The sequence below is a fragment of the Protopterus annectens genome, chromosome 3.part1, assembly GCF_019279795.1.
Source record: "Protopterus annectens isolate FY-2018-M chromosome 3.part1, PAN1.0, whole genome shotgun sequence".
NCBI lineage: Eukaryota > Metazoa > Chordata > Ceratodontiformes > Protopteridae > Protopterus > Protopterus annectens.
In genome coordinates this window covers 1,484,692,628-1,484,836,806 of record NC_056732.1, presented here as the reverse complement: position 1 = coordinate 1,484,836,806, position 144,179 = coordinate 1,484,692,628, and positions in this window count along the sequence as shown.

The window sequence follows — 144,179 nt, the reverse complement described above, 5'->3', positions numbered from 1 at the left end:
AACAGTAGATCCAGGGATTTGAACTTCACTTGTGACATAAAAAGAATGTGCTGGAGAGACAAATATGTGTCCTAACGATCTCTGTACTATGGAATAGGCTCCCCATCCATGTAAATCAGAGTTCACCCCTGGGTTGGGAGGGTGGCCTAATGATTAAGGTGTTTGCCTTGCAAATGCAAGGTGCAGGGTTTGAGCCTCTCAAGGGATAATTGGCTAGGCTTAAAAGATGGCTCGCAAGGGCAGTTAGCTTAGTACTAATCTATGAACCATATTCAAGCAAAACCTTGATAACTGGATGGAAAATTATAAATTTACCCTAGTTCTGGCTATCATGTCACTTATGGACAGATGTTGTCAATAAGAAAAATATTATCCTAAATAACACCCTCCTACAAATCCTTAGTTACCTCCCGAAAAAACATGCCACCCATATAAAGACCCTTGATACTTGGGATCCAAATAGTTTGGGGTGCACAACTTGGTATGTAAGGACCCTAAGTGTCACCAGCCTACTAAAAACTTATGAACCTATGAATTGTTTGACTCTAAGCAATTCATTTAACCAGCCAGTATTTCTGGGTTACTCTTAAAAGGGATATGTGTATCCAGTGGGTTTATCTAGCAAATAAATAAATAAAACATAGGACATGCCTTGTTAACATGATTTCCACTAATGATGATGAGATGTTGATAGTGCTTTACAGTGTTTACACCATAAATTTAGCAGAAATGTATTTTTCTCTGCATAATGTAATTCTCCTCACCTTTTCAGCTAGATTTGGACTACCAGCTTCTGTTTTAATAATCGTGGAACACAGAGAAATGTGTGCTGTTCTGTAAGCCCTCTATTGAAAAGAATGTGCAGTAGATGAGATGATTATTTGAAGGTAGCAATAAAAATGCAATTTTTGTACTGCACAACAAACAGTGAAATTAGCTGTGTATGTATTTTTGTGTGTGTGTGTGTGTGTGTGTGTGTGTGTGTGTGTGTGTGTGTGTGTGTGTGTGTGTGTGTGTGTGTGTGTGCGTGTGTGCGTGTGTGCGAGTGCGCGCGTGTGCGTGCGTGTGTTTGTGTGCATGTGTCTGCATGTGAGCGTGTGTGTGTGAGTGCGTGTGTGTGTGTTTGTCTGTGTCATCATCATCATCATCAACCCCATTTTTTTCCATTTTCCCATTTTCTACATGGGGTTGGGGTGACAAATCAGCTGCCTCCATCTCTCTCAATTCAATGCCGCACTCCTACCTTCTTTAACAGTCATGCCTGTCTGTCACAGGTCTTCTCCCACACAATCCTTTTTTTGGTTGACGCCCTCATTTCCCTTGCCTTCTACCTGTCTGTGCCAAATTCCTTCACCAGACTGTATTCTGCTTTCCTGCACATGTGCTTGAATCACAGTAATCTGTTCTCTTTGATCTTCTTTCAGTTGGAACTACTTGGGTTTCTTGTCTGTTGTATTCATTCTTTTGTCTGTCCTACAGTGTGCATCCTACCATGTATCTCAGGCACTTCATCTCCAGCACATCTAGGTTCCTCAACTGCACTGTCCTCACTGCCCAGGTTTCTGTATCATACAATAGCACTGGCCACACCACTGTTAAGTAATCCTTACTTTTTGACTTCTTTCACAAACTTCTTTCACACGCTACCCCTGACACTCTGTGCCAGTTAGCTGCAGACCCTCTGATTTGAACTTTACCCTCCTCATTCAGATTTTCCTTCTCCTCAACCACTCCCCAGATACTTGACATTATTAACTTGTTCCACTATTTTCTCTTCTATCTCAATTCTAAGCTTCTAATTTCCCCACTTGTTGCAATTGCAACTGTCTTATCTGCTCTCAGTTGCATCCCAAGTAACTTCCACTTTGCATTGCATTCATATGCTAAAATTCTTAATCAGTCTGCCTGCAAAGACAGATTGTCTGCATACAGCAGCTTTGCTGTTCAGTCCCCTCCCACCTGCTAATGTAATCCATCACAAGTATGAACTGCAGTGTGTTCAGAGCTGAACCCTGACATACTCTTACTGCCTCTGGGATCATATCTGTGATTCTGAACACTGTCCGTACTTGTATCACTGAGTCCTTGTACATAACCTACACTAATTCTACCAATGTTTCTGGGACTTCAAACCGTCTGCAGGACTGCCCAAATTGGCTTTCTTGGGAACTTGTGATACACTTTCCTCAAGTCTAGGAATATCCAGTTGGACTCTTTCCTCATCTCTAGCTTCTTCTCGACTATCAGATTGGTTATGCTGTATCCTGATCTGAATCCATACTGCTCATCTTCCATTTCAGTTTCTATTACTCGACGTATTACTTTATCACTCACCCTCTACAGAATTGTTATGCAATATCACAGGAGTTTAATGACTCTATACTGCCCACAGTTGTGAGGGTCCCCTTTGTTCTTCTACACTGGCACTAAAATGCTTATTCTCTAATCATCTAGGATATGCTTTTCTCTGCATACATTTGTACCCTAACTCACCCATCATCTTGATCATATATTTTTTTTATTGCATCAAATACTATTCACAATCAATTGAAAGAAAGTCAGTGACAGCATTGATCAAATCAGATTATAAACACACATCACACAATAAGCTGAAAAAGTAAAGCAACATACAAAACAAAACAGAGTAGCTTTCATATATCTGATGATTACTAGCTATCCACAAAGTACTATTCAGACAGAGATTAACTAAAGTGGCAATGTTAATAGAGGCTTGTTGAGACAGCCACACTGTTATATCTTGTCTATTAGAAATTACATAAATGCTTAATAGTTTATGTTCATATAAGTTGTGTCCTATTGTCCCAGGCCTTGCTTTTCTCAATTTTGCAGGTGTTAAACAGATCACCTGTAATATCTAAAATGCGATATTATTTCCTTATATGCCCTGGCCATCCAACTACATTATTATTGTGTAGGGAGATCCATTTTGAGGCAATGTACAGGTATAATACCTGGGATAGCCATAATTTCTGGTATTAATTCAGGTTGGTCATCAAGAGATAGTACAAAAGAACCCATATCCCTGAGGAAACTGAGATAAGAATTTCAGGCACCTTGCTTGTGCAATGTGTTGCACTCTGCCAAATAGGGCGGATAGTCTGGCATAAACAAAAAATATGGCTGATATCTGCTACTTCTAATGGACAGGCTGTAGAGTGGTCAGATGAGATATATCCCTTGCTCTTTTTTTTTACAGCAGTTCAGTATCCTCCATATAGCAGTTTAGTTAATGCATTAAAAGTCTTAGGAATGTGGATAACATTTCCAAAAGTCTAAGCTATAAGGGAATTTCATTCCCCAGCTCATGATCGGAAAATAGGTTGACGTGGTCCTCTAGCAGATGAATGACAGACAGACTGTAATGTTTAGTAAAGGGCACATACAAATGTCCTTGCTTAACTTGTAATATAAGAGTTTGCCCAACCAGCATGCGCTTAATGGCCTCTGCTAAGGGAATTCTACAGATTTTAAATCTTTCTTTATAAGGTTGTTGTAATAATGCATGGTGAATTTGTAAGTTCCACCAAAAATCTTTAGGTGGGATGCCATAGGCCTCTAGAATCTGAGTGAATTTCACATATGAGACCCCCCATGTTATCTGTTAGGTGCTCTAGGCATATAATGCCCGCTTTAAACTAGAATGGCTAGCTAAGGGTATTACAGGCTATCTTAATTTAAGAGCTGCCACAAAAAGGAAGTTGGTCTAACCAATGTTTAGGTTAGGGTGAATGTTGAATAACTTTCAGACTTTTATGAGCCCAGTTCAATGACCACCACCCTTTCATATGTAGTGGCAGGAACAGGAACAGTGATACCACAGAAGTGTCTGGTGGGAGAAACTCCCCAAGATTAGAGCTTCTATTTCCATCCATAGTCAGGTTTTCTGGTTCTGTACAGGAAGGTATGGTAGGCAGGTTGCAGCTCTGGTGATATGCATTATATCCAGCTAGACCTCTGTTGCCTTGTTTCCAAGGAATAAATAGAGATGAGCTAGGATGAGCTCTCCTTTTGTTGTGCCAAACAAATTGCATTATTAATTTCATTATTCTCCTTGGCCAAAGAGAGATAGGAAGAGTAGGGAGATGACCTAAAATGTATAGCAGTTTAGGGTAAAACATCATTTGTATGTCTGAAATCCTACTCCACCATAAGAGGTATATTTTTTCCAGGCATGTACCTATATGAAGAGATACTCCCACAAAGGTTTTAAGTTGCAGGCTATCATGTCCATTACAATCCTACAGATTGTGATGGGTCTATATTAGCACACCAAAAACTGAATTGCGCGAATCCAGTTTGAGCGATACAGAAAGCGCGAATATCTGAAATATCTCAAGAATGAACGGAGATCGCTGTAGAGAATTCTTCTCTTTACTTCAATGGAGTGCGATCTCGGAGTTGGTATATTTAAGTAGCAGGGGTGTGGGGGGCACAGGGGGGCTTGTCCCCCTGCATAAAACAGTTGTTGACAGTTTTCGTCTGGTAGGTTTTTTTATTTTACAGTTTCGAAATTTGTGGTTTTCGCGATTTCTGTGTCACTCAAACTGGATTAGTGCAATTCAGTTTTCGGTATGCTAATATAGACCCGATTGTGATACCCAAGTCCTTGGATGGTGAAGTCATTCATTCAAAAAGCACCTTCCAGGGACTATTCTGAGCCAGAAATAGGTGTATCTTGTCTTAGTTCACTTTTAGACCTGACCACCCTCCAAATTGGGTTAGCAGGCTTTCCAGATGTAGGACATCATGCACAGGGTATTCAGTATTGAGAATACAGTCATCTGCAAATAGTAAGATTCTGGCTCATATAGCCATTAGCTTTCAGCCTTTTAGATATCGATACATGCCTGAATTAGACCTGCCAGTGATGCTATGGCCAATAAAAACATATATGAGCATAGTGGACAGCCTTGCCTCATGCCTTTATCTAATAAAAAGACTGGTGAGACTATTTCATTCATTAAAATTGTAGCATAAAGTGTGGTATAAAGGGCCTGGATGGCCTGTATAAAGAAGGGGGGAGCCCATGTTTTCCAGAACTCACAAGATAATCTCAATAAATACTGTCAAATGCTTTCTCAAAATATGCCATTATTGTAGTGGCAGGCTGGGCATAGTTTTTAACTGCCTCCCTGTGAAGTGACAGTGTGTGAAGATGATCACATCTGGATCTGTTCTTCAGAAAACCAGCCTGAGCAGAGACCACCAGCTTAGAGATGAGAGATTTTAATCTTCCTGACAGGAGTTTAGCACATAACTTGGCTTCATTATTGATCTAGGATAAAGGCCTCTTGTTCTTTGTTAAGTTAGGGTCCTTGCTAAGTTTAGGCAGAACTATTATATATGATTGTCTCATAGAAAGGAGCATCTCTCGACCTTGTCCTGCAGCACTTTATACTTTGCATCCATATGAGCTAACAGTTTAGCCTTAGCTGAGATGTGTGTCTTTCATTGCCCATTTAAAACAGTCAGACAAGGTAAAGACTGGCATACTGTGTGGAGTATTCCTAGTTATGTGTAGCTGGATTTCTTCCTCAATCCACATTTTTCTGAGGGGTCCACTAGGATTAGAGGGTTAAGACACCACTTTTTTCTGGCTCCTGACATCCTTATTTACCCATTGTAAATGTACTTGTACCCCAGTGGCGTCAGAAAGTTATCATGGGTGCTCCTCCATCCCCTGTTCAGCCGTTATTATGGCATCTGACATAAAAAAATAATCTAGGTAGCTGCTTGTATCATTGACTAGACTGGTATATATGTAGCCAGAGTCTAAGGAGTAGAGTATGTGCCATGTGTCAGGCAGTTGCATGCTTAATAAAGAGGAGTGTAAAACCTTCTGGGCTGTTATGTGTCCTTTCTCGTTGGGGTTGATTCTGTCTAGTATTGAGTTTAGTACTACATTAAAGTCTCCCCCAACAGTATAGGGAACTGCTGATCATTGAATTGTATCAGTGCCTAGGCAAAGTCTATAACGAAGCAGGGGTCATGATGGTTGGGATCATAAATAGAGCCTAAAATTAGCTCTCCTTCTGGGTATGCACTTTAACTAATGCACACCTGCCCATTTTATAGGTCCTTGTATCAAGGATGGGCCATCTGGATCACGGATGCACAAATATGGCAACACCCCTTTTTGATGTAGATGCAAGAATAACAAGCAAGTGATCTCTCATGATACGATTCAGGAGGTCATGGCGTTTCTTACTTATCTTGATTTCCTACATGACCAACACATCAACATTTGATTTAATTAACCATTTGACTGGGAAGTTACACTTACCTTTAGAACCCAGGCTCCAGATAATATGGTTAACAATCCTATCATCATTAGTATGAGCCTAAAAATGCTACTCTAGATTAAAAAAACGTAAGTAACTCTGCACAGTAAGTAATGAAATACAACCGAGATCAAAAGTAGATAACCAATAGGTGTTAACAGATAAAAAGAGTCTTTGAAAATATTAAGTTTAAGATCTGCTAAAAGTTGCAGGATGTTCAAGGTCAAACTGGTCTGTGGATAGCCTTAGGCTGCTTGTTGACCAGGTAGTGGTTAGTGCCACAAAACGCTGATATCACCTCATAATGAAACCTGCAATAATCCACTCAAGGTGACTGTGAGCTGAACCCCAAGTACAAAAAAAAAGAAAAGTTACTTTTGCTTGGTTTATAAATTAAGATTTATTTTTATCTTCTTAATCTTCTATCTTTTTATCTTCTTCTGCTTCTTTGGTTTATCTCCTTTACTTCCCCCCTTTAATGTGGTAATTCCCCTTGAAAAGGAGTGGACTGGCCTGTCAGTGGGCTTAGAGGAACAAGGGGTAGAATTGCCCAACTGCTCACCATTAAGGTCTTATATACCAGGATCTTCAACAGGGATGGTATCTACATTGTCATCTACTTCCAGTGGTTCAAAGCTGTTTGGTATTGGTATTTCAAAAGATTGCCTGATTGCTTTTTATGTGCCAACTTCTGTCCCTAGTGAATTCATACTGCAAAGGCTGTCCAGAGGACCCCCTGTACTTGGCATAATAACTGCAAACATGCCTCAACTAGACACTATTTTTGATCTTTGCTGCAAGGCAGTCATGCCCATAGGAGCTGCCATTGTAGTGCCAGATTGCTATGTTGCAAAGTTGTATAAATTTTCTGTAAGCAGATTCTTTTGAAAAAAAGCCAGCACAATGCTTGGGTTTGTAAAGGAGTGTTTAGCACCTTTGAATTTGACTACCAGTGTGGCTGGATAGTTACAGAATGCTGGTATGCCTTTTATTATAGCATTAGGCCCTTATTTTAAAAAGTTTTTCTTCTTCCCAAGTATGAGCTGTCCTGAATCAGACTTACTTTATTGCCCAGCATCATGAATTTTCTACCCCCTTTAACTGACAGCAACAGACTCTACTTGTATACATAGTTCAGGCGACAAAAGATTGTATGCTTTTGGTGGTTTGCCTGCAGAGGAAGGGTTCTGGGAGAATTGGTGCGCATGTTCAATAGTGATGTTATTATCTCCTTTCAAAATGCTTGCAAATCCTTTTTTTCTAAAAATTGAATATCAATACTCTCAGCACCTTCCTTTAACCACTGAAGATGCAGGTTGTTCTATCTTTGATGATTTTCCCTATCTTCTAGTTTGTGGATAAGATGACCCCATTCTTTTTCATGTTGATCACTCCTGGCTTGGGCTTCTCACAGACCTGCTGAGTTTAATGAGGTGGCTTATTGAAGAAAGTCCTGTAAGAGCCCTAATATCCATAGCATTTGTGGCAGCAAGATCTTTTAATGCCACTGTGCCTTTCAATACTCAAATGACATGGTAGATAAGTTTATCCAGTTTGTCTTCTCCAGCCTTTGGACTGTGTGATTCATCTGTGCTGTCAGTCATGGCATAGCTGCTGTTTGGCTATTTTTTAGCACTTCAATTTCTCTCTGTGTGCAGTCCTGCACTTTGGAGACAATTTTCTGAGATTGGGTGGTCATTTGATTTGCTTAGACTGTTTAATTTGTAAACTTGGGATCAAAGCTTCTGAATTAACCTCTTGCCATTATGCTCACATGCTTTGCACCCCCCAGCAACATCGTGATCGTATCTTCCATGACCTCACCTGAGTCTGCTGCTTTCTCTGACTTCATTTTCCTTAGAGATGTTCTTACTTCTTCTATGGTAGGATCCTCTTCTGCTACTTACACTGTAGGCTCTGTCTGGTGCAATAAAGCCTCTGTGGAGTTTTATTCATTCAGAAGCTGCTGGAAATATTTATTTATTTGTTTATATATTTATTTATTTGCATTTGTTTACCAGGATGGTCCAGCTGGGCCAAAAGTGACCATTTTTAATGGAGTGTCCTTCCATCTGCTTTTTTTGCCCTATGGATTGGTGTGCAAGTTGTCACTGGCATCCCTTATGAAGGGTGTACAATAACTATCTTCTGTCTTTCTTTTCCTTATGACCGGATTGGGTTTATATATGCTATCTGCTATGTCACTTATCAGAAACTGGTAGAGTGCCTCTGTTTCCTTGTTCTTTGTTCATATTTGTGTGTTGTGTAAAAAATAAGAGCTTCCCTTTTTGGCATCATGCAAATAATATAATACGGACCACTCTGACTGCACAAAGCAAAACAACTATGATATCACTGTAGTGTACCTATTCAATACAGTGGTGGTTTGTTGCAAACCCTATTGTTCTGCTATATGTTTAGCTTCATAAATTGTAAATATGCCTGTATTTTTGTACTCTAAACCAAAGACTGACTGCTATATTATGTCACAGACTTGTGCTTGTACTAATTAAAGACATGTTCTCATTGTGTGAAGTATGCAATGATCGCATACAGGATTTTAAATGGTAACTGCATCACTACTACAGAATATCCTACGTGTGGCCTCAGCTGAGTCTTTATACACTGGTATTTTTATAACTTGACAGCTTTGTTTTTGGAAAGAACTTTGTGTTGTGGTTCTGTGACTGTGACAGAACTAAACAAATAGCTATATTTTTAAGAGCCTTTTTGTTTTATCTGTTTTACAGAGAGGTATTTTGGAAATCTATGGTGACTAGAATAACTTTTTTGACTCCTGTTCATGGATGCAGTCTTCTGTACCCTGCCTGCATGGAGGGCTACATTGCTCAGTTTTTGGTAAGAAAAAAAAAACTTTTTACTTTTAAACTGTAGCAAAATGCTTGCTACACTGTAGCAATAGTTTAGACCACACACATAGCACTACAGCACTTAGGTTTGATGGCAAATGCAATACCAGCTTACCAGCTTTTAAAAGTTGGTATTCCATTAAAGAAAGATCAGGATCAGCTGATCGTGCCCTCAAGACTTTGCACTTGAGGCAGTTGCCCCTCTCCCCACCCTACCTATGCTACTGGTGGTATCTACAGTGAAGCTCGCAGGACAAAAATACTTTCTTAACTGAATCCAATGTTTTCTAAGAAGTTCAAGTTTGCTTTAACTGATTACTTCCATGGGCTGTGGCCTGAGCCTTTTAAATAAATGATCATTTTACAGTTCAAGTAAATGTTCACATCTCTAAAACCATAAGTGTTACTAGAAAACTTTAAATGCAAACTATTCAGCACAAAGCCATCTTTACAGGGGGTGCATTCATTCAGTTTTAGGTCTTAAATTGGATTTTATACACTGCAGTAAGTAAAGTAAACATTAATTTTTGTAATGCTGTTTAAACAGCTTATAATCTCAGTAACTATTCAGGTAACACATACTGCAGCAGCATTTTCTTCATATCTCTGTGAGCTTTCATGTGAGGTTAAGCAGATCTGTCTGTGTCACTTGATTAGTGATATATTTAGGGAAATATGAACATTATTACACCACAAACAAATAGTATTCAAAGAATATTCAATACCTCTTTAAATGCACTAAACAGAGATCAAATATCAAATCAGTTGTGTTTGCCATCATGCAGGTTTTATGATGAAATCTTCTAAACCATCTATGTAGCATGGTTTTGGAATTATTAATGCAAATGCAAACTATCAATATTTGATGCCTTGTGCTGTCAGTAGGCTGTAACCACAGAAATATCTAAAAGTGTCACTAGGCTCTAATGAGTTACTCAGGGAGACTGTAGACAGAAATACCTGACAGGTAAGGAAGGAAGAACCACGGGTAGGTACAGCCCACCTAACTAAAATAGTCAGATCTTGCAAAAGGTAGAAGGTTTATTATTGTAACAGTAAGCATCATGAGTCTGTAACTATAAAGGTTCATAGATTTATAGGTTGGTACTAGGCTATCGGCCCTAGGGCCTATACAAGCCTAGCCATAACAATTCCCTGGATATTTCTTCCCACAGAATTTACTTCCCTGGACCCCTTGTCTAGCAGGGCGAATGACATGATCCTCGGGGTGAATTTCATATCTCCCATCCAATCGTCAAGTTTCCTTTTGAAGAGGGCCAAGGAGGCACTCTGCTTGACATGTATGGGCAGTCTCTTCCAGAGTATGGGGAGTCTCTGGTTCAGGAACCTATTCCTCCAGCAAGCTTTGTTCCATGTGATGACAAGGTTTGAATCCCTGGAGCATGTGGCTCTGAGGGATTGGGATTTCTTTAAGTGGAGCATGTCCAACAGCTCAGGGTTTGACATTGTCTTATATGTTAAGCAGAGGTAACCTGTGAGTAGATGATATGCCTCAGAGTATAGCTGGAGTTTTTTCATATGTTCAGCATAGGGCATCTGCTTTAGGCAGACTCTTTTAGTGAGGTATTTCTGCGGCCTTTCCAGCTGTTACAGATGTCTTGTGAGGTACATACCAAACGGGGCATTGTGCTCTATAATGGGTCTAATAAGGGATGCATACAGTGGGACAATGACTTCCTTTTTTCTGGATAAAAAGCCCTTAGTGATGAGGTGTGCTACATAGAAATATTTCCTGACTGTTGTGGTGATGTGGTTATCAAAGGTGAGACCACTGTCCACCTGTGTCCCTAAGTCTCTCATCACACTTTCGGTGTTTAGTGTACTGCCACCTATGTGGTAATTTATGGGTACATGGTTTTTCCCAAAGGCGATAACTATATATTTCCTGGCATTGGCTCTAGCACCAAGCATCTGTTTCTATAAGGCCCTTTTGTAGAATATCCATATCATTTGTGGAATCAATAATGGCTCCCAGTTTGCAGTCATCTGGGAACTTTGTTAGCCAGAGTCCATTAGTGTTGGCCATTACTTCAGAGAAGTAGATGCAAAACAAGAGCGGTCCCAGGACTGAACCCTGAGATACTCCACTTGTCACTTGGCTGGAGCTAGATTTGGAGTTGGCTACTTTTACAGTCTGGGTTCTGGAGTCAGTAAGTCAGTTGACAACCCATCGAGTGACATAGAGATTTATGCCCAGCTTAGTACGTTTCTCTATGATTCCAGAGTGGGGGATGGTGTCAAAGGCCTTGGCAAGGTCCAGATAGGCTGTGTGAACTGCCTTACCCTCGTCCAAAGCTCTAGAAACTGATTAGAAGAAGTCAGTCAGGTTCAGAAGACAAGATCGGCCCTTCATGAACCCAAACTGGGTGGGGTCCAGTGTTTGAAGGTTGCCAATGTCTTTGTTTATAAGTTCCATGATAATGCGTTCCATGCCCTTGCAGATCAGGCTCGTCAGACTGATGGGACAGTAGTTTCCAGGATCCAAGGTGGATTCCCCCCCTTGTGGAGAGGGACAACTGTATCTGTGCGCCACTCAGTGGGCACAAAGCCTGAGGTGAGGCTATGATTAAACATGACACTTAGGTGAGGGGCCAGTTCATTTTGTCGCTCATGTAGTACACAGCCTGGGATGTCATCTGGTCCCATGGATGCTGTATTCTTAGCTTGAGAGAGTGCGGTTTCTACCTGTGTGGCCGTGATTACCGGAATTTGGCAATCTTTTGGTATTGAGATGGACCCTATAGGGGGTGAGAGGGGGGTGAAGTTGGCACTAAATCGATCTGCCAGGATATTGGCAATCATACTTCTCAACCTAGAAACATCAAAAATCTGGACAAAGCACACGAAAAATAGGTACAAATCTGTACGTTGATTAACATCTGGTTTGCATGCATAATTACGTGACCCCACCCACTCCAATGGAATTGTGGGATACCAACTTTCAAATGCAAACTGAAGAACAGGCAAACAAAATATGGCACCAGAGTCCCCCAGCAGCCACTCTGATGTCCCATTACCTGGCTATTTTGCCCTATTTACCAGAAACACTAATCTGTGCATTACATGCACAGACTGATAACAATTACAATGAATATAAATGATTTGATGGAGAATGGATGTTTGCGGGCATCGTCCAAAAAGGAAAAACAGTGTGACTTTTAAAGAAAGTGAGGTAGTAAGTCTGTCAGGTATCAAGAGATGCTTAAATACTAATTAATTCTTCCTCTTTGAAATGGTGAAAATGTTTTCAAGGGAGGACATGGAGAGAAAACAGAGAAATTAAACCAGAGTGGGTTTATTTTGTTAATCATTAAACAACAAAACCTGCAATAAGCTTGCTAATAATAGGTGTCAGAACTGATGATAAATGAGAGAGAGGGAGAAACAGAGGCAGAAGAAAGGCAGTCATGCAAAAGTCAGACAAAGCACAGAATACAAGGTAGAGCATTACATTTCATGAACTGTACAAATACGCCAGACTTGCTGCAGGTATTAGTAGAAAAGAATATTTTGTCATGGACAAATTTGAGAAAGCCATGGAGTACAGACAATAACTGCTACTAACAGTATTCAACTAAGTCATGAAGCTGGACTGCAGTATTGTACAAGAACACCAGGGAGAGACTATTGGCCACATTAACCAAAACCTACACATGTAATTAGAGTGTGCGCTATAAAATAGCATTCCCTTTAGAACAAACAGTGCAGTCTAAGTCATTACATTTCAGCAAATCAAACCTCAGTACAAAGGCAAACAAACTTCTGGAAAATGAATACATCAACTCAGAAACGAAACTACATGAAAGCACATTCAAAAGCAAAAATACCAGGAATGCATGCAATGTACATTTGCCACATTAATGGCAAACCTTCTCAGTGGTCTTAAAGAATAGGAACTTTGCAAAGTAGTATCAATGCTTTATGTAAACTACCCCCCACACCATCACAACCACCATGAGCTACCCCTGTGAAGACATTAGTAAGCCATTTGCAGACCAGGCAAAAGATGAACTAAGTATATGATTAAATGCAGATAATAACGGTGCTGGATGTATTGATTTCAATCTCTGAAGTGTGTTAACCATATGTTTGTGGTTTAATCCTCTATCAATAGACAGAGTGCTTGATACCCTGCTCCAAGCTGTGCTGGAGAAGTAATGAAACATCACTTACCAGTTGCATGCCACAGATGAAAATAAGGGAACACCTGCCACTGCAGCAACCCATCGCCTTAAAACACCTGCACAACCGATTAGTTTACTTCCAAGAGTCTGTTCACCTTAAACGACTCCAAAAGTCAACGATATGTATCCTGAGATTGTCAACCCCTGCCGGGTTCCTTAGAGCATTAGGACCTTTTATCCACAACAAACTGAGTCTTTGAAGTTAAAGACATTGTAATGTCCACACTTTCCATAGCGATAAACCAGAGAAGCAGAAGGAAATGACAAAGAGATTGAGTTGAGAAATGAAACGCCAAACTTTCCAGGCTTTTTGACAACGGATGGCACCTTTACTCAATATAGGTGGTCATTGCAAGGGATTGCTAGAGGGATGAAAGCTTCATTCAATAAGTCCTTCATCTCTGGGTAGCTATAGCCCCTGTGTTGTTCAGGTAACACCAGTGAAAGAAAGCTCCAGGCTCACTCTTTCGTCTTCAGGATTCTCTGGAGATGTTAAAAAGAGTCTGTACATTTCTCCTGCATCCAAAACAAATATTATTCTTTCAGGTTTTAAAAAACAATTGTTAAACAAATAGACGATAGAGACAAGATGTTTTGTCAGTGGCCATCCTGCCTAGGTGCAAGTAGCACGTAAATCCTCACATTAAATAAGAAATATATGCAAAGCAGGGTGGTAGCATGTATAAAGAAGCCCGGTTTAATATGCCATGGATGTCAGAGCAGGCTGCCAGAGACACAATGCAAAGAAACCGGACCACTCCATAAAAAAACACGTAAGAGGGGGTGACGTATTAAGGCGAGAGAAGAAACAGCATGCAGTTTATTTTTGCAGCAAGTCTGCTAAGTATCAGCAGCTGACATTATATAGAAAAAAGGTCTGCAATGAAGAGCTAGAGCCTATCAATGTTCTGTGGCAGAAAGGAGGGTGTTTCTGCAAAGACTACACACACACACACACACACACACACACACACACACACACACACACACACACCTTTCTCTCTCCATAAAGCACTCAAATCGGAGTTCTTCATACCTTATGAGCCATTAGCTCTCTCCATAACTCGCATTTGTGGCCAAACAACTGATTCCAGCTTCTTCCGCTCACATATATAATCCATAAAAGCTCCGCACTCTTCTTGCTCACATTCAGAACAGCTTCTCTCACTTGCATATATAATCCTGCAGCTCAATTCTGATTTCATGGAGCTTCTCTCGCCATATACTCTTCCCGCTCATATTTGCGGCCAGTCGGTATTGATGTGAGCTCCCTCAGCTTAATTCCGACTGGCTGGTAGCCCTGACGGCGCTGACGTCATCGTGCACATGATGACATCAGCACTGACAATGCGAAAATTGAAAACAAAAAGGGAAATAAATCAGAAATGAAGGGGTGCTACTCGGGAATCGTGACACCCCTTCATTTGGACCCCAAAACTCAGTAAAAACCGAGTAAATCAGTATGGTTGGGAGGTGTGTTGGCAATATCCTTGGGTTCAGTATATTTAATGCCATTCTGTTGTAGCTCAGAGCAGATCTGAGCATTGCTATTTAGATTCTTGACATAACTATAGAATGCCTTGTGGTTGTCTTTGGAATCTTTAGCAATTTTATTTTCGTAACTAGCTTTGGAAGATCTTATGAGGGATTTCAGCTTCTTACTGAGGCTGGTAAGGGAGTTTTTTGCATCCTGGGATTTTTGTCTTTTCTGCAACAGTTTCTTCCTTCTGTTGTATAGTTTGTTTATGACAGGGGACTACCAGATTGGCTTCCTTTTTTTGGAAAAGAGCATCTTGGTTCTATTTGGGATGGCATGATTCACGCATGAGTGGATGTGCTCATACTGTGCCTTAGTGTAAGATTCAGCAGTCGAACTTTCAGATCCAGTCTGCGTGGGTGTCATGAAGTTTGTCACTTGACTTGAGTAGCATGAAGTTGGCTTTCGAGAATTTTTTTATGGAGGTTTCCTTACTGGGGGGTGGGGGTGGGATGTGGATGTCAATGGCGATTTGCTTATGGTCAGACTTGACCAATGAGTGGGTGACCACTGGTGTGGAGCATCTACCTCCCATATTGGTAATGACCAGGTCTAGGATATTGGAGCCCCTGGTGGGACAATAGATTAGTTGATCCAGGGCATTGGAATTTATGAATTCCAAGAACCATTGAGAAAAGGTGTTGGTAGTTTTCCCAGTTAATGGCAGGGTAGTTGAAATTACTCAGTATTAGGGTATTTGGTTGTATCTTAATATTTTCCAGTATGTTTAGAAAGGTGTAGTGAGACTCTTGGGGCATGGTGGGGGATCTGTAGCAAGCTGCAGTCTGGATTGCAGTCTTACCTAGTGTTAGTTGCACCTGGAGAATTTCAGATACATTGTGTTGGGCAACTAGCTTGGAGGTGTGAATATCCTTGGTGAATATGGACACTCCTCCACCTTTAGTGTTTTGGTCTTGGTTTGGTGGCTGAAAAGTGTGGTAAGAGTTGTAGCCTGGTATTGCAGGGGTGCTCTCTGGAGCCTTGAACCAAGTCTCAGTTACTGCACAGATATCGATGTTCTCCATTTTTAGGAGTGCCTCGAGAGAGTGCATTTTGAGGTTTAGACTTCTAGCATTGAGTAGCATTACTTTCAGATTTTGCATGCTTGTATCTGTTATGGTGGTGGTTTTGTCCTTTGAACCTTGCCTAAAAAAGTCACTATAGGGGTGGCAAGAGCTTTAGCCAGTAACCTGAATCCCAGGGGTGACAGGTGCAGACCATCTCTGGCAAAGCATTGTGGTTTGTCGATCATGTCTTCCCAGGCAGGCAGATTCTGGATCCCCTTTGAATGACACCAGAAGCTTAGCCAATTGTTGAAGTCAATCATTTTGTCCTTATACTGTGGTATCATTCTGGTCGAAGGCAGGATGCTACTCAGGGCTAGGGTCATACCTGCCTGAGCCACATAATCTGAGAGCTCTTCCATGTCTCTTTTCATGTAGTCCAGGGAGGTACATCTCAAGTCATTCACTCCAACATGGACAATGACAGAGTCATATTTGTACTTGTTGTGGAGTGACTTGAGTGCATGCATTATGTGGTGGATCCTGGCACCTGACAGGCAGATGACTGTCATTTTCTCCTTGTTCAGCCTGGTGAGTGGGACATCAGTGTGCCTGACTATAGAGTCACCTATGACTAAAGTGATGGGTACTTTGTCTTGTCTTAGGGGCTGTTGTTGGGTGGCACACTGGTGTTGTGAGCTATGTGTCACTTTGGTTGTGATCGGTGTTTGTTTGCGTTTCAGCTTTGGAGGTCCTTGTTACTTGGGCAGGTTAATGTTAAGGGCCTCTGCATATGTGGGTTTAGTGTTGCTATGTATGGGTGTTGATGGTGTGGGTTTTGAAGGGCTATGTGTTATGTACCAAAAAACAGATGAGGCTCGCCACAGCAGAAATGTAGAACAAATATCTTTAATGACTGCAGTATAGAGTAAGCGCTTTCACGTCCATATAATGCTTCTTCAGACTTTAACAACTGCACTGAACCACAATTCATTTAAATAGTACTACATACAAATTTAAACCAGTCATGACCAACTTAGTTACATCACCATGAATATCTCATTAAAACATGTTAAAAACACAGAGTAAAAATGTATATCTGCAGGAATATACATACACCTAAGACACTCTATAAACTAAAACATATTAGAAACTAAGAGATATACACATATAAATTTACACACATATAAATGTATAAATAAATGTAATGTGAATAGGGACGTGCTGCTAGAAAAGGTTTTAAAGTCGCCTTCTCATTGAGTCCGTGCCCCTTGTGACCTTGGAGTTTGAGTAGCCACCTATTCTCACACTCCTCAGTGCGATTCCTAATGTCACCTAATCTCTCAGTCTTTTTAATCAGTTCTAAGACAGTAAACTTAAACTTATGTAACACCCCTACATCTAGAACGTGTTGAGCTAGTGCGTTGCAATCATCCTCTCTGTTGATCATATATGCATGTTCTCTGACACGTTCTCGAACAGTCCTATTCATTTTTCTGGTATAAAAAGACCAGCATGTCTGACAGACAGCCAGATATACTAAATCTCTAGATTTACAATCAGCATAGAAGTTAAATCTATATTCATAGCCTGTATCTGGATGTATAAAGCAACTATTACCAGACATATAAACACATTGGTTGCACCCTCTACAAGGGAAAGTACCTTGTCTGCTAGACAGAACTGGTCCTTTCATATTATTTTCATAACATAACAATCTCTTCAATGATTTTGTGTTCTTGTACAAAAAACTAGGTCTTGATCCCACTATCTCAGCAATTCTGTCATCAGTGGTTAAAATACCCCAGCTTTTACTAATGACATCTTTAATCTTCAAATTATTATTAGAATAGGGAATTATCCTATTTACCTTAGCTTGTTGCTCACTGTTAACACTATCCATACTATCCTGGTTCTTATACAGGAAAGGTTTCACTTTCCCCTTTCTCATAGATGTATTTACTTGGTACACTCCTTCCACTTCTTTTATGCTGTATCCCCTTAATAAAAGATTATCAGCCAGCATGTCTTGCTTCATCTTATAACTTTCATCATCAGTGGTAAGACGTGACATTCTAAGTGTCTGACTTTTTACAATGTTACGATAGATATGCTGGGGACGCATACTACTACGATGTAAAATGCTATTCCTCCAACAAGACTTTCTGTATACTTCGGAATGTATCGTATCACCTCCATTAATTATTTGTACATCCAAAAATTCTATCGTAACATCAGAACTTTTATATTCAAACCTCAAGAAGTCAGTAATGCCATTTATATAATCAATAAATTCACTTAACTCAGTGTCAGTGCCAGCCCATATAAAAAAGACATCGTCTACAAAGCGTTTGTAGAACTTAATATGGTCACTATAAAAGGTGTTTGCTATAATATAAGTACTCTCCCAATATGCTAACATAAGGTTAGCATATGAGTTGTTACAGTGGGTGCCCATGGCAACCCCTTTTTTCTGTAAATAATATGTGCCATTGTACAGAAAAACATTGTTATTTAGCACCAAATCAAGTAACGCTAAAGTTCTAATAATTGAGTTCCTAGGAACTCCTTGTTCAATTAAAAAAAGTCTCACAAACTCCATCCCTGTATCATTTGGAATCGATATAAATAAGGAGACGACATCTAAAGTAACTAATAAATCATTACTCACATTGTTAGCTAATGATACATAGTCACCATAACTTTCCAAAAATTCTTGGCTATCTTTCAATATAGATGTAGTCCTTTCTACCACTGGTCTGAACTGTTTCTCAATAAAAATAGAAGCAGGTTCAGTTAACCACCCGCCACCTGAGACAATAGGTCTCATGGGTGGGTTTACAAGAGTTTTATGTATTTTGGGAAGTCCCCTGAAAGTAGGGACCACAGGTTTCTCAACCAAAAGGTACTTATATAAGTCCCCATCAATGGTGTTACATAGAAAAAGGTCATATAATTCAGAATGCATGTTCTTAATTAATCTATCTAGCAGCATACTATTCAATATTTGATATGTCCCAATATCTTCCAACATATTCATCATAGCATTAAAATACATATCAAAATCTAAAACCACAATAGCGCCACCTTTATCGGCTTGTCTAATCACTAAAGCATTATTATCTTGCAATTTCTTAATGGCTTGAAGGGCTATTTGTTGTTTGAGGTGTAGTGCAGGTGTAAACCTTCTACTCTGGACTGTCTAGCAGAATCTTGGCTGGAGAGAGCTTTGCTTCCAGTTTGGCTATGTAAGTGCATCTCTCACAGGTTGTAGGGTTGTCTGTGTACATGAGGCAGTTGCTGCATTGCCCCAGTATGCCCAGATTCACCAGGTGGACAGGATAAATCACCGGAAGCTGACCCTTGGACATGACTGTTTAAGTGTTTTTTTTTTTTTTGTAAAGTACAAGGGCTGTTTTCCCTTACCATTGCAAGGTACTTTGCAATTATAGACTGTTTAGTGCCTACAATTAATTTCTCCTTATTGACAAGGAGAGTTGAGTGCTTGTATCAGTTTAAGGCTTCCTAGTGCTTTCCAGCAGGTTCTAAAGTAAGTGCTAGTCACAGGGGTTCAGATGTTAGTGCTTCTACTGAGAAACCAGCTAGTTATAAGGGAAAATTTGAAGAGCACACTTTCTGGCACCTGGAATAGTTTAACCATAGCCCCGCAGTGCTGCACGATGCAAAAAATGCTCAAACACACATATTTTTAAGCCAGAAAGTTGAAAGGGATAGAAATCATCCCAAAAAGGCTAATAAAATTACAAATTAAATGTCACACATCATAGCTGTAAAAACTGTGCATACAAAATGAACGTCACACTAAATTACAGTCACAAGATGAATTTTCTTAGCAAAATTAATACTTATGCATAGAAAGATGAGCTACCACATCAAATGGTATCAAATGATCAATGATCTGAATAAGTTTACAGGAAGGGAAATAATTGTTTCTATCTAAATTTATTTATGCATAAATAAAAAGGTACATGTAGACATAGATACACCCCAAATTCAAGAAACTCTGTGCAAGAATGAGTCTATTCTTGCACGGAGTGGTTCGTATCCATTTAGAACAGCAGTGTGCCTTGCATATTCATGAAGGCGCACTGTTGTTTAATCTACACAGACATGAACCGTGAACGAGTGCAGGGGGTGTGTCCAAGTACTGCACGGACACTAAATGCACTCAGAAAGTGCCATATGGCACTTTCTAAGCTGAACTGGCATAATATTAGAGCTTTTCTCTAATATTATGCCAGTATTTCAGTGTCCGCGGACACTGAAATGAAAAAATGATCATTTCAGTGTCCGCGGACACTGAAATAAAACTCAGCAACAAGAAATCAATGCAGGGGGTGTGTGACAGGTTCTGTGACACTCCCCTGCATTGCTAAAGTACCATACAACACTTTTGTAACCTGCTAAAGCAGGAAATGTGTGCAAATGTACACATAACGGTGGATAGATCCCCCAAATGTGAAAAAGCACTAATATAGCCCCACAAACATAGTAAGTTAAAAGAAACCAGGTCATGCATCAGCATGAATCACATTAGGGTAGAAGTCTGAAAACAAATGTATCCCAATATTCCCACACAGCAGTGCATTTAACAAAGGCACAAATGATAGGGGCAATAAATACTACATTAGGGACATGCCTGAAAAATTGCCCTCACACACTTAGAAAGTTGATAGAGAACAGGATATGTATTAGCAGGAGTCCCTGAAGGATAGAAGCCTGAAAGCCAAATGAATGCCAGTATTTCACAATTGCAGTCTCAAGTAGTTATCAGAACACCACAATACATACCCATATAACCTAACAGTATAATGATAATATATACTTTTTTCACTAGCATAAGGAATGTTTAAGTGTAGCTAAGTGGGCATGCATGTTATGACTGTCCACTTAGCATAGCTGAAACATCCCATAGGAGATAAATGCAAATAGGCAGGTGAAACTTCTATGCTAAGATAGTGTAGTGGTAGAGTTGCAGGTGTTCACGGTTCAATTCCCAAGACGGGCATTTTATTTTCCTATGTAAAAGTACTGTTAAAATTATTTTAGTAAACTGAAATTATGTGGCAACTTTTTTTTTGTCAACCATGGTAGTGTAGCGGTTCCAAAAGTGAGAGGTCAGTCTAGAAAAGATGTGAAACCCCCATATAAACACAAGTGCCCCATACAGTACAGTCACGCAAGAATATCATTTAATGAAAGCACATAGGGGGATGTCATGGAAGGTAAATGTAAAATTAAAATGTGTATATAAATATTATTTTATAATATAAAATTATAAGTATGATATGTTTCAATGTGCCATAATCACTCTGTATTCATCAGACCTTGTTCTGCCCATCCGCAAAATAGTCAACCTTGCCAAGTCCCAAACCTGGGATGCTGTCCTCTACAATCACAGCAAAATACTACTACACCATCTGAGCTATGAAGTTCTGTAATACTTTAACAAACATATCATGTATTCTGTTCATTTAACATTAATGAAATAAAACAGTAGTCCCAAGTGTCAAACCCACAGCCCTGAACACTATAGTCAGAAGCATGTACCACAACACCAGCTGAGCCACAGAAATTAATGCTGCTTTTTCAAATATATCATGCAATAGCAGCATGCAACATTAGGGAGAAAGCTTTGTGGAATCATTCATGTGTTGTATATAGACATATACACACACACACATATATATGTGTGTGTGTGTGTGTGTGTGTGTGTGTGTGTGTGTGTGTGTGTGTGTGTGTGTGTGTGTGAGTGTGTGTCTGATGAAACATATATATGAAAAAGTAGAGTCATAATATAGATACACATATATAAAATATAAAGGAAGAAAAATATAAATGTGTGTGTGTGTGTGTGTGTGTGTGTGTGTGTGTGTGTGTGTGTGTGTGTGTGTGTGTGTGTGTGTGTGTGTGTGTGTGTGTGTGTGTGCGTGTGTGTATAACATGCAGTGCAATTATACCTCCAAACTATCTCTCTCAACCTGTTAGTGCAAGAAACCTGTACAAAGGCTGTAAAAGGGGATGGGTAAATGTGCCACATATAGGGACATATTTCAAACATTGCTGTTACAAATAAAGACATTTGCTACAGCAACAGGGTGCATTTCAGCAGACAATTAAGGATATGAGGATGGAAACTGAAATGTTATGTCATTATTTACTGACATAAATCCTTAGATTATCACAGTGATTTACCAGACAAATGCAAATAAATCATGGAACTGAACAAAAGTATGGGCCAAACATCCAGACATTCTGCGAAAATCTTGGCAGTGAAGAAGTAAGCTCAGAACCCCTTAGTGCAATGAATCCGGACCAAGGCTGACAAAGTGGGGGGACAAAGGCCTAAAAATAGGGATTTATCCAAAATATGTCAGTAGATAAGCTGAGAAAGTTGATGTAGTAACACTGTATGTCCTAACATATATCAATTGAAATATCACAGTTCCAGGACTCAATTGCTTCTCATTAGTTAGTGACCTCAGTCCCCACATCATCCCTCTGATATGTCAGAAATACACAACAGTTATGGTGACCGGACCAAAGATATCAGCCAGACAACTGGACATCCTATGAATATGTGGACATAACACAACATTAGTGAAACTACACTGAGCTACCAAGCAATGTCCAAACTACAGTCAGACTGACTTAACACTACCCAAGTCCAGCTCTGGGGCTGTACACATGCATTAGCAAATAAAACAGGCACTACAGGAATGTAACACTAGTGGAAAACATACACTGGTATGAAAGTGCATACCTCCAAACAATTGCACCACAGTCACAGTGACATACCAGTAAGCAAACTGAACACTAAAGTATGACTGTGTGAGCAGCAAAATTCCCATTTGCCACTCACCCATTACCCCTACATATACTGCCCCAAGTCACAGTGTAGTGGGAATCCTGATATCCACAAAATGAAGCAGCTTTTCAGGCAAAACAATAAAGCCCTGAGCAGGGCAAGCTTAGAAAATTGTGAAAAAACCCATGGACGACTCAGCACACTTCAGTTCACTTTATTCCACAGAAACACAGCTGTGCCTGAAAAGCTGCTTCATTTTGTGGATTACAAGTTTTATTTGGAAGCTGCTGTGAATTTTGTTTTGTTTTTTCTTGGGAATCCTGATATGTTATGGGACATGTCACGGTCTGCATGTACAAACATATACAGGTGATAGGAACCAGAAACCAGAGAAGCATGCACAGTCAGATAGAAAGGGCCCATGGCACTCACATGTATCACCTCCCTACAAAGCCCAAATAACATTTACACACTACATTGCTACACAATCCTGACAGTCTTTTAACAATGGGCAGACATACACAGACCTCTCAAATGTATAGTTTCCCACAGAACGTATAGGCACAGGACTCATATCTATGGCCACTTCCTTGTCACATGTCTGGGGGTCTATGAAATCACTGGGATGGTAGCAGGAATGTATGCAATAAATAATGATACTACATACCACTGAACCTCTTAGTGCATGACATCTGGACAAAGCCTGACATAATTGGGGGACAAAGGCCCAAACACAGGGGTATATTGGATATATTGCTGTTATAAATGTAGACAGTTGCTGGTGTTACCAGTGTTGTTGTAACATATAGTTTCTGAGGGATATGAAGTCAGTAACACCAATGGATGTTAGCATTTACTGACTGCATTCTCCAGAGCATCCTACTGATTAGCCAAGGAAAACAAATGTCTGTGGAACAGACCAAACATATGAGCCATGCATCTGGACAGTGCCTAAGCCTCTGGAGAGTGTAGAGGTATGACCGGACCACAGTGATGTAACAGAATGGAAATCCCCTGACAGCTGCCAAACATGTCACCCAGCACCTTATGAAGTGCAGTAAGACCAACATAACACTCCCCCACATCACTTCTGGGCAATTATCCATGTATATTCACATATAGCATGCACTACAGGGATGGAACTACGTTGAAAAGCAGAGAGTAGTGCAAAAATGTCCACCCAAAAACATTTGCACCACAGTCACAGCAACATACCAGTACCCAAAATGAACTCTAGAGTAGAACGACTGCCTGAACAAACATATTCTGATTGCCAGTCACACACTACTCTGACATATACTGGCCCAATTCACAGTGCACTAGGAATCCTGAGATGTTACAGGACATTGCACAGTTAGCCCCTACAAGCATACAGACCTGATAGACCACCAGCAGGTATAGCAGCATGCAGAGTCAGATAGGTAAAGGGTGTATGGCACTCACATCTGCTACTCTCCCTACCAAGCCCAGTAAACTTCTACACACAACACTGCTACACAATCTTGGCAGTCTGTTCACAATGGCCAGACATACATAACTGTCATATGTACAGATTTTCACAGACTTACCAGGGTTTGGAACCAAAATCCTGGCCACAACGGCATACTATGGCCAGGAGTCTGCCAGGTCATTGGCATGATAACTGGACTGCAGTACGTAATTAATGATATATCATACCTCTGCACCTTGTAGTGCAGGACATCTGGACAATGCATGATGTACTTGTGGGACAGGGGACTGGAAAGAAGGACATATCACACATAATGGTGTTATAAGCTGAAACAGTAGCTGGTGTTACACGTGTTGCAACATAACATCCCTGAAGGATATGATGTCTGGAACACCAATGGATGTCAACAGTTACTGACTGCAATCCTCACATTATCCCACCAACCCCACAGAAACAGATATTCTTCAAGGAACAGACGAAGCTTAACAGGAAAACATCTGGCCAGTTTGTGGACAACATGCTAGTTGAGAGGTATGTCAGAGGCATTTCACTGTCAGATGTCAAGATACCCAGTAAATGCATGTCCAGATGAACCCTGTCAATCTAACAACCTTCCATGTGTATAACAGCATTAATGACATACAATCTGTACCAGTTCTGGAGATTTGTCACCCATGTTGTTGGACTGTCTCCACATGTCCTGTCCTGTGAGGTATTTTCACCTACTGCCTGTGAAGCTGTAGCCCCCACACCTCTGTAATGTCTTCCATACAGGCAAGGAGAATGGGCAAGGCCCACATGAAGGGCATCCCATATGTTGGAACTGGCAGCAGTGTCCAGCCCACACCACAATACTATGTGGGCACATACATAGCTATATGGCCCAGCAATATCAGACAGGAGAGCATCAACCCCCTCAAGGTAGGCTGAATGCCTGTGGTGGACATCAGCAATGCACAACAACCATCATAGGTGGAAATAATTGCAGGACAGGCCAAGAAGGAACAGGTGCCTCACTGGAACCCATGTCACCTTGTTCTGCACAAGCAAATAAGGTCACAGGTGATGTACCCTAAGGCTGTCTTTAAGTGCAAACTGGAGACATCCACCAAGGCCAATCATTAGGCCTTCCAGATGTGTGTCTGCAATTCCAGAGGCAACACACATATCTGCTCTGTAGTGGTGGTCAATAACACCACATACACATATGTCATGGATATAGGCAACCGGCTGCAGACAGGTGAAGTGTAAACATCACCCCCCTGCCCCTCATAGATACACATGTGCATGTACAGCATCTTCCCTCCCCTCATGATCATGAAGCAGGTCTGTAATGCCCTCTCAAAGGCACCACATAGAGGTTGCCATAGGCCTGACACCATTCCTGGCTGAATCCAACATGAGCACAGGCATGGGCTCTCAGACCCATTCTGCAGTGTAGTCAACCACAGCTTCAGTACCAGTGTCATCCCATCTGCACAGAGGTCAGACAGAAAGTTGATAGAAAACAGGTTATGCATTAGCATTAATGTTCAGAAGGATACAAGTCTAAAACTGAAATGTATGCCATTATGTCATGACAGCAGTCTTCAATGACATGGCGGAAAACCTCAGTACTCTCCATTTAATATAGTAATATAATATTAATATCCAATAGGTGATAAATAAAAATATACAACTCAAATCCCCAAACCAAGATAGTGCAGTGGTCAGAGTCCAAGCTATGCATGAAGGCATACATGGTTTGAGTAATACAACAGGTAATCCAAATTTACATGAGAAAGCAGTGTTAAAAGTGCTATGTTCATATTAATATATATGGTAAGCTATTTTTGTCACCCAGGATAGTGTAGCTGGTGTGAATTGGATGTGTGAGTGCATATAACACATGAAACACCCATGTATACATGTGTTCCATACAGTATAGTCACGCCCCTTGCTACTGTAATGAAATCACATACAGCCATGTCAAGCAATAGAAATCATATACACTTACAAAATTAAGTCATTAGTGCAGTATATTATGACAATGAACTGTGAGCAATGGTTAGCAATGCTCGGCTATGCTTAGCAGGTTTAACAACACATTTCTGTTGTCCACATCCCTCTCTCACTCTCTCTCTCTGGGGTTTGAGTGTCCAAATTCACCTCCAAATTCTGTACAAATGCATAGCTGCTGCTGCCGTATAAGAAATGGACAGTTATGGACCTTCTGTACACCCCTCCTGCACATCCATAGTTATGTTTCATATTATTCTTCCCTATGTGTCCCCCTTTTCCACCACTTTCCTATCACCCCTTTCTCTTTTCTTTTAAAGAATTAGTGTGGGTGTAAGCATGAGTAAGAACAACAAAATTCATAGGTTCATAGGTTGGTACTAGGCTATCAGCCCTAGGGCCTATACAAGCCTAGCCATAACAATTCCTTGGCTATTTCTTCCCACATTATTTACTTTCCTGGACCCCTGTCTAGCAGGGCAACTGACGTGATCCCTGGGGTGAATTTCCTTTCTCCCATCCAATCGTCAAGGTTCCTCTTGAAGAGGTCCAAAGAGGCACTCTGCTTGACATGTATGGGCAATCTATTCCAGAGTATGGGGAGTCTCTGGGTCAGGAACCTATCCCTCCAGCATGTTATTAAACAAATTATCAGCCCTGCCAGTACCCTGTTTACCATAGTCAAAGCAATGTACCACATTTGAACTTTACTGATTGCTGATGCTTTTTTCCAACATATGCTCATGCAACAGTAGGGAAAAGATTCTGTGGAATCAGTCAGGTTTCATATTTGTACATATACACATGTATATATGTATGGAGATGCATATGTATGGACAAATATATACATAATATAAATAGTAATATACATATAAAATAAACACAATACACACACATATATGCACAATACACACACACACACTCACACACACACACACACACACACACACACACACACACACACACACATATATATATATATATATATATATATATATATATATATATATATATACATAAATATATAAAGAAAATATACATATATAGAAAAAATATATATATAAAACATGTAGTAGAGTCATACCTCAGAACCATACCTACCAAGCCCTTACTGAAAAATATCTGGCCCAAGGCTGTCTGAATGGAGGGACAATGGGACAAAACTAGGGACATATTTCAAATATATATATATATATATATATATATATATATATATATATATATATATATATATACAACCCTGGCAGATGACAACCTACCCTCAACATACTTAAAAATAGCAGCTGAAGCCATCTCCTATCCAGTTTTCCTACTAATTAACTGTTCCATATCCGAGCAATGCATCCCTACTCTCTGGAAAACTGCTCACATCATACCCCTACACAAAGGAGGTCCCTCCACTGACTTCTCTATCGGCCCATAGCAATCTTATCCCCTCTATCAAAAATCCTTGAAAGGTGTGTTCACACTCAGATACTTAACCATCTCCTAGACAACAAATTGCTTACAAATACTCAGCACGGCTTTCACCCTTACCATAGTACTACCACAGCCGTTATTAGCTTCACTAGCATCATCAGTCAACTTAGAAATAAAGGTGAGCTAATATCAACAATCTTTATAGACTTATCAAAAGCCTTCGATACAGTGTCTCATAACAAACTGCTGACTGCCTTGTCCAAACTGAACCTAAGCTACTCCACTCTAGCCTGGTTTCAGAACTACCTCATCGAGCGGCAACAAGCAGTACGATGGAACAAAGCTCTTTCTCCCTTACTACCAGTGACTATGGACGTGCCTCAAGAGTCTGTTCTCGGCCCCCTCCTTTTTAACCTGTTTACAAATAATTTCCATAATGCTACAACTTTAGCAACCCTTATACAGTATGCAGATGACTCCACTGTCATATGTTCTGCCCCAATTCTACCTGAACTACAGAACTTAACCCAAAAATCCTTCAATGCAATTGAATCATGGTTGGCACATGCCCAATTAATCTTGAACCCAAATAAAACTAAACTTATGCTCTTCCACTCTACTAAATTCAAAACCCAATCCACTTACTTCAACATCACATCCAGTAATAAGACTTCGATCGAACCAGTACCATCCACCCAACTTCTCAGGATTGTTATTGATCAAAATCTGAAGTTTGACTTACACATTGCCCAGACTGTAAAAAAAGTACACAAGAAAAGAGGTACCTTATATAAATGCAAAAACTACTTAACCACAAACTCCAGAATAACCACAGCCAGAACTCATCTTCTGTCAACTTTACTATATGCCTTATTCATCTTTACCAACCTCTCCAAATCAGACCTAACCAAGCTAGATGCCTGTTATACTAAGATAGCTAAATTTACCACTAGATGTACTCCTAGAACCCATCATTGTAAGGCCCTAAGACAACTATCTTGGTTAGAATTACCTTATCAACTCATCCTCACACAACTCTCTACCATCCACTAAATGTACTATAAACCCAATAAAGCACCAGCTCTACAAGGCCTCCTCAGTAAGATCCACTAATAAAGCTCTCATTGAAGTAACCAGGAGTAAAATAGCTCAGGTGACTCTCTATACTCCTACTACATTGTTAAACTGTGGAATGCCTTACCACTTGAAATTAGAACTACAGCTATCTTAAAAAACTTCAAACATCACATTAAAGCTCACCTCACCAATTGCTGGATTTGTACATGTACTGGGCATGGGTATCCCAAACCATGGAACTAGCTGATTTTAAAATTTTAATTGCATACGTAATGTGCATTGAATTTAAGTCATATGACTACATTATGTTGTTTTTTTTCTTTCTCACTGTTAATATCTATCAGATTTTAAGTCTTCAGTTTGCTATGCTACCTGTATATAAGACTAAGTATTGTAATTGCACTCTCGTTGTATACAATGTCATTACCTGCTACTACTGTAAGAACTGTCTTCTAGAAGCATTGTTATACAAGATTATTGGTCTTGTTTCCCACTTGATCTATTTATTCTGTTTTAGTCTTTTTACCATTATGAATGTCTGTTACTATTTTTTTTTCTTTATTGTATTATACAAATTTCTTTCTACTAACATAATAATCTACTATCAATGGAACTTTTCTCCCTGGGCGTCCGCTGAAAAAGGGTATTATGCCCAGTCAGGCTTTCCTGGTAAACAAATGTAAAATAAAATAAATAAAACAAATAAAATATTGCTCTTATAAATGTAGAATGTTGCCAGAGTGACAGGGTTTGTTTCAGCATACATCTTCTGCAGGATGTGAGTTCTGTAACTGAAATGTATGTCATCATTTACTGACAGAAATCCTCATATCATCACAGTGATTTACCAGGGATATGAAAATAATGCATCTGTGGAACAGACCAGAAATACGAGCAATAAACCTGGACATACTGCAACAATCCAGACAGTCCCAAGGTAGGCTCAGAACCCCTTAGTGCAACGAACCTGGGCCAGGCCTGACAAAGTGGGGGGAGAAAGCCGTGGAAATAGGGACATATCTGAAATACTGGAGTAGATAAGTTGACACAGTTGCTGCAGTAACACCCACATGTCTGTCCTAACATATATTGACTGAAATAGCACAAGTCCAACACTCAATTACCTCCCACTAGTTAGTTACTGAAGTCCTCACATCAGCCCACTGATGTGTCAGAAATACATAACACTTATGGGGGCCAGGCAACGCTATGTCCTACAAATATCTGGACATAATATCACATTAGGGAAACTACACTCAGTTGCTAAGCATATCACCAAGCACTATCCAAACTACAGCCAGACTGACACAACACTAACCCAAATCTGCTAGGGGAATTACACATGTATTGGGAAATATATCAGGCACTACAGGGATGTCACAGCACTAAAAAACAGACAACAGTTTTAAAAAATGCATACCCACAACCAATTCAACCACAGTCACAGTGACATACCAGTAAGCCAAAGGAACAGTACAGTATAAGGACTATGTGAATAAAAACATCTCAACATGATGGCCACTCACACACTACCCCCACATGTACTGACCCAATTCACAGTGTACTATGATGCCTGACTGTGGTATGGGACATTTCAGTCTGACCCTACAAATATATACAGCCAATAGACCACCAGAAGCAGGAGCAGCATGCACAGCAGATAGAAAAGGAGCCATAACACATACATCCGCACCCCTCCCTACGCAGGCCAAATAACAATGACACAATACACTGCTACACAATCCTGACAGTCTGTCAACAATTGCCAGAAATACACAGACCTCTCAACTGTACAGAGTCCCACAGAATGTCCAGGCTTTCCCCTGATATATAAGGCCCTTCCACATAACATGTATGGCAGTCTGATACATCACTGAGATAATGTCAGGAATGTAGGCACTAAATAATCATATACTATATATACCATACCTAGCAATCACTTACTGCATGACATCTGGACAAAGCTTGACATAATTCTGGGATAGAGGCCCCAAAACAGGGACATATTTGAAATATTGCTGTTATAAACTGAGAATGTTGCTGTTGTAACAGGGTTAGCTGTAACATATCTTTTCTGAGGGATGTGAGGTCAGAAACACAAATGGATGTTAGCAGTTACTGACTGCAATCCACAGAGTATACTACTGATTTTCCAAAGACAAAAAATGTCTGAAGAACACACCAAACATAGGAGTCCAAATTCTGTCCATTCTGTGGATAGCCCTACAGGTGTGTGCCCATGCCTACTAGAAACAGCTATATGAACACCAACATAGCTGTATGGACTCAGCAATACCTTACTTGTAAAACCTGGGTCCACCAAAGTAGAGTAATCCCCATTGCTGGACAGCAGCAATACACAAACCACAGACTTGGTCCCTGTATTGGCTGTACAGGGCAAATTAGGATCTGGCACCAACTCGGCATCAAGTCAGTCTTTGTCTAATCAAGCATATAAGGTCACAGGTGGAGTACTGTAAGGCTAACTATGAGTACAAATTGGACTCATCCACCAAGGCCAATCACAAGACAATCTTTGCATATGTCTGCAATCTCAGAGGCAACAAACCAACCCCCCCCCCCCGTAATGGTAATCAATCAGACCACATACACACACAACATAGCTATAGCCAACCTGCTGCAGATAGATTTAGGGAAAACATCCCCCCCCCTGGCTCAGCATCACTATAGGTGGATATGCAGAGCACCCACACCCCCTCCCCTCATCACCAGTCAGCAGGTACATATTGCATACTGAAAGGCAACAAACATAAATATCCATGGGACCTGATAACATCCCTGTCCATAACCTACATGAACTCAGGCATGTGCTCCCAGCTCCATTACACACTGTAATCACACCAAGCCTTGGCACTATCCACACCCCATCCACATAGAAGATAGCCAATGTCATCCCTCTGCACAGACATGAATGAGGAGTAGAGGAGTATGAAATTAACTAGTCTTCATTGGGGGGAATATGACACATGAGGGCCAGCAGTGCAATGCAAGCAGATTTAGTGCTGATAGATTACAGGGGGTATGGTGTGGTTGTGAGTGGTGGCTACTGGTATTCAATGTGCATGTTCTGTACATACTGTTGCCAAATGTATGAGGTCCTGTGATGTGTTTCCCTTTTTATGTCTTCCAGGTGCAGTGTCGCATCAGCAAAGGTCTACTTTCTCAGCAGCTAAGACAAATATAATCATAGAAGCCATACTACAGAATCATGCCATAATCTTTGGTCGGAGTCAGCAAAATATGTGGGAGATGACCGGCCTGTGTGATGACCATGTCCACAGGTTAAATTATGTCGGCCTGCATACACATACATACAAGCAGGTCTGGCATTGTGCAAATTACCTCATATGCCATGCCTGGTAAAGGGCTGCTGCAATGGCCAGGGACCGCACAGCCACAGGTGGGTGCCCAGCCATGCAGCTCCCACTGCAACCCAGTGAGGAGCTCCTCGGCAACCCTGTGGCACCCATCCCAGTACAACATCAGAGTACAGACCCCCCACATGCTGGAGGTGGGTGTCACCCAGACAATGGACGAGGACTGTGCAGATAAGGCCCCAGTGGAGATTACTAGACTAGTGTAGCAGACATACTTGTATTTGTAGAATATCTATGTATATGTGTCAGGTCAGATTGCAGTTGTGGATGGGGTTTTCTAATGCACAAAACTGAACATCTATGGTGGAGGACAGCAAATTGTATAGCATTGGGGGTTGTACTGTAAATGTGCGGACATGCTGCATCCATCCTATACCAATGCCACATGTGAGTCTGCTGACAATACTTCTCTTCCACAACTACCTAGGTCCCTCTGGTCTGCATGTGAGATGGCAGCCTGAAGCTAGTGAGTATGGAATTGTCCTGTTGTGGTTGGCCAATATCTCAGGTATGTGAAGGCCATGCAATGTACTATGCACAAAACTGTCACTCATAGCTATATTGCTTTATGTGCATGTTCAGTTGTGGTGGGGTTAAGTGCATTGCATCACAGTGGTCATCACAGGGGCCTATCTGAAGAGAATGTAACATCCCTGTAGCATACCTCACAACCTGTCAGTGCAAGACTTCTGGACAGAGACCAAAAAAATGGGGGGACAAATTGTCTAAGGTAGGGATATGTGTGAAACATTACTCTCATACAATGGATATAAACAGTGTACACACCCCTGTTAAGATGCCAGGTGTTTGTGATAGATATACAAATTAAGACCACAATATGTCAGTCCACACCTTTTCCAACCTGTAATGTGACATATGACATGAACAATTCACTTGTAAAACCAATCAATTTGTTGGGCACCAAACATGGCGTATACAAACCTTACAATAAGCAGGATACATATGTGTGCACACCCTTCAAATAATATTTTTACTGCAGCAGCTTGTGATTTACTAACAGCATTCAGTCTGCTTGGGTACACACCTACCATCAAGTAAAGGTACTCTGAGTAACACCAAATAGTCTGCTGTCCGAGTAGGATATTCATGACATTTGCTCAGTTGCCTGCAACAGCAACAGCCATGGCTTGCAGACAGCTTACAAAGCAGCAAAGGGATCTCATATTTGAAAGGTATCAGTCGAGTAGTATACAACAACATTACCACAGCATTGCATACACCATGGAACACAGTGAAGACAGTTGTCAAAAGGTGGATTGAATATGAGACAACAGTGCTTTTGAAAAGAACCTGATGTCCCTCCAAAAATGATGACAAGACATGTCAAAACTTGGTCAGGGAGACTGCCAGGAGACATACAGCAATACTGAGGGAGTTGCAGGAACTCCTTGCAAGCACTGGTGTTGTATACTACAAGTGAGAGCACTCTCCCGTATTTTGCATACATCTGACCTATGGGGTATGGTCAGAAGATGGAAGCATTTCCCCACACCAAAAAACATCCGAGGGTGGAGATACAATTTGCAATACAGCACATCAATTTTCCCAAAGGCATGTGTGAAAATGTGTTATAGTGTAATGAGACTATGTATTGACCTCACAGCCACAATACCAAAAGGTATGTGTGGTACACAAGCAACACCCCTCTTAACCTGAAGACCAACATCACCATGGTGAATCATGTTGCTGACAGTGGCCTGCTGTGGGGAATTCTGTTCCAAAGCTAGAACTGGGCCTGTAATCATGGTGGTGGGAGTTTTGAACAATTCTAAATAACACCCATGTCTGGCCCAAATCCATCAGGCATCTGCAAGAATGCTGAGGATGGGGAGGGGTGCCAGCCTTCAGTATGACAAAGACATGAAACATACATCCAAAGTTACTTAAAAACGGCTCCACCTGAACACACTCATGGTTATAGATTGGCCCAGCCAGAGCCTAGACCTACACCAGATAGAAACCCCCCAAAGTGACATAACAAGGGCTGTGCACATGAGTTGCCCTTGCAATCTGACAGAGGTGGGTGACCTTTGCATGGAAGAGTGGCCAAATAATGCCAAGTCAAGATGTGCCATGCTGATAGACACCTTCACAAGAAGAGTGAATGCTGTAAGTCACTTACAAGGTGCTTCAACAAAGTATCATTTTAAGGGTGTGCACACTTATGCAACCACCATATTGTACATATTGCAGTCATTATACTTTACACTTAACACATTTTTTTGTTCATCGATTGGCTTGCACAGGTCATATGTCACATGAAAGATGAGTAACATATTTGAATGCATCATTGCGGTTTTATTCATATATTACAAGAACATGGCATGTTAACAGGGTTGTGTACACTTACCATATCCACTGTAAGCTTAGAAGGTTGATGGTGTAACAGGAATTGTGTGACCATACATTTACTTGCGGTTTGGAGGTCTGACACTCAAATGTATCATTAATCAGTGATGTCACTCCTCAGCAATGATGTGTACATGGGTGCAGTCTGTGCTGGCGAAAGGGCATCACCTACTAACACTAATCACATATCCCAGAGCTCTATATTGTTAGTTACATGTGTAAAATTGGCTGCAATGCATGATGTTGAGGGCCATGTGTCATTCATGTCACCATTTGGGTAATGTGTGGTCTGTGTAACAGATTAGTGCCACCTCACCTGTAAGTGTGCATGTGTGTGTGTGTGTGTGTGTGTGTGTGTGTGTGTGTGTGTGTGTATGTGTGTGTGTGTGTGCATGTGTGTGTGTGTGTGTCTGTCTGTCTGTGTGTGTGGTGTGTGTGTATGTGCATGTGTGTCCCAGCCAACCTCAAAGTGCAGGTATTAATGTACATATGTTGTCTACCCCTCACAGGTTGTGATGGGGTTCGGGGCTCCTCCTACTTGGAAACTGATGTCATTATCTCTGCCAACTCTGACAATGATGATAGGAATATTAAGGTACAGGTGGAGTTGTCAGGGGCTGAATCTGTGCCATTGGTTGGCATCCCACTCTTTTCCTCACCATCCCCATACACAGTGGCAATGCTCACACATATCCTGTCAACAGTGGCCACAAATGATGGACAGTTGGCAGATGGTGGCATTGAACAGGCTAGTATGGTGACTATGGCAGGTGTGAGTGTAGACACTAGCCATAGCCAGAGTGAAGGCAAGGTCCCACACAAGCGGATGGACAGGAGTGCTCACAGGAGGACTGCTGCTCATCAAGCCACTGTCGCATGTGCCACAGCAGGAGTCACCAGATGCATGTTTCAGGCTGTCATGTATGCACAGGCATGTAGTGAATGCCATACCAGACAAATACTCAGGGTGGTGGATGCAACTCTTCCTGATTTACATGGTGACATACATGACCTTGTTGAGGCCACGTGTCAAAATACTGAGGTCATGAATAGACAGTGGGGTGTGACCTTGGCATGCTTTGACCATGGTATGTCTGTGCTACAGTGTGTGGTGGGAGATGGACACCAGCCACATGGATGTAGGTCAGCACCAATAACAGCTGAGAGTCTACAGGGCTGTGCACCTTCACACTCCCATAGTGGCAGTGACACCAGCACTAATAAAGGGGAGTTGCTGACCACATCACACCAGAGCAGGCCATGGGCACTTAGTTCTGTCCAGTCCTGTCGGGGGGGCAAGGATCCAGCAGACAGCAGTCACCATCAGGAAGCAGTACTGCATCTGTCCTAGGGCCTGGTGGTGCCAGTGATACCCATGGCAGGATCAGTTCCCACGTCCATTGCCACAGACAGTGAACTGGACACCCTACCATGTACGGTCCACAGCTGTCCAATGCACCCCTGTGTAGGGCAGCCACATGGCATGACTGTGTGCATACATACACACACACACACACACACACACACACACACACACACACACACACACACACACACACACACACACACATATCTATTTCACAGGAAGGTCAGCTCCAGAAACACACAGCACCTCTGCACAGCCCATTTATTGGATACCCCTCCAAACACACATACATGATGTCAACCGTATGGCCCAGCCTAGGCCTCTGGCAAACCCACACCACACCCTGTGCATATGATGATACCTGTGCCACATCCCTGTCAACCATACCATCGATGCAGGGACATGCTTATATGGGCCTGATGCACAGTGTGAATATAGTACAGTGTAGCTATGTAATACTATGTAAGGTGCTGTTTGCTTGCATTTGTTATGGGTACACTTACAGGTGTCATAACTTTATTAGTCAGGATGCAGTTGATGTCAGTACCACTGACTGAATGTAGTCTGACATGCTGTATTCTGTTTGTGTTCCAGGTGTCTGCGTGTCTCCAGGCTGTGGCTCTGCAGACATTCCTAAGAGGGAGTATGGTAGAGTGGAAATACACCGACCGTGTCATAGGCAAGGTACAGCTTTATATGTACATGTACCAGGTGTGTATGCATGCAACAATGTGTGAGGGACACTGTTGTCAGACAGTGTGACCTTGCATACATACCCCTTGTCACAGACGGGTAGCCTTCAGACATGTCAGCTCAGTGTTGTGTAGTACCACAGGCTCATACAAACATACAGAACAGATTACTGCAGTACTGTCAGCTGGTCCCCTCACAAGCATAGCCATTACATTAACTGCAACAGATTCACCTATCAACACCTGTTAGCTCTGCAATTTCTTTCCCATACACTCAACCCTGATGCAGTTGATGAGAAGGCATGCATGATACTGTGTATGATAGGCTTGTGGTATTTATTCCTGAATTCACCAGGTGGTATAGGGAGACAAAATGGTATATTCTTTGCATACACACAGTAAGGACTGACACAGGGGGATGTGCACACAGTAACATAAACACAGTTGGCAATAGACAGATTAGTAAACCTACATTTCCACCTTGATGTACTGTATTACTGCATACACATGACATGCCCCACATAGATTATATACATGGGACATAACACACTACCTCTTACAACATGTAATGTTCTCAATGCCTTCATGGATGGTGAGATAACCCACCAGAAATAAGATATGGAGTCATGTATTGCTCCTATAAGCCTGGACAAGTGATAGCATAGCAGATGTTATATCAGCATGATGTTTCAGTCAGCAAGATGATGAGAGCCATCAGCAGTAGTCGTTCTTCATGGAATTAGCTCCAGTACTTAGTAGATATGACCACCCCTCCTGGCATGATTAAAGTGCAGTTCCCTGTGTTTTGCCCATTACCGTGGTGCACGTGGGCATTTTGAGGCACTGATGCAACTGCCTCATGTACACAAACAACCCTCTCCTTACTACCAACACTCAGACTTGTGAGAGATACCCCTATATCACTGAACTGGAAGATATGCACTCTCCAGCGAAGACTGGACTAGCTGGTCAAGAGGAGAAGGGTCAACACCTGCAACAAACAACATGGAACACCTACCCCTCCAGAACACCCACTATCACATCTCTGACATACAAACAATAACCACACAACCACCTTCACAGAGGCACTCAATAGACATTTACCCAAACAGTGGAGACCACCAAGACAGACACCCACTTGACCACCATAACACAGCACAAATTACAGGACACATATCTCACCTGCACAGTGTGCCTCTCAATCTAAGCCCCTATGGCTAACCACCTTGCCCAATACAGTAATAATATGTGACTCAATATTGAGGCACACAGATGTCCTACTCACTAGGTTGAACATGGAGAAGGTAACAGTCAGCTGTCTATCAGGTGCCAGAAGACAACACATAACACACCCAGTCAGGTCACTCCACAATAACTACAAGTATCACTCTGCCATTGTCCATGTGTGTGTGTGGATGACCTGAGATGCACATCCATGGTCTATATGAAAAGAGACATGGTGGAGCTCTCAGATTATGTTGGCCAAGCAGGTATGATTGTAGCTCTGAGCAGTATACTACTGTCACCCAGAATGATACCACAGTACAAACAACAAATGATTGACTTCAACAATTGGCTTAAGTGTCTGGTGTCACTCTCATGGGATCCAGCATCTGTCTGCTTGGGATGACATGATTGACAGACTGCGATGGCTTGTCAGAGATGGCTTGAATCTGTCACACCTTGGCTTATGGGTGCTAAGTGTCTTGGCACCCCTATAGTGCCTTTTTAGGTGGTGTTCCTAATTAAATTACCACCATAATAGCTATACATATATGCAATCTGAGAATTATGCTGCTCAACACTAGACATCTATATCTCGAGATGCAGCCACTCGAAGTACTCCTCAAAATGGAGAATATTGACATTTGTGCTGTAACAGAGACCACGTTTACAGCAGCAGACAGCACCCCTGCACTACCAGCCTATAACTTATTCCACACCTGTCAGCCCCAAAACATGGACCACATCTCCAAAGGTAGTGGTGTCTCCATATTAATAACAGATATGCACACATCCAGAGTATTATCCCAGCATAATGCATCTGAGGTACTTCAAAGTACAACTGACATTGGGTAATAATGCAATCCAAGTCAAATCCTACTATAGGCCCACATCCATGTCCCTAGACTCTCAATCCAAATTTCTCAACACCCTGGAATCTATCAAGGTCCAACCAAACACTCTCATATTAGGATAGTTCAACTACCCCTCCATCAACTGGGAAAGATACTCAAGCACCAATACAGTGGTCCAGTGCTTCCTAGAATTCATCAGTTCTAATGCCCTGGACCAGCTCATTCTGACACCCTTTAGGGGAACCAAAAGAAAAGATCCAGCACCAGGATAAGTTGCAAAATGAATCTTTAAACTTATTTATTAGGGCAAACCCAAAAATCCATAAGCAGCAAACCGGTTTCGGCTGAGTAATAGCCTTCTTCAGTGCATTGATATGAATAGACAGTTCCACATGCTTATATAAGGAAAAAGTCAGAAGAATTGATTACAATCATCCATTAATTGTTTAGGCAATTAAGCAAATTAACTTAACTCATTCAGGCCAGGACTAAATAGTGCACCTAGCCTAATAATCCATCCTGACTCTTTGTGATTTAAAATAAAATGCAATCCTGATTTACATGTTTTGTTACATTCAATTCTGTCAATTATAATAAATGTAAACTTAGCAGTTTGGATGACCTATTATTCTTGATATCACTTACATGTTCACTAATTCTGAATCTGAAAGGTCTTGATGTTTGCCCTACGTAAAATGCAGAGCAAAAACAGGTGGCTAAATAGACTACCCAGTCGCTACTGAAGTTCCCAAAACATCTGATGTCATAAACTCTGGATGTATTTTTACTGGTAAACTCTTTTGTTTTGACTATATGTTTATAAGCATGGCAATGACTACAGGCTATACAGCTTGACAATCTGTCTCCAAATAAAGTGGTTTGTTGTTTGATCAGCTCAGTATGATGTTTGTAGTGTGTAAAATGTGATTTGATGGTTCTACCTCTCTGATATGAAAATGAACAACGCGGTGTAAGACAATTGCCTAGTTTTTCATGGACCAACAAAATATCCCAATGATTTTTAATAATGTCCCTAAACAAATTTGTATTACATCCAAAAGTAGTTACTAGGCTGATGGGTTGTGAAGTTTGTTTTTTAGAAATGGTTTGGTCCCTATATCGCAATAACTGACTTCTATCCTGTTGATCAACACAGTTTCTTGCCTGATTCAAAGATTCTGCCTGATAGCCTCTATTGAGAAATCTTTGGGTAAGATCATATTGGCAGGGCCTATGAGATTAGTCCTGGGTATTCTTCTCTTCAGCATCTACTTCTCAGGAGTCCAGGCCAACACAAAGGAACTCTGGCTGACCAAGTTCACAGACAACTGCAAGCTGGGAGCCATCATTAACTCCACAGGTGATGCAGGCATCCTACAGAAAGGCCTCAGTGAGGCCACGGACTGGTGTGGAAACCATGGCCTGAAGCTTAACACCAAAAAATGCATCACCAGCCTCTTTGGTAAAATCTCAGTTCCCACTAAGTACCACATCGATGGGAGCCCACTGAACACTGTAGACATTATAAGAGATCTGGGGACACAGGTTGACAGCAACCTTTCCTTTAACCACCACATTGCCACTGTGATGAAGAAATCCTTCTAAGTGGTACATCTCATTACCAAGGATTTTGCATCCAGGAAGAAAGAGGTCATCATCTCTGTGTACTCTTCCATCATTAGACCAATCGTCAAGTATAATGGCCCATTTGGCATGTACCTCACTAGACACCTGCAACAGCTGGAGAGGCCACAGAAGTACCTCACAATGAGGCTCCTAGGCATTAAACACACGTCCGACACAGACAGACTTTGGGTGGGAATGGCCTAAAACTGTTTCTCCTACAAACAAACAAGCAAACACACACATCCTCACTCTCCCATACACAACTGTCACTCACACACACACACACACACACACACACACACACACACACACACACACACACACACACACACACACACACACACACACACACATGCAACTTTTTACAACTGGTATGTCATTGCCCACAATAGGACATCACTGTATGCCATTCAGGGAATCTGTGTGTGTGACTTACTCTGTCTGTATCCCCCTGTGTCTCTCTCTGTATCACCGTCTGTCTCTCACATCTATGTGTGTGTGTGTATGCTTGATATAAGTTGTTATCTGTTGCTTATATCTATATATATATATATATATATATATATATATATATATATATATATATATATATATATATATAAAACAACATATGTCAAGCATAATTTACTTGCCAACTGCCAGCAAAGCTTTAGGCCCTTTCATAGCACAACTACTGCCCTGCTAACTTTTACTGACTGTATAAACAGGAATCGAAACAATAACTCTCTCTCTTCTGCACTATTCATTGACCTATCAAAAGCCTTTGATATGGTCAACCATAACTTACTTATCAGTCTGCTAAAAGCCCAATCTCTTGACCCACAAGCAGTTCTTTGGTTTTAAATCCTATCTAGAAAATAGACAACAAGCAGTGCTCTGGGACAATAATCTCTCCACACCCCTCCCCGTGAACATTGGAGTACCTCAAGGCTCTATCCTAGGCCCTCTTCTTTTTTCCATTTTTATTAAGGATCTCTATACTGTTTTTCCTCAAGCCACCGGTATACAATACGCTGATGACTCTACTTTAATCTGTACTGCTAAGTCATCAACCTCTCTCCAGACCCTTACTCAAACTGTATTTAACTCTGTTGAAAATTGGTTCACCCATCATTGCCTCCTCCTTAACCCCCAAAAAACAAAATTATTACTTTTTGCTCCCACCCAAAAGACACCACAGATCCACTTCACAATTACCTCTAATAATGGAACTAGTATTTCCCTTGATACTTCTCCTGGACATAATCATAGATCATAACCTCAGCTATGATGATCATATCAACAATACTATATATATATATATATATATATATATATACTGTCAATAAAAACTAGGCTCCCTATATAGAATCAAACCCTTCCTCACACCACTAGCTAGAACCACCATTGCCCAGACTCATCTCACTTCTACCCTATTCTATGCTTCTGCCATATATACCAATCTATCAAAACACAATCTTAGCAAGCTTGAAACTAGCTATAATAATATAGTCAGATTTGCCACTGGCTCCCCTTTTAGAACCCACCACTGTCTCAACGTTAAACGACTTGGATGGTCAGAACTACAAAACCAACTACTATATAATCAACCTGTGATCACACAAAAAATTCTTTATCACCCAAATAATACCCCTATCCTCTCTAACCTGATCTCCCCATATAAAAATCTTACAACACTATGCTCAGCTAATAAGCTACTAATTTCCAATATTAAAATTAATAATAAAGCTGGGGACTCAGTTTTTACCAATGTTGTGGGCAGAATCTGGAACAAGCTTCCTAGAACACTCACATCACTCTCATCTACACCACTCTTCAAGAAATATCTCAAAGAACATCTAAAAATACATTGGCTTTGTCCCTGCTCTAAGCCTGACTGAATCATACTTTTCTTCTTATTTCTCTTCTTGCTATACCCCTTCCTCCTGGGCTATGGCCCCTCTGCAGCATTAATCGATAAAAGCTAACTTTATACTAGCCCTTGTGTTTTCCTGCCTTTTCTCTTTCTTCTTCTTTGACTTAATGAATGATAATTTTAAAATATTGTGTAAACATGTACTTGATTGTATCTTAAACCTATGCAAAGACTCTGTACTTGATTGTATCTTAAACCTACGCAAAGACTCTGTACTATTGTTCATAGAAACAATTTTTATTTTTTCTTCCAAGCATTTTTGCTCTCTAATGTATTTGAATCTAGTTATTTTTTTAATTATTGTATTTTGTAATTTACTTACGCTTGGAGCTTTTCTCCCCAGGCCTCTACTGAAAATGGACATGTATCTAGCTAGACTAGCCTACCACGGTGGTGGTGCTGCAGTAGCGTTGTTGCCTCACAGTTAGACGTTGCCCATTCGATTCTCATTTAGAGCGTCTTCTGTGTAGCAACATGTGTGAATGGGCATTCCTTCATCGAAGGTTGTTAGGCCCGGCAAGCCAGTATGTAAAAATCTACTGCCAATCATTAGCGAACCAGAGATCCGCTGTGGCGACCCCTAACCGGGAAAAGCCGAAAGACACAAATCCAGCTAGATTAGCCTGGTCAACAAATGTAAATAAATAAATAAATAAATACATATATATGTGTATATATATATATATATATATATATATATATATATGTGTGTGTGTGTGTGTGTGTGTGTGTGTGTGTGTGTGTGTGTGTGTATCTCATGCAACAGATGCAGATATATTACATATGGGCCACCTACAACTAGCTGAGGGTAATCCTGTCTGATGCATGTGTGTGGGGACAGTTTAGGTGTACATAGCTGTCTGCACGGACATATATACTCAATACAGTCATATATTCCTATGTGAGTTCCAACATATCCTGTGATTATGTCCTGTGATTCTCTAAGTGTAGGAACATGCCCAGTGTGACCTTCTATAATTAGGGTGGGACTCCATTCCAGAGATAGGTGTACGCCATTCCAGGGTTTTGTGTGCTACAGCCATACCTCTCAGGAGTACACAAAAGTTTCCTCAGGGTACTTGTTTTGTTTAGCAGACATTTTCTAACATATTTGTAGTCTGAAACTGCAATGTATTATGTCATTACCTAGTGCCAGACATCCTCAGATCATCATAGTGCTTTACCAGAAGAATACTAGTATGATGCATAGACCAATATTATGAGGGCAACTATGTAAATTCTTGCCCAACAAGGCCTTTTATGAGGTGTGGCTACAGCCAGTGTAGTAATTACACACAGCTGTGTAAACAGTCCAGCAACATGGTGATATACTGGCTGTGGTTCTCCTGCTTGTGTGATATCTTTCTAACCTGAGATGTCATATCCTTGAGTGTGCATACCTCTGACCTGTACATTTTTGGCAGATTGTCCAGGTATTTGGCTAGAGGCTTCATTCTTTCTATGTAAACCTGTGTTTTATGGCAAGTTAGTTACATATAATTGAAGTGTGATGTTACAAAATAATACAGATATTCCTGTTTCAGAATATATAACCTTCAGACAATTCCCACTACTGCAAACCCCTCACCCTACCAACGTTCTCAGTATATAAGGGCAATAGTTACAACACATGCCTATCATTCTGCCTTTGTTCCACTTTTATTTCTGCCCTTGTCCAGACGTCTTGCTGTCAGAGGTTGGGAGTTATGGGTGTGGGTACAGAGTGCATTCAACTGCACAGGCATGTCCATTAGTGTAAAAACAAACATAAGAAAAAGGATTATTGAGAATTACCACTGGCAACAGTCCCACAAAGCAGTTATATTCACAAAAGCCTTGACACCTCTGCTACACATCCTTCAAGATGTCACTAATATATGTAGTATATTCCACATAGCACTGTGACTTCCAGGTATGTCAGTGGCAGAGCAGGGGGTCTCATTGACATGCATAACAGTTGACACTGCAGTTATCTGCACATGGCCCTGTCAAAGGCAGCACTGTACCTAGAGCAGCCGACTGCCAGGAGAATGTGCTGGCCAGATCTGGACAGTATTAACCACACATACACATAGCTCATTGACCCCTGAATATTGCAGACGGGCAACATGTTTTCATATGTATTGGTACAGCCCTGCCAATGTGTGCTATGCTGCTATTTCCATGCAAACATATATGTTACTGCATTTGTGTGGGTATATGGGGGAGGCACACCTGTCAACTGTACACATTTGCACAGACTGTGCTGATATTTGCTTTACATTTTGGTTCTGTTTACCATACTATTGTGCCTTATCTTGGGGACTGGAGGCATATCAGTAAAGAGCCCAGGTCAGATTGTACTGGCATACATTTGAGTTTCAGACTTCTTACCCTTCATAGCCTTTCTGCAACTGCAGGTCCTGCTGTGCTATCACTGTGTGAGTCTGTAGGGGGTTAATTCAACATTGCCACCATTTGTGTGCCTTTGCCAGACATTTCAATGTGATTTTCTGCAGATGATTTGCTGTGTGGGTGTGAGGGATGGTTATGGGACCCTCACCCTGTCATCCATGCCTGTGACCTATGACCCCCACCTAGCTGTCCCCACACATGTACTGCAGTGGTATTTGCAACCTTGGGTACTACTGCATAGTGTGTGGAGGCCAGTTTTAGCCAGACATTTCCTGGTGTCCCACATAGCTCTTAGTTGTGTGCTGCTATCCCAGTAGACCATTCCCCTTATATGCATGCAGTATTACCATAAATATGCTAGCAGAACATCCTATTCCATTCACTGACTTACCTTGTGCTTGCAGCAGTGGTGAGGATGGTGCTTGAGCACCACCTATGTTGTATGCACACAGTACACTGCCTATACATGGTAAGTTACAGGTAATGTGATGTGTGTCATCCATTTTACTGTGTGTGCGAGTCAGAGAAAGGTGTCAGTCCGTGGGGTCCCTACAGTGTCAGTGTATGTGCTATGCGTTGCCTCTTTGCCAAAGCATGTTTATACTAGGCACACCTCTGTCTGCCTACAGGATCAGGCTCAGGGGCCTCCTTCTGTGAGTCCCTCTGCGCCTGTGGGGACCTTGGCAATGGTGGTGGGCTGTGTGACCCTTCCCTATGCTGTTCCTGCTGCAGCTGTTTCTCATCTCAAAACTGGTGGAACCAGTCAGGAGGAGAAGGTAACCTCACACAACACAGTTCCAGTATCACATAGTCCCACCACATCAGCGAACCAAACACATAAATACACAAAAACATACTCGGAGGCTCTAAATAAAAATCTACCTAAGCAACAGAGACCTCCAAAGCAGACATCCAAGCAAATGCTACCTCAAAACAAAACACACACAACACATAACCCACAAAGTCAGTGTGCCAAGCAGCCACAGCCCTTAAGGCTGAATAACACACCTGATACTCTTGTTATAGGTGACTCTATTGTCAGACACACTGACGTCCCGCTCACCAGGGTGAATAAAGACAAGGTCACAGTGAGCTGCCTGTCGGGTGCTAGGATCTGACACATAACGCAAGCACTCAGGTCACTCCAAAGCAAATACAAATATGACTCAGTCATTGTACATGCTGGTGTGAATAGCCTGAGACATACCTCCCTGGACTACATGAGAAGAGACATAGAGAAGCTCTCTGATCATGTAGCCCAGGCTGGTATGACCCTGACCTTGAGCAGCATCTTACCCTCACCTAGAATGAAGCCACAGTACAAAGACAAAATGATCGATTTTAAAAATTGGCTAAAATTTTTGTGTCATTCAAAGGGGATCCAGTGTCTGTCAGCCTGGGATGACATGCTCGACAAGCCACGTTGCTTCACTAGGGACGGCTTGCACCTGTCACCACTGGGCTTTTGGATATTGGCAAAGGCTCTTGCCACCCCATAGTGCCTTTTTTAGGCAAGGCTCAAAAGTCAAACCCACCCCCATAGACAGCACAAGGAACAAGAAACTAAGGGTAATGCTGCTAAACGCCAGAAGTCTTAACCTCAAGATGCACGCACTCGAAGCTCTCCTCAGTATGGAGAACATCGATATCTGTGCAGTGACAGAAACCTGGTTCAAGGCTCCAGAGAGCACCCCAGCACTACCAGGCTATACCTCATATCATGCTTTTCGGCCCCAAAACCCGGACCGAACCACAAAAGGAAGGGGAGTTTCCATATTTATCAAGGATATCCACACCTCCAGGTTAGTGGCATTGCACGAAGTATGGGAGACCATCCATGTGCAACTAACAGTGGGAAAGACTGCTTTTCAGTTTATAGCATCCTACAGACCACCCTCTCAAAGTCAGGAATCCCATTCAGCTTTCCTGAAAACATTGGAGAACATGAAGATCTCTCCGAACACCATTATATTGGGCGACTTCAACTACCCAAACATTGACTGGAAGCACTACTCAATCCCCAGCACCTTAGCCCAAAGATTCCTGGAAATTATAAACTCAAATGCTATGGAACAACTAGTCACCACTCCCACAAGAGGGGACAACATACTAGACCTGATCATTACCAACATGGGGACTCTATGCTCCACACCAGAAGTATATCCCTCATTGGTAAGATCAGACCATAAATTAATTTCACTGGATGTCCACATCCCGACCCCACCCCCAGCCCAGAAAACCACAGTGAAAAACTTCTCAAAAGCGAACTTCTCACTTCTCAAAACCGAAGTGGAATCCTTCAAGGCCCCAGGGCCAGTGGAAACTACAGCCCAAACTGCAGAATCCTATATAAATGAATTCTACGGACATCTCCAGGAATGCATGGATCATGCTATCCCAAACAAAACCAAGACCCAATCATCCAATGGCAGGCGTCCAGTCTGGTGGACCCCTGCCATAAATAAACTGTACAACAGAAGGAGAAAGCTACTACATGATAGAGCAAAATCCCTAATAGGGAAGGCATCTCTGATCAGTACTAGCAAAAATTACGATCCCTCATAAAATCCTCCAAGGCCAGCTTCGAGAGAAAAATTGCACAGGACACCAAAGACAATCATAAGGCTTTTTTCAGTTATGTTAGAAACCTGGGATGCAACTCCCAGACTTGTTCTGAGTTGATTCTAAATGACAAAAATACACTGAACCCACAGACATCGCCAATATCCTGGCAGACAGGTTCAGTGCAAACTTCTCCACTCCCCCCCCCAAAAGAGCAAGTATCTATCCCGGCAGAGGGCTGCCTCCCAAACATCTCAGATGCTCAGGTGAAGGCTGCCCTCTCCAAAGCAAAAAACACTGCTTCCATGGGACCAGATGGCATCCCAGGTTGCGTCCTATATGAACTACAAGAGGAACTAATCCCTCAAATAAAACAGCTATACAATCTCAGCCTCACTACAGGATATGTGCCCACAGAATGGCGTACAGCAACAGTGGTCCCACTCCACAATGGTGGAGACTCTACGGACCCTGGAAACTATCACCCCATAAGCCTGACTAGCTTAGTCTGCAAGGGTATGGAGAGGATCATCATGGAGCTCATAAACAAAGACATTGGGGACCTACAGACACTAGATCCTACCCAGTTCGGCGTTGTCAAGGGCAGATCCTGCCTTTTGAACCTGGTTGACTTCTTTGAAACAGTCACCAAAGCCATAGATGAAGGGAAGGTAGTCCACACAGCATATCTGGACCTTGCAAAGGCATTTGACACAATACCCCACTCGGGCATCATAGATAAGCTATCCAGCTTAAATATAAACCCCTATGTCACAAGATGGGTCGCAAACTGGCTCAAAGACAGAACCCACAGAGTGATAGTTGCTGGAGCCATGTCAGACTCGAAACCGGTCACAAGTGGCATCCCACAGGGTTCTGTCCTGGGACCACTCTTGTTCGGTATATACTTTTCCGAGGTACAGGCAAATGTGGGAGGACTATGACTCACCAAGTTCGCAGACGACTACAAACTGGGCGCCATAATCAACTCTCCAGCTGACAGAAACATCCTTCAAAAAGGTCTCACAGAGACAGATAACTGGTGCCAGCGCCATGGTTTAAAGCTAAATGCCAAAAAATGTATAGTCATACCCTTTGGCAAAAACAATGTGCCCACAAATTACCACATAGGCGGAAACCCATTAAGTACAGAGAAAGTTATTAGGGACCTGGGGACCCAAGTTGATAGCAATCTCTCCTTTGAAAACCACATTGCTAAAGTGGTTAGAAAGACCTTCTACACAGCCCACCTCATCACAAAGGGTTTCACATCTAGATCAAGAGAGGTAATCCGGCCCCTTTATTTATCCCTCATCAGGCCCATCATAGAATACAATGCCCCTTTTGGGATGTACCTTACCCGACACCTGCAGCAATTAGAAAGACCCCAAAAGTATCTCACCAAGAGGATCAAGGGTCTCAAACAGATGCCATATGCTGCTCGGTTAAAAAAACTCCAGCTCTACTCAGTTGCATACCGCCTACTTCGAGGCGATCTATGCCTGACATACAAAGCTATGTCAAATCCAGAATTAATGGACATGCTCCACCTCAGTAAATCTAAATCCGTTAGAGCCACACACTCGAGGGACTTGGACCTCAGCACAGAAATAAATAGAACTTGCTGGAGGGACAGCTTCATAACCCAGAGGCTCCCTTCGCTCTGGAATAGAATTCCAGTTCATCTGAGGCATAGCACCTCACTGAATCTCTTCAAGAAGAATCTCGATAAGTGGATGGGGGATCGTAGGTTTGTCCCAGGGATTACTCCCGTGTCACTATTAGACAGAGGCACAGTAAACTAAACCTTAAAAAGGGCACAGTATACTCAAATCAAGGGGTGGCGTAAGCCATACAGAATCGGGCTAGGCTTATAATTGCCCCAGGGCAGATAGCCTAGTATGAACCTATGAACCTATGAACCTATTTCGACTGCTCTGCTGTTTCCTTTTTTTTTCCTATAGCCTTCCTGTTTAAGCCCCGGCGCGCCACGCAGACCCCTTTAGCTAGTGTAAACAGCAAGAAATGGCCTTCCCCTGGGCAAGAATATGCTCCTCAGTTCATGGAATAAGACTATACAGCCTCAGACACACACACACTCTCGCTTAGCTGTGCTTAGCTAAGCGCAGACCTGGGCAATGGAGCTCCAATGTGCTTACAGCAAGCATGACACACACCCTTTTCATGTTAGTTGTTCCTCCTGCCTACACAATGGTGTTATATCCGATTCTACATGGTTAGGTACAGTGTGACACTTAGAAGAATTTTGTGATTCAGTATAAGTCCCCTCATTAAAATAACCCACTGCCTTAGTCTGTAGTTACTGCACTATATAAGCGCCTTCCCCCTTAGCAACCACTGTTCCCTGCCATTGTTTTGATTCTGCTTGTCATATAGTATAATGGCAAAATGCAGGTTTCCCTTAAAATTGACTTTTCACTATTTTTTTTTTATTTTCTCCATGATCCCATTTGCATGGTGCTGCCCTATGCTTCAGCGGCCAAGACTGGCCACAATAAAATAAACTTTTATTTTTATTAAAATTAAGAGGTTTTTACATGCCAATGGTCATATATTTGTCCATTGGCATGCCTACAGATTAGGGTACATGCTTTTATTGGAGCTGTCACGGCTCCGTTTTCATTTTTGCAGAAATGTATTTGGCTAGTAGTTGAATACATTTCTGCAGCTTACACTGTTCCTGCACGGTTACCTGCCTGCTTCCTGGATCACTAATTCACCTCATTTGCATGGTTTTCACCAGCAAATGAGACAATTAGCATCCTGCATGGAACAGTGTCAGCTCAGTCGTGCACATCAAAATGGCATGTTCCTGGATCGCTCGGCAGCCATATTCCATGCAGGAGTGGGTACACTGATTCTGCATGGAAAAATTCACGTTGTGAATCTTGCGGACAGGTTCAGTGGTGATGGTTACATATAAATGAAGATTTTGTGTATTATTTCCTAAGGAAATGCTTACATTGTGAATTTTAAAACATACTCAAACAGTGATGTAAATTATCCAAAACATAAACTAAATGCACTTAAGATCCAAAGAAAAATAATAAATTCAGCATTTTCATTCTTTATTCTATAAGAACTTCATAAGCATAAAATACAGACATTTTAAACAGCTATTATTGCATGATTTTTAAGTGTGTTTTATTCTGATGAAATTATTATAGAGTAAAGAATGAAAGTGTTAAATTTATTATTAGTTTCCTTTGGTTGTCTAAATATATTTAGTGTATTTTTTAAGTTAAAACAGACACAGATGATTTATGTTGCATAAAATAATGGTCACTATATGCGATGAAAATCAAAAAGAATGTTGCCATTTAGCTGTGAAAAAGATGAAGGAACTGCTTTGCATATCAGATACTGCCTGCAGAAACTGATATTAAATAGGAAACAAATGTGTGAGTAACAGCACACTGCATAAGTTTTGCCATATAACAGTATCAGTATAACTCATGCATATATTGTATATATTTGCAGGTATCCTGTTTGCTACTTTGTATTAAACTATCACATATTTCTAAACTAAAGATACTTTTGACAAAAGCATATGATGAAATAGTGGCATGTTATTAACCCCACGGGATGACCAATAAAAAACCCTACCTTTTGAGTCTGTTTCCATGCTCCTGCACCAATGATCTGTCTGTTGCATTAATTTGCAATAGTGGTTTGTTCAACAGTGATAAAAGAAATCCCTTTCAGATATAATAAACAGGAATTAGTTGATGCATTGCACTTACCAGGGGGACTGTTGTTCCCCCCAACTCCCTGGTTTTACAAACTGATGCAAACTTGCATTTTTTATTCTTGATTACAACAGCATATGTTCATTGATTAATGTCACAGTACTGGCAGTCTCCTTTCAAAAGCAACAAATAAGTAATCAATACATTTATTGACATACATTGGAGCTTCTTTCCTGTGAACTATTGAATTTTAAACATGTATTTTTTAATAAAAGTGGGTTTAATTGCCCTCCTTACATGCAGCAACCATGTCTCCTCAATAATTTCTTTAGAGTAAATGGAAAAGCCCAAGCACCCATGGAACTGTTGTCCCCAAAGCAGTGGAATTAAGGCTGAGTTTTAAGTTTGTGTAACAAGTAAATTACTGATATATTTAACTCTTTTTTACATTTAAATCAATTTATGCATTATTTATATAGTAAAACCTAACTAGGGCAACACACCAGAATGCCAATAGTAAGAAGGTTGACTGCAAAAGGTCAACAGTTGTGTCAGATTGGCAATCACTAGGTGAGGGAATATTCCCTTTCCCTGGGGGTTGTGCAATCTTGGAGTTAGTATATATAATTGGCAGGGGGTGTTGGGGGTACAAGGAGCAAAAAATGGTGTTATATTGTTACTTCTTGGTTGCATATACCCACACTTTTCCTATTACGACCTTATGCGGTATGTCCACCTGGTGAAGTACACCCATTACCTTCATAAGTTTGAAAGCACATTCTTCAAATGTGCATATACGCAAACTGTTTACATGAATCCCGGCACTCCGAGTTCCCTAAACGTTGAAAATATATCAAATTTCGACATTTCCGATCGCTCCACCGCCGAAACGAGTGCTACCATGGGTCAAAAAGGGGGAGAGATTTTGTAATTCGGCGCTTCAGTTTTCACGATTTTTGAATTTCACAGTTTGCAGTTCGTGGCAGCAGTTTCAAAGATGTGGCTGTCCAACTTATAAAAGTATACCATATATATATATATATATATATATATATATATATATATATATATATATATATATATATATATATATATATATATATATATATATATATATATATATATATATACACATATATATATATATATATATATATATATATATATATATATATATGTATATATATATGTACCTCACAATAAAAAACAGTATCACCACCATGGCAAAGTACATAAAACAATGTGAATTTAATAAAACAATAAAACAATTGTTACTAGAAATCACCAACAGCAATAATAGCTTTGGAGACTCACTATATAGCAGTACAGTAGCTAAAAAATGGAACACCCTCCCCATTGGCATACAAAACACATCCTCTAAAGCCTCCTTTAAAAACCTCATCAGGCAACATTTGAAGCAAAGCTAACTGTGCTATGACTGCTCCCCAGGCTAGAGCAATCAAACAAGGAAGACATACTATGCCCGTTCTTAATTTACTAAATTCTCACTCTTATTCAGCTATACTGACCCAATCAAGTTAATTGTTCTAATTACAAATGGTTACCATGAAACTATGTAATGATTTATACTACTAATGAAGGTTTATTTTGCTCTATTGGGCTGTCTTCATACTACTGCAAAAATAAACTAATGTACTATGTATGTACTATATTGTGTTTCAAACCACAACTGGATACCATGAAATTTATTAATTATTCTTATTATTAATGATTTTTTTAATTCCCCTGTACTGCGCTGTCTTCATACTACTGCAAAAGTATGGCTATTGTAAATTTGTATGTACTGTGATGCTGTTTAAACACCTAAATGCTGACACCTAAATGTATCTATAATTGTATTTCTGTGTGGAGCTTTTTTCCACAAGCCTCTGACAAAAAAGGGTCTTTGTCCCAGTCAGACACCCTAGGTTAACAAATGTAACATAAATAAATAAATAATGACAGCATTGTTGTAGGTGCATTGAGTAAAACATATTACTGAAGGCATGCACTGCACTTAAAATGCAGTATGCAAACCTATAATTTGGGGTTAGATGAGACAGTAAACAGATGATTGGGAGAAGGATGGGGTGCAGATGGAGTAGCTGTGGGGAATACTGCCTAGATAATGATAGATGTACAGGAAAAAGGTTGCTTCTTGGAAAGGCTTCATTTAACAATAGAGGAAATAGGTGAATGGGTTTGTGTGGCAGTTTTCTTTTGTTGGTGAAGTGTAAACAGTGACAAAAATTTGATAAAATTGTAAGGTTTAAGTTTTGGAAACTTTCAAGCTTTCTTATTTATCAGCTATAATCACAGTCATTAATTAAGCCTCCAGCTTGTGCAAATCTTCACTAACTAATTAATAACTAATACCATATATTACCATAACCCAAACGTGTTCTTTGGCATTTTTATTGATTGCCTGACTCACTTATAAAGTTTAAGTTTTAATTATTTAGTTATAAAAGTCACCCAGCTGAAAGATTAAAGAGCTGCTTATTCTGAACTGTCTTCTGCCCTCCGTTCTGCAAACCAGGAGCTGCTAGTAGCTGCAATGGGGTGGTGTGATGCCTTTTGTACCTGTCCCTTCACACACACCATGGCCTGCACCACTAGGAGATGCTACTAGGTGGCTTTGAGGGCTTTAATTCTTAAAGGATTCCTTAATAGACATTTGCTTGATTTGTCATTTTAATGTCTATGTTTATGTGACTGGTTTACATTTGTAAGCTGTAGTAGAGCACCAACATACATGGACCATTTTCAAGTCAGTCCAGTGAGTACAAAAGTGTGGGATCAAAATATACAGATTGTTCCACCTCAATGACCCTCTTATGTTTATATTTTATTGTCATTATAATTTATTATATTAATTTGTATCATTGCTTCGTTTAAACAGCATAAAATCTTTGAACTTGAATTTTTGTGCTGCATTGCATTCATCACTTCATAAGATATTCAATACAGTTATATTTTTTATTATTATTATCACTGTTATTATTTTAACCTTCACACTTCACTTTCATTGGTTAAGTGTCTTACAAAATGAATAGCTTAATCTGTGATTTTTGCTAGACACAGAGCTAATGATTTTTTTCATGGTGTACTTTACTTTGCCATACTATTTTGACCATGGCACCACTAGTAAATATACATTTCTTCAAAATACTTTAATTTATAATTCAACTATATTTGCACTCTTAAGACTATATATTTTCTTTTTAATAGTTGTTGCTTTGCTACAAGACTGTGTCATGCATATAACCTGGCAATGAATAGATGTATAAAGTCATTTGGAAAATCTTCTGAAATTAAATTTTTAAACTGCGAGTCTCCTGCAAGTCTGCCTGTATCCTGCAGTGAACCCTCAGGTAAAAGACTTTTGGATTATTTATGTGCTGTCTTCTGCTCTCCGTGTTTGTTGGAGCTTGTAATTTAACTTTAGCAGTTCCCCTACAAGCACTGTGCAGAAATGGTTGTGGCTGTTAGAGATAACAGATTCAAATCATGGCAATATCTCAGTGTATAAACTGTAGTAAATCACTTAATCTCTTTGCACTTCACTCCCTCAGAGAAGTAAATGCATTATATTTGTCTTCTGTGCATGTTGGATTTATAGTTTTCTGACAACAGAAGAATGTATACATCAGAAATCTTTAATATAGGAAAGCAATGCAATGTAAAATGTTGAAAAGAAATTATTTTTGCTGAAGAATGAACTGCAGGTATGCTTAGTCATTAACATGTAGGCAATGTTACTGCCTCAGAATTATGTGCAGAACTTCATCTTCTATGTATGTTTGATAACATGCTCACTCACATATGTCCATGGATATGCATTCACATGTGCAAATGCTCACACACACATAACCATGCTTATTTCCACATATATGTTTACATAATCTGTTTCATATATTTATTAATTTAACATTTATTTACCAAGAAAGTGTAACTGAGACAGGGCTCATTTTCAGCAGAGGCATAGAGAGAAATGCTCTAGACACATGTTTTTGGAATGTGGGAGAAAACTGTTAGAAAAATATGTATTAATGTATATGTTTAGTGCTTATTAAAAGCTAAAAGGGTTAACACATTTCATTCTATTTTATGTACAGCTTAATTCTGTATGAAATTACAAGATGCTTTTCAAACTGCAGTATGCTTTCTGAAAACTGCAAGATGCTCTCTGACCTAGTATTTGCTAGCACAGCAAAATTCATGTTTCTGCCTTTTGGAAATTTATTGAGAAGCAGGTGATTATCTGCTAGGTCAGGAAAATAAATGAATAGAACAATACTGTTTTATATAATGTTATTGAACTTGAACAATCAGCTCTGTTCGTGTTATGACAACATGCACAGCTGCAGAAAAAGAAAGATACATCGAACAAAGACTGCTTGAAGAAATGAACTATAATCTGTACTTGCTTTGTGCTCGAATTAGCCATAGTACCTTGAATGGTAACATTGCATAGTGAGAAGTTGTATCTGACTGGTGGTCATCAAGGCCACGTTGTTTTTCTTAAGAAGTTTTTTTTTATAAACTTAATAGGCTAGCAGAAAATCATGGCCAAACAGCTGCTATGAAATAATATTGAAAGAACTTGTGATTTATTATGTCAGCTTAGTAGGGAATGTCTTGTAAGAAATGTATAAGAATGGCTTCACTTCCTGATTCTAGTTAGACAAACTCTGTATTAGCACATTTTTGTCTCCTTGCTGCAAGATTAAAGTGCCTTAACCTGAACCTGCCGTGTGTTGATTTTTTTGAAGTTGTTTTTCCTTTGACAGATTGGTCCTTCGGACCGGAAACTCTCCTTCGCCTCAGGTCAGATGGGCCAGGTGGCATGAAACTGTACGGGGAAGAGACCACATTGGTTCTTCTGCTCTGAAAGACCTCCAACTGAATTGTCGTTCAAAAGAGGCCAGCCAGTTTTCTGATCTGCGACTGGAGGATGAGTTAACGGTTTTCCATCGAACCTGGTGATCAAGCACGGAGGCTCAGATAAGGTGAGATTTACCTTTTTTCTGTTTTAGATCAGGGACTTGATTTGAATCATCTGTCAGGAGATTTGTTTTGTACAAGTCAGGGACAGAAAGATTGCAGTCTTGTCATAGATCAGGGAAACAGAATAGGTAAGACAGTTATTTTAGATAAACTGTGAAACAGAAAAATCGTGGTACCACGTGAAAGTAAGAAGGGTTACGTAACATTTTAACAGTCAGAACAATATGGGTAATAAGTGCACAAAAAGTTCCCAAGATCCACCGCTAACCGAAGATGCAAAATATATGCAATTACAGCGTGCCGACAATGTTAGATACTATACAAAATGGGTTAATAAATATGAATTTGATGGCAAATTAGAAAAATCCTCGCTTATTAAACTTGTCAAACAGCTTAAAACTGACGCAAAAGGTCAGGTAAAAAAGCAACATCAATTAGGCATTCCTCAGGCACACAGGTGGATTGAGGAAGCAAACCATAGGGAACAAAAAGGTAATAATTCAAAAGCTGTGTTCCTAGATAAAGAAGACAATAATTTGGTAATAACATCAGCCCCTCCACCCCCTCTGCTTCCTGCACCAGAATATGAAGCGAGTGGACAAGCTGGTCCACCTCCACTATACCCGGCTGTCACCGCAAAGCCAAGACCGTATGTCAGAGATCTCATCGAGACTAGGTCTCAAACACGGAACTTAAGAGGGGATACTGAGTTATATCAAATAAACAAAAACTCACGAGCTATGAGTGAAGAAGAGATATGTCCGCTCATAGAAGTACCGAATCCTCAGGCAGGACAGGAAGGGCAGGACCCGACTCTACTAGTATATAGACCGTGGACACCAGAAGACATCCGGAAAGCCACAGAGGAAATTCCCCATCCAAAAGTTAATTTTAGAAAATTCTTAGAAGACTTACAGGGTATGAGGTTAAGTTATCATTTAAATGGAGAAGAAGTAGATAAAGTAGTTAGACAAATCATAGGTCCAGATTGGCACATGATCAGTGGTAACTGGAATCCCTGTGATGCAGAATACAAGCCACTCCCACATAGCAATGCAGAACTTGATAACAGAGTGAAAGGTCTAACAGACCGAATCTCTGAGAAGCGGAAGCCTAGGGCAGACTGGACTTGCATAAATCAATGCATCCAACAGGAAGGTGAAACTGTTGATAGATATTATGCTAGATTATTAGAATGTTTTAATAACCATTGTGGAATGCACGTACCTGAAGATCAAACATATGATTCCCCGTATGAGCAGCAGCTAAAGAATGCATTTTTGAAAGGCAGTATTTTGCCTATAAGCAGCTTTATTACAAAGCACATGGTAGACCATTGTACAAGTAGGTAACAGTCACTACTTGAATATGCTAGACATGCCGAAAGGCATTTTAACAGTACAAAGAGAAAGAAAGCCCAAGTATTTTCTGTAGAAGATGGAGCAGAAGTTTATATAGTACAGTCCGGAAAAAAGGGCAAGAAAAATGCCCAGGGAAAGAAACAATCTGATAAATGATCAGAAGAGTTTGAAGAGAGAAAGAAAAGGGGTGAATGTTTTAAGTGCGGAAAAAAAGGGACATTTAGCAAGGGATTGCAAGCAAAACAAGAAGGTAGCCATGGAAGATAAGGAGGGTGAGGACTGACTGTATGATAGTCAAGAATCACTGGAAGGGAGTAACCAAGAAAAGACAAATGCAAATGTGATAGACGGAGTAGAGAATGTGATAGAAGAAGTAGAGGAAGTGCAAGAAATCGCAGATGGTGAAGAAAGCGAAATTTTAGACTTAGCATTATTGAGCCTAGACCTCTATTTAGCAGACAAGAAACCAGAAGTTACACTTCTGGTAGAGGGGAGGGAAGTTAAATTCCTGTGTGACTCAGGGGCTTCACAGACCCTGATACATCCTTCCAAACTACCAGAAAATTCAGAATCACTTGATTATATATTAGTGAAAGCAGCTAATGGACAGCTGTATCAAGAGCCACTCTCCCATAACATAGCAATAACTGACCCTGTTTCAGGGATGACCAAGAAAAGCAAAATTGTTGTTTCTGCAAAATGCCCAGTAAACCTTTTGGGCAGAGATCTTATGCAGATATTTGGAATAGCAGTAGTTCCGACTATGCAGGGTATGGAAGCACAGCGACAAATGGATACTTTTGTGGTGCGACCGGAGGGTGAAACATTTTATTGGTACAGCCAGGACTTGGTCACGACTGGTCCAGGGGCAGTAACCGAAGAACTGATGAATGTAGCCATCAGTAAGTTCCCCTCCCTTGACACTGATAAACAGCATTTGTTGCACTGTACTCTGTATTATTGTAGCAAACCAGGACCTGATAAGGAATATGAGCAAGAACTGTTTAAAAACCAGGCAAACTGATTAGTATTACGTAATCTATACTGGGACACAGAAGGGAACAGTGTAGTTAGCTGTTCATTGCCCCAGGAATTCTTTGCACTCTATAAATCTAATCAATTACCACATGTTGATTTAACTAAGGACAAGAATGTGAAATGGGCAGACTTAGGAGAAAAGGTCACAAAGTGGGAAAAACAGACAGAGCTAGAATTGTCAGAACAGGGAGTACAGAAGCAGAAGTTAAATTGGATAACACAGACATACCCAGCTGTACACTTGCAGTCTAGCGAGGACAGCTGATTAGCACTCTTACTAGAAGAGGAAGAAAATGCCTTATGAAGCATACCAGAAACTCTCTGGTCAACAGAGAAATCAGATGTAGGACTAATTCGTACAGCAGGACCAGTTACTATCACGCCAAAATCAGCATTTAGACCTCAACAGAGACAGTATCCCTTAAGGAAAGATGCAGAAGTAGGTATCAAACCTATAATAGCAGCTTTACTTAAGGAAGGGGTACTGGTAGAATCTCCCGATTCACCATGTAACACACCCTTATTTCCTGTCAAGAAAGCAAATGGAGAATGGTGTATGGTCCAAGATTTACAAGCTGTAAATGATGCAGTAATACCTAGAGCACCTAGGGTGCCAGATCCACACACCCTATTGAATGATTTAAAGCCTCAACAGAAGTATTTTTCTGTGGTAAATATTAGCAATGCGTTCTTTTCGATACCGATACACCCTAACAGCCAACATTGGTTTGCATTCACATTTCAGGGGAAAAGGTATACATACACACGACTACCACAGTGGTATTGTGAAAGCCCAACAATATTCGCACAAGAGATGGCAAGCAACTTGGCGGGATTTAGCCCACCAAGAGGCAGCCAAATTTTACTTTATGTAGACGACATCCTGCTGGCAGCCCCCACCCAGCAAGAATGCAGAGAAGATACCATAGCATTACTACAATTTTTAGCCACTCAAGGACATAAAGTAAATAAAAACAAGTTGCAGCTTTGGAGAAAGCAGGTTAAATACCTAGGATATGTAATATCCAAAGAAGGCAGAACATTAGATGAAGATAGGAAAACAGCAATTTTACAAGCACCCAAACCGACTACCAAGAAGGAAATGATGTGCTTCCTGGGCACAACTAACTTCTGTCGGAGTTGGATTCCAAACTATGCCTTGGAGTCTGCTCCAAGGGCCAACTTGATATACAAGAAGCCTATGGCAGCACAAGATTTATTACAATGGACACCAGAAGCAGAATCAGCTTTCTGCAAACTAAAACAATTGATAGCATCTTCATTAGTTATAGGATTACCAAACTATCATAAACGTTTTTTCCAAACTGTAGATTGTAAGCAAGGTTATATGACATCAGTGTTAACACAGCAACATGGGGACAAGCAACGCCCCATAGCTTACTATTCATCACAGCTGGACCCAGTGGCGGGATCCCTGCCCCAGTGTGTACAAGCAGTAGTCGCAGCTGCAATGGCAGTACAGGCTTTGGCCTCAGTAGTGTTGTTCCACCCTCTCACATTGAGAGTGCCTCATGCAGTCACGATTATTTTACTGCAAGAAAAAGTAGCATATCTTTCTCCTGCTAGACATCTTTCCTGTATGGCTATACTCTTGAGCCAACCTCATATGACAATTGAAAGATGTACAACTTTAAACCCGTCTACCTTGCTCCCGACCCCTGCGGATGGCACACCACACAGCTGCCTGCAGGAGATTGAGCAAAAGACACTGCTTAGAAAAGACCTAATGGATGTTCCCTTGGATGATGCTGAGGTCACATATTACATGGACGGCTCATGCAGAAGGGGTCCTACAGGGCAGAACCTAGTGGGGTATGCAGTAGTTTCTGATACTGAGATTTTAGAAGCAAAGTCTTTACCACACAACTTATCTGCACAAGCAGCAGAATTGATTGCCTTGTCAAGGGCATGTACCTTGGCAAAGGGTAAATGTGTGAACATTTTTACTGACAGCCAGTACGCTTTTTCTACTGTACATGTTTTTGCGCAACAGTGGAAGATTAGAGGAATGATAACATCTACTGGTAAACCGATTAATCATGCGCAGTTTATTTTAGATTTGTTAGAATCTATTCAGTTACCTCAGAAAGTAGCTATTTGTAAATGTGTAGTTCATACCAAGCAACAGGATTTCAAAAGGTAATGCGAGAGCTGATACAGCTGCAAAGCAGGCAGCTTCAGCTTCAGAAGTATTTCTTTTGAGTGAGGAATTACAACCTTCTGAGATTTTAGATTTAGAAATGTTGAAAACAATGCAGACACTTACTACAAAAATAGAAAAACAGAAATGGATAAAACGAGGAGCAATTGTTGAGAAAGGGCTGCACATCTCCAAAGATGGGAAACCGATTTTGCCGTCTAATTTGTTGAGATATGCAGCTTTGTTGAGCCATAGGCAGTGCCATGTCTCAACAGGGGGATGGTACAGTTAGTGAATCGAGTGTTCACTGCATATGGATTTACAAACTACACAAAAAATTTTTGTGCAGCATGCCATGTTTGTAACAAGCATCATGCACAAGGGGCATTGAAGCCTAAACAAGGGAGTTTCCCAACACCACCATACCCATTCCATACTATCTGTATGGATTTCATAGAACTAAACAAATGCAAAAATAAGAAGTATTGTCTTGTCATTATAGATATGTTTTCCAAATGGGTGGAAGCTTTTCCGACCAAAAATCCAGATGCAGCTACTGTTGCAAAAGTCCTTGTTAAAGAAATTATTCCTAGATTAGGCATACCGGAAAAGATCTACAGTGACAATGGCACACACTTTGTAAATCAAACTATACAACAGTTGAGCCGATATTTCGGATTTTCCTTAAAGAACCATTATCATACCACCCACAATCCGCAGGATTAGTAGAGAGGCATAATGGAATTTTGAAAAACAAACTTAGGAAACTAATTAGTGAGACACAAAAGAACTGGGTGCATTGCCTGCCTCTGGCATTGTTGAGCATGTTATGAATGCAAAGGGGTTAACTCCTTTTGAAAAATTATTTGGGAGGGCATACTATATACCTCAATGGAAACCTCTCATGCCTGCAGACCAGGAGGCCAACAGTTCACTTGCAGAATATATGAGACGACTTTTAAGTAATAAATAACTTTTGCAGTTAAATTCTGTTTCAGATAAAGAACAAACCAAACCATTGGAAGCAGCAGTAGTCCCAGGCACGTGGGTCTAGGTGAAAGTCATCAAGAGGAAGAATTGGACCTCACTGAAGTGGGAAGGGCCATACCAAGTGCTACTGTCAACACCCACTGCAGTCAAGATTGCAGAGCGAGCATCCTGGATTTATCTGACACACTGTAAATTGGTTAAAAACTTTGAACTGGACAAAAAAAGTGTAACTGTTACACAAGAACAAAATGACCAGATACGGAGCAAATAGAAATACAGAACAACCTCAAAAGTATTGCATGATCATTCTGTTAACCATGCTGATAACATTAATCTTTTTGTTGTGGTCTTTCCTTTTTCTAGCCACAAGAGCTGAACTGAATAAACGAGATGCATTACTCATAGACTGGCATCCAAACTTTAACACTTACCAAGCAATTAAATATGTGTATGCTGAACCTTTTAATGTTTCGAATTGCTGGATTTGCACAGCTATACCAACAGCATACGGGGGATTATTAATGACTGCTGTCCCCCTAGGGGTCAATGAGACCTGGGAAAATTAGATTTTTGATACTACGACTGTGAAATCACAAGACAAAATAGCATTGTACCTGCCTGTTACACAAAAGGGAATTGTATGTTTTTACAAAAATGATACTGTTCAGGTGGGTTGGAGCAATTGTAATATGACTGATCCTTACAAATGTTATATCAAAACTAATAATGCAGGTTATATTTGTGATTCAAACTATGACTCATACTTTGAATCAATGCACAAAACAGTTGATGAAGTACAAGATAATCCTGTTCTTTTTAAACAACTATCATTGATAAGAAAATGTTTCATGCAGGGCAAGTATATATTAATACTAAAGTAGAGAATTGTTATTTTGTGTGTGGGAAAAAGGCATACAAATGGTTACCTGAGAATTGGTCCTGCAGTTGTTTTTTGGGTTACCTGGTTCCGGCCATACGACACACTGCAGTCTTGCCTCAGGGAAGAATTCGAAATGTTAGAGAGGTCACCAAGAAACCTGGAAATCCAATAAAGAGACCTGAGAATCCAATGGGATGAATCGAAGCAGGCTGGAGAAACCATAACTCCGTGAAAAACAAAGATAAACTGACACACGTGGACTTGAGTGACACTATTATATCATGGGCAGGTATAGCCTCCCTCGATTTGGGAGCTGAGAAAACTGTCCAAACTTCTCGAAGTAATGAGCAATGCAACTTTTTCTGCTCTCGAATTAGTGACTGATGAACTGAACGCTATGAGAACTGTGGTGCTTCAAAACCGCATGGCTCTCGACTTCACCCTAGCGGTGAAAGGTGGTACATGCACTTTAATAAAAGAGGAGTGCTGTTTGTATATTCCTGACAACCAGCATGAGATAAACAACCATCTTGAGGTGATTCAGCAAGTGTCGGCCATGACCAAACCACTGACAGATTTTTTTCCAGAATTTGTTTGGGGGGGTGGGGTAGCAACCTAATGAACATCCTGATTGCAATTTGTGAGGGATTACTCCTGTTAAGAGTGTGTGTTTGTTGTGGTATTCCCTGCATGAAAAGATTAATCAAAGATTTTATAGACATGTCAGTTTCTGAGACTTTGTATCAAAGTACTGAAATTGAAGAACTGTTGAAAAATGAAACACTTTCATAAGTTTAAACTGAATGACTCTCTTAACTGCAAATTCTGAAAAGAAAGGTTAGGAGAAGAAGCAAACTGTTTACGCTTTTGAAAATAGAATAAAAAGTATTAACGGGGGAAATGTTAGAAAAATATGTATTAATGTATATGTTTAGTGCTTATTAAAAGCTAAAAGGGTTAACACATTTCATTCTATTTTATGTACAGCTTAATTCTGTATGAAATTACAAGACGCTTTTCAAACTGCAGTATGCTTTCTGAAAACTGCAAGATGGTCTCTGACCTAGTATTTGCTAGCACAGCAAAATTCATGTTTATGCCTTTTGGAAATTTACTGAGAAGCAGGTGATTATCTGCTAGGTCAGGAAAATAAATGAATAGAACAATATTGTTTTCTATAATGTTATTGAACTTGAACAATCAGCTCTGTTCATGTTATAAGAACATACACAGCTGCAGAAAAAGAAAGATACATCGAACAAAGACTGCTTGAAGAAATGAACTATAATCTGTACTTGCTTTGTGCTCGAATTAGCCATAGTACCTTGAATGGTAACATTGCATAGTGAGAAGTTGTATCTGACCGGTGGTCATCAAGGCCAAGTTGTTTTTCTTAGGAAGTTTTTTTATAAACTTGATAGGCTAGCAGAAAATCATGGACAAACAGCTGCTATGAAATAATATTGAAAGAACTTGTTGTGATTTATTATGTCAGCTTAGTAGGCAATGTATTGTAAGAAATTTATAAGAATGGCTTCACTTCCTGATTCTAGTTAGACAAACTCTGTATTAGCACATTTTTGTCTCCTTGCTGCAAGATTAAAGTGCCTTAACCTGAACCTGCCATGTGTTGATCTTTTTGAAGTTGTTTTTCCTTTGACAAAACCCACACAAATGGAGGAAGGACATGCACATGTCAAGCAGAAGGCACCCCATCTGAGAATTGAACCAGTGAACCTCTTGTTGTGAGGTAACAACTTTAGTTGTGAGGTAACAACTTTAGCCACTGCACCACACAATATATATCTTCTGAGCATGTAGGAAAAGACTGGAATTATTTTTGCATTATTTTTAGTCTGATTATATAAAGACAATCTGCATCATAGATTTTTTATGAACCATTTTGCATTAATCTACATAATTTCTGAAAATATGTAAATCAAACTGGTGTAAAAGACACATTTGAAGGAAAAAAACATGATTTTTAATACAAGTAAATAAACTGCAGTATATATGTGGATTTTACTCATTTGCTAAATAAACTAAGGCTAAGTGAAGTTGGTAATAGACAGGAAGCATCTACATACATTTAGAGTGCACATAATCAGCTTTTCTTAGTCAGGGATATCAGTTTTATAAATACATCACTGTGCTGTTATTCTTGTCTTTTCAATGCATCTGTTGCATCAGAAGAGTTAACCAAAAGACAACTAGGTTAGAATCCCCACCAAAATACCACCCATTAAATACATTTAATATATTATGGTGTGAACTCAGAGAACATAAACCACTTTTGTATCTACTGTTATTATGATGTAACTTTGTGGCACTGTAAACTCCAAAAAGTGGCATAGAATGAAAAACAAAACAAAAGCAGAAAAGGTTCTACTATGTACCACCAGAAAAGAGCTTCGGGCAACATAAAATACTTTTGTCTACTATGTACATACCATCCATTAATAAATATGATATATTATGGTGTTGTCACAGAACATAAACCACTTTTGTAGTACCTTTATTATGATGTAAGCTTTGTGGCACTGTGGCTATCATATGAAGCACTCATTAGGTGTCTACTTATAGACTATGCTTCTAAAATCAAAACGAGATGTGCAAAAATGTTGTGGTGAGCACTGTTGCCTCACAGAAATTGGTCCTTTTATTTGCCTTTCAACTGCAGTGCCTTCTGTCTAGCCTACATTCCTTCTTATGTTGACATGAATTTTCACTAGGGGCTGTAGTTTGCCCCATGCATCCAAACACATGTGTGTAGGTGAGCTGATCATTTTCAAACTGTCCAGGTATGTGCAATGGGCACTTGACTGTGTGAGTTCTGTGATGGAATGGCATTTCATTTAGCATGAGTCCCTATGTTACATGAATTCATTTACTGGTCAGGATCAGTTTCAGCTTCCATGACTCTGAACCTGGCAAAACCGGTGTTTGAAGGGATGAAAAATTCAAATGTAGTGCAGATGTTATGCCACTGTGCTTGGTGGATAGGTTTTCAGGTTTTTCTCTATTTCAGGTCAACAGAAAGTTAAATAAAAAATAAATCACCTTTGAATATTGGAACCAACATCATTTTTCAACTTAATCTGGTAATATAAAGATTGAACCTGTACAAATTCTGATCCTTCAGTGTGATGTATAGGTAGAAACCTTAGCATGACTGTTTATTATGACACATAATTAATGTGAATGATTGGGATCACTATTGAAAAATTGAAAACAATGCATGAGAAGAGTGAGAACATTGTTCTTCTCCTTTAAACTTGTTTTTTACAGAGGGCAAGCCCCCCTACACCCCTTGATGTGGATCCCTTACATCCCATAAACTTTTATATATCACTCTGACATAGCCATACCTCAGAGAAAAAGAAATATTCCAAGAAATGGGCATCTCAGACTTTGTATACGCAAGTCTGTTTTTCTCAGCCATTCTAGTCTCCTCATTGCAAGATTCCCTAAAGTGGATTCCTGATATATTAAACAATTACCCAGTGGGCTGCCTAAAAACATATATCTTGCATCAAATATAACTATAATGTAATTAATATTGTCAGGCATCAAAGAGACAATATTTTATTTTAAGATACTCCTGCTCACACTATAGAGATAAATATTAACTAAAAAAAACATTAATTGATGTCAGAATTTCCATTAATGATTCAGGACTAAACGCTTGTAGAAAAGGAATCTGAAGTTGTACTGTTTCCCCAACACCAAGTGCTCACTGCTCTTTTAAATGATGTATTAGACCTCAGAATCAGCCCCATGTTGCCCTGAAAACTTTTCACACTTACAGCTTCAATGTACTGGACAGAAATGGCCACTTTAATTGCAAGTGTTGTGACAAACAACATTTGTTTTTAATTATACATTCTAATACAGCTATTTCTTAAACATGTCTATCGTACTATCTTATGTCTTACTGCTACCAATTGTTGTTTTATTTACTAATACGCTGTTTACATATGCTATTACTATTGCCTTTGCAAGCATCCTGGGTTATGGCTTATAAGGGTACTCTACCAGACCATTCACTCAGTTAACTAACTAAGTAAGTTAGTAGGAGAGACTGGCAGCCCTTTCTCTGAACTCAGTCTCTTACAGACTATTCCATGGAGATGTGTGTATAGCCTTTCAAGCTATGAAAGATCCAACCCTGTCTGACCTCCTGTTACTTGCAGAACTAACGGTACATCAAATACTTGGTTAAAGGAACGTAACCATTACTACCAGATAAATAAGACACTTTGACATTTTAGATTAATATCCTAACATATCCCTCAGCTATGGAACAAGCTTCCACTACATGCCAAGCAGAGTTGCACCCTTGTCACCTTGAAGGTAAAGCTAGATAATTGGATGGGAAGCCTCAAATTCTCCCCCTGGTCTATGTTGTCTTGCCCTCCTTGGCTATCTGCAGACTGATTGCCTGGTACTTAACTATGAACATATGACCCTATTGTGATGCCTGTGCACTGGCCCAGTAATCAAAGAGCCTCAATCCTCACCACTAGCACCAGTGAGGGGCGTCCACATTGTGAGGATAACAAGTACACACACAGTAAAATACAATTTCCCTTAAGAGCACACAGAGATCGCAGTCAGCCTGGGGCTGGTTTCTCCCTTTCTCTCCAGATCCCCATTGAGACTCCCCACTGGTGCAGCTATAGGGTTCAGATCTCAGCCAACTAGTTAAGCCAAAACCTCCAGTACCCTCTCTGTCCAACCAGCTCTTCATGTCCCTGCCCAAGTAGCTGACACACACACACTTTGAGATTTGGTTTATCTACAAGCACACAGACACTCCTGGGGAAGGTTGGCTAGCTATGCCCCCTTCTGCCCAGGCTATAAGGTAGTAATCTAATGGCACCAACTACTCTTATCAGATACTATAAAAGCCCTTACCAAAGGGTGTCCAATTCTACTGAGCAATGTTACTGTTATCCCAATAGTAAGTGTAACCCAGGGCTAAGGCTATTGGAGTGGCTTATACAGTATCACCAAATACATGCAAGCACTCTTAAGAGCTTAAATTATCTCTACACAAAACAGCCAGAGTTTAAAGGTTTACAATATTTAATAATAAATAATAAAAAACACAAGGCACTACTCGTCAATTCAACACAGTGACACTGGAGAGTTCAGAAATCACAGGAAATACTTTAAAACAACATTGTAGGACAGTCTGACATAAATATAGAAAATGGCTAGACTAATCTGGCTATATTTCTATCTCTAAGAGAAATTACTGTTCTAAATTCTACTTACAGAGCAAAGGCAAAGTGCTGGTGAGCTGATGTGTTCAGGTTCAGGAAAAATACAAAATGCTATTCTTACTTTCTGAGACAGCCCTTAAATTGATAATACACATTACTGCTGAGTCATTTCAGATTACCTCATTCTTGACACTTCTGCTGAAGTTTCCCAGGCTCACAGAACTCAAAATTTTAACATTTCCATTTTGATCTGCACCTGCCAGGAAGCCACAGCAATAAAAGACACTTTACATGTTAAACCTAGTAATTATCTATGCATTAGGACAATAGAAAGAATTTCCTAGCCCAGACATCCTGTCTCTCAGCTTGAGATCATACACAGTTGTAAAATTCTTTACTTATCAGATTTCTTCCAGCAGGGTGCATTGCGGTTAAATTTTTGAAGCTTAGCACATAACACAGTTGTCTTTACATTTTTTTACACAAGCCTGTGGATCATATCAATATTTACAGTGACATAGAATTATTTACAAAATTCTATCTAGCTAGGCTGGCAACCTTCACACCTATAATGAACTAACTATCTAAATAAACAATGCTTCCTCATTTTAGCTCCCGCTTTAATATCAGATAGTGACCTGTATTGCTTCACTGTTGATTTTATATACTGACTTGGCAGTTTCTGTAAGTGATTGCAATTTTCTAGTTATGTAAATCCATTCTGTCATTTACCAAATGTATAGATAACTCCATAAGTCATTCTACATAAGTGCACTGTGCAGATTTGTTGACACCTGACCCACCTTCCATAAGAGATCTATGAAAATGATTTCTAAACAGATCACTTTGGGAGCTTATTTCAACTGTAGTCATATATACATAGTTTTGGTTGTACTACAAATGCCCAAAGACCACTGCCTCTACATCAGGGATTCAAGCATCATGTAGCTCATGCACGCTGCTGCTTATGCTTGAACTCAAATATGCATTCAGGTAAGGTGTAGCTGCACCTTATCCAAACAGATTATTCAAGTTTGAATGAGATAAGTGTGAGAACTAAATAATTAACTAAAATTGATCTTGTGGAAGTTAGAGTACTTTTCTTTTCCAGCAGATGGCAGTGTGCAAATATGTCTCAAGCTGAAAACACGCAAGCACTTATAGTAGAACCCATGGGTTGATAATGAAGTATCTTAATTGTCAGTAAGCAAACACAATTAAAATATCTAAACTACGCATCACAAACACAAATAATCATATCTTACAGAACTGTAACATTGTACATTTGTGTACAGTACTGTAAAGTTTTTTTCTGGCTATACTACTCAGACAAGCTCCTTGTGGGTCTGCAGAGTGGTCCTAGCAGCAGGGAACTCAGAAAAGCGGCCACTTTCTGGATTTAAGTATCTTTGCTTTTTTTTCACTTGGAATAGCTTCTGTAGCTTACCTTGAACTAGCTTGAACTGTTTTTTAACTGTTTGCTGCATTATTTTAAAATCTGCACTTAAAGTTACATTTTAGTCGAATTTGATCGAAAGTTTGTTGTTTGTTTGTTTAATTTAACTGTGGAGGCTGCCCACTAAAGTGTGCTAGCCTGTGTAACTAATTTATCACTGTTCCTGCATTTTCTGTGTGTTTCTACCTAAAACAAAAAACAAAAAATAATCCTTGTTTTCCCGCCTTCCTCGACTAGTTTAGACCAGTTTACAGGCATTGCTGTATTCTGGGCTGTGGTGTAGTTCCTGTGTTGTCCATTACCTTACTTAGATAGAAGGAAGTTTCTTTGCTCACCAGTGGGAGTGGGGAGCCTTGAGCAGCCTACCTGTCCCTGTAGGAAGTGACCTCAGCACAAGAAGCTGTAGTAATTGGTTGTTTTGGACCATATCTAGCTCTTTTGTAGTTCACTGTTTAAAATCCGCATTTGCACGGCTTTGCGCGGTTGTGCGCATAGCGCAGCACCAGTTAAACAAGGTTAAACTTTTTCTGGCTCCGCCAAGTCTGCTCTTCAAATTTTCCCTTAAGGAAGCTCTATTCTTAGTATAATCAAACTACTTACTATATTATAAGCCTAGCACTTGTTCTCAATACTTCTCTACTAAGTAAGCACTTTCATACTAAGTAAAGCACTACATCTACTTACCACCCCTGTGAATATCCACTTCCCTTAAAGGTACAGCACTCCCTTATACAGTTCTAGCATGTCGAGTGGTAGATTACTGGTGTCGTCTCTAGTTCAGCTGGTCAATCTGGATATCTTGAGACAATGCTACAATTGTCTCATGTACACAGACAACCCTCTCCTCCTCCCAACAAACACAAATACATGTGAGAGATGCAACTATATAGCCAAACTGGAGGCTGAACTCTCTCAACTCAGGGCTGGCATGACCAGACAGGAGGAGATGGCAACCACACACACAACAATCCCAGTCCCACATAGACCTACCACAACTGCAAACCAAACACATAAAAACACAAAGACATACTCAGAGGCTCAAATAAAAAACTTACCAAAACAACAGAGGCTCCCAAAGCAGACACCCAAAAATCCACCACCTCAAAACAAAACACATGCAACACATACTTCAATAAATCAGTGTGTCAACCAATCACAGCCCTTAAGGCCAAACACCTTGCCTGATACACTAGTAATAGGTGACTCTATAGTCAGATACACTGATGTCCCGCTGACCAGGCTGAACAAGGAGAAGGTGACTGTGAACTGTCTATTGGGAGCTAGGATCCGTCACATAACACACGCACTCAAGTCACTCCAAAGCAAGTACAAATATAACTCCGTCATTGTCCATGCTGGTGTGAATGACCTGAGACATACCTCCCTGGACTACATGAAAAGAGACATAGAGGAGCTCTCCGATTATGTAGCCCAGGCTGGTATGACCCTGACCCTGAGCAGCATCTTGCCCTCACCAAGAATGATACCACAATACAAAGACAAGATGATCAGCTTTAACAATTGGCTCAAGTACTGGTGTCATTCTAAGGGGATCCAATGTCTGTCTGCCTGAGATGACATGTTGGACAAGCCACGCTGCTTCGCAAGGGATGGCTTACACCTGTCACCACTGGGCTTCCGGATATTGGCTAAGGCTCTTGCCACCCCCATAGTGCCTTTTTTAGGCAAGGCTCAAAAGACAAACCCACCTCCTTAGAAAACAATAATGGAAAAAAACTAAGGGTAATGCTGCTCAATGCCAGAAGTCTAAATCTCAAGATGCAGGCACTTGATGCACTCCTCAGCATGGAGAACATCGACATCTGTGCAGTAACTGAAACCTTGTTCAAGGCTCCTGAGAGCACCCCAGCATTACCAGGCTATACATCGTATCATGCTTTTCAGCCCCAAAACCCGGGCCGAACCACAAAGGGAGGGGGAGTGTCCATATTCATCAAGGACACCCACACCTCCAGGTTAGTAGCAACACATGAAGCATCAGAGACCATACAGGTGCAACTAACCATAGGCAAAACTGCTATACAACTGGTAGCATGTTACAGACCACCCTCCCAATCTCAAGAACTCCACTCAGCCTTCTTGAAGACATTGGAGGATATGAATGTATCACAAAATACCATCATACTGGGAGACTTCAACTACCCAAATATAGATTGGGTACATTATTCTAGCCCTAATACCCTAGCCCAAAGGTTCCTGGAATTCATAAATTCAAATGCACTGGAACAATTAGTCACCTCTCCCACTAGGGGAGATAATATACTAGACCTGATCATCACAAACATGGGGACAAAATGCTCCACACCAGAAGTATACCCCTCACTAGTGAGATCTGACCACAAACTAATCACCCTGGATATACATATCCTACCTCCACCCCCAGCACAAAAGACCACAGTGGAAAACTTCTCAAAAGCAGACTTCACTCTTCTTAAGACTGAGATGGTATCCTTTAAGCCCACTGTGCCAGTGGATACCACATCCCACAATGCCGAATCCTTCACAAATGCTTTCTATGGACATCTCCAAGAATGCATGGATCATGCAATCCCAAACAAATCCAAGTCCCTCTCCACCAAAGGTAAGCGTCCTGTCTGGTGGACCTCAGCCATAAACAAATTGTATAACAAAAGAAGGAAGCTACTGCACGTCAGAGCAAAATCCCATGAAGGCAAGGCATCTCTGATCAACATTAGCAGAAAACTACGTTCTCTCATAAAAACATCCAAGGCCAACTTTGAGAGAAAAATCGCTAAGGACACTAAAGATAACCACAAAGCCTTCTTCAGCTATGTTAGAAACCTGGGCAGAAACTCTCAGATATGCTCAGAGTTGGTTCTCAACAATAAAAAATACACTGAACCCACAGATATTGCCAACATTCTGGCTGACAGGTTCAGTGCAAATTTCTCCCCTCCTTCACCCCCAAAAGAAGAAATACTTATCCCAGCTGAATTTAATCTCCCTGTCATCTCAGATGTCCAAGTGAGAACCGCACTAAACAAAGCAAAAAACACAGCATCAATGGGACCTGACGGTATCCCGGGTTGCGTGTTACGTGAACTCCAAGAGGAGCTAAACCCACACATAAAAATGCTATTTAACCTTAGCCTTACTTCGGGATATGTATCTGAACACTGGCGTACAGCAACAGTGGTCCCACTCCACAAGGGGGGGTGCCCCTACAGACCCTGGAAACTACCGCCCCATAAGCTTAACCAGCCTGGTCTGCAAAGCTATGGAAAGAATCATTATGGAACTCATAAACAGAGACATAGGGCACCTACAGACACTTGACCCCACCCAGTTCGGCTTTGTAAAGGGCAGATCCTGCCTTTTAAACCTGGTTGACTTTTTCGAAACAGTCACTAGAGCCATTGACGAGGGCAAAGCAGTCCATACAGCATACCTGGACTTGGCTAAGCCCTTCGACACAATACCCCACTCAGGCATCATAGATAAGCTCAACAGCTTAAATGTAAACCCTTATGTCACTAGATGGGTTGCAAACTGGCTAAAGGACAGAACCCATAAAGTTAAAATCGCTGGAGCAATGTCAGACTCAAAGCCAGTCACAAGTGGTGTCCCACAGGGATCTGTCCTGGGACCCCTCTTGTTTGGCATTTATTTCTCAGATGTTAAAGCAAACACGGGAGGGCTGTGGCTGACAAAGTTCGCAGATGACTGCAAACTAGGCGCCATAGTCGATAAACCAGCAGACACACACATCCTACAAAAAGGCCTCACAGAAACGGACAACTGGTGCCGGAGTCACGGCCTTAAACTAAATGCCAAAAATGTATAGCCATCCCCTTTGGGAAAAACAAAGTACCCACAAATTATCACATAGACAGCAACCCACTGAGTACTGAAAAAGTAATCAGAGACCTAGGGACCCAAGTCTACAGCTACCTCTCATTTGATACCTACGTTGCCAAAGTGGTTAGAAAAACATTCTACCTTGCACACCTCATCATGAAGGGATTCACATCCAGATCCAAGGATGTCATTGTACCCCTATATTCCTCCCTCATCAGACCCATGATTGAGTACAATGCCCCATTTGGTATGTACCTCACCCGGCATTTGCAACAGCTGGAGAGACCACAAAAGTACCTCACCAAGAGGATCAAGGGTCTCCAACATATGTCTTATTCTGCCAGACTAAAGAAACTTCAGCTCTATTCAGTATCATACCGCCTGCTCAGAGGTGATCTCTGCCTGACGTACAAGGCCATGTCCAATCAGGATCTGATGGACATGCTCCACCTAAAAAAATCCAAGTCCATCAGGACCACGAGAGCTAAAGACTTAAACCTCGGCACAAGTATGAATATGACATGCTGGAGGGATAGATTCATAACCCAGAGGCTTCCCATGCTTTGGAACAAGATCCCAGTTTGTATTAGGCAGAGCCCCTCACTGACTCTCTTCAAGAGAAATCTTGATGAGTGGATGGGAGATCGTAAGTTTACCCCAGGGGTCACATCTGTGTCACTGCTAGACAGGGGCACAGTAAACTAATTCTATTATATAAGGGGACCTTCATTGTGTCACTACTAGACACAGTATTCTAAATTTATTCTGTACATTTTTGTACCATTTCATGGGGTGGCAAATGCCACATTACTATGGCTAGGCTTACAAATGCCCCGGGGCAGATAGCTTCGTACTATACTATGAAACCATGAAACTATGAAAAGTCCAGGAAAGTATTTTTTGTGCGGGATTCCTTCTAATGTGGAGGTTTTGCACTATACCTCACTGTCTAAATTCACCAGTTCAGATAGTCACCAAATTTAGATTAAAAATAAACACTGATTTACAAACAAAACTCACTTTTCCTCCCAAATGCATGCCATCCTACCTCAGACACAGCATTAGCAGCATGGAAACTATCTACAGAATAACACTACCTGCTTGACAATATATGCCTATAACAAAATATCTGTAGGCTTTGAAGACTCAACAAAATGAAGCACAGTGAAAGGCTGTATTTCTCATAGTCAAAATGCCATGCTATAACTCAGTGAAAATTGCTGCCCACTATCACCTCCTCAATAAACATCGCCAGCCTGGATTTTTGGAAAGAATGCATCATTTAGGAAAAATGCAGAGTGGCAACATTATTTCCTCACTGCTCCTGTAGGACCATATATAACCTACATCAGTTTTGTTAGCAAGAATGAAATGAAACCGAAATGTACAAACATTTTATAAAATATGCAACTGTGTTTTTTGTGAAACACAAGATATGTAAAACATAAAATGTGGAAACATGTGGATGAGACTGCACAGGGCAAATCATTGCTTTGCTGCATGACTGTAGTAAACTGTCAAGTTAAAACAGTGAAACAGTTAAATTTTTTCTGTAAGGGTGATCATAGTGGAAACGTGATCTCTCATAATCTTTTATAGCTAACTAGGCTAAAACAATTCTGTACTATTAATGCATTTCAACATTCAGCTAAGGTCTGTTTTAAATTTAAATGATGTGAAAAGTGCCAAGTACTCTGCCTAACTGAGGGGAAGCTTCTTTTGAAATATTTTGCTGTATCTTCTGGTATGGACTCATCTAAGATATATCTCCAGGATTTAAGTGCCGTGACCCTCCTACTGAGAAGACCCACCTTTTCTTTGAAGACCCATCTTACAAAAGACCTTTTGTAACAGTTGCTATTGTGTAGTGGAGTAGATATGTTTCCTGAACATTTTACCTTTCTGCAAGGGTATTGTTGCTCTGTTCTTCGTCTGTTTTATTTTATGTTTTTATGTAGTGGCACACTGGGAACAGTACTTTTTTAGCAGACATCAACTAGAGAATAATTACCTGGTGAGTTAGGGTTTCCTGTAAGCTGTCGATTACAGCACTTTATTTTACATTCTTCTGTGCACTATTATACCGTCTATATATTTCATTTTCTTAGACTGTATTATACAATCTCTCCAAGTAAAGAATTCCATTTATTTAATTTTGAAAGCTTAGTTATTAGGTTATTTATTTATTAGTTTACTGATAAGGGTAACAACTTTGTGTTAGTGACTATGTGCTGGTATCTGTCTCTGAAAGAGAAAGACTGCTCAGTTAATACTACAGTCAGTTCATATATTTTACTTCACTTCTCTTTTAAATACTGAAGTTTTACCAGTTTGGTCTAGATGGTCACAGCTCTACAATGAAGCAAAACAGGGTTGTAGCCCTGAAAAGTATTACTGACCTCAATTGGAAGTGTGTGTGTGTGTGTGTGTGTGTGTGTGTGTGTGTGTGTGTGTGTGTGTGTGTGTGTGTATGTGTGTGTGTGTCTAAGGCCTCAAAATTAGGGTCAGTTATTATTGCATATCACTCTAATTCACGTAAGAAACAAGTAGAACAACTGGCTTTGTATGAACATTAATTTTCTGATAAAAAGTAAGATGCCCCACTGTCTGGAATTACTGGCCGTCCATATTCCTCAGTAATTTACCAAAAAATCAAAACTTTTATGAGGGATAGAGCAAAAATATGAGACAAAATCACGGGTGTTTTGTGTGTGTGTGTGTGTGTGTGTGTGTGTGTGTGTGTGTGTGTGTGTGTGTGTGTGTGTGTGTGTGTGTGTGTGTGTGTGCAAAATGCAGCAGTTTAGTGTTATTACAGTTACGGTGGATATCTAACAACATAAGTGCTAGAAGGTCATGAGAAATAATGGCATGTAGCTTTAGTATGTGGTTGTTCATTATGTATTTGTGTGTGGTTGATGCAGGCTAACAGTTCAAAGCAAAAATGGATATATTTTCTGTGCTCTTAAGGCTTATTTATTCTTAATGATGTTAAGGCCAAAATTAACGTATTTATACACAGTGAACTTTACTCATTTTTTGTTTATATTTTATTCTGTTTGTCGTTACTCAGCAGCATTTATTTGGGAAATCAAGTACACTGAAGGACTTTAGCACTTGTCTGTCACATATTTGGTGTCACTGTTCTACATTGTAAGACCATATTCTTGGCAGCCATCACAGCTTCTGGTTCTGACAGTAAGATGTCCTCTGTTTTGATCAGCTCTGTATAGTGTATCTTTGTTAGTTGTTTGTAATAAAGATGACAAGCAATGACCTGTCTGCTGGTACAAATTCTTTACAAAATCCCAGTAATGATTTTATAGCCTGTGTGTTCTGCAAGCTCTTGGTATGGCTATCTGGCTTGCTCTGGGAGATTCTGGGTAAAAGGTGCATGAAGCCTTAGTGGTTTCACCTAATGAGCATTTTGGGTAGAATTTCAAAATTATCCAGAAAGTTTAACATGTTTGCTTTTAAGGTCCAACAAGACCTTTATGGTTATAATGTAATTATTAGCTTTGGGCAACAGTACCCATATAAGATATGATAATCTCTGTAAGTTAATCTCAGTTTCTTGCCATACTCATTTTTATTTCTTTAACTGACATGGTGGCAGACTGATCATGCTACTACACAGTTCCAAAGTCCAATTATTACTGCCTGTAAAGAGCCTCCATTTTCTCCCTGGGTCCATTTAGATTTCCTACTAAAGACATGCTGTTTAGACTGATTGGATGCACTAAACTGTCCACATATACAATCTCTGTCTTCATTCTAAAGGCCTGTATCTTGACTGGAAAAGAGTCCACAAGGATCAAGCAACTTAACCTGTTAAGAAATATCATATAAAATACAAATAATGATTTACTCACTCAAATTTATCAGGTTACTGGGTTAATCCTGCACACCAAACCAGTTCAAACAGGAGTAATTACAGTTAAAATGGGAATCGTAACTTTTTGCTCTAGAAAAAAAACAAAACAACAATAAATACCTCAAAGCATGGTGTTCTCCGGGTATGTAGAGCAAATGTTTAGCAAAATGTTACAAACAGCGTGGCAGCAATGTGTTGAACTTTATTATATATAACTGTATATTTTATAGTGATGTAACAAATACTATAGATGCATGCCTTTTGTAATACAGTCAATGCATTTAGATTAATCTGTTTCCTATCTACGGTTTAACTTCTGACACAGGTATGTTTCCATGTTGTTTAGTAATACATTTTGCCTAATCTTGTATTGCCCATTAATGCCACACGTCTGTGCCCCATGTAGTCCTCAAGTTAAACTCACATTAGTGGATTCCAGTATAAATAATGACTTTTGTCCTCATCGAGTATAAGCTCAAGAAGGCAGAACGTATGAGGGAACCTGGTAAAAGATCAAGCTATATAACATCAGAACAGAAATAACTGACTGTGAATGGTCCACTACAGCTAACTACAAAAACTGCAAATATACAATATGAATAAGGATGAATATATACTTATTAATGGAGGATTAATTTAGTGCATGACACAGTTTCAGAATAAGTATACAGAAGTTCAAAGGTCACTGATCTGTGAGAGGGATTGGAAAATGCTTTTAGGCATGGCGGGCACTGTAATGGAAGGTAAAAGTATATGTACATTTTATTGTGTATGTAGTGTATATGCATTTTATTGTATGTATCATATTTCATTTTGACAGAGCAGTGTTTCCAGGTTTCTAGTGTATGTTTTAATGACATGGCTCCAGCTGTTCTTATTTTTCCTATTTTTTTTTCTTTTTCCTGCATTAATATTTTATTTGTGTTATGCCAGTTCAGACTAAGCTTGTGCACAAATCCTGTGAGAATACTGAAAGGTCTCCTGACACAGCAATATTTACTTAGTAAATATTATCTAAATTAAACACACCATCACAATAGATGTTGTATACATTCAGCCCACAAGACTGAACAGCAATGTGCTACTAGAAGGTGGTCACCAGTCTGCATAGTAGGATGTTCCCCCTGTGACACCATTGTTCTAATTAGATTAGAAGTCCCTCCTCGACCAGTTTTAGTAACCTCTTGAAAAAGCAGGCAGACTTGTCCCTACTATTATGTATTATGTGATTTAAAATACATATTTATTTATTTATTTATTTATTTTATTTTATTTTATTTTATTTATTTCAAACTGTCCTATCACCCCTTTTGTCTATTTATTATTTGTACTTTGTGTATTTTTGTTTGAGAAGAAGTGTACCAAATTTTGCACAAGATACTTAATTACATTATTCTCAATATTTACCAGTTGACATACTTTTGTTTTACATTTAGCAGGGGAATTTGGAAAGAACTGTAATGTGACCGTGCTGAGATAAATAACACATTCGATGTAGCCAATGCTGCCCAACAAGGATTAAGCTTGCATAAATGCTGACACAACCTGGAAATGTCTGGGGCAGTGCTCTATAATGGAATTATGCAATCTTGAAAATATAGTTACCACACAGTGAGTAGACCATGCCATGAGTAGTTACATGAGCCAGGACCATCGACACACAGGCTATGTCTTGATGTGCTGCTTACCACATGAGTATTGCAGCACTGCACATGTGCTATACAGGTATATGAGACTCCATACAAGGGCTACAGAGCAAAGTGCCAACTGTTTTTATATTATGATTAGGAAGGAAAGGGGGTGACAGGACAGTTTGAAATGGGGATGAACAACTAGGGTAACAGATGGAAAAACAATTGGGAGGGATGAGTGGTATGTGACTGGGGTAAGAAGAGCATTTTTGGAGGCTGTTGTGGGTATAAAGAAGGGTATAGAGATGGTATCTGGTTAGAAAAGCAAACAAGTCTCACAGACAAAGACTGAAAGGGTAATATGGATGGGGTCATCAGTGAAGATATGTAGACAGACAACTGGTAATCAGGTGGTTGGGCAAGTGACAGAGGAGGGTTAATGATGCACAGAAAGGGGAGCAAATTGAAGGGGATAGGATGTGGTGAAGGAAACCTACCAAGCTGTCCTATAGAAGTACCACACAGAAGTCAATCACTTCTCTGGCTGACATCAGAGACATCTCCATCACTGGTTGTGCAATGGTCAGGTCCAGATAACTATGTAAATTTGCCAGTTGCATGAGAGAGTGCTCCAGCATCCCATTATGGGCATGGTGTGACAGGTCCACCTTATCTCTACTAACACCATGTCTTGGACCAGATGATCCAGGAGGCCACATTCATGTCACATTCAAATGAAGATCCTTAACTACTCACCAGAGAAGCAGCACTAGAGGCCACTGGTGAGCCCTCCAGGTCATCTTTCACAGGATGACTTTCATCACCTTGCAGGGATGCAGACCCAAGGACTGCTGGGGAACCAGCTGTTGGTGCACTTGTTGGAGCAAGGCCTGGTGACAGCTTCCTCCCTGACTGCTCAAAAGCTGATCCTACAGAAAACGTAAAAACAATAAAGAAAAATAAAACACCAAAGCAATGTAATTAAAGGAACAAAAAGACAAAAGAGAACATGATACAGATACAATAATAAGTACAATGTGGTACCCTTTATTAAGGTAGGCCCTGCAGGTCAGTGTATATCAATGGCAAGGGAATGCCTGTTATATTGCTGAGGAAGTAGGGGAAATGAATGGCAGTGTCACTGTCATAGATATGTAGGACACTGACACACTGTATTGATGGAAACCTGTGTGTATGACCAATGAACTACAAAGCTATGGTGAAATTATTAAAGTGAACAAATAAAATTCTCACTGATGTGAAAAACAGCTTATATAAAGTTGTTATACACACTATAGCAAATACAGAGGCAGCTGTCACAGGTAAGGGTTGTAGCAGGGTTACACAGACAATTAACAACTAAGCAAGTCTGTAATACTCAAAAGAAAAAAGGTCTCACTGCAGAGGTACACAGGTTCAGTACAATTGCTATATACATCATAATTTCAGGGATAACAGTTACAGTGTAGGGGACATTAGAAAAGTACAAATGTGGCAAAATAGCAGTATAAGAAGGTAATGAACAACTAGGCAATGGATATGTAGTAAAATGCAAAGAAAAAATGGTCAGTGGTGCAGTAAGCAAGTTAAGTACAGATTTGGTTTTGAAAGAAACACAGTGCACTTTTCCAGACACTTGAAGAGTCTGGCTTGAGTCTGCTGGCAGACTACTTTATCTACAGCAATTTATCATTTGTCTCAAAATTTAAATTGTTCATTAATCAGCACGGTATACTCATGACAGCAGAATGCAGCTTAACCTATAGTTATGGTCCAATAGTACATCAGCTCAGCAGAAAATGAAATTTATTGTAGTTTGGAGTCTGTAAATCCCTGACATCTTCTTCCCATGGATGGTGCCTCTTCAGATCATTATATTTGTGGCAGCACTGCTGTCCAGAGGATAATGTCTATATTCTTATATATGCAACCTTCAAAGCTGTCCCCATCAGGCTCTCCTTATCCTGTGTGCATGTGTGCGTGTGTGCGTGTGTGTGCATGTGTGTGTGTGTGCGTGTGTGTGCGTGTGTGCGTGTGTGTGTGCACGTGTGTGTGTGTGTGTGTGTGTGTGTGTGTGTGTGTGTGTGTGTGTGTGTGTGTGTGTGTGTGTGTGCGTGTGTGCGTGTGTGTGTGTGTGCGTGTGTGTGTCTGTGTGTATGCAACAGGTGCAAAAAGTCTTTGTCCCCCTGTTGCGCCGTGTGAGACCTGCCACACTCAGATCCTGCTGAAGCCATTTTCACTGGTTAGGTCAAGTCAAGGAATGAAAATGATAGTTGGGCACAAAAATACATGCTGTTGGAATGACATAATGCATATCAACAGGCACCGCAATAGTGCAGTGTCCATTTATAAAAGTGTAATGCACGTGGCCAGTGGTGTAGGGGAGGGTGACAACTATGCTGCCAGGACACATAGGTGTACATAACCTATGTCACCACCATGCCTGAGCACCATAATGACAGGCAGCTAGGTAGCATTGTGACTATGGTCATTATGATGATATACATACTTATCTGTGTTACCATGTTCTACAGCCATGCATATTTTAATTTATAACAGCGCTTGCGCACTAGCCAGAATGGGCCTTGTAGAGTGGAATAGGACTGTTAAAGCATTGTGCCTCCGACACAGATCAGAGACCATTACACTAAATCACTTCATTAATATAATAGCTGCACTATTCCTTTATGGCATTATAAAAAGTGCATTTGCCTTTATGCAAGAGACCAGTACCCTGGAAAACCAATATAAATAAATAAATAATCATTGTACAGAAGACAGAGAATATACGAGTACACTGACATACAGGAAAAGTAAAACTAGACAGGATAACTGGTAACACACACCAATAATACTGGTAATACACACCACCATTGCAGGGACAGCTACAAAGTGCAGGGTTGCCATGTAAGTTATACATCAGAGCATTGTGTGTAATGTAATGTTACAACGACCCTGCCAGGGTTATGACAGAATGTGAGTGGAACAAAATGGAATGGATACAGACAACAGAGAAGACAGGCTCTATCACAGTCCTGTTAGGGGATAACATTCCTGGCTCACTGTTCAGGCACAAGTTGCAGTCCTAGAGGGCCAACTGTGTGCAGCACAGGCAACAGCCTGGTCTACTTACATACCTGTTGTGCGGTGAGGGGGTGGGATCCAACCAGAGCAGAGAGAGGCTGTGTTTTGCATCCACATGCTGTGCTAGCGGTTGTTGCAAGAGACAATATAGTACAGTACAGTATCAGAGCATTTATGTCATAGTATTGCACAAGGCCACACACACCACAGAGGTAATGGGGCAGTGAGTTGGCAGGTGTTAACTAATACATGTGGTAACTGATCCACATGTGCACCCATAGGTACCTGAGCTGTCTTGGTTCCAAAAGAACAGCAGCACAGTATTCATTCTACAGTACTCCAAGGTGCTCCTGCTGCACAACCTACAAAACCATGACAGGAGGATTCAGGACAATGCTAAGTCAGACAAGGCCTTCTAGGACTAGGTATAGCAGGAATTGTGTAGCACTTAAATGCAGTGGGTTGATGCAATTAAACAGTGCCGCAAGTGCATCCCAGGGTCACTGACATGATCTCCGTACCAGGATAAGGGCCCATGACATTGCTGAAGACAGGTTGTACTCTCATGGCATTGGCAGCTGACAAATGCCAAGAGTTACTTCTCACCCTCAGTGATGACACTAAGAAGACACTTACACTTGATGGTGGATTGGATGTGGCTGATGGGCTAGTCAGGATTACCCGGTTGTCTGTGGGGGATGATCCTGGTGAATAGTAACAAATGTCATTTATACACGACACTGCCTTGCATATCAGCCTAACATTCTCACACATTGCCGTCTACATGAATGTCACCCAGCAATATCAGGGATGCAAATGAAAATCCCTGCAGCAGAAGTTTCCCACATGTCTGTGTGGGATGCACCAATTAAGTTGTGTCATGCTATACTAATAGTGCATTGCCTAGAATGTTTGCACACTTACTCACACATAACATACCACATTTTTATCACCCAGGAACATCAGGTTTGCAAGAGAGACAAGATGTGCCACAAGGTATGTAAGAGCTCACATGATGTGTATATTCTTGGCAGGTAGTAGTGTCTCTGGTGTACGGTGATGGAAGTCACAAATGTGCTGGCTTACACAGTGGTGTGTTATCTGTATGCATTGACAGGTTCCACTGTGAGAGGCTTGTACATATCTGATGTCAACACACCTGTAAAGGTTAATAATGCTGGCAGTATGGCACAGTCTGAGGGCACAGTGACTCTATCACCATTGCTAATAGGGGAGAGAACATTCATCTCCACCACAGATGAGGCAAATGTAAAGGCCCCAGATGGACTTTCAGTATAATCTGTGTTTGGTACAGGACATATCATCCATGTGAATCCCATAGATGAGACTCAGCACAAATGCATCCAGGACCTAAGGGCTGAACTGTCTTTGAGATGTGTGCACATGCCACTGGGGAGAGATAAACCGGTGGCTGTCAGTACCCTTAGGATCAGCTATTACATAACATAGGTGTTGCCCTAAGCATCAATCAGTAGATGGCAGGTCTGTGATTCATACTAATCAGACCATGCTATAATTGCTCAGTATGCTATGTGGCCTGTGTGAAGATCTCCATTACCTGTATGAATAACTTCAGCCATTGCATGGAATACACAGCAGCCAGACATTACTGCATCCCTATGGATGCATTCAACTGGCCAACATAGCTGAGGTAGAAGGCAGGTGCACACTACAAGTGTGCAGAGACACTTTGGATAGTTCCACTGTGGCTTCCCCCACTGGCCATGGACACTAACATGAATGTTGCCAACACTCATCTCCAGTTTGGCTTCCACTCCTTGCCAAGTGGATGGTCACTCAGACATAGCTGACATTCATCTAGTTCCACTGTGGGTATACCCCACTAGACATCCTACTCAGGGTCCCACAGTGTATTACCAGTTCACATGCTACAGATATCTTCCAACTAAAATAGACCTCTGGCTGACCATAGGTTCATAGAAGGTTACTAGGCTAATGGCCCCAGAGCCTTTACAAGCCTAGCCATATTTATTTTGAGTTGCCCCAGTGGTTGGTGGTTAGGTGAGTAAAGTTCACAGAGGAAAGGGTCTATGGTAGTTAATAAGGACTTCCTCTCTCCAGGAGAGATATGAGAGCCACCACAGGAGGAAATTTGTGGTCATTCATCCATTGATCTAGGCTGCATTTGAAGAGTGTCAAGAAGGGGCTCTGTTTCACATAAATTGGAAGCTTATTCCAGAGAAGTGGCAGTCTCTGTGAGATATATCTATCTCTCCAGCATGGCATGTTCATGTCAGAGGATAGGTTAAGATCCCTGGAGTGAGTGATCCAGTTGCAATTTGGTTTACGAATGTGTAACATTTCCATCAGGGCTGGGTCAGAAACTACCCTGTAAGCCAGGCACAGGCCACCCCTTAGCAACCTTTAAGAGACAGAATACAGTGAAGGGGCTTTCAGTATTTCCATGTAAGACTTGTTTTATGTAACCTGCAATTTACTTGGTGTGGTCTCTCCAACTGTTGTAAGTGTCTGGTGAGGTACATGCAAAAGAAAGCATTGTACTCAGTTATTGGTCTGATGAGAGCTGAGTATAATGGAATTATAACATCATTAGATCTAGATGTGATGCCTTTATTTATAAACTGTGCCAAACAGAATGATTTCCGTACTACTGTGGATACATGGTGGTCAAGGTTTAGGTTGCTATCAACTCGAGTACCCAGATCATGTACCACTGGGGACTACACTTAGGGAGGTGCTGTCTATAATGTAATTATCAGGGATGTCAGCTTTTCCAAAGGGAATAAGAATGCATTTTTTTATTTGTATTTAGCTTTAATCTGTGGCCTTGGCACCAATCATTTGTCTGTGTTATCCCTGTCGGTAGTATATTAATATTATTGGGGGAATCAATGATTGCTCTCAAGTTGCAATCATCAGTGACCTTGGTCACCCACAGGCCGTCCAAGTTTGCCGGGACTTCTGAGAAATAAATTCTGAACATTAAAGGGCTCAGCAGAGAACCCTGTGGTATACCACTGGTGACTCATCTTTTGCTAGAGGTGAAGTCACCCACTTTGACAGCATGTGTCCTATTGGTGAGCCAGTTGGCTACTCATCTAGTAATGTAGGGGTTAATTCCCAAATGGGATAATTTCTCAATACCTGAATGAAAGATTACGTCAAATGCCTTGGCTAGAGCAAGATAGGTGGTATGTACTGTCTTTCCTATGTCCATGGCCTTGGTGAGTTTTTCAAAGAAGTCAACCATGTTTAACAGGCATAATATGCCTTTAACGAATCTGAACTGGGTTGGGTCCAGAGTTGAGTGTGGAGATTAACTATGTCCTTGTTAATAAAGTCTCTCGCTTTCCTTAATTTCTACAAATCTTCTGGGTTTCTAATACCATGATGGGAATGGACTCCATTCCTAAGTCAAAGTACGATTAAAGTTCATGAATTTAGTATTGTTTCACTCTTTGATGTCAGCTAAAAGTGCTCTTCACAGCACCAGTAATGTGTCCAATAATGACTCCTTCTGTAATTCGTATGGTGTTACATGTATTGGTAGCATATTTAAATAAGATTTTAGACTCTTTTTTATAAGACCTGTTGTTCCTACTACTATTGGAACTATCTAGGTATCTTTCTTCCACATTGCTCTTGTTTCTGCTTGCAAAGCCTGATATTTTATAACTTTGTGCCTCTGTGCACAGGACACTGTAGTCACTGGGTGTGGTGATTTCAGTGATCAGTGTTACTTTTGTCTTCTTTTCCTGGGCCACTATATCTGGTTTTCTAGCATCTATCTTTTGAACTGTTGGTAATGGATGATCCCATGTGATGTAGACTTCGTCATTTTCTATGATGCTTTGTGGCTCATGTTTCCAGTGTTTTTCAGCCACTTCAGCCCCATAATGTTTGCACAATCCCCAGTACAGCAGTATTGCCACATTATTATTATGCCTTTCAATATACATTCCTTCTGCCATTAGTATGTCACAACCAGCAACTAGGTGTGTGACAGTTTCCAATTCTGTTTTACAAAACCAACATTTGTCTGTTTCTCCCACATGTTCAGTGGACTTTGTAAACCAATGTGTACATAGCCCACTATCTTGTGCTGCCAATATTAACCTTTCATCTCTTGGTTTGAATTCACCTTTCCTTAACCATTCCTGCATTCATTCCTGATCAACATGAGCTTCTTCCAGAAGTTTTCTATCCTTCCAGCTATATTTATGCTTTTTCTACATTTCTTGCCTTTTCATCTGATCCTTCACATTATATTCTTTCTTTTATTATTTTGGCAGATTCAGTTGCTGCCTGATTTTTGTCTACTTTTTGTTTAATTTCGATTCCTGCTTGACACCGATATGCTTCTGCTAAGTGAAGCAGGGAAGTGATCTTAGATTTATTCTCCTCGTGTTTCAAAACTTTCACAACATTTGGGTCTCATGAGGTCAGCAGATATGTGTGGAGTCCCACGATTGCAGATATATACATGTAATCAATTTCAAGGCGATCCATCCCGTCTTCAGAATGGGAAATATATAATCTTGGTATGCATTGATTTTTATAAACCATTTGGTGAGCATGAAGCATCCTTCTTGTTTTAATATCTAATCTATCCAACACGTTTTGGGGCCAATCATTCACTCCAAAACTGTAAGTTAGAACAGGAAGAGCAAACTGGTTTATAGCTTGGATTTTGTTCCTAGATCTCAATGCTATTTTCAGGATTAAAGTCTTCTAAAATATTCCTTACTAAGTTTTACAAGCATTTTTTTATGTTTTATTGCTGATGCTTCATCAATTCCCAAGTATTTATACACTCGCTCTTGCTCAAGTTCTTTTATATCACATTCTTGTCCCAAACTGATGTTTTCCTGGTGCTGCTTTAAAGGTTGTTTTTCCACATTTATCAAGGCCAAATGACATTCTAATATCATCTGAAAAAGTTTTGACAACTTGCAGTTGTGCTTTCAGTTCCTCATCTGATGAGCTATACAGTTATAAATCATCGACAAAGAGAAGATGAGAAGTCATTAGACTTTGTTGTTGTCTAGGAGCCAAATTATAGCCATGGCCTAAGCTGTTAAGTAAACAGCTTAATGGATTAATGGCAAGGCAGAATAGCAAAAGTGACAGACAGTCACCCTGGAATATCCCTCTTTGAATTTTTATCCCTGGGATAATAATTTGTCCTTTATCATATCTTAACTGCAAAGTGGTCGGCCATTGTTTCATGGTCACTGTAATGTAGTCAATCCGTGTAGGGTGTATCTTATACATTTTTAAGCACTCTTTTATCCATGAATGTGGGATACTATCAAATGCTTTTTTGTAGTCAATCCATGCCATACTTAGATTCTTTCCCTTTTTACAGTTCTCCACTATGACTTTAACAACAAATAATCCATTGTTCCATATGACTTTCTTTTTTTGCCCTTTTGTTCTTCTGCCATAATTGAGGTTTTCTTCTAAATGACTATAAACTCTGTCAACATAAATTCCCATGTTTATACATCATCGGAAGGCAAGTTATTGGTCTATAATTTTTGGGGTAGATTGCAGGTTCACTCTTAAGTAAGAGCATCGTTTTACCTGTTGTTATCCAGACTGGTGCCTGTTTGGGGTGTACATATAAATAGTTCTTACACATAGCTAGGTCTTCATGCAAAGATGTTAATATTTTTAACCAAAAGTTAGGTACTGCATCTGGGCCTGGGGTTTTCCAGTTAGAGGCTTTTCTTAACTTTGTTTCAATCTCTCTGGCTGTTACTTCATCCCATTTCATATCCTGTACCTTTAACATTTTTTTTCTTTTACTTCTTTTATCCATTTTGCATCTTTGTTGTGTTCCACAGGATCTTCATAGATACTCCTACAAAATGCATCTATTTCTTCTTTTTTGGTGGTCTTTCAAGTCCTTTTACCTTGTTTCCCAATTCTCTGTAAAACTTTTTTGGGTCATCACTAAATTGCTTATTTTGTACTTTTCCTTTATATTTATTTATGTATTTTCTAAGTTTTTTCCATCTGTGCTGAAATTTTTAATTTATTTGCAATAGTGCATGTTCTGTTCTAATACTGTGCACTGCTTTTATCACATCTATCTTTCTTAGTATTTTTGTTGATCTATTCCCTCTTCTATAGTCTTCTAACAGTGACACTTCTTGTCTTAATTGCTTTATACTTTTCTTTATTCAATACTTCCATGATGGTATTCAATTTCTCTCCTTCCTTTGCCTCACTTCCCCGTGCTCTTGTGGTAGAACTTTATCAGTTATTAATTTAGCTGCACAGTAACATATCCTGTTCACTTCTGTCATATAGCACGGATCTCTATGGACAGTCCTAACTATTGTGTTCATTTGTTTTATCAGATTTAAGACTTCTGGGGTTTTCTTAACTTTCTGCAGTCTATTTTTTCATTGATTTTAATGTATTTATGCCCATTAAATCAAGCAATTCTTCCTTTAGTTCATTTTCTTCCAGACTGAGGGCACATCCTTTGTTTTCCACTTCCTGCAGGCATTCTATAGAAAGTTCTACAGCATCTTCCTGTGGCACCTTGTCTTCAATTTCATCCTGTGCCATCCATTGCTCTGTCATATGGGGACTCACTAGCTTATCACTCCTCAACATTGACTGCATCAGTGTTCCTTCCCTTGCTGTCTAGCTTCAAGTGACCTTTTATATTGGTTTCCTGTGGAAGGCTCCAAAATATCTTGATATGGCACCTGACAAATTGTTTCCTGCTCCACTGGTTTCCCCTTAATTTGGATATCCATTGTTCTATCCTGTTGTGGTGCTTTCTGCATTAGATTTTCTACACTGAATCCTTCACTTTGCAGGTGCTCCATAACCTCAATTTCTATTTCTTTAATTTCTCCATTACTAATCTCCTTTTCTGTTTTTCCTCTTTGTCTTCTTATTTTTTGTATTATAAAGTTTTCCATATCTGGATTCCTTTGCTTGCATTTCTCTTCAAATATCTTTGGTGCTGTTCTTTTTGTATTGGTTAGTTTTGCATTCTCCTTTGCATAAATATTGCACCATATTAAATCTCTTTTTCTTTCCCATATCCATATTCCTTCTTCAGATGTCTCCTGCTCTTCCTGCTTCTCCTTATTTTGGGGACTCACTCTATCATGCTGTGATGTAGTATGTGTTAGGCTTTCTACACTAAATCCTTCACTTCGCAGACACTCCATAACTTCAACTTCTAGTTCTTTAAATTCTGCATTACTAATGTTTTTTCCACATTCCATCTTTGTGATATCAATTTTTTTATTGTGAAATTTTCCATATCTGGATACTTTGCCCATATTTCTCTTTAAATATCTTTGTGGCTGCCTTCTCTATATTAATTAACTTGGCTTTCACCTTTGCATAAATATTGCACAACATCAAATCTCTTTCTTTCCCATGTCCATATTTCTTTTTTATACTTTTCAAAAATGTCTAGGTTTTGCTGTTTATATTTTCGCACTTCCTCAGATGCTTCTTTTTCCAAATAGATCAAAGTTTCTTGATCTGTATACTGTTTTTCAAAAATCTGTTGCATTTATGAATGCAAATTTTTATTTGAAGCTTCAGATAGTTTTTCCTGTGAAAGTATTTTTTCTTTCATCTAATTTATCTGTTAATATCTTTGTATATCCTCTGTCTGGAAATTCTGTTTTTTTTTGTATAATAGTAACAATACATAATTTATTTCTTATCCTCAATAGTCCACTCTGTTGTCTTTATGGCTCTTCTTTGGCTTATCAGTTTTTGTGATTTTTGTGGACTGCTACTTCCTTCTACAATGGGGGGGGGGGGCATCCTCCCTCTGGGACTGGCCTGGCCCCATTGTGGGAATATTTCTGGATTTTGAGGATTCTACACTGTCATTTTTTTCCAGTCCTGGCACCAGTGTGCCTACCAGGATTGGGCACTTTTTTATCCTGGGACTTGTGCACCCAGCTGTCTTTTTTGTTTTTGACTTACTCCTGTCCATGATATATGCTAGAAAAATGCATTCTATATATCAGTGTCGCCTTGGTGAGATTTTGTGAAAAACAGGATCCACTTTGCATGGGTACTCACCAACACTTGAGGATGAATTCAGTTTCAGCACTACTACTCTCCTTTGCTTGCTGACTTTTCATCTCTCCATTAGGACCCCATAATGATTCTTTCCATGTCCTTGCAGATGAGGCTAGTCAAGCTTATGGGCCTATAATTTCTAGGGTCAGTTGATGGTCCCCCTTTGTGCAGAGGGATGGTATAGTAGAGACATGCAAATTTACCAGTAACAGACAGCAGATGCCATATTGGTATCACTGCACATGCAACCAACATGCAACACCAGTCCCTTAGACCACATGCATCCAAACATAGCACTACTGAGGGGTCTACTTCAGTAGACCAAAATTACACTTAATCAAAACTTACTTTACTGAGACAACATCACAGAAGTTTGAATAAATCAAAGCTTCACATTACCACATTTTTTTACAGGGAATGTAAATGTAAATGTATTCATATGTCCCTAGTCAGATGTGGAATGGTCCCTTTAACAAGGATGGTTAGCACTATATAAGCTTTTGTGTCCACTGGGATAGGCATCCCATGCAATCCACTTGATCCCATGTGAGGATTTCACACACCTACTAACTCCTGTATGATGTCTTTGTCACATTTTAGTGGTTGACTTTGTCCCAGACATGGAAATAATAGTATGTCAGCTGCTGATGACTCTTCTATGAAGTGGAGGATGACAGAGTACAACATCATGTCTTCCAGAGTAGCTATTAACACATACTGCCCAACTAATGTAGATATCACTCCTAGCAAGAGTGACACACCTGTTCACTAAGAACAATCTGGAAAAAAAATCATCAAAATTCAGACCCATAAAGGATGAAATGCCACTCTTAGCACACTCTAACCTAGTCTACTGCCAAAACCAAGACACCACCCAAGGAGACCTCTGTATAATCTAGTCCACAACCTACAGTAGCACACCCAAATAATGGTTTGGACAACATGGATATGCAATTTCCAAATGTCTCTGTAACCCAGTTTGATAAACATGGACATCTGGAGAAAATGTTTCCTGTTCACAGACAATCATTTAATCCTTTAAGAAATAACCACAATATGCAATAGATGTACAGACACAATTTCACTGCAGGCAAAAATCTTGCATACAAACAAGGTTGTCAAGTACACACACTACAACTACCATGTAGAGTGTCCATCACACACACAGACAATCTCAGAGTCCTCCTAAGCCTATAAATGGCAACACCTATCCTCGGCAATCTCTAAAGCATTCACCAAAGGAAACACCAAACACCACATATATGCCTATACCCAGTGGAGTAGAACCCCAACAGCCCATAAGACAAGCAAACATATTACCCAGGACTCTGACACAGGGAACTCCATTGTACAGCACACAGATGCTCCACTCACCAGACTAAAAAAGAAGAAGATAATGGTTAGTTACTTACCTGGAGCCAATATCCACTAAGTTATATACACTCAAGTCACTACACCACAGGTACCAGTATGATTTTATCACAGTCCATGTGGGTTTTAATGATCTGAGACATACTTCCTTGGACTATATGAAGAAAGCATTATTGATCTCTCTGAATATGTGTCTCAAGCAGGTATATCCCTTGCATTGAGCCACATTCTACTATCACCAAGGATGATGCCACGGTAAAAAGAAAAGATGATCAACTTTAATAATTAGTTTAGTTCCTGGTGTCTTTCCAGGGAGATTCGATATTTTTGAGCATGAGAGGACATGGTCAACAGACCACATTGCTTTGAAAAAGAGGCTCTGCATCTGTCTTCTCCAGGCTGGCGAATATTAGGTAAAATTTTATCCACCCCCTTAGGGCCTTTTTGGGCAATGATAAATTGACAAACCTATCACATAGCAAATAAAACCCAAATAAACTAAGGATGTTACTGCTCACTGCTAGGAGCCTTAACAAGAAACTCCACATCCTACAAACTGTACTTAATCTGGGGACCACAGACATCTGTGCCATTACCAAGACATGGTTTAAATCCACAGGAAGTACTCCACCAGTGCAAGGCTTCAAAGCCTCCCATAAATTTAGGCCATCAGCTACACAGACAGTGGCAAAAGGTGGAGGAATCTTAATTTATATTAGCAACAAGGATAACTCTGAATCTATCTATATGCAAATTACCATAGACAAAATCCCATACCATATCCTTGCAAGCTATAGGTCATTCTCTAGGTTCCTAAAATCTCATAGCTTATACCTAGACCCACTGGAGAAACTTACCATTAAACCAAATACCCTAGTCATGGGAGACTTTAACTACCCCACTATAGAGTGAGAAGCATACACTACCTCAAACTCACAGGCACAATGATTCTTAGACTTTGTTAACTCATTCAAGCCTATAGCAACTTTGTATTTGTTCAGTTAGCAATCATAGCTCCTTATGGTGTCCAGACCTTTTTTAGGTCTAGATTCTTTAATTAAGTGACTTTCTAGCTAGTAATAAGCATTAGAAAGGGTGGGAAATGATTAACAAAATAGCGCTAATATTGTTAATGTCAGATGCCACGATAGAAAAAATAGTCACTTTTTACTCCTTATTATTCATATTTTCATAACTGAGAGACCTACGTGCTATTGAGGATATGGTGGGAAATGCTAAGGTTAAAGACAGGAAACCTGAATGTCAATGTCCATTTATATCACAGTATACTGGAGATGCTGAAAGGTTATTGTTAGTAATTATGACATTAAGCAGTATTTGCATATGTACTTAATACTTCAAAAAGTAAGTGACTTACAAACTACTGCATGGAATCAAGTGAAACCTTAGATATTGCTGACAAAAACTGTCATCTGATATTTGCACTGTAAGCTGCACATCTGTGTTATTTATATTGCTAATTTTACAGTCATGCATATGTTTTCATATTTCTGTAAATATCTCAATAAACATGCATCCATCAAGGTTTTTTTGCCACCATGTCAAAGCTTATGTCTGGTTAACAAAAATATTCTAACAATATATGTCTAGATTGTATAATTTACAAGGTATAACAATGTGTTTATGAAAGTTTATCAAAAAATACAACTGGGTTTGTGTGCATTATAATCAGTAGCACGGCTAGGGCAGGGCAAGAGCGGCAAAAACCCCAGGTGCAAAGAGCTGCGGGAGTGCAGTCAGCCAAGCCCAATCGCTCCTTAATGTAATACTGACTTTTAAAAGGGGGTATTGCAATCCTGAGGACTGTAAAGTTCCATGTGTGGTCTAAACTGTAGCAACTTTTTGCTACAAGCAGTTTACTACAGTTTAAAAATAAATGTTTATTTTCTTTTTTTTTTAAATAAAGCATGAGCACTGTAGCTCTCCTTGCAGGCAGTATATAAACTGTAGAAACTACTTGCTACATTTGTAGCAAGCAGTTTGCTACAGTTTAAAAGAAGAAATGTTTTTTTTTAATATCTTAAAATAGGGTTGGGGCAGGGCATAGAAATGGGACCTGAATGACTGGGGCTTGGGGGGGGGGGGTATCATGCATCTTTTTTTTTTTTGTCTTCACTTGAAAAGCTGAGGGGATGGGGCACTGGTTCATAGCACCATTCCAGGGTGCTAACTTGAACCAACATCACTTCTGATTAGAATATATTAAAGTATTTATGGAAAGGCTATGAATGCACTGACTGTTAACATTGTAAAGAATACTTCTTATTGATAACATTGCTATATGAACAGTTTTAGTTGAGTTGAATTTATCACTTACAGAAATACTTACATTTGTTATATTATGCTTTTAAGCTGATTTTTCAGAAAATGCTCTGGAAAGCAAGAATGTGTGTAGGCCAATAGATGTGCCATTCCACTTCACATAGGTGCTAATGAGTTAACACAAAAACCCTTAACCATACTGGACCTAATACTTACCAAAATGGGAAAGTATTGCCCCCACCACCACCACCACCACCCCCATATCACTGGACAACAAAGTAGTCTCCTTCAAAATAAAAATCAACTCTTGAAAACCAAAGTATATCCTATTACATGATACTTTGTCAAAATTCAATGCTCCTTCTAACCCAACCTCAAGTTCATAGCAACCTATGCTGAATTGTTCTCAGAGACCCTGTACAATCATGGAAATGGCTGTACAGAGTCTGCTCTACCTACTAGAAGTAAGCCCAAAACAAACTCTAAAAACAAACCACACAGGTGGAGTCCTAACCTTACTGGGGTACATAATTAAAAGAAAAAGGTCATGGTTAAACTCTGGAAGAGCAACTCCCATAATGATATGAACTCACTAATTAAACCAAGCAGGAAACTAAGCGTACTAATTACGTCCACCAAGGCCAGTTATGAGGTCAAGCTAGCTTCACAGGCTGAAGACAATCACAAAGCCTTCTACGGATATGTCCAAAACCTTAACGAGCAGCAGACAGTAGTGTGACTAACTGGAGGTCAGTGGTGTCATCTTCACCAAGCAGAGTAACACAGCAAATTTGGTGGCTGACAAATTCAGCTGGAACTTCATCCCCCACCCCCACCCCTCCTTCCCCTATGAAATACCTACAAGTTTAACCCTCCCAACTATTAGTAGGGAGAAGGTCCTGGTGCTGCTCACTAAGACCAAAACCACAGCCTCAGTAGGCCCTGACAACATTCCAGGATGCATCCTAAATAGTTTGAAACATGACTTATCAGGACCACTTTAGTCACTTTTCATCTATAGCATCATAACAGGCTTTCTACCACAAGAATAGAAGACTGTAACAGTTATCCCACTTGAAAACTGTGGACCATTAACTGAGCTAATTGGAAATTCAACCATAGTCTGTCCACAATGTCTCAGTTAGACAGAGGTAGATAATAATGCCCAAACTGATATACCTCCCCACATAACCTGTAGAAACTTCCTAATTAACATATAACTTCCTAATAAACACCCATGATACATAGGGATACAATTAGGTTGAATTGCATGGCTAGGCATATATAGGTTCTGGTGGTCATTAGCCTTGTATATACCTATGAGGCTATGTACTGTCTTACTACAGTTCCTCAGCCATATTCACATTGCTATCCAAAATCGTAGAAAAAAAATACCCACACCCAAATACTAAATTACCTCATACATTTCTCAGTCATGCCACCATATCTGATTTTGTCATTGGGCTATGTGATGGTTCTCATTAGTATGTTGTTACTTATTTGAATGCCATTATGTGGACATTTTCATGAGATACATAGCACACTATTTTTTCCACTAGAATTGTCGCGCTGCATACATTTCTGAATCTCTCCATTACTGCATATCACCACTCATGTGCTATTTCAATTAATGTTGTGTGCTGCTTATAAAGAATACCTCCGGTATGCCATATAACATCACTTGCAAATAAATAATCTCATAATAAAATTAAATTTTAGTCATGTGCAATAAATCCAGCTTATTAATGTCAGTGTGCAGTCTATTCAGTATTCTTAAACCTAGTGTATGACTGTGACGTATACTTGTGTATGTATGCATGTGTATCTATCTATCTATCTATATATATATATATATATATATATATATATATATATATATATATATATATATATATATATCCATACATACATACATACACTTACCGGGTCTATATTACCTGAATGAAAACCCGACTGAGTGAATCTCAGTTGAGCAACACATAAAGAGTGAAAACCGCTAATATCAAACCCGTGAAACTTAACAAGTAAAACAGGCAAACTTTCACTAACTGTTTTATGCAGAGGGGCAAGCCCCCCTTCACCCCCACACCCCCTACTTAAATACACCAACTCAGAGATTGCACTACATTGAAGTAAAGGGACAAATTCCCTATGGTGATCTCTGTTCATTCTTGCGATATTAGCGTTTTTTGCTCTTTATGTGTCGTTCAACTGGGTTTCGCTTAGTCAGGTTTTTGTTCTGCTGATATAGACCCGTTTATACCATATAGTCATGGAGTTGCTTTGGCTACTAACAAGTACAGCCAGATCTGGACTGCCCAAAAATGGAATTTCTGGTCAGATATCAAGCACATCTGTGTTATTTTATTTTGGATAAAGTTGTTGATGTTGTTGCGTCTTTCGGCTTTTCCTGGTTAGGGGTCGCCACAGTGGAACTCCGGTCCACTAATGATTGGCAGTTGATTTTTCTGTGTTGAGTTGCCAGCCCTAATGCACAACCTTCAATGAAGGTACATCCTTTCACGCATGTCTCCACGCAGAAGACGCTCTAGCTGAGAGTCGAACAGGTCAGCGTCTTACTGTGAGACGACAATGCTATCACAGCACCACCACCGCGGTACTTTTATTTTGGATAAAGTGCTACTTGCAATTCAGTATAAACATCAGAATTAGTTATGCATGCAATTATGTATTGAATTATTTGTGATTGTTCCTGCTAGCCAAGCCTCTTTCAAAAGTCAGTATTTGTGTTACTCTCATTGATCTAAGCTTAATGGCATGATAACAACAAACTGTATAAATATAAAATTCGTAATTAAGAAATTACTATCAGCTTTGTCCAGTAACAATTATGGAATATCTCATGTCCATTTGAAGTGACTACCTGAGCAGGGCAAGGTATTGTGTAATACAAATAGGGAGAAAACATTGTTGAACATTACAAAATGTTTTGTTTTTCTCTTGACATTTCTCTTCCCTTATATAGAGGTATTCTGCAGCCCAATAATTTCACAACAACTTCAACTTTAAACTATTCCATACATGCCTGCTATCTTGGTATTCATCACTTTGTTATCACCTTGTCTTCCATCCATATACAATTTTCAAACTCTATCTTTGACCCTTTCAGTGATGCATTTGCTGTTTTGCACATGAAGTCATAACATTTACACTGACTGGACAACACTATATTGGTTCATTTGTACACACTATGCTACACAATACTGCATGATACACGTGCTAATATGGTAATCCATTACAAATCACTGTATTTTGAACATTCTATTTTTGCTTGTTCATTTGTATGGGATGCGTTTAGTGACAACCTTAGTTTTTGCTAGAACACATTTCTCCTTTTAGCTGCAAAGTTAGTAATATAATTTTTGTTATTCCTGTAGTCATTTATCACCTTGAATTACAGTTATCCTGCCATCTACTCTGGCACTGACTGAAAAAATGTCTCATTTTGGACCATCTCCCTTATCAACTTCGCAACCAAATGAATACAAGTAAAAAGCAGGCTGCCGATGTGTCAGGACTAGTGGTGGCCCTAACAACTCCAGCCTAGCTACAAGGATCATAGAGACGAGAAGAAGCAGCAGGTGGATTTTACTGCACAATTTCAGTTAAGGGAGATGCATTTTATTGCAATGTTTTAAGTACCATTACAACGTGTTTGGGTATTTCCTAAATATTTATTGCCTGATTATAGACATCTATTACAGAGGATATTCAATTACTACTCTGAGTTTAGTTGACTGATAAATTTTAAGAGTCTACTGTATGTTTCACATAATATCGATTTAATGATATGTAAAGACCATATACAGTATACATTGATACCTCTGAACCTCTTAGCACAAGAAGTTGTTATGCACGATATGCCTGTTACTACAGGGAACAAAGGCTCAAAAGCAGGCACTGGTTTTAAATAATGCTTTTATAAACTAGAAAGTCACTAGAACACTTTGTTTTGTGTTAGCAAAAGGATGGAGGATATGAAGTCTGAAACTCAAATGTCAGTCATTGTTTACTAGCTTCAACCTCCAGTGATTTGCCAGAAAAGCATACATTTTATAAGGGACAGACCAAAAATATGAAGCAGAAACCTGGATATTCTGCAAAAATCTTGACAGTTGAGAGGTATGGATTGATATTGCTTAGCAGCCAGCTTATTTTCTTACCCTCGGTAGCTACTTTTATTTGTTTGTGTCTTCTTTACTGGGGTAGAGCACTGATCTCCTTGGACCTTTGTCAGACTCAGCCCAGTAGCACTGTCTGCTTAAGTGACTTGCTCAGAGTCACACAGTTAGGCAATGGAGGCTGAGGGAATCAAACTCTGGACCACAGGACCACAGAAAACAGCTCATTAACAGCTCTTTAATCCTCTGCATCAACTGTCATCATTACTCAGTGATGCTTCCTCAGATACAACCTAATATTCAGTTAGTCTCATTGCCTTTTTAACTTTTGTTCATTAAGTAGGATGATTTTCATGCAAATATAGACACATAAACATTAAGAAAGTTAGATGAGAACACCCCAAGACCCATTTTGCCTGTCCTTTATTTATTGCAGATTCTTCATACCCAACAGAATATTCTCCCAGAGTTCTTACAAAGATGGCCTTATTTATGTCCCATAACTTACTGAACTGAATCACTGTTATAATAGAACTATCTGTCAACAAGGATGCTCCAGTCACCCAGCACCTTTTACATGAAATCATGTGCATCCTTTTTGGCTCCTATGAGCCACCCAATCTGTTTTATTAAGTTAACTTTTTGTTTTCTCTGTTTATGAAAGATGGCACTCATTTGAATTCTATGAATTTCTTTGAGCTACTTATAATATCTCTGTTATACTGCATTGATATCTTGTTGCTTCAAGAGAAAACATGATAGCTGTTTTAGCCTCTCTCCATGTCTGTCTTTATCTCATTTCTGATGTAGATGATGCACCAGTTTTGTTAACCTGCTCGGAAATTCCTCTGTTCTACCTACAGCAAGATGCTGATAAGGTTTTTGAATTTGTACATAGCACACAAAGTGGGTGTTTACTTACTGAGTATAATGAAGGATAACTTCACATTTACTACTGGTAGTCCTTCTTCCTATGCATTCAAGTACTTCCGCACAGACATTGAGAAAGAATCTAATATTTCACCAGGCAGTATCCCAAATGGAAATAAATAATGCCTGTGAGGGGATGGAGACAAGAGAGTTCTTCTTGCATTGCAGAACGTCCACATGTGTAGTGCATGGAAAGAAGAAAGGATACTGACTATATCTGTACAGTTGTATTCATATCAGACATAACATGGTCTGTTGGATATCACTCAGTCTTGTTTTAGATCCAATAAGAACAATTAGACTATACTACTTAATTTATTTATTTATTGGCATTTGATTACTGGGAAAGTCCACTGGGCCAAGGTAAGCTCATTTTCTTTGGAATCCCAGGGAGAAAAGCTTCAGTTTATAATCAGACTTATATAAAAGTTTCGAAAAAAAGTTTCAAGGGAAAATTAAGAACATTATAAGAAGAAAAAAAATTGCAAAAGAAATTTGCATGAAAATTATACAAAAACAGATAAATGTCATAAGACGTTAAACTAACAGCAAAAGTTAAACATGGTGAAAGTACAGACAGTAATATCATGACACAATACAAGCAAGACAGAATGGTTAAATATTATACAGATTAAAGCACCAAGGTATGCATATAATTAAATGCATTACTTAGGATAAACAATAAACACACACACACACACACACACATACATATATATATATATATATATATATATAGATATATATATATATATATATATATATATATATATATATATATATATATCAAAGAGAGGAAGGCATAATAGGAGACATTTGTAATATATACTAGAAAAGGATGGAAGAAAAAAAGAGAAAAAAAAGTAAGACGAGAGGCAGGGGAGGGAATAGTAAGTGGAGTGATCAGTAAAAAAGAGAAAGAAATAAGACAGAAGGAAGAAGAATGAAGTAGAATGAAAGAGGAAGGGATAGAAAGAAAAGGGAAAAAGGGCTGGAGAGTTAAGAGGTGGAATTAAGTAGTTAAAGTTCATTAGGAATTATCAAGAAAAGAAAGCATTGGAACAAGAGTTAGAATATAAACAGATTTGGGTTCATTTAGTAGATTAAAGTAATTGCAGCAGAAGGAATTCGGCAGTGACAAGTTGGAGAGGAAATGATTGTGCAGCACAGTTTTGAAGTTGTAAGGGCTTTGTTATCTGCTGATAAATGTAGGAAGATTATTCCAAATTCTGGCAATGTTCCAAGAGTATAATAATTGGCCTGCAGGTAATTTAGGTTTATAAACTTGAAGAAGATGTTGTTCAGATCATAGAAGCCTAATGGGGTTGTAAAGGGTGAGTAGGGAGGTAAGCACAGGGCAGTCTTGTGGTTTATAAATAAATTTGCATGTAATTGTGAGCTGAAAGAGTAATAGGTGGTGGGGGGATTCAAGCCATTGGAATGTTTTTAGAGCAATACAGTGATAGGTAGAATGGCAACTGTTTTTAGCAAATTTAGCTATTTTGTTATAGCATGTTTCTAATTTTAATATCAAGGAAGATTGAAAATTGTTTAGTAAAGGCACACTATAGGTTACAGAGGGTAACAGGTAAGAAAGTGCTAATACTTGTTTAGTAGGGAGGGAGAGGAACTTATTGTGTATATAGAGTAATCCAAGTTTTTTGTTGGTCTTACTTATATTATTTTGAATGTGCAGATCAAATTTGAGGTTTTCATTGATTATTACTCCTAACAATTTAGTGTGGGTTACTAACTCAGTTTTCGTAGAGTTAAGAGAGACTATATTAAGGTCAGCCTTATTGATAGGAGAATTTCTCTTGCGCGTGAATATCATGCGTTTATTTTTTTGGGGATTTAAAGAAAGATGATTATTGTGAAACCAAGTCTCCACAGTGGAAAATACTGCTTGAGTATTTTGCTGTAATAATTTTGCATTGGGTGCAGAGTAGACTATAGTGGAGTCATCTGCATACTGGACTCAGGAGCCCTGCAGGATAGCTTGGTGAAGATTGCTGATAAAAATGTTAAACAGTCGACGACCTAAAATTGAACCTTGAGGTGCACCTGTAGGGTTGTGAAGGTAACGGGAAATGGAATTTTACCATTTAACAGCATGCTCTCTGTTGGAGAGATAGCTTTTGAACCAAGGGACTGGGGAGATAGTCCTATGCTTGAGAACTGAGAGGAGGCTAGAGTGAGAGATGGTATCAAATGCTTTTGGTAGGTCTAAGAAAAGGGCAGATACAAAGTGTCCTGAGTCTCAGGCTTTGTTGATTGAGTCTAAGAAGGATATTAGTGTAGTGGATGTACTGTGACCTAGGTGGAACCCATGCTGTGTTGGGGAGAGGATTTTGTTTTTAGAAGGTAGCCTAAGAGTTGTTTTTGCACACATTTTTCTAGAATTTCTGAGATGGGGGAAAATATAGCAATGGATCTGAAGTTGTAGATATTGGTTGATGGACCACCTTTATGAAAATGAAGCATGATTGCTTTTTTTCCAAAGACAAGGGAGGTGGGATTCTTGGAAAGGTCTGTTAATCAGAATGCTAATGGGATAGGCCACTGTGTCAGCAGTGATTTTAAGAAACTTGGCATGAATTCTATTGGTTGAGTTTGAGCAGGGTTTTAATTTCAGAAGGAGTTTTTTGATGAAAGTGGTGGAGATGGGACAGAGATTGAATTCTAGCTAGAAAGATTGTTGTGTGCCATTAGGAGGGGGGTGTTGATGCTTGGAGTAGCATGATTCAAAGTATTTGAGATATTATGGAAATTCTGAGGTAAGGAGTGTTGCAAGGGAGAAGGAGAAGAGGAACTTGTAGGAATAGTGTTTGACAGAGGTAAAAAAAGAGTAGCAGTAATGTTAGCAATGTTGTCAATGAAGTAGGAGTTAAAGATGCTAGCTATCTGTTCAGGAGGCGTGTCAGGGTATGGACAGGGATTGGGTTTGGTGCCAGGGTTTAAGACATCATTGATGGAAGACCAGAATATTTTCGGGTCATTTTTTTCTATTTGTTTGCTGGTTCCAGAAGTACTGCTGTTTGTCTTTAGAGATGAGTTTTTTAGCTTGGTTTTGGAGCTGTTTATAATGAATGAGGTCAGATGAATTATTAGATTTAAGCCAGAGTCTCCATACTTTGTTCCTATTAGTCATAATTTCTTTGGTAGCTTTTGTTAACCAGGGGCCATGTTTAACTTTGATTCTTTTGGTTATGGTAAGAGCTAGACTATCCAAGATATTTAGAAAGGTATTATTAAAGTAAAGCATAGTGTCATCCGATGGAAGAGTTTTAAGACTACTCCAGTTAAAGCTTTTCAGGAGGCTAATAAATGTGTGGGGATTGACTTTTGAAAGGTTTTGGACAAGTTTAATATTGTGGACATTAGGGATGGATGAATAGGCATGGACAGCATAGGCAGAGAGATGGCCCCTAATGGAGTTGGACATGGTGCCAGAAGCTATGTACTTGAAGGGGTCTGAGACTAGAATCTGTTCTAAGATGCAGCCTTCATTGATTCTGTTGTTGTACCTAGTAGTGGTAGAGATAGGTTGGATGATGTGAAACAAATTTATACTCGAGGGTGTTTGGAGAAAATGGAAGCCCAGTCAATATTCATGTCAACAAGGATAATTCTTTCATTTTATATAGTATACGAAATCTAGGAAAGGATATCTTCTAAAACTGTACTGTTATTTCCAGGGGGGATGATTAGGACAATAATACAAAGTTTTTTAGAGCAATTAATTTCCAGAAAGAAGATCAGAATCTCAGCATTTTGGTATTGAGGGATAGATTCTTTAAATGGCGAGATGTTGAAGATATTGGGGTAGATGATGGCAATACCACCTACTTTTTTATTATGCCTATCTGCCCTAATTACACTAAAGTTTGGTGGAAAAAACTCAGAGTCTTGTATAAAGGGTTTTAACCAGGTTTCTGTACCAACTAGTATACTGGTTTTGTTTTGAGAGAGCCAAGAATGCATTTCAGAGGTTTTATTGCAGAAATTTTTAAAATTTAGAGTAGTTATATGAAGTGTTTTAGAACATTTAGAGGAGTTATCATTTGAAGAGAAGAAAGTGGTGGAGGGCCCAGGATTAGGGTGGATGTCTCCGGAATAAATGAGGGAAGAAAGGGTATGGAAAAGATGGACTCCGATATGTGAAAGTTTAGAAATGATATAATGGAGAAAGTAGTAATGAGAGTTGGGTGTGTAATGGAAGGAATAGTTTGTGGAGAGAATGTGTTTTGTTCAAAGAAGATAATTTGTATGATATAGGCTACGGTTAATGTTGGAGTAGGAATTATTTGGGGAAAAGGTAAAGCTAGTTAAATAGTTTGTTTTGGGAGTTAAAGAATGGGGGTTTAATGATGTTGCTTGTAAAAGAAATAGGAGCAATAGAGAGAGAAGAAATAGGAGTAATGTTTGTGGAAAGGGGAGACATTTTGAAAGAGCTGTAAGGGCAAAAAGTGAAGAATGTTTGCTAGAAAGGAAGTGCAGAGAAAGAAGTGGGGGAGGGTGATTGGATGATGATCATGAGGGACCGGTTAAGAGAGTATAAATGTAATGAAAGAGGGGGTGTGTGGGAATGTGGGTAGGGGAAGGGAGTGGAGTCCACCTTGGACTCAGCAAATGCAAACACAAGCTAAAAGCAGGTAAAAAGCCACATAAGCTAATGTCTGTAGTAGTAGCTTTAACTGTGAAAGTCCAACTAGCTATTATACCTAAAATACTTAAGCAACAACTCGGCAGTTATACAGTTTATGAATTGCAGATAATAAGAAAAACAACTGCTGTGTACTTAAGTAAAAAATACTGTTCTGTGTAAAATAGGGAATCCTGAGCTGGTTTTGGGAGAGGGAGAACAATTAAAGCAATGCTAACAGCTGTCACTCCGGTGTTGTGCACACCAATACTGTCTAAACAAATGTTACACAGATACAGAATAGGTAATATTATGGCACTTACACTTTAATTACACAGTAGAGCTTTTCAGATTAAAGATTTTGAGGTCCGTTGAGTTTTTGTTTACTGTGGTTTGTTGTATCTGTGAGATGATCCCTTAGCCGTGCACACAAGTAGGAAAAGAGTGCACATGACTGGGCTTAAGTGACCTGCAAAAGAGGGTAGATAGATGGAAGTGCTAAGGGAAAGACAAAACAAGAAATTCATACACAATTCAATTCAACAGATAAGGCACTGTAAACATAGGTAATATATGCAGTACACAAATCAAATGCAAGAGCATTAAACTGTGTAATACTACCTAATAAACAACGTTATAAAACAAATACAGTATAGGGTATCGTGAAGAGAGAACTTGCATCAATAGTAGCTACTAACATATTATAGAGTGAGATATTTGCCCCAGGTAGCAATATTGTGTATCTAAAATAGCTAACAAAGTAATTGCGCAAGAAGCGCAGATAAGCCAAACAATGCAGTATTATTTCTCAACTTAAGTATAAATTCAGGCTGTCTAGCAGTAAATCAATTAGAATCATAATATTGTGCAAGCTTCAAAGGCATAAAATAGTTGTACCAATCAATTATATGGTTTTAAAAAACAAAAGAAAGGTTGCTTATTTAGCTTGCAAACACCGGCGTGGAGAAATGACTATCTGAGCAGTGTATATTTTAAAAATGGTGCCCATGACTCTGTGAGGCTACATAAAATTGCTCTGGATATTAAGTAACATGGGAGAGACTAAACACTTAGAAAGTAAGGGTATACGGCATGGATTACATAACTGAACCCACCTTGGACACAGCGAATACAAACACAATCTAAAAGCATGTAAAAAAACCACAGAAGCTAATGTTTGCAGTAGTAGCTTTAACTGTGAAAGTCTGACTAGCTATTACAAATAAAATAGTTAAGCAACAACTCAGCAGTTATACATTTTATGATCTTCAGATAAAAATAAAAACTATTGTGTACTTAAGTAAAACATACTGTGTTGTGTAAAATAGGGAAGCCCAAGCTGGTTTAGGGAGAGGAAAACAATTAAAGCAGTTCTAACAGCTGTTGTTCCAGTGTTGGGCATGGCACTACTGTCTAAACAATAATTTTACATAGGTACAGAATAGGTAATATTGTGGCATCTACATAGTAGAGCACTTTTCAGATTAAAGATTTTGAGGTCCATTGCGTTTTTGTTTACTGTGGTTTGCTGTAATGTGAGACAATCCCTTATCCATGCACACAAGTAGGAAAAGAGCACAGGAGTGAGCTTAAGTGAACTGCTGAGCAAACACTGGGGTGGAGAGATTAGCTGAGCAGTGTATATTTAAAAAAAAACTTTTTAAATTTACAAATAAGGATCAATTGTTATATCTAACTTTGGTTCATCTTGATTTGTCTGCAGCACCTTGTAGCATGGACCACAGAATCCTGGTTGAATTGCTTTGCATCCACTGCAGTTTATCTTTTGCAGTCCTGGAAAGGTTTAACTCTTTTCTCTTAGCACATTCTTAGTACTATATTTCAAGCTCCGTTCTTCCAAGAGGAAGCTTTTGGCTTGTGGCGTATCACAGGGCACCATCTTAGCTCCTATGTTGTGCATGACATGCATGTAAGAAAATAAAAAGTCATACAAGGAAGAGTTATTAAATATCATCATTGTAATGATGCAATCTGTCACACCACTGTCTTGCATTCAAATGGAGAGTTTGTTTACCAGTGGTGGGTGCAGAATTTCATGGCTAGGACACAGGCTAGAGCTCCACATTGCAATAAAATTACTTGTGTGCTGCAGGACCTGCATTGGTTAATAGTGACTGCTAGGTCATCTTAAACAGCTTAGGTTTGGAAATCTGAACTCTACATCCCATTGGTCCTGTCTGCTTAAAGGAGATTTGATTGCCCTAGCATTTGGGTCATCCTTGTAGATTCTCAGGTACAGGGTTGATGCTGGTTCACAGAATGCAATTATAGACATCTGATAAATATTCATTCACATAAAATTTTCTGCTTCTTCAAAATGCTTTACCTTCCTTAATTCAACAGTGTGAGACTGACACCTCATTTAAGAGGTTCCTAAAGTGCCATCTTTTTAGAGGACTATACCTAAACCTGAACAGAGAATCTTATAACCTCATGTTTTATAATTTTTCTTTTGACAGTTTTATAAACTAGTTGCTTGGATAATTGTACATACAATGCATAGATATAGGCATTTTAATCAATTAATAGAAAGATATTAAGACAGACAGGTGAGATAGATACTAATATTTCTCTCTCTATATATATATATATATATATGGATTCCATGCATTTGGTAGAATTACACTTAGTCGAAAATGATTCCAGGCTTTTCACTTGACTGAAAGCTCACTTGGTCGAAGTTCATTTGGTCGAAAATGGAATATAGCCCCTGCCCCACAAAAACACCGACAACGAGATAACTGACACCACAAAACCAAAAGTTCAAAAACAGGAAACTTCACATGCCTAACAAACCACAATCCCGACAATCAACAAAACAAAACAAATACCTTTTACGTAAAACACGCACACAACACAAGCACACCAAAAACCTTACAAACCTACACTAAACCTTACATACACAACTATCTATGCACTAACCTTAACCCAAACCTTAACCCTAAGGTCTGCCACTATCGCACACTCACCTAACCCGCGCCCTAACCCTAACTCACTTAACCTGCCCCTAACCCTAAAGTCTGTCACTATCGCACACTTACCTTACCCGCACCCTAACCCTAACTTACCTGGCCCTAACTTTAAAGTCTGTCACTATTGCACACTTACCTTAACATGTCGGTGCTCTCAGCATTGGGATTTTCAATTGTCGGTCATCTCCGTTGTCGATCTTCCAGTGTTGGTTATCTTGTTGTCGGCATTGTCAGCGTTCGATGTTTTCAGATAGACCCATATATATATATATATATATATATATATATATATATATATATATATATATATATATATATATATATATATATATATATATATTTGTTTGTGTCATCATAGTCACACAGTTAAGCATCCAAATCCAAGGCTAAAAAGGACACACAGACAAACCATTCAGTAAAATCTGCAAGAAAAACCCAGCAAAGCTACAGCTTTCACTCTGTGATACCTTAAGTATGATATCACATGGTTATGCATCTAAACCAAAGGGTAAAAAGGACACATAGAAACACCATTCAGTAAAAACTGCAAGAAAAACCCAACGAAATTAGAGTTTTCAGTGTGTGATCACTTAAACCTCCTGTAGTCAAAACTCATAACATATATACAAATAACCCCTTAAGAAAATCAAATGTTTCAACTACATAGATTTTGAATGCTAACAATTTTTTTTTTCTTTTTAAGTCTTTTAACACTACATTTAAACAGTACAGCCAATCCCAACTTGTTGCAGACATTTACATTTCAGCCTTTTATCAATACCCTCAGTATTGAAACAAAAAACAATAAATAAAAAATAATAAAACTTTACAAACACAGGGTCTTTAAATTTAGCTGATGCCCATAGAGATTAAGGTGCCTACAAAATAGCCCAACTAACATGGAAACCTATGGGTAAAAAGGACAGGCAGACAAATCATTCAGTAAAAACTCAGAAAAACACAGCAAAGCTAGAGTTTTTTCTCAGTATAATAACTTAAACCTCTTGTATTGGAGGCATATGGGTTATATGCAAATGACTCCCTTAAAGAAATCAAGTGTTTCAGTTACATGGCTTCTGAATGCACATGCCTTTTTTACTCTGTAAGTCTTTAGGGTTCCCTGCAATAAAGATAAACCTCACTAGTTGTGGACATAAATGTTCTGGCCTTTATATTGACCTTCTCAGTACAGCATAAGCAAATAACTTGGCTATACTTCAAAACACAGTATGTTTAAACCCAGCTGATGCCCATAAACATTACGGTGCCTGCAAATTATCCCAACTAACATACAAACCAAAGGGTAAAAGGGGCACACACACACACACACACACACACCCACACACACACACACACACACACACACACACACACACACACACACACACACACACACACACACACACACACACACACACATGCTCACACACACACACGTGTGTGTGTGTGTGTGTGTGTGTGTGTGTGTGTGTGTATATATATATATATATATATATATATATATATATATATATATATATATATATATATATATATATATATATATATATATATATATATATATATATATATATATATACATATATATATGGAGAGAGAGAAATGAGAACAGAAGTGTATAGATGTTCTTATTCTATGGGGAAAGGAGACACTGCATCCACATGCTTCCTGAACAATTGAACAAGAGCTGAGTTTAGATAATTAAGTATATCAGTTAGAAGTTCCACAACTTAAAAACCTCAGCTTTGGCCGGCTAAGAACTTGCTGTATTCAACTGGACGTATAAGAGAATTTAAGTACCTTTATCTGCACTTTTTTTTCAAAAAAAATACAGTATTTAAATTGATTTTGACTGTGTTGCAGGAATATTAACTGAACTGGAAGTTAGTCAGTGTTTGCTGAATTTTTGTTATTTGCTCGTAATTATAGGTGTGGGGGTAGCCACATTCTTTGATTTCCTGTCCTTGCCTATTTAAGTGGTACAGTGTGAAATATTTTCTGCTTAAAAACCTCAGCTTTGGCCGGCTAAGAACTTGCTGTATTCAACTGGACGTATAAGAGAATTTAAGTACCTTTATCTGCACTTTTTTTTTAAAAAATACAGTATTTAAATTGATTTTGACTGTGTTGCAGGAATATTAACTGAACTGGAAGTTAGTCAGTGTTTGCTGAATTTTGTTATTTGCTAGTAATTACAGGTGTGGGGGTAGCCACATTCTTTGATTTCCTGTCCTTGCCTATTTAAGTGGTACAGTGTGAAATATTTCTGCTTAAAAACCTCAGCTTTGGCCAGCTAAGAACTTGCTGTATTCAACTGGACGTATAAGAGAATTTAAGTACCTTTATCTGCACTTTTTTTCAAAAAATACAGTATTTAAATTGATTTTGACTGTGTTGCAGGAATATTAACTGAACTGGAAGTTAGTCAGTGTTTGCTGAATTTTCGGCAGGATTCACGAAGCCTCCGTGTAAGAGTTATAACTCTTACACGGAGGCTGCAGTTAAACGGAGTGATGTCAGCATGCTTTGCATATTCATGGGAGCATGCTGAATCACACCTAAGGCTAACACGGTCCGTGGAAGACAGTAGGGGGCGTGTCCGTAGGCCGAGCCCTGCAAGCGGACACGCCCCCAGAAGAGTAAAAGTGCCCAAAGTAAACACACACGACAGAGGCCATGGAAATGTGAATAAACACAACACAACACATGCCCCCACAGACTATGAACATAAAATATATAAATGAACATGTTATATATATTTTTTTAAATCATAAAGATGTTTGCCCGTGAGTGCGCTCGTTTGCGGGGGCGTGCCCGTAGCTCAGCCACAGTTAGCAGTCAGTGGAAAAGGATATAAGAACTAAATATGCAAAACAAGCCAAGAAGCAATAGCGTAGCGGTAGAGACGTCAGCTGAAGAGTAGGCATTCATGGTTCGAGCCCCCACAACATCAATTTTTTTTTAGTAAAATAAGCACGAAACAAGTCCCTGACAAATATGTACACATATAAAATTATATTTTATGTTAAATGTAATGAAATAGTCCATTTATATTGAAGAAATGTGAGATAAGAAAACATTAAAAAATGCAAGATGTGACTATAGCTTAGCTACAGTTTAACAAGGTGAGTGCATCTGCCCGTAGGAGAGCAGTGGTTTAACAGGTGCAAAATGAGTGCCCGTAGGTGAGCAGTGGTTTAACACGCTGAAACTGTGTGCCCCTAGCTGAGCTGAGTGTAATATGCGTGCTAACAGCCAAATGAAGCGTAAACCAGCGTAGCCCATTTGCGCGGAGCTGCGCACCGCGCAAACAAGCTAACTGACGGGCAACGTTGAGCAAGCTGTAACAAAACTGCCTTTACACAGACACACCCCCTAGCCTGTCTAGACAGTCATAAAATATAAAAAGCAGTGGCCAGGTTCGAACCCAGGATACCATGCACCATAGTCAAGGTACTGAACCACTAAGCCACGACAGCTGTACTTAGAAATGCAGTAATAGCAAATATATAGGAATGAATAGAAAGTGGAGCATGACAAAGCAGGTTTTGTGAAGTTGATACAATTCCAAAATGGCCAATCACAGATAAGTGCGGGAAAAACGGCATATATAAACCCCATAGGCGGGAATACACAGCATAAACGATTGTAGAACTGACTTGCAGCCAGAATGTCAGGAGTAGGAGAGGGTAGTTGCTTTCGAGCACAGAGGTGGGGCGTTGAGGAGTCCAGATACATGGTCTGGCTCCTAGTCCACAATCATGAGGCCCAACTCATGCAGGGCCAGGTCCTGTGGGGAGCATATAGGGCTGAGGCGTGGGACCGGTTGGCTCATGATCTCACCAGTGCCACAGGGATTCCAAGGACTGGTGAGCAGGTCCGTCACCGCCATGCGGACCTGAAGAGACGCAAGCAGGACCAATTGAACCTTTGGATCCAGGAGGCCCGGCAAATGCCCAACGCCCCACTACTGAGTAAGTTACATTTAATTATGTATGTAAGAAATTAAATTAGCTGATACGTGTATTCCAATATTACTTCATTTATATTACAGCTGCAGGTGTCCGTTCTGTGAACCGCAGAGCCTATGGCGATAGGCTGGTGCGGTTGCGCCACCAGGCAGGTCAGTAATCCACTCCCAGTAACTGTAAAGAAATATAAAAGTATGACAGTTAGCAAAAGAGTGCAGTGTAGTCACTAAGTAATAAAATGTGCAAGTAACAGTGTAAAAGTGTTTGCAAGTATTGCTTGATTACAAAAGTGTGTTGCAGTCTGTAATCCAAACAGAAAAATGAAAATGTCTGAAATAAAGTCTGAAATAAAGATGCCCCACCTGTAATATAATAGTACACAACCTGCAGCAGGCTGAAAAGTACAGCTGCAGAAGATGAGCAAATCACATGTGTGAAATATATCCCTGTTGAAATACTGAAACATGACAGAAGTGAGACTGCTGGAAAGGATTGTAATAACTACAGGTAAAACATGTCAATAAAGCCTAGAAGTAAGTACCATCCTGAATAGTAAAATGAAAACAAGTGAGAGAGTGTGAGAAAGAGTTATGAATCCACCAATAAAGTAGTAATAACGCCTGGATAAAGTATACTGCAGTCAGTACAGCATGAAATGAATGTGACAAGTAGAACCAAACTGCGAAATGTGTTCAAAGTGTTGCTGCAGCTGGAATGTGTATCCCAAAATCTGGATATGTTGCTCTCAGTCTGCAATATGCAGATAGTATGATTGTCTGAAATATCAAACATCCACAGTTGTCTATAGCTATATAAAGCAAATGTAGCAGGATGATGTAGCTGAACAAAGCCAGATATGAGCGTGTATGAATAACAATAAAATGTATATTGATGTAGCAGTAACAGTCCTATCACCAAATTGAAGTAGTTATCATATAGGAAACTGTAGTTAGAACAGTAGTGTGTATATATCTGTAGCTATTAGAAATGTACAGCATATGTATTGGTATTCGAAGGTGTTAATATTATTTTCTTCACCCCACCCTATAACCACATATAATCCATTCCATGTGAAATTGGTATGTGCAATCACAATTAACACCCCTGGACATTTGTCCTGTTGGGTCATAAATATTTGCATGTACGTTGATGCATCTGCCCTGTTCATACATCCAAACCTGATGGCCTGTTGCCATCAATCAACCCTGCATGTTGTTGGACTGTGTATTGCTGTTCCAATTATGCATGTGTTATGCTCGCTGTTCAATGGTGTGAATATCTGGGTGTTTGGTTAATGGGAATACTAATGCATGCTGTTACAACTAATTGCGAATGGTATTGTATGTTACTAACCCAAACTGTCATGACATAATGCAAAACATAGGACGACAGAGAAGGCGGGTTCCAGCGGACCCACCTCTCCCACCTCAGCTGGCGAGTGCACCTGGCACTAGTGCCCAGTCTGGACCCTCCTCCGGTGGTCCTGTGCCACCTGCGGGTGGAAGCGCTGCAGGGGATGGGGCCCGTCCCCCCTCTGCAAGCGTGGCCGGAGGAGAACCACCACTCACCTTCCGTAGCGTCTGGACTGTGGTGCGTAGGGAGATCCAGGACTCTGTTCTTGGGCCCCTACGCCAGCTTGAGGCACAGGTGGCACAACTTAAGGGCATGCCTGTTGCCCGGCCTACACAGCCCCCAGCACAGCCCTGTCCTGGGCAGTGAAGGAACAGTGGCAACTGCCCATGGGTGGGGATATCAGTTCCACTGTTGCCATCTGTGGGCTCATGGGCTCTGGATATCCAAACCTCCATCCCCGTCAATTGTGTAACCCCCACACACGTGTCATACACCGCCCCTGTATGCGTCTTGTTTGTCTTGTCTGTTGACCTACCCAACCTACCTCCCCAGCTATACCGACTTCCTTCACCTGACATACCACTCTCACCTGAAAAAAAAAAAAAAGGGCACTCTGTACCCACAAAAAATTACGCCCCATACATAGCTGCCCATTCTGCACATATGTCTGCTGGACATGGAAACTATCAATTACAATTGGCTGTACAACAAGTATTATTGTTGTCCTGACACCTCTCTCAGGGGTGGAAGGATTCAAATGTCACACCAAATTACATACATATGCACAGCTGTTGCTGATGAAGAAATGGGCAGCTATGGGCCTTACCTACATCCCTCCTGCAAAACCCGAGCTTGTTTCCCTACTGTCTTATCCTCTTTGTGACCCCTTTTTCACCACTTTCCTGTCTCCCCATTTTCATTTCTTTCAAAGAAAATAGCGTGGGTGTGCGCAAGAGTAAGCACGTTTAAGCGATTGTAAGCGGGAGTGCGCATGTGTGCACAGAGCTAAATGCCAGTGCGCATGTGTGAGCTCCGTGCAAACCAGCGCTAACCCGGTTACAACTGCTTAAAAGTGCCTTAGTCACTCTGATTGACAGGTCCTGTAGTCAGTTCAAAAGCAAAATAAAATCCCACTGTCAGTCCAGAACCTTGGAAACACTAGCCTGCATGACTTACCACTAAGCCATGACTGTTATACAAGAACATTGTGCTAAAATAAATATATCATGTAATAGTAGGAATGAATGTAAAGTGAATATAGGATGTGTAGTACACAAAGCATGTCATGTATATTTACTGTCAAATCTAGTGGATATCTATGATAGTAGTGTGTGATCAGAAACAGCCATGCTAGTTGGTAGCTAGTAGGTAATAATGTCACTGTAGCACCTTGCAAGCCACACACATACTCACAGCAGGATAATCACTGCCCATACCCCACAACCTCTCACAGGAACACATCTGGACCAAGTAATAAAATATGTGGAGCAAAGGGCCAAAACCAGGGACACATTACAAATAACGTTACAACAAACTTAGACAGTTCAGAGAGTAACAGGTTCTGCATTTTGTGGGATGTTTGGAAGGGTATGAAGTCTGAAACTTAAATGTTTGTCACTATATTCTGACTTGAGCCCAGAGTGATTTGCCAGAAAAAGCTGTGCATGAGATATTGACCAAAATATGAGGCAGAAATGTGGACAACCTGCAAATATTTGTACACATGAGAGGTTTGACACCACCATATTTGAATAGTTAAGAGCCTAGACATAGCAACAGTGACTGAGTTACAGGAATGCCTCACAGACTCCATGTGAAATGCACAAACAGTAGGCAGAAAGGTGTTACAACACATGCAATGGTAACTATGAAGTCCTGAAAGTATGCACCACTTGCATGGCAGAAAACGTGTAGTAATACATATGCTCATGCTATCCCACAGTCACAACTGCAGCATACCAGACAATTTAATGGGTGTACCCCACTGATATGTACCATTCCATGAGGCAGATAACAGATGCACCTGAGAGTCTCTGTGGCCTGCTCAGCAGCATACTCAAATACCCTAATAGATGTCAAGGCCCACACCATGGCCAGACCACACTGCATGCTGTAACACCCTAGCAGATATAGCAAGCATTCCAAGGTGTGAATGTACATGGAAAATAGGAAAGCTACAGCAGCACACTACAGTCAGGACACCTAGCAGGCATACAAGTAGTGACTGTAAAGGGCAAATATTGAAGCCATAGCAACAAAGTGCAAGAGCCACTGCTATACACCAGTTACACCACATGTCCCACAGGAAAGCACACACACACACACACACACACACACACACACACACACACACACACACACACACACACATTAACAGTAGTAGTAGTCGTAGGTGTCAGTGTACACACACAGTTAGTACAGGAAACTGGAGAAATGAATGGAGAAATGTTAATCTACAACACAGCTGAAAATATGAGAGAGATACCAACCTTTACACTCACAGAACATTGTCCACAGCATACCAGCATGGTCCCTGCCCTTAAAATCTGAAAGGGCTACGCCTATCTCACATACCTTTTTATAGCACTGTTCTGAAATCACAGTGAGAACTGCAATCAGTACACAACTGGCTGCATTCAATTAGCAAATGCTGGCTAACAATTGGTGCAGAGGCCATCACATGGACATATGCAGATACCTACAAAAGCATGCTGTAACCCCAGTCCACACACGCAATACTTTCATTGCACCCTGAGGAGGAAGTGAGAGACAGAGAGAGACAGAGACAGAGACAGAGACAGAGAGAAAAACAAAATTAAACATACACAAACAAAACTGGTCAGCAACAGCCACCTGAAAGCTGACAACTGGCAAGTGGAGCAGCAGGACACAAAACCAGATGGCAACACAAGCAGCTGTGACAAACACAGGTAATATAAAGTAATACTATAAAGGTCTACATACTGTGAACCCTCCATATGTGTCATTGGTCTGTATCCATATGTATATGAAGATGTGCAAAGGGCAGGGTACATACAGCAACTATCAGTGAAGGCTGTACATACATTTGTATGTGAGAGCATCTATGTGCACATATCAATGTAGGTTGAATGTAGGTTGTAGTGCAATGTGCAAAGTAGGTTTCACAGTTATGTATGTTTAGCAGTATGTTAGTGTGTGTATACAGTATGGTAAACAAACATGTTGATATGTATCTATCATATGGATACGTATGTATGTCAAAATATGTATGTATATATATATATATATATATATATATATATATATATATATATATATATATATATATATATATATGTATATATGTATACATACATAGAGAGAGATGTAGGAATACATAGACAGATGTAGATAGATAGAATATGTACAAACATATATATGTAATACACACATACAGATATAGATATATGTAGATACATATACATAGACAGACAGATCTGACTATCTACAGGTATGAATGTATATGATGACCTCAACACCCCCTGTCCCACCCCCTCTGTCACTCTCACCCCCTCTCTGTCACACCCCCCTCTCCATATCTATAGCAATATATGTACATCAATATATATATGTGTATATGTATACAGACACACATATATATATATATATATATATATATATATATATACATTTAGATATATCTATATACATATATATATATATATATATAGAGAGAGAGAGAGAGAGAGAGATGTATATATATTCTGAATGAGGCACATGTGTACAGATGTATTGCAACAGGTGCCTGGTGACAAAGGCATGGAGTGAACACCAATGTCAAAACTGGAGTACCATACCCCATTTTAAATCACCTACACCAGTAATCACCAGATATGTGATTGGCTGCCCACCACTGCATGTGTCAGGGGTGAACAGGGTCATGAATGTGTACAATAGTCCCTCCAATGATATTCACAGTGGCACACTATTCCTGGAATACCTGCACATGGTATGTGTCAGCAGACATGGTGTGTCAGCTATGGACATGTAGGTCAGTGTACCCCTCCACACCACATAATGGCTGCCATGGTATGTACCTCACATGACAGCTACAGATATGGAGAAGGACACAGTGACATGTACAACACTGTGACAATGCACTCAAACACATTACCAATGCACAGTGACTGACAACACCACAGAGTACACACATACTACCCACATAGAGGTTACCACTCCTGGATTTACATACTTAAGTCACAACCATGACAGATGTCCAACAACCATAGTAACACCTCACACCATCCACAACCTAAATGACTGCTGTGTGTCATCCGTGCCACTGCAATAGAGAGCACATGTGGAGGTAAAGGTTCCTACCCACAGATAAGATATACCCTGCAATAAACCACACAGTGTTAAGAAGCAAGTCTCCCCATGAGTACATGTCACACATACCCCTGCTGAATGTTAGTCAGATAGGTAATATGCCATATGAGTCACCCTGTGTAACTGTTTGACAGCAGCAGGTACCATCACATCACATGTGTCACAATGGTCAGGGTAGCAGAACAGTATGCTGCTGTAGTCCCAGGGGCAATAGCATATTGTATAGTATTGTATTGTAATGTATTGTATTGTGTTGTATTTTATTGGTATGTTGAGGTGGAGTGGAACCACTGCTGCTGTGCACCAGTGTACAGGTACATATCCTGTAGTCAGGCTAGTGTTACATAGCACTTCTATATGTGTGTTTAGCTCCTGTCAGAGTTCATGTAGCATGCAACCGGGGATACCATCAGGTCCCATTCATGTTGTGTATTCTGCTTTACTGAGGGCGGCTCTCACCTGGACATATGTGATGACAGGGAGGTTACAGTCAGCTGGGATAACTATGTCTTATTTTGGGGGAGAGGGAGGGGTGAAACCTGCACTGAACCTGTCTGCCACAATGTTGTCAATATCTGTGGTTTCAGTGAATTATTTGTTGTTGTGTACTAACTATGAGCATAGTGGAGGGATTCTGACTAGGTTGCTAACATAACTGAAGAAGGCCTTGTGGTTATCTGTAGTGTCCCTCTTGATTTCCCTCTCAATGTTGCCCGTGGATGTTTGTATGAGGGAAAATAGATCCTTACTAGTGCTGCTCAGACATGCCTTCCCTTTATGGAATTATGCTCTGTCTTGCAGTAGCTTCCATCTATTGTAATAAAATCTGTCTATGGCTGGGGTCCACCAGACAGGATGCTGTCCCTTTGTGGAGAGTGTCTTGGCCATATATGGGACTGCATGATCCATGCATTCTCGGAGATGTCCGTAGAAAGCATTTGTGAAGGGGTCAGCATTGTGGGTTGTGTCTTCCACTGGCCCAGTGGGCTGAAAGCATACCAGGTCACTGTTACAAAGTGTAAAGTTTGCATGTGCAATGTTATTCACTATAGTCGTTTGTGCTGGTGGTGGAGGTGGGATATGTATATCCAGGGCAATTAGTTTGTGGTCAGCTCACAGTAGTTGATGATGTAGCCCATACAGTACCTAGATACAAACCCCCAGAGTGAGGAGGTGCTCTGGACCTGAATCAGTGTTCTGACTGCTGGGGTTTGGTAGTATGTCGTATGGAGTGTGCCAGGTACTGTTGCACAGTTGCTGGCTGAGCACTGATACCTGGCCATTTACATGTGTATCCACCAATAGACAGACAGATGCTATATATGTGAGATATGTCGTATCATAATAGTCGAGTAGCATATGTAGTATGTGTGCCAAATTCTGCTGACATATATTGCTGATATCAGGTTATTTCCTTTTTCAGGAACATGGCTCATCCGCGAAATCCAGCTTACTCCACAGCTGAGGATGAGGAGATACACCAGAGCCTAATGCGGGATTATGCAATACTCTTTTCCCGCACCAGCCAGAATCAGCAGGAGAGGGCTGCACTGTGGCAAGACCTGGTCCGTCGGGTAAATGACATAGGCATGCATAATAGGACATATGAGCAGGTACGACATCACTGCAGTGATTTAATCAGAAATGTCTGTCAGCGTGCGTCGGATATCCACAGGCAACAGGTCGCCACAGGTGGTGGGGTGGCTACACATCCCCCACTCACCAGACTGGAGGGACTACTCATGAGTGTAGTGGCTCCAGTACGCCAACAACAACAACAGCAGCAGACATGCATTATGATGGAGACTGGAGCCACGCAGCAGCAAGACTATGAGCGTGCAGGTAATATGCCATATGTATAGTTGACTGTTGTGTACACTGGTAGTTAATGCATGTGTGAGGTGTGTCCTTGAATTGTAGCTGTCATCATAGTATTTAATGTGCAAGTGTGATATCCTCAATATCAGCAGCTGACCTGTGAAAGGCGACTGTTGTACTACTGTCCTGTATCATACTCAGTAACAATGGCACAGTTGTGCCCACTGACATTAGTTTCCTCACTTCTGCAGGTCCCTCCGGTGTAACAGCAATGCAGCCTATCCATGCTGGTGAGTGTGTATTAACAATACCTTTAATAGTCTTGATAGTAATAGTAATATTAGGCTCACTTAGTAGTGCTCTGTGTATGCATGCAGGTGTGTCTGTGTCTGTGTGTTGATATCTCGCATACTGAGTAGTGTACAACTGTGTGCAACTGTGTGCAACTGTGTGCATGTGTATGTGTGCATGTGTGCATGTGTGCATGTGTGCATGTGTGCATGTGTGCATGTGTGCATGTGTGCACCTGTGCATGTGTGCATGTGTGCATGTGCACATGTGTGCATGTGTGCATGTGCACATGTGTGCATGTGTGCACATGTGCATGTCTGGACCTGTGCATGTGGATGTGTGCATCACTGGTAATATTGTGTAGACATTGTAAACTGTGTTTCCTGTTTCCCTCCCACAGGTTCTGGTGCTGCTCTGGTGTCATGCAGCAGGGAATCTGAAGCAGGTGCCATGAGTACTGATAATGATGACATCTGTGTAATGGCACAGGAAGGTATGCCAGGGTCAATCATTGGTCAGCCAATTGACAATACACAGCTGTCAACCCCATCAATGCGCACAGTTATCCTGCCAATACACCCTTTGTCACCAATGTCCCTAGATGATGGACAGCATACAGTGGGCATTGACCAGGGTAATGTGGTATCTGTGGCACATGCCTCCCCACACAGCAGCCATGGGCATGGCTCTGAGATGGTACCACACAGACAGATGTCCAGGGGTTCTCGTGGGAGCATCCATGGGCATACTGCCCCTGTCAGACGTGCCCACAGAGGTCTTACAATCTCAGCTATGTTTCGGCTGTCATGCAGGCACAGTCATGTATGAAACGGTACACCAGACAGGGTCTGAGGGAGCTGACAGCATGTCGCACAGCCATGACTGACAGTATGCGTGACATTGCAGCTGCCATCCGTAATTTCACCGATGTCATAGACAGACGTTGTGGGGACATATTAGACCGGTTCCACAACTACATGTCCATGAGCCAGGGTGATGGTGGACGGTTGAGGCGTCGAAGTGGGCGTATGCCAGCAACAGCAGCAGCTGACAGTCATTGCGGATGACAACAGGGCCGCGGCCGCCCCCATAGTGCCAGCAGCAGCCCCAGCAATGCTGGGTCTGTGCTGTCATCAGACCGCCCCAGGAGACCACGTGCACGTGGCTCTGGCCAGGCCCGACAGGGATCTGTGTCCAGTCAAAGAACACCTGCTTCTGATGACAGTACCCAGTCTGGGTTGGTACCGGATACGGTCCATAGCACCCCTGCAAGGCACAGGTACCGTGTCCATGGCCAGAGACACTGATCTGTATGACCTGGCAGGTACAGTCTGTGGCTGTCCACAAACACCAGTATATGGCAGCCATGAGGTGGAACTGTGTGCATCCATACATACATGCGAATTGACAACACCTAGGGCTACCGCATACACGCACACACTGCATCAACATTGCCCCACCTTGTACTGCTGTCCCTCACCAACACACATACACATACATGTCAATTGGTGATATCGGTGGCTGACTCAGGCATACCAAGTTCACACCCTGTGCATATGATGAAACTGTGCCACCTCCTGCAATCTGTAACATCAGTGCAGGTACAGGTTAACATGTTGCTGATGCACAGGGTGACTACATAGATGTGTAGTAATAGTATCATGTTGTTAACAGTACTGTGTGCTGAAATAATTGTGGGTATATCACAGCATGCCTGATGCAGTAAGGGTATGATTGTCATGTACTGTTGTCTACACCCATGGTAAGTACCATAGTGTATCATCTGCACATGTTGGCATACTGGTGGTAAGGATGTCAACAGAAGGCTACATACATAGGTAGCACAGGGGATAAGGTAATCAAAGTATTAATACGCAATGATGGACATGTAAACTGCAAGTGGCATGTTGCCCACACTGGACTCTGCAATGCGGATGTTTGAGGATGTTGATATGTGTGCAGTACTACACGACTGGTACAGGACACACAAGAGCACCCTAGCACTGCAAGCTCACATCTCATACCATGCTAGACAGCCCCAACACACAAAACTAACTGTCACAGGAGGGAGAGTCCCCATACATGTCAGGGATACTGTGGTGGCAGGCCAGGTAGCATACATCCTACTAAGTATGGAACCACTGAGTGAAGGCTCAGTGTCTGTTATTTGACGTGTATTACTGCAGGTATGAGCACATGGGTTTCCATCCAGTTATTGTACATCCTGACCGTACATGGTCTGTACACTTGTGTGCGCTGAGACTGGACCCTAGCCATCTGACCTGTGTATTTCCATGTACATGTGCATAGTGCCTGCATATTTGCAGTGTTACCTACTGGAAGTGGTACAGCTTGTTTGTTGTACAATGGACTACATGCAGCCCTGCTTACTGTAGCTTTGTTCGCATGCATGTTTGCTTGCAATTACCCTGGAATACTGATCCCACCTGCAATGCATAGTTACAGAGCTTCTGTGGACTCCTAGTGACATCTGCATAGCTTACTACATGTATGTCCATGTCTCACTTGACAGAACGTCACTGTTTGTCCTGTTCACATGTACGTTGCCTGTGACACATTGCATATGACTTACTTGGCATTTGTCCACGTGAGCAGTCATATATGCCACTGCTAACTAATCACAGGCACTACACCCTCACATACTCATCTTCTGTTGAACCACCTGCTTCGCTAGGGACGGCTTGCACCTGTCACCCCTGGGCTTTGGGATATTGGCAAAGGCTCTTGCTACCCCCATAGTGCCTTTGTTAGGCAAGGCTCAATTGACAAACCCACCTTCATAGGTATCACAAGGGATAAGAAACTAAGAGTAATGCTACTCAACACCAGAAGTCTAAACCTCAAGATGCATGCACTCAAAACTCTCCTTAGCATGGAGAACATCGATATTTGTGCAGTAACAGATACCTGGTTCAGGGATACTGAGAGCACCCCAGCACTACCAGGTTATGCCTCATACCATGCTTTTCAGCCCCAAAACTTGGACCGAACCACAAAAGGAGGGGGAGTATTGATATTCATCAAAGATACCCACACCTCCAGGTTGGTGGCAAAGCACCAAGCATCAGAGACTATCCATGTGCAACTAACAATGGGTAAAACTGCCTTCCAGGTTATAGCCTGCTACAGACCACCCTCCCAAACCCAAGAACCGCACTCGGCCTTCCTGACAACAGTGGAAAATATGAAGGTCTCTCCAAACACCATTATATTGGGCGACTTCAACTACCCAAACATAGACTGGGAGCATGACTCTAGCTCCAACACCCTAGCCCAAAGATTCCTAGAATATATGAGCTCAAATGCTATGGAACAACTTGTTACCACTCCCACAAGAAGGGAAAACATACTGGACCTGATCATCACCAACATGGGGACTCTATGCTCCAGACCAGAAGTGTATCCCTCACTGGTAAGATCAGACCATAAACTAATCTCACTGGATATTCACATCCTGACCCCACCCCTGCCCAGAAAACCACAGTGAACAACTTCTCTAAAGCAAATTCACACTCCTCAAAACTGAGGTGGAAACCTTCAAAGCCCCTGGGCCTGTGGAAAATACGAACCAGACCGTAGATTCCTCTATAAACGCATTCTATGGACACCTTCAGGAATGCATGGATCATGCGATCCCGAATAAAACCAAGACCCAATCCTCCAAAGGCAGACACACTGTCTGGTGGACCCCAGCCATAAACAAACTATACAATAGAAGGAGGAAGCTACTAAATGATACAGCAAAATTCCAAAAAGGGAAGGCATCACTGATCAGTATTAGCAAAAAACTACGGGCACTCATAAGATTGTCTAAGGCCAGCTTCAAGAGAAAATTGCACAGGACACTAAGCATCATCACAAGTCTTTCTTTAGTTATGTTAGGAACCTGGGTGGTAATTCCCAGATATGCTCAGAGGTAGTCCAAAATGTCAATAGAAACACCAAACCCACAGACATTGCCAACATCCTAGCTGACAGGTTCAGCGCAAACCCCCCCCGCTCCACACCGAAAGGGCAAATATTTATCCCAGCAGAGTGCTGCCCCCCCTGACATCTCAGATGTTCAGGTAAGAGCCGCCCTCTCCAAAGCAATAAACACTTCATCAATGGGACCAGACAGTGTCCCGGGCTGTGTCCTACATGAACTCCAAGAAGAGCTACACCCAAACATAAAACTACTGTTCAATCCCAGCCTTACTACAGGATATGTGGCCAAAGAGTGGCGTACAGCAACAGTGGTCCCTCTACAGAAAGGTGGTGCCTCAACAGATCCTGGACATTATTGCCCCATAAGCCTGACTAGCTTGGTCTGCAAAGCTATGGAAAGGATCATCATGGACCTCATAAATAAAGATATTGGGGAACTACAGACACTGGATCATACCCAGTTTGGCTTTGTTAAGTGCAGATCCTGCCTCTCAAACCTGGTTGATTTCTTTGAAACAGTCACCAAGGCCATTGACGAGGGGAAGGTGGTCCACACAGCCTACCTGGACCTCGCAAAAGCCTTTGATATAATACCCCACTCGGGCATTCTAGAGAAGCTCACCAGCTTAAATATAAACCCTTATGTCACTAGATGGATTGCACACTGGCTCAAGGACAGAACCCACATGGTTAGAATTGCTGGAGCCATGCCAGACTCCAAACCAGTTACAAGTGGTGTCCCACAAGGCTCAGTCCTGGGACCTCTCTTGTTCGGTATATATTTATCGGAGGTACAGGCCAACACGGAAGGACTGTGGCTGACCAAATTCGCAGATGACTGCAAACTGGCCGCCATAATCGACTCTACAGCCAACACACGCATCCTCCAAAAGGGCCTCATAGAAACAGACAACTTGTGCCAGAGCCATGGCCTCAAGCTGAATGCCAAAAAGTGTATAGTCATCCCCTTTGGCAAAAACAAAGTGCCCACAAAGTACCACATAGGTGGTAATCCATTAAGTACAGAAGAAGTAATTAGGGACCTGGGGACCCAAGATGATAGCAATCTCTCATTTGACAACCACGTGGCCAAAGTGGTTAGAAAAACATTTTATATAGCCCACCTCATCATGAAGGGATTCACATCTAGATCAGGGGAGGACATTGTGTCTCTTTACTCATCCCTCATCAGGCCCATAATTGAGTACAATGCCCTGTTGGGATGTACCATACCAGACACCTGCAGCAACTGGAAAGACCCCAAAAGTACCTCACCAAGAGGATCAAAGTGCTCAAACAGATGCCATATGCTGACCGGTTAAAGAAACACCAGCTCTACTCAGTGGCATACCGCCTGTTCAGAGGCGATCTGTGCCTGATGTATAAAGCCATGTCAAACCCGGAATTAATGGGCATGCTGCACCTCAGAATATCCAAATCCCATCGAGCTACATGCTCGAGAGACTTGAACCTCAGCACTGAAATAAATAGGACATGCGGGAGGGACAGATTCATAATCCAGAGGCTCCCTTCACTCTGGAATAAAATCCCAGTCCAGGTTAGGCAGAGTCCCTCATTGTCTCTCTTCAAGAGGAATCTTGATGAGTGGATGGGACATCATAGGTTTACCCCGGGTATCACTTCTGTGTCACTGTTAGACAGAGGCACAGTATACTAACCTCGAAAAAGGGCATAGCAAGATAAATTTACAATGGATAGCGACAGCCAAACACATTCTGGCTAGGTTTATAAATGCCTTAGGGCAGATAGCCTAGTATGAACCTATGAACCTATGAACCTATGTACCTTGTTCCCCATTGGCCCTATGTGCTGTTAATCACCATGGCAATCACAATACTATGGTAGCATGTGCAAAGGTCAGTTGTCAGTCACCTCTATGGTACAGTTGTGGAATATGTGGGTCATGTGGCAATGTCACAGCTGCCACATGTACACAGTCAACCCTCTCCCCTACACATGGACATACAACACATGTATGAGATGGAACCACATAGCCAAACTGGGGACTAAGCACTCTGAACCCAGTACTGGCATAACCTGTCAGGTGGCATGAAATACTACAGTGACTACAATACCAGTCTGATGTAGACCTACACTGACGGCAATACAAGCACGTGAACACACTGGGCCATTCGTGGAGCCTAACAACAGCATCCTGCCTGAGCAGCAGACACCTCTGCAGCTGACATACAGGCATACGTTATGCCAGAACACATCACGCATAACACATAGCACACAAATCCTGTGTGCCAAACAGTCACAGCCTGTACAGCTAGACAACACACCTGCTACAGTTGTGTTAGGTACCTTTATTGTCCGGTACAGTGAGGTCACGCTCACCAGGCTGGACAAGGTGAAGGTCACAGTGATATGCCCGTGGGGCACTATGGTCCACCACATAACACAAGCATACAGGTCAGTCAGAGGCATGGACACATATGACTCAGTCATTGTCCATGCCACTATGGCTGACCTGTGATGTACCTCCTGGACTACATGATAGGGAACATGGAAGGGCTCTCTGAGCATGTGGCACAGGCTGGTATGACCCTGACCTTGGTTGGCATCATACCCTCACCAGGAATGCTGATGTATTACTGAATGCTGATGAATTACTGTAGCTACAACACCCTAGCTGAAAGGTTCCTAGCATGTAGTCATTGCATTGCTATGGAACAACTTGTTACCACTCCCACAACAGGTGAAAACATGCAGCACCTGTTCATCAACAACATGTAGACTATATGCCCCTGACCAGATGTGTATCCCTCGCTGCTAGGTTGATACCATCTACATATCACACTGTATATACACATACCACATGCAGCACCCACACAGAAGACCACAGTCATAATGTTATCCAGTGCAAATACTATGTATTCACATGTGGCAGGTGTCAGACATGGTAACTATTGAAGGTCACAGGTACATATGTGTATTTGGCACACGCATACATCATCTGTGTCCATTGCCATTACTGGTTTAATCGATGTCATGCATTATTGTGAACAACAGCCCACACACATGGGCATTCTGTGTGACAAAAGCACACGTGGCATGTCTGGAATCCAATGCCATAACTAACTGTGCTATGACAGTAGTGAGAGACGCAGTAGCAGAGCATGCTATTTGCATTACTGGGAGATTTGCCCTTCTCTGTGTAGAGATTGGAGTATGCAGCAGCTGGTGTGTTGTACTGGTTGGCAAAAGGGTCAGTTTTCTCACACATATAATTGCACACACACTACTTTCACCCTCTCTCACACACACTCGTTATTTGCAGGATTCAAACCCCTACCTAACTATGTTATGACACTCGAGACAAACGCATTAGCGGAGCGCGCTATTTGCATTACTGGAAGGTTTCCCTTCTCCTGCTTTACTTATAGGGTGCTGACATCATCAGTGTTTAGAAAGGGGAATGTGCATCCTGTAGTGTGTTCTCCTAGTTGCCAAAAGGGACATTTCGTACATACAAACTTGCACACACACTAACCCCCTCCACACACACTTAGCATTTGCAAGATTCAAACCCCTACCTAACTATGTTATGACACTCGAGACAGACGCATTAGCAGAGCGCGCTATTTGCATTACTGGGAGGTTTTCCTTCTCCTGCTTTACTTATAGGGTGCTGACATCATCAGTGTTTAGAAAGGGGAATGTGCATCCTGTAGTGTGTTCTCCTAGTTGCCAAAAGGGACATTTCTTTCATACAGACTTGCACACACACTTACCCCTCCACACACATTTAGCATTTGCAGGATTCAAACCCCTACCTAGCTATGTTAGGACACTCAAGACGGACACGTTAGCATAGCGTGCTATTTGCATTTCTGGGAGGGTTCCCTTCTCCTGCTTTACTTATAGGGTGCTGACATCATCAGTGTTTTGAAAGGGGAATGTGCATCCTGTAGTGTGTTCTCCTAGTTGCCAAAACGGATATTTCTTTCATACAGACTTGCACACACACTAACCCCCTCCACACACACCGAGCATTTGTAGGATTCAAACCCCTACCTAACTATGTTATGACACTTGAGACGGACACATTAGCAGAGCGCGCTATTCACATTACTTGGAGGTTTCCCTTCTCCTGCTGTACTTATAGGGTGCTGACATCATCAGTGTTTAGAAAGGGGAATGTGCATCCTGTAGTGTGTTCTCCTAGTTGCCAAAAGGGATATTTCTTTCATACAGACTTGCACACACACTAACCCCATCCACACCAACTGAGCATTTGCAGGATTCAAACCCCTCTCTAACTATGTTATGACACTCAAGATGGATGCATTAGCAGAGCGCGCTATTCACATTACTGGGAGGTTTTCTTCTCCTGCTGTACTTATAGGGTGCTGACATCATCAGTGTTTAGAATGGGGAATGTGCATCCTGTAGTGTGTTTTCCCAGTTGCCAAAAGGGACATTTCCCTCACACAGACTTTCACACACACCAACCCCACGGAGCATTTGCAGGATTCAAACCCCTACCTAACTTATGACACTTGAGGGAGACGCATTAGCAGAGCTCGCTATCCGAATTACTGGGCGTCTGTTCTGCACATGCAGTATTTATAGGGTGCTGACATCATTATTTCTACAGAGGTATGTACATCTAGTACTACCTGTCAGGTGGGGGATAGCATATATATGCATTTGCAGCCACCTACGTCAGGGTCAGATATGCACATCGCACTGGCAGGTTATGTTTTATACCATGCTTCATGACCACAGGACCTGTAACACACAACACAACCAGTCCTGACCACCCCTCCCACATCCAGGACACACACTTTGCTTCCCTGGGAACAGTGCCAAGATATGCAGGTGTTCACATACACCATTCCAGTTGTTAACGTCAGGTACAGGCATATTGTGTGTGGGAACTACTCAGGCCTCTACAACATTACCCTGCAGCCACTACAATTTGTGAGTCCATGTGCTATGGCAGAATCACTCACCACAGCCACAAGGGGGAATACATATTGCACCTGACCATCTACAACATGGGTACTCACTGTTCCACACCAGAGGTAGACCACCATTGTTGATATCTGACTATACCCACCTTTCCCTGGTCATCCATATCCCATCCCCACCCCCAGGCAAGGTTGTCACTGCAAACAAACTGTATTTATCAAAAGCAGACTTTACACTTGTGAAGATATGGGTTGAAGACTTCAAAGGACCCATGCTGGGGGAGTATACAGGCCACTCTGCATAATCCTTGACAATTGCATTCTATGAGCATGTGGAAGGTTTGCATTGATCATGCTATCCCAAATATACCCATGACTGCTCCACAACAGGACACCTGTCAGATGTACACCAGCCATATATGAGCTGTCCAACAGACAGAGTGAGCTAATACATTGCAGAGCAGTAGCCCACAGAGGGAGGACATCTCTGAACAGTACCGACACGACACTTCTATCCCTCATAATCATCACGACACAGTGTTGACAGTGAAATTGTCCAGACAATGCAGATAAGGCATCAGTCTGTTATTGACGCCCACTTACTGTTAGAGGTCCTCAGCAACCCTCTTCCAGCACACACCAACAACATGGCTGTGGCTTAGCAAATTCAAACCCTGGGATCTCCACTGTGTCCCTGCTTGACAGAGGCACAGCACACTAGCCTCACACGGTGCCTTATGTGACCTACTTTACAGTGGCACAGTAGCCTACTGTACTGGGGAGGCAGACGCCAAGCACACTCTGGCTAAGCTGTCATTCCCTAGGGCAAACAGCCTAGTGTTGACCTCTACATCCATATGTTTAATTGTCAGATGCACATTATTTGTTGCTGATAGACTGTTTGCAGGTCTTTATTGCCATAGCATCCCCTGTTTGTATGAACAACTTGTGTATCTGTGGAAGATGTTTGAATATGGGAGGGATCCACTATATCACGTATGTCTCTGTAGTCATTTAACTGTGTGCACTGGGCAGATTGCTGTAATGTGGTTGGTTCACGGAATAACACGTACAAATACCAGATACGTGTGGCCAACTGCTAAACTGAGATTTGACCTAAGTGTGTGAGCATGCCCAGTTCAGCCTTCCCATGGCATGTTGTCTGACATATGTCTCATTTATCAAAATGTGCGAGCATGCCCAGTGTGAGCTTTCCATATGTTGAACTCTGCAGCCCACCACATTTGTGGATGAGTGTGAACTTCAACAAATATCTCCCGTTTATGGTTGTGTGTTGTGTGTCATGTTGTGTAGTTACTGTCCAACTGCTTTGTGTGTGAACACAACAGGGATTATACTGTGCCTGCAGAGTTTGCATGGGATACTTTGCATACAGTTGTCAACATCCTTTCATACTGACCTAACACTGTAGTACCGTATAGTGTACTGGTTCAGTACTTTCACTGTGGTGGACAGTATCCTGGGCTTTAGTCCTATCACTGCTTTACAGTTCCATAGTGAGCACAACAGCCTGGTTAGGGGCCAGTTGTGCACATCTGACCATGTTGCATTATGTTCAGATATGAACTACTTAAACCAGGCTTGTCCAACATTGGTAGTGTATTCCACAACATAGGTGTACATTTGCAAACACTAGCGATGTGCCTTAGGCCATTTCTAATGCTAGTCGGAGAGTGTGTTTGTCCTTCGACACACATTGTAAGTGGAGTTTGCCATGACATATGTCATGGTTAGTATACTGTGCCTCCGTCTACCTGTGACATAACAGTGATACCCAGGGTAAACCTACCATCTCCCATCCACTCATCAAGATTCCTCTTGAGGAGAATCGATGAGTGACTCTATGGATAACCTGTACTGGGAGTTTACTCATGAGTGGGAGGGCTTCTGTGTAATGGATCATGCAGTACAGCTTGTCCTATGTATGTCAGTGCTGGGGTTCAGGTCTCTCATGTGCATAGCTCACTGCCATTCAGATTGTACAAGGTGCAGCATGTTTATTGATTCCAGCTTGGACATGGCTTTATACATCAGGCACAGCTTGCCTCTGGGTGGGCAGTATGGCAGTGTGTGTAGCTGCAGTTTGTTTAATCAGGCAACACATGGCATCTGTTCAAGCTCTTTGATACTCCTGGTGAGGTACTGTTGGGGACTTTACAGTTGATGGAGGTGTCTGCTGAGGTACATCCCACAGGGGCTTTTGTAGTCAATTGTAACGCTGATGAAGGATGACTGCAGAGCCACAATGACCTCCCCTTATCTAGATCTGACAACCTTCATGATTAGGTGGGTATATGGTATGTTTCTGTAAACAGTACAGCCACATGTATGTCTAATGCAGGATATCTATCACCTTGTGTCCCCAGGTCTCTCATTACATGTTAAGTATGTAATGGGTTAACACCTATGTGGTAATTGGTGGGCACTTACTGTATATCCACGGGGGTTGACTATACACTTTTCTGCAATTAGCTTGCTGACATGGCTATGGCACCAGTTGTCTGTTTCTATGTGGCCCTTTTGTGGGATGCTTGTGTCAGCTGGAGGGTCAGATATGGTGGGCAGTTTGTAGTCCTCTGCAAACATGTTCAGACACAGTCCTTCCATGTTGGCCTGTACCTATGGGACATATATACCAAACGAGGGAGGTCCCAGGACCAAGCCTTGTGGGATGCCAGTTATATCAGGTTTGTAGTCTGACATGGCTGCAGCATGTCTGAGCATGTCAGTTTTGTCCTTGGTCTGGTTTGCAACCCCTCTACTGACATAGGGGTTTATATTTAAGCTGGTGAGCATATCTATAATGAACACATAGGGTATTGTATGGAAGCCTTTGCAAGGTCCAGCTACGCTGTGTGGACCACATTGCCCTCATCAATGACCTTAATGACTGTTTCAAATGAGTCAAACATGTTTAGGGGCAGGATCTGCATTTAAGAAAGCCACACTGGGTAGGGTCCGGTGTCAGTAGGTCCCCAATATCTTTATGTCTGTGGTACATGCTGATCCTTTTCATAGCTGTGCAGACCAAGCTTCTCAGGATTCTGGGGTGGTACTTTTCAGTATCCATTCAGGCAACACCTTTGTTGAGAATGACCACTGTTGTTGTACACTGCTCTTTGGGTACATATCCTGTGGTAAGGCTGACATTGAGCAGTAGTGTGATTTGGCATTCCATTCTTCTTGGAGTCCATGCTGGACTCAGCCCAGGACACCATCTCATACCATTGCTGCTGTGTGTTTTGCTTTGCAGATGCTGGCTGTTACCTCAGCATCTACAATGTCAGGGGGCCAGCAGTCTGCTGGGATAGATATTTTGCATTCTGGGGGTTTGCACTACACCTGTCAGGATGTATGTTGGCATATGTGTGTGTGTTTGGTATGTTGTTTGTAATATTTGTGTGATTCAGAGCATATCTGTGAATTCCCAACACGGTACCTACCATCAGTTGAGGAAGCCTTGGGATTATCCTTAGTGTCCTGTACAATTTGTATCTTCATAGGTTCATAGGTTCATACTAGGCTATCCACCCTAGGGCATTTGTAAGCCTAACCAGAGTGTGTGTGGCTTTTGCCACCCCTTGCTATGTGAATATTATGGCCATTTATGATTTGCTTTGCTGTGCCTCTGTCTGGACATGACACAGTGAAGACCCCCAGTGTAAATCTACGATCATCCATCCACTTGGCAAGATTCCTTTTGAAGAGTGTCAGTGAGGGGCTCTGCCTAACATGGAGTGGGATTCTGTTCCAGGGTGTGGGGAGCCTCTGGGTTATGTATCTGTCCCGCCATCACATCCTATTTCATTATGTGTTGAGGTTGACATCTCTCACTCTCACAGCTCCGATGGCTTTGAGTTTTCTGGGGTGGAGCATGTTCATTACTCCTGTGTTGGACATGGCCTTGTACAACAGACATACAATGCCTCTGTGTAGGCAGTATGTGACTGCATTCAGCTGGGGTGTCTACAGCCAGGCAGCATATGACATATATTTGAGACCCTTTATCCTCTTGGTGAGGTACCTTTGAGGTCTTTTTAACTGCTGCAGGTGTCAGGTAAGGTACATCCCAAATGAGGCATTGTACTAGATTATGGGTCTGATAAGAGAACAGTATAGGGGCACAATGACCTCTGTTGACGTCGATGTGAATCCTTTCATGATACGGTGTCCAATATAGACAGTCTTCCTAGCCACATTGGCAATGTGAGTGTCACATAACAGGTTACTGTCCACTTGTGTCCCTAGGTCCCTGATTACTCCTTCCATACATAATGGTTTACCACCTATGTGGTAATTTGTGAGTACCTTGTTTGGTATTTGGTGGGACATTCATACTGTCCAGTGTCTTCAGGATGGCTGGGTGGGGTTCCTGTGTGTGAGACTGTACAGCAGTCTTGCCTACGGTTAGTTGCACATGGGTGGACTCCAATGCCTTGTGCATTGTCAGTTACCTGGACGTATGGGTGTCTGTGCTGAATATGGATACTCACCCTCCTTTTATGTTTTGTTCCAGGTTTTGGGGCCATAATGCATGATATGTGGTATAATCTGGTAGTGCTGGTGTGCTGTCAGGAGGCTTGCAGCAGGTTTCTGTCACTGCACAGACATCAATGTTCTCCATACTGGGGAGGGCCTCGGGAGCATGCATATTGAGGTTTACACATCTGGCATTGGTCAGCATTACCCTTATGTTTCTTTCCACTTATGTTTTCTAGGGTGGTGGGTTAGTCTTTTCAGCCTTGCCTACGAAAGGCTCTATGGAGGTGGCAAAAGCCTTATCCAATATCCAGACGCCCAGGGTAACAGGTGCAAGCCATCCCTGGAACAGCTGCGTGGCTTGTCAAGCATGACATCCCAAGCAGACAGACATTGGATCCCTTGGAATGACACCAGTAATTGTGCCACTTGTTATAACTGATCATTCTGTGTTTGTACTGTGGCATCATTCTTGGTGAGGGTAGGATGCTGCAAACGGTCAGTGTCATACCAGCCTGGACTACATAATTGGAGAGCTCATCTATGTCTCTTTTCATGTAGTCCGGGGAGGTACATCTCAGGTCATTCACACCAGCATGGACTATGACTGCATCATATTTCTACTTGCTTTGGGGTGACCTGCATACCTGTGTTATGTGGCGTATTGTAGCAGCCTACAGGCAGCTTACTGTACCCTTTCCCTTTTTCAGTCTGGAGTGCAGGACAGCAGCGTGTCTCACTATGGAGTCAACTATTACAACTGTATCAGGCATGTTGTTTCTCCTTCTGGCCTGTGACTGTTTGGCACACCAGCTTTGTGTACTATGTGTTGCATGTGCTATGTTTGGAGGTTGTTTGATTGGGTGTCTGCTTTGGAGGCCTCTGTTGGTGTGGTGTGTTTGTAATTCGGGCCTCCGGGAATGTTTTTCTGTGTTTATGTCTTTGGGTTGCAGTTGTCATAGGTCTATGTGGGACTGGGTTTGTGGTGTGTGTGGTTACCTTCTCCTCCTGACTAGTTTTGGGAGTACTGGGTTGAGGGAGCTCAGCCTCCAGTTTGGATAAATGGTTGCATCTCTCACATATATTTGTATTTCTTGGGGGGAGTTGAGGGTTGTCTGTGTACTTGGAGCAGGTGTAACATTGCCTCAAGATTCACAGATTCAAATTGTTGTAGCTGGCCTTAGTGGATTGTATGTGTGGACATATTTTATTGCCATACTACTGATCAGTGATTACTTCTTTTTTTATGTTTGCTCTATCATGTAGTAGCTTCCTCATTCTCTTGCATGGTTTGGTAATGGCTGGAGTCCACTATGCCAGATGCCTGCGTGTATGGCATTGTGTCTTGTTTTAATTTAGGATTGCATAATCCAAGCATTCCTGGCAGTGTTCATGGAATGCCTGTATAACAGATTCTGAGGTGTGGCCCATATTTTGCACCTCCTGCACAGGGCCTTTAATGGATTCCACATCATTTTGGAGGAGTGCAACTTTTGCTTTACACGTGTTTTTCACTGTGGTTTTCTGGCCAGGGACTGTGGTCAGGATGTGTATATCCAGTGTGATTACTCTATGGTCTGGTCTTACCAGTGAGCAATACACTTCTCATCTTGCCATCCAGTACCCATGTTGCTGATTATCACATCCAGTATGCTTACCCCTCTTGTGGGAGTGGTATGTTGTTCCTGGGCATTTTGGTTTATGGATTCTATGAACTTTTGTCCTACAGTGTTGGAGCTAGTATAATGCTCCCAGTCTATGTCTGGGTATTTTCAGTCACCCAATATAATGTGGTTTGGAGGACCTGATATATTCATGTATTCCAACAAAGGCCAGGTGCAGTTCCTGGTGTTGTGACAGTAGTCTGTAGCAGGCTATAAACTGGGAGGCAGTTTTAGCCACTGTTACTTGACCATGGCTAGTCCATGCTGCTTCTTGTTGTGGTACCAACATGGGGGTGTGGTTATCCTTGACAATTATTGCTAGTCACCCTCCTTTTGTAGCTTGTTCCATGTTTTGAGGCTGTACAGCACAGTATGAGGTGTAACCTGGTAGTGTTAGGGTGCTGTTGTGAGCCTTGACCCAGTTTTCTGTTACAGCACAGATATCAACATTCTCCATACTAGGTGAGTTTAGGCTGCATGCGTCTTGCTGTTTAGACTTCTGGCATTGGGTAGCATTACATCTAGGTTCTTATCCCTTCTGATACCTATGGAGGTAGGTTTGTGTTTTGAGCCTTACCTATTCAGGGCACACTGTGGGTAACAACAGCCTTTGCCAGTATCCATACGGCCTGCACTGATAGATGCACGCCAGTCCTAGCAGGTGGAGCATCATGTCATGCTCAGCATGTCATCCCAGGCTGGCACACATTGGATCCCCTTTGACTAACTGCAATACTTCAGCCAATTATTGCAATTGATCATCTCATTGTCATATTGTGGCATGATGCTTGGTGAGGGTAGGATGTTAGTCACGGTCCTCAGGTGTGCATATAGTACATGGTGTTACATTACTTAACACATGGCATTCATGCCTCAGGTGGTGCTGCAGGGCTGCCTCTGTCAGATGCACATATTACACTCCCTGTACATGTTTGTGAGCAGGTCATGTCATTTTAGGCATCCCTGTTATTATTTAAGTGAGTCAGAGGGGGTATCATTCCCAGGGTTCCTACTGAGCCAGTGTATGTGCTATGCGTTGCCTCTTTGCCAAGGCCAGGGCATACTGGGCACGCCTCCTTCTGCCTACTGGGGCAGGCTCAGGTTGTTCCTCCTCCGAGTCACGCTCTGCCTGCGATGGCCTTGGCAATGGTGGGGGGCTGTTTGGCCCAGCCCTATGCTGGTCCTGTTGCAGCTGTTTTCGCAAGATCATATTATGTAGCATAGCACATACCATGACAATTTGGGTACATGTAGTTGGTGTGTACTGCAAGGCTCCACCAGATGTGTCCAGACACCAGAACCGTGACTTGAGCAGCCCAAACACATGCTCTATTACATTACGTGTTTGTGCGTGTGCCTCATTATGGTGTTCCTGTTCAGGTGTATGTGCGTTTCTGATGGGTGTCATCAGCCACGGCTCCAGTGCATAACCTGCATCCCCCACTAGGTGTCCGTGTGGGATGTCCCCATTGGCAAATGTCTGGTACAGCTGCGTCAAATGCCAGATGTGGGAATCATGGTAGCTCCCAGGGCAGCCAGCACACACATTCATTATTATGCCCTGGGCATCACATACGACCTGGCAGTTGATGGAGGGGAAGCCCTTACGGTTAATGTAGGCCCTACCCCGCTCACCGGCTGCTGCTTTGATTCATATGTGCGTGCAGTCTATTGCACCCACTACCTCAGGGTATTCTGCTATTTGCTGGAAGAGATGCATATTGCTGGCCAATACCTCACAGGCATTGGGGAAATATACATGATCACCGACATGTGCTGACATGGCATCCAGGAACTGGTGCAGTACCCTGGAGGCTGATGCCTGTGATATCCCCATCATATCACCAGTTGGTCTTTGGAAGGTACCTGTTGCTAGTATTCTTAGGCCAACACATACCTTGGTTTCCACTGGGATGGGTTCCCCTCTGGTTCTGTGTGTGGGGCGTGGCCTGCACAGCTCAACTATTTGCTGCAGGAGGTCTCTGTCCACTCTATAGTGCTCTACTATCTCCAGCTCATGTAACCCGTGGTAGGTGACCCTGGGCCTGTACACTCTTCTCCGTCTCATCACTGTGGGTTGTCTGGCACCATCTGCATTGTCACCACCCTCAACAAGTCGCCTATGTCTCATTATGACAGCTATGGCAGCCCCTAACATTTCTGCTCTGAGTTCAGCTTTTTCAGTTTTCACTTCTAATAGCTTACTCCTGTCTTGCAGTGTCTCTTGAGAGAAACATCCTGCACTGCTGTTTGCAGAGTTTTAAGTGCTGGGCTGGGCTACTATTCTGCCTGTGTAATTGCCTGCTTCTAATTGTTTTCACCTGCTAGCTCCAGCAGTATTCCCTGCTAGCTTCCTATGGATTCTGTTGCTTCCTTTTTCCTTTCTGTTTCCTCAGGGGGGAGCAGTGTGCATACCAGCAGAAACACGCTCACAGTGGCTTACACGCGCGCACACATGCTTACATGGTTCAGAATCTGCTTATACGGGTTAAAACGCGCGCGCACCCGCGCAAACAGTGTTACAGGTCTGCCAACAGGCTCCTACATGCTCAGTCTGCCCTGCAAGCGCGCACACCCACGCAAACAGTGTTAAACATCTACCAACACGCTCCCACATGCTGAGTCTGCCTTACACGCATGCATACTGTCCTACTCGCGTTTCATGGTGCGCACACGTGCGCATGCACACCCAGCAAGTAACTTTGGTGTAGGCAACAGTGTACACCTTCCATTTCTTGACTTTCCCATGCTTATGTTGTGGCACTCCTCTTTCCATGATATGTGTCTGACATCTGTCATGTAACACTGACCTCCAATTAACTGCATTTCTTTCTGCCATTCCCCCCTGTGATGTCACCTATCTCCTACTCTGTTCCTCCCCCTTATGTAACTCTTACACTACTCAGAATGTGCTCATTTGCTATGTGACAGTGGAATTCAGTATCCTAACACTCATTTGCATCAGATTGCCTACTAATGCTTAGTTACATGTCTTAGACTCAGCTTCCCCCCTTAGCAACCACTAAACGGTGGCCATGTTGTTTTTGGTCTGCTGGTCCCTGCATTGTAAACCCATGTATTGCATAAAACCCACATTTGTGGGTTTATAACCTTATTTTATGTTTTATACAGCGCAGCCCGTTTGCTGGCTGCGCTTGGTTTAAACATCGGCGATCGAAAAAAAAATATTTTTTTTTTAATATTTGCATCGGGGTACCTTGCCAATGGCCACATATTTGGCCATTGGCATGCTGCCTGACACATATGCACCCTTTATTTGAAGCTGACATGGCTCCATTGTGTTTTTTGCAGAAACGTACTCAGTTGTCAACTGAGTACATTTCTGCAGCTAAAATGGCTCTTACACGGGCTGCTTTGGGCTTCCTGGATTGCTAATCTACCTCATTTGCATGCTATTCGGCTGCAAGTGAGGTGATTAGCATATCCACGCCCATTCCGTGTAAGAGACGTTTTAGCTGGTCTCTTACACGGACTTTAGGGCTGTTCCTGGATCGCGAAGGCTGCATGGAGTCTTACACTACTCTTAGACTCTGTGCAAGCCTTCGTGAATCCTGCCCTTTGTTATTTGCTAGTAATTACAGGTGTGGGGGTAGCCACATTCTTTGATTTCCTGTTCTTGCCTATTTAAGTGGTACAGTGTGAAATATGTTCTGCTTAAAAACCTCAGCTTTGGCCGGCTAAGAACTTGCTGTATTCAACTGGACGTATAAGAGAATTTAAGTACCTTTATCTGCACTTTTTTTTTCAAAAAAATACAGTATTTACATTGATTTTAACTGTCTTGCAGGAATATTAACTGAACTGAAAGTTTTGACTCTGCTCTTCAGTTAGTCCCATCCACCTTCCCTGTTTTTGTTTTGGTGTTAATCTTAGTGGCCTTGAAACTGCCCGCCCCTCTTGTAAATTTGTGTTTGGATACTCCTTCTGGGCCCATCTCATTTGCTCACTCAACTGAGTGCAGTGAGATCATATTCTGATTTCAGGCACTTCTACTGTGTACAAAGAGAGCATCTCAGAAACAGAAAAAAAAAATTAAGCTTGTTTCCTGCCTTTCCTGTTAAGGGGTATAGACTATTTGTAGGCTTCTGAGCCCCCAAGCCCTTCTGTGTTGGAGGGAAGCCTTCCAGCTTAGTTTTTTTTTCTTATAACTAGCCAGTTTTCTAGTTTCAGCACTCAAATCTGTTTCTTTGATCTCAGCACTTGTTCAGAAAAAAAAAAAAATTCATCTGCTTTTACTGTACTTGTGTTTCTACCTACTTTATTTTACTGTTGCATCATCTTAAAAGTACTCAATTGTATTTATTACTGCTTGGTGCAACTCATTCTAAGCCTTTTGGTTTAAACACTTGGGCTTCGGACCAGTTGTTTTGCACTGAGAGGGTTTGTGGTCTGCACTGTAGTGGCAGAACAGGTATCTCACATCCTTCTAGGTTGAGAACTGCTGATTGAGGGCTCAGTGTCTGTTATTCTAAAAGTGTATTAATTCTGGTTTAAGCACTTGGGCTTTCAGGCCAGTTATTTTACATTAAGAGGGTTCGTGGTCTGCACTCTTGTGGGAGGAGAGGCTGGACTCTGCCCTTCTGAGCTGGGAATTTCTGGTTAAAGGCTTATAGTGCATGCATATCTGATCTGCTTCTTACTGAAGTTGGTGCGCCTTGTTTGCTGTGGCATAGACTGGATTCGGGCCTGCTGGATCTAGCTTTGTTTGTGTAACTTGAGCACTAATCCAGGCATTCTCTAAAGTATTCAATTGTATTTATTACTGCTTGGTAGTAACTTGATTAAAGTGTAGCTATCATTCTAAGTCTTTTGGATTAAGCACGTGGGCCTCAGACCAGTTGTTTTACATTAGGAAGGTTTGTGGCATGCACTGTGGTTGCAGGACAGGTAGCTTTCATCCTTCTAAGTTGGGAACTGCTGATTGAGAGCCCAGTGTCTGTTATTCTTAAAGTGTATTAGTTCTGGATTAAGCACTTGGGCTTCAGGCCAGTTATTTTACATTAAGAAGGTTTGTGGTCTGCACTCTTGTGGGAGAAGAGGCTGGACTCTGCCCTTCTGAGCTGGGAATTTCTGGTTAAAGGTTTATAGTGCCTGAATATTTGAACTGTATCTTACTGAAATTGGTACACCTTGTTTGCTGTAGCATAGACTAGATCCAGGCCTGCTGAATCTAGCTTTGTTTATATGCTTGTTGTTTGTTTGCTTGTTATTTCCCCTGGAACGCTAATTCCACCTAATACGCGGCTTCTCAGCACGTCTGTGGATCACTAGTGATATCTGCATTGCTTACTGTACTTATTTCCTTGTTTCACTTGAAAGAAAGTTACTGTTTGTCGTTTTTGCATTTAAGTTACCTGTAACACATTGCACTTAAGTTACCTGGCACTTGCTCACTAAAGCAATTATATAAGTCAGCACTAAAAATTAAAAGCACTACATCTTCACTCCCCACTGGCCCTTGTTTTCAATTATTAACTCATTAACCCCGAGTACCTTCTCATGGTGCGTCTGTGCCTAGCACCGAGCGCGCCATGAGAAGATACTAATTGCAAGCTGTTATGCCCGAGTGCCTTCCACAAGCGTGGGTAACTTTATTGTACATTTGTAGATCAGCTTAATGTTAAACACACTGAAATCGTAACTGAACTTGTAATTTATCTTATGCAGCTACGATTCAGTGTGTTTTTACATTAGGCTTACATTTAAGTTTCATTAGAAAATCTATTTACAAAGTATTCGGTAAAGCAAGTGGTGGCAGCCAATCGGAATCTTGCATTCCAAGCCACCACTTGCATCACATCTCCACCCCCAGCGTGAATTTCTTTTGTTTTCCCCCAAATAAATAGAGGGTCCAGCAGGTCTGTCCTTTTCTTCTGCTACTGGATCCCTCAAGCAGCTAGAATATATTTTCCGTTCAGATATTTTTTTTTACAACTGCCAACTTTATTTTGCTGCTTCTACTTTTTGCTGTATTTAGTTGGTGCCGGTTCAGCTTTCCTGGTTCGCCGCTGTTAAGGTAAAGTTTGAAGGAATTTGAAGCTGGATAACACTCGAGACTTGTGCTGCCCAGGTCATCACACAGAGGTTTGACCCTGCCCGACAGAACTAGACGCCCTTTCCTTTCATCCACAAGCTTTAGTGCGGTCACAGGTAAAGTGAGGCAACTTTTTTCTTTACTCCGGCAAAGTGTAGCAGTAGCTCGACATCGGCTGCATATCAATGCTAATCCATGCTACTACCGACGGTCTTTGGGGCATGCACATGTTATTTAACTGTAATAAAACGCAAACGGCTGCAATTTGATTTAAATAATTAGCTTCTTCTGGCTCCATGGAATGTGCACCCTATTCTGCTTTATAAAATTATGACTGAAATACATCTAGCAAGTTGTTCTTGTGGGTGTATTTTGTAGTTCCAGTTTATTTTAATTTGGACTCCATAATGAGATGTATAATCTAGTATAGTGTTGCATTATTTAGATACAAAGTTAGTGTTGTTGTTTTCGGTTATACAGTTTTTATATTTTTTGTTTTCCTTATAGTTACCATGTGACTTACAGGCAACAATATGTCTGCCATTTTATGTGTTTACTTACGACATTGCCTGTAGTTTAGCATCGCATTTCATGCTAGTTTGATTCAATACAGTATAAGATCCTCTGTTGTTTTTGGTTGCTTGGTCGTGTTTATGTAGGAACTTGTCATTGGATAGAGTGGATTGCGATGGGGTGTTCAGGATCGAGTATCAGGTTTGGCACTCTACTAAAAGTATTTCTGCAACGGACCTTTCTATATTTGTCCTTTTACATGTTTGACTGCCAATGGGCGTGTGGTACTATTCTATGTTTGTGGAGTATGGTATGTTTGTACTATAGTTTGTCATCGCACCATGGTTATATAATGTAATGGTCGTATTGTTCCTATTGCAGCCATTTGATGACTAAGAGCTGATTAAACTTACTTATACAAACATTTTACTGAGCCGTGTATTTGGGCAATGATCGCTTGCAGTTTGAATTCTAGGTATATATCTGAGTTGATTCAGTAGGGGACTCTATGAGACATGCATATTGCATATGCCTGTTGGATATGTTTCCTAGTATATATTTTTGATTGTCTTGTGAGATCTTCTGTTTAATTCATACTCGCTGACATATCAGCTTTAGAGTTGAAGCATATAGACATCCGATTACACTAATACTGTCACTGGGAATGATATACATAATTTTGGTAATGAGGCATGATATTTTATCTTGTTGTGTATGGAGAAGTCTTATACTATTATATTATATAAACATTTTCTATTTTTAAGCTGAAGGGCTGTTAACTTCAGTTAAACATCATTCATTGAAAGATAGAAAGACTACTATATATTTCATTGATTCAAGAGTGCTGACTACACAATTCCTGCAGAAGATTATGCTTTTCAGCATCAAGAAAGTGTTGAAGGTTTGGAACCCTAGTGACCAGTCCTTCCTACTTCCCTTGTGTGAGACAGAGGCTAGGACATATAGAATATGCCTTGAGGCTTTACAAGCTAGCTGCATGGTCCAGTCCTTGGTAAGATATATCATATAGAAATGATCTAATGATAATGATGATGATTATTATCCATTAATTACAGTGTCTGTACTTGGCAGCAGGGAATTTTCACTGAGAATGAGCAAGTCCTGTTTTCTGTGGGCATTCATATCCCCATACAAGAAACAACATAGAGTGGTGCAGAAGTTTAACATTACACCATGCTACTTTTTAACATCAAAAAGGAGTCAGCCTATCCCCACAAGTAATAGTTATACACAAGTAAATCTGTCAAAGTACACAAATTCCTGTTATTACATGCATTGCTCCAGAAGATGCTTTTCTATGATGCTGTGAACTTTGAGATGACTGACCAAATATGCCTCAGAGCATGTTGATGGCACATAAAACCACAGTTAAAACCATCATGCACATTGCCTAAATACCATGCTGAGCTATGACTTGTGATTTCATCCAGTTGACAAATAAAATAGCTGTTTAGAGAATATCACATTTTGGCCTGGCATACTTGTACTTTCTATCTAATCTTCTCTTCCTGCTTTATTTGAAGTATCCAGCATCGTACTGTCTTTTGAAACCAGAATATGGTGCTCTTAACCATATTATGTCTGTACAATTAATTCTATATATTCCAACATTATAGGCTATTATGCAGAAAGACATGAATGTTATAGAATACGCCAAGGATAACTGTTTCTGAATTTGCTCCTGTTTTCCTCATATCTAAACCTTACTTTCTATACAGTATAGTTAGAAAGCTGAGTACATATTATTTATAGATTTAAGTTCTTTTAATTTCATCAGTACGTAAATGCTGTCCATGCCTATCAAGTGTCCAGATTTTTGCTGAATGTCCTGACGTTTTGATCTATTCCACATACAACTTGTGGGCTTCTGGCAAATCACTTAGGATTGAAGTACTTGAATAAAGACAGTTTCAAACCTCATGCATGTCCTTCTGGAAATACATGTTAACACAAAAGCTGTTATTCTAGCAACTTTAAAAGTTTGTAAGAGCAATCCTTAAAATCTGTCCCTACTTTTGGGCTGGTGTTGCTCAATGTTTTTGACTTTGTTGAGATTTATTGCAATAAGAGGTTGAGAGGTATAATGCTGTTGAGTGTCTACTCTTCCCAAGTAATGTTTGAAAAAATGGTTGTGCTCAGTCAGCTTCCAGGTTAAGAAAGCAGGGATTCTTGTAAGCAGAATGAATGAAAAAAAACAACCGATTAATAACCATATAGTATTAAAAGTCATCAGTGGTAGTGCTAACCACCCAGTGGTGTAAACCTTGGCTCTAGATGATTGTCACTGTTGAAGTGACACCCCAACCCCATGTGTAAAAATGGGAAAAAGGGGTTGTGACTGGATGGATAGACTGACAGGCAGAACTATCGCTGCTCGTATAACTCAACCATGGCAGCAAACATCCTCCGTTCCATTACAGAAGGGAGGTGCTGAGAGATAGTAATAGAGGGTATTGTGGAATGATTTTTTTAAATTGTTTCTCTCATCCCTATGTGTTTGCAAGATCGGTAACTCCATTTTCTCTACTTAGCCACAGCAGACAAGCCTTTGAAGCATCTTTAAGAGTCACACATTATTCTGACGTGCTCTGCTTTGTTGCTGGGTGAGTCATTTACCATAAACCATACATTAATGCAAGTGGTTTCATAGTGAAAGTCACAGCATAGTTGGGAGGGTGGCCTAATGGTTAAGGTGTTTGCCTTACAAACACAAGGTACAGGGTTTGAATCTCACAGGGCATAACTGGCTAGACTTAAAATGGCTCGCAAGAGCAGGTAGCCTAGTACTAGCCTATGAACCTATGAATGATTTTAAATATATTGGCCTGAGGAAGACCTTGGTATTATGTAAGTACAATGTCTTCTGCATTATTGTTATGTGCATTCAATGCCTTAGCACTTGACTAGTAATGTGAACATTAATTGCACAATGTACTGTTCTTTAAGTTTATGTGTAGAGAGCTTTTCTCCCCGGGCTTCCACCAGAGGCTAGTGTGCCACCTTAGTTTTATTAACTTTTTCACGTGAATTTTAAGTCTACCGAAGTTGGTTTCCTTGCTGTTATAGCTAGTGTGTGGCAGTACAGCGTTTTGCCTGTGTACTACTTTGATTTTGTTGAACAAAACGCTTCTTTCAGTTGTTGACGGAGAGCGTGCAACAGTGGGAGCTAATAGTGTTTCTCGAGTTCCGGAAGCATGTTGATGGACTCTTGTCATCTCGCACAGTGGATTAAGTGTAGCAGTGGCAAGTTTTCTATAATTCTTCTTTTTCAGGTATTGTAAAACTGCCTGAAAGTGCTTTCCATTTCTTTTCTAAATACATTTCAGTGAAAGGATTGCCGTTCTTTTCTTGCATCGCTGGACTTGTAAACAGTTTGCTGCTGTGTAGCCTGCCATGGTTTTAATGTTCTGCAATGCGATTAATAGCTAAAACCTAATGCCAATCAGTTGCTTTGCAGAATTAAAAATGTTTTTGTCATGTAGTATATGTGTTAACCTTATGGCTATTTTGATGCCTTCTGGGCCTGCATGCTGATGATTTTCTATGTAAGAGTTAACAGTACAGCCAGTTAGGAACTAAAACTTGAAAACCACTTTATGACACCACAGTAGTTAAGCTTTTGTCACCATACCTGATAGTGGTGTAATAAAGTGGATTTCAGTTTTATTTTCTGGCTGGCTGTATTTTGGTAATGTGATTAAATTTGTAAATGGCTAGTATGCCAGTCATTGTCAGAAGTTCTGTGATGTTTGCTATAATGGCTCTTTGCACAGAATGTTCAGGTACAGGGTGCCAATCAGTTGCTTTGCAGAATTAAAAATGTTTTTGTCATGTAGTATATGTGTTAACCTTATGCCTATTTTTGATGCCTTCTGGGCCTGCATGCTGATGATTTTCTATGTAAGAGTTAACAAAGTACAGCCATTAGGAACTAAAACTTGAAAACCACTTTATGACACCACAATAGTTAAGCGCTTTTGTCACCATACCTGATAGTGGTGTAATAAAGTGGATTTCAGTTTTATTTTCTGGCTGGCTGTATTTTGGTAATGTGATTAAATTTGTAAATGGCTAGTATGCCAGTCATTGTCAGAAGTTCTGTGATGTTTGCTATAATGGCTCTTTGCACAGAATGTTGCTTTAATTACTGCAGTTTAAATGGGAATTTGGGGTTGCTTTTCCTCCCTGGGATGGCAGGTTTACATTAAAGTATTTGTGTGTTACATGGGTCCTGCAGCGTTCCCTCATAGTGAATAGTGATATCAGCTTTACAGATTTTTGCTGAAGGAACAGATTTCTGCCTTATACTTTTGTCATAACCGTATATTTTGCATGATTAGTATTCTGGTCTTTGTCATAGGCGCTGTGATGCTTGCTATAATGGCTTTTGCACAGGATGTACGTTTTCCGTACCTGCTGTTTAAATGGGAGTTTGGGGTTGCTTTTCCTCCTGGATGGCATGTCAGATCTCAGATTTCTGCCTTATATATAATATAATTTCTGCCTTATACTGTTGTCATAACTGTATAGTTTTCAGTCAAATCACTTTGGATTGAATGCGGAAACGTAGAGAGACACTTGAGTTTCAGATTTCATACCACACAGAAAACTCAAGCTAATGCATAACATTTCATTATGTCTGCTTTCTAAGTTTGCATGAGTGCTATTAAGAGTCATACTTATTTGGTGCTTTGTACAACTTTAGATTGTATGCCGTTTTGTAGCATTGGTTTGTGAATGATTAAAATATTTTGACTTGCTATTCTCTCACACTTTTGGATTGCACGTGTGGAATAGTGAGCTAACAGCTTGTAAATCTGATTCCCCAGGGGTGCTATTTTTTTGCCAGTTAGCACCGTCCTACATACCTCTCAACTGTTTAGATTTTCAAATGATGTTCAGATGTTTACCTCATATTTTTAGTCTGTTCTTCATACATAGGCATTTTTGGTGGCAACTT